Below are 144179 nucleotides of genomic sequence, written 5' to 3' on the forward strand. Positions count from 1 at the left end.
TTGGAACCACATGGACCGGGGATACCCATCGACTATTAGAAATAGGATAGATAATCCCGGCCGCCAAAAGCTTCATTATTTCCTTCTTAACCACCTCTCCCATAGGTGGATTAAGTTTTCTTTGCCTCTCACGATGTGGTACGGCGTTGTCCTCAAGCTCTATATGATGCATGCAAAGGGTTCGGCTAACACCTTTAAAATCTCCAATAGTGTAGCCCAAAGCCCTTTGATGACGTTTCAAGACATGAGTGAGCTTGAGCACTTGCTCGTCATCTAAAGAGGAATTGATAATCACGTGGTAAGAAGAGTATGGTCCGAGAAATGCGTACCTCAAGCTCGAAGGTAGAGGTTTTAGCTCTACCTTGGGAGCTTCCTTACCAATTTCGGCTGCATCCAAAGCTTCTTTCCCATCCAACACAAGCATGCATTGCTCGGGTTGAGCGCAAGGTGGTGGGGCATCCAAGAGCTCCTTGTAGTTAGCCACTTCGATCCCTAAAGTACCTAAACCATGTCTATTCAAAAGAACAAGCTCAAGTGGATCATTAGTGGTGAGCAAGTGCTCGTGCATGTCATTCACAATGGGATCAAAAGAGTCAACAAAGAGACATTTCTCGTTAGTGGAACTAGGATAACGCATGGCTTTGTTCAAGTCAAAAAATAAGCTATCCTTCCCAACTTTTAAGGTAATGTTCCCTTGCTTGACATCAATAATTGCCCCCGCCGTAGCCAAGAATGGGCGGCCTAGAATAATAGGGACATGCATGTCCTCATCTATTCCTAGGACTACAAAGTCGACGGGGATCACTAATCCACCAACCCTCAAGGGTACATCCTCAACCTTGCCAATAGGGTACTTGACCGAACGGTCGGCAAGTTGCAAGGTGATGTTAGTTGGGACAAGTTCACCCACTTCAAGCTTGGTGAACACTGAGTAAGGCATTAGACTAACGCTAGCACCCAAATCACACAAGGCATTGCTTATTTCAAGCTCCTTAATAGCACAAGGGATAGAAAAACTACCCGGGTCCTTGAGTTTGGGTGGCATTTGGTTGAGAATGATAGCACTACAATTCTCGGTTAGGTTCACCGTCTCCATTACGTCGCAATCCCGGTAGGAATTTGTTTCAATGCTTCTGTAAAGGGGAGGGTGATGTGCAAATTTCGAAGAACATCAAGGAATTTTGAGAATTGCACGTCCAACTTGTGCCTTATGAATATTTGGGGATAGGGAAGTTTAGGAGTGGGGAGAGGTAGGAGAGTTGCCTCCTTTGGTATAAGAGTTTCACCTACATCATTGATGGGAGGCTCCTCTTCTACCACATCATTTTCACTAGACTCAATGACTCCCCCTTGATCCTTCCCATTAGGCTTAGAAACCTTACTAGCTCGAGGAACATCATCTAAGATTTTCCCACTCCTTGTCACTATGGCATTCATTTGCCTTGGAGTATGACTTTGGGGTGGGAGACTAGCATGCGCATGATGTTCCCTAAAGGTATTTGCAAGTTGAGCTAGTTGGGTCTCAATCATCTTCAAGTGAGTGTTGGATTGTTTGAATCCATCCTCAAACTCGACATTCTTCTTGGCTTGCGCCCCCACAAACGACTCCATGAGAGCCTCAAGATTAGACTTGAGAGGCGGGAGTGGTGGAGGTGCAACGCCATAACCACTAAGGTTTGCTTGATATTGGTTGCCAAAGGTCCTCGGTCCATTGAATCCGGGAGGTGGCAATTGAGATGCACCATAAGGAACTCCCGAGTTCAAAGGATAACCCCCACGTGAGGCACCCCTAAATTGCCCATAAGAGTAGTTATAACCCCCTCCACCTTGATGGTTGGGATTATAACCCTCTTGGTTGTATTGGCCTTGATTGCCAAAACCTTGAGCTTGACCATAGGGCGCTTGGCTTTGATAGCCTTGTGCTTTATAGCCACCTCGATTTTGGCTATCATACCCACTTCCTTGGCCATAGCCTTGGTGGGGACCATACATGGAGGGCCCTCTAGGTTGCCTAGCAAAATTAGGATTGTTAGGGTTATCATTTCTAGACCTCTCATTGATAGCATTAGCATACTCTACATCAAACTCTCCTTCATACGAAGGGCCATAATCCACAAATGACAAGTTATGAACTAAGGGGCATGCATCGGGGGAATGACTATAGTCTTGGCAATTTTCACAAAAGAATGTGCCTGGAGGCATTGAGCCATAAGAACTAACCTTGCCCTTCCCCTTAGAGAGAAGAGTGGCCGAGGGAGGAGGGATTGTAGACGGTGATGGCGGTTGGCTCGAAGCTCTCCCCGCGAATGGTGTGTTTTCAAGCTTCTCCAAGCTCGAGGTAAGCTTCTCTATCATCCGTGCTTGCTCTATGGCGTACACCGAACCCTTACCATATTCACTCCTACCTTTCCCATCATAATTCTTTGTGCCTACATGCCAAGATTGGTAGTTTTGAACTACATCCTCAATGATTTCCTCTATTTGATCCTCAGTTTTATTCATGATGGGGCCTCCCGCGCCCGCATCAAGACTTGTCTTCGAACTTGGACTCAACCCCAAGTAAAATGTTTGGAGCAACAACCATTTAAGAATCCCATGGTGTGGGAATTCCCTTTGGTACTCCTTGAAACGATCCCAAGCTTCGAAGAGTGACTCATCTCGCTTTTGCTCAAAGGATTGGATCTTGTGGCGACACTCCGCCGTCTTCCCATACGAGTAGAACTTGTTTAAGAATGCACTTGTCACTTCGGTCCAAGTGCGAAGTGAGTTGGGCTTGACCTCCTTGTCAAGCCAATCACTTGCTCGCCCAAGTAGAGAGAACCGAAACAATGTCAACCTCAAATAATCCGATGTGACACCATTGTGCTTGGTTGTGTCACAATAGTGCTCGAACTATTTGAGATGTTCGTGAGGTGATTCATTACTCTTCCCACAAAAGGGGTGGCTTTGCACCAAATTGATCAAGGCGGGCTTGATCTCAAAGTTGTTTCCACCCATTGTTGGGGCTTGAATACCACATGTAGCTTCGAATGCCCCCGGTATTCCCAAGTTCTTAACCGGGAGCGCCATGTTCTCAAACACTTGCTCACTCTCTTGTTGTTCCTCACCAACACTCAACGATGCGAATCTGTTATTGCTTGATGAGCTGACCGTACACGCCTTTGTCTCCTAAGTGTCCTCTCCAATTCAAGGTCAAGAGGATGGAGGATCCTTTGACGAGCACGCCCCCTAACAAGTATACAAACTCAAGAAAAACCGTGAGCAATGCCAAGGAAAAAGAAAGCTAAGCGAAATTGCAATGTTTTTGTATTTTCTAATGATGAACTAGTCTCAACTAAAACTCAACAACAACAACCGTTCCCCGAAAACGTCGCCATTTTGATAGGTGTATTTTCCGTCGTTGATAGAAAACAACCTATGCAAACAATATTTATAAAACCACTCAACTACCGGCTAGCGGTAAGCAAATGGATCGTCCCAAAGAAACGGTGGTTAATGAGTTTTAAAGTCAATCTAGTTCGAACAAGGATTTAGTTTTAAATTGTCACTTTTAAGAATCTAAAAATGAAGAATTATGCTAAATTGAATCAAGAAAGGGAACCGTTAGGGAATCGGGGGTAGGCTAGGGAAACCGGGGGAAATGAATTCAACTATTTAGCAATGGTGATCATGCACCGAAATGGTGATTAGGCAAATGGCATCTAAAGACGAACCCGCAACCTCTCGGATCATGTTATGGACTTTTATAATCGTTGAATTATGTCAAGCATGTTGTTCAAGTTGGTTTGCATGTATGAGTAGCGCATGCAAGTTATTGTTATTATGCTATAGTATGGAATGTCTAGCATATATATTGAGCCTGTCGAATATTTCCAGTGAGCAATATATATTCTACCAAGGGGTAGAATATGTTGGAGAGTCTATGTGAATTGAATTAAGAACAATTCGTGCTAAGGGCACACCCCGCTTGTTAATAGGCAATGTCGGGTTATCTCAAACAGTGTTTTTGAGAAGGAACAATGGGAGTAATTTCACTTGAGTCGATGTTTGATCACAAGTCCTAAAGAAGTAAAATATTGAAGAGTCATCGTTGGATTGTTGAATGGTTTAATTTTTTAATTGTTTGTATGTTGTGTCTTGAGTCGCCTTGAACATAATATATTAATTAACGTAAAGCGTAACCCAAAAGAGCTTCAAAACTCTTGGAACGTATATACCTTGAGTATGAACAATGGGGGGAGTCTTGCCGGAAAACTTGTACTCCATGAATGATACAAGACGTTGTTTCATTCTTTCTTTTTAGGTCGTTGTGCATTGGAATTCCATCGGTAGGGTCCGACTGTCGGTAGGAGTCCGACTTATTATTATTTGGTGTATTGTGGGCTCCCATCACCCTTTTCTTTCATTTTGAGGATACTTTACTTTACCCGTTCGAAGCTATCTTTTCATTAATCTGTGAGTCAAGAGTCGTGTCATGAGTTGAGTCTTGTGTCCATGATTATCTGTTTATTACATGGCTTTTGCATGTTGATTATTTAATTTGTCGAGTGAAGCATGTTAGGATAGAATGTTATTCTAGCTTGTTCGTACTCAGTTTTTGCTGACTTCGTGCTTCATGTCTTCTGGTCATGGCCTTTGCCTTAATGACCCTATGATGATCCATCAATTGCATTTGCGTTGTTGGGGAGTAGATTCTTAATAAAGCAGGTTTGTAGAGATAACTTGCGGGAGAAGTTATCATGGGATTCGAGTTGAGAGTTTATTCTTCCGTGTTTTACAAACTCTATTTTTATTTATAGTCATGACTAATACTATTACTACTATTTTTCAGTTAATGGATTTCAAATGGTTTATTACTTTGGATTTGGGCCTCAACGGTTCCAACTTGTTTAATGACCATTAACTATTTATTTATTATGTTTTGAAAGTTAGTTAATTCTGTTGCGTAATTCAGGTAAATAGCCTTAGCCGTTATCACAGTGGCGGTAATATTTTGGTAATTCATGTGTTTTAAGTCGGAAAATGTTTTATAAAAAGCAAGGAATTATTAGGGTGTTACAAAGTGGTATTTGCAGAGCTCTAGTTTGAGAGCTGCTTTGCATTAATTAATAGTGCAAAGTGGTAAATCCTACTACGATTGCGGAACTTTAGGATTTTCGAAAACTATTTTCCTAAAGTCAAAATGTTATTTTTGAGTACTCAAAACTTTGAAAAGCCAAATACCAATTATTTCTTTTAATTTTCAATTTTAATTTTTAATAATTTCGTGAATATTTGAAGTTATTTATTTAAATTAAATTCGAAAATTTTTATTTATTTTTCTAATTGAGGAAATGGTAGAATAAGAAGGGTACAATTAGACTAAGTATGCGTTTGATTTAAGTATGCCTTTCTAATCAAGTGTTTACGTGATTATGCCTTGATTATGTGATCTTTTATTTAAAGTTGATCATGTTTTATGTTGCTTTATGTGATTAATTGCATCACGATTCATGATTAAGAATGTATGTGTGCATTGAAATTGTATGGCTCAACGAACTTACTTTGTTTTTGGAACACTTTAGTAAGACTTTGTAGTTGTTAACTTTCAGGGTTAAGATGTTGATTTCAAAGTACGCAAATCTAGGAAACCTAGAGAAGCTAGATTGTGAAACCCCACACATTTATGTGAAGAAGATCGAGTTTTCCTGCAATTACTTTGCTACAGTAAAGAATCTACCTGAACTAAGGAAGAAAGATGTTATGGCAGAGATGGTTATTCATTGCTTACCTTCCAAGAACCCATACATAGAGCTTAAGAACCGATTTCGTGATATGCATATGGAGAATGGAATTCCTAATTACTACAAGTATGGTACTCCAGATGGTAGATGGAGGTATGATTTGGAGATTATGACTACGATTATAGAGCTTGCGGAGGAATGTTTTGATGATGGTAAAACTGTAGAAAACATCAACCTTACAGGATTAGATCGATCATGATACAGAAACTCAGATGGATGAGGATAGTGATGATGATGTTGTTGAGATTGAGAACCCTAATCCTATAATTCCTGAACCTACTATTGAGATCTCCAGTGACACAGAAATTGAGCCGGAAACCAACAATGATAATGTGAACAGTGTGCTACAACAGAACAATGAGGATATGGAGTATGAGTCTGATCCAGAGGAAGACTTTGATGACTTTGAAGACCATGAGCACTCTTCACCAGTTTGTAGAGGTGGTTGGATAGTAGAGTAGCACTCTAAAAGACTTTTCTAATGTAATAGCTAGTGCTAAAATTTAGTGAAGCAATAAAGTAGTACACTACTATTTATGGTTTTAGTAGTTCAGTTTTGTGGTTTTCCGAATAAAGTACGATACAAAGGATGTATTATTTTCCATTGAAGTAATAAAGTTTAGAATTCCTTCTTTTACCTTTAATTCTAAGTTTATGCTTTCTTTGAGCGATTATCGCAAAGGAATTTCATATATTTCTTCAATGAAATTATACTTGCAAGGTGGTCCAATCTTCACCACTTGAACTTTGTGATGCGGACTAAGGGGAAAAGCGGCCCATAACATGCGCCTATCTTGCTTAGGGTCCGAAAATTTTCATGTATGTGTATCAATTGAATGACTAGTTAGTGCAATGTTTTAGTAAGGCAGTGTCCAACCTCAGTTGTTAAAGTTAGTCTTTTGTTTTATTCAGGAGAAGGGAAATGACTACCCAAGAAATTGCCGATGTGGTTAGGCAACTAGCTGAAGTAGTGCAGATTTTAGCACAGAATAGGAATAACCAGGGAGTTAATCCAGCTGGTGAGATGTTTAAGAAGGTGGCCCAGAGTAAGCCTCCTTTGTATCAAGGGGAGATAGACCCAACTGTACTTGAGAACTGGCTAAGGGAGTTCAATAAGCTTATCGTAGCTGTCAATTGCCCAGAGGACCTTAGGGTTAATAGTGTTGTTTATTACCTTAGGGGAGAAGCCGATTTATGGTGGCAGAGATGTGAGAATGCTTTGAGAGCTACACCTGGATTTGGATGGGAATCATTCAAGGCAGCCTTAAGGAACAAGTGTTACCCACCATACCTGAAGAAGCAGAAAGCTCAAGAGCTCATCGAGTTAAAAATGGATGGTATGTCTGTGACAGAGTACTATTCTAAGTTTATAGAGTTGTCTAGGTTTGCACCAGAAGTGGTGGCAACGGAGGAGCTTAGAGCCCAAAGATTTGAGAGTGTACTGACTATGGACTTGCAACTAATGCTTGCTGGAGAGATCTTTACATCTCTTGACACCCTATATGGAAAAGCTGCCCATTTGTATGGTCTGCAGCAAAGGAAAAATGGAATTGGTGAAAAGAGGAAGGATGTTGGTAACCATAACCAAGGTGGTGGCCAGCAGAATCAGGGGAACTTTAAGAAAAACCAAGGAAACAACCATTTCCAATTCAGAGGAAACAAGAACAATTTCCACAATAACAATGGAGATAAGAATCAATCTGCAGGGAATGGAACGAGAGTTAATGAGTGTAGACGTTGCCATACTAATCACCCAGGTCGAGACTGTAATGGAAACCAAGTTGTCTGTAGGTTTTGTGAGAAGCTAGGCCATAGAGAATTTGAGTGTTGGGCCAAGAATGGGAAACCCAACCAAGTCAACCAAGGTAACCGCCAGAACAACAACCGGAATAACCAAAACCGGAATGGAGGAAACAATGGTGGAAAGCAAAGAGGTAACCAGAATGGTAATAATGGCAATAATGGCCAGGGTAATGGAAAGCTCGGAGGGAACTATCAGCAGAATGGGAACCGAAATGCCAATGGAGGTGGTTATAACAAGGGAGTTGCCCAAGGAAAGCTGGATGTGATCACTAGGAAGGAAGCCGAAAACTCGTCTGACGTCGTAGCTGGTACTTTTTCTATTAACTCCATTTTAGTTAAAGTACTATTTGATTCTGGTGCGACTTATTCATTTATATCAAAGGGTATCTTAGAGAAGTTAGGATTGAAAGAACCTGAAGGGATAGAAGTACCCATAGTGATACCAACCAGTGAGATCGTGAAATGCACTAAGATCTATAGGGATGTACCTTTAACCATAGCCAAGACCATATTCTTGTCTAGCCTAATTGAGTTTGAGTTAGGAGATTTAGATGTGATTTTGGGAATGGACTGGTTGGCCATGTTCAAAGCTAAGATTGACTGTGAGAAGCAGAAGATTCACTTGAAGTCTAGTCTAGAAAAGGTTGTATCGTATCGACGTTTTGGGAAGCCTAGGAGTGTAGGGATCGTCACGACAATGGAACTCGTGAAGTTAATACACAAAGGGAACCCTGTTTTCTTATGCAATGTAAGAGACCTAGACCATGTAATGAAAGAGAAACCAGGGGATATTGCAGTGGTGAGTGAATTCCTGGACGTGTTTCCGGAAGAGATCCCGGGAATTCCGCCCAATCGACCAATCGATTTTACCATAGATTTAGCACCCGAAACTGCACCTATCTCGAAAGCCCCATACCTGATTGCTCCAGCAGAAATGAGTGAGTTAAAGGGTCAACTTGAAGAATTGCTAGGGAAAGGTTATATTAGACAAAGTGCATCGCCTTGGGGAGCGCCAGTCTTGTTTATGAAGAAGAAGGACGGTAGTATGAGACTCTGTATAGCCTACAGGGAGCTCAATAAGGTCACAATCAAGAATAAGTATCCTTTGCCTAGGATAGATGATCTATTTGACCAGTTGAAAGGGGCGGGAATGTTTTCAAAGATTGACCTGAGGTCAGGTTATCATCAGTTGAGAATCGCAGAGCACGATATACCAAAGACTGCATTTAGGACTAGATACGGTCATTATGAGTTCACATTTATGCCTTTTGGGTTAACCAATGCACCTGCAATCTTTATGGACTTAATGAACCGAGTATTCCATGCATTCTTGGACAAGTTTGTAGTGGTTTTCATAGATGATATTCTGGTCTACTCTAAGAATGAGGAGGATCATGCGGAACACTTAAGGTCAGTGTTCAGTACCCTAAGAGACAATCAGTTGTATGCCAAATTCTCGAAGTGTGAATTCTGGCTGGAAAGAGTTGCATTCTTAGGACATTTTGTATCCAAGGAAGGAGTTGCAGTGGATCCTGCAAAGATAAAAGTTGTTAGTGAGTGGCCTACACCTAAGAGTGTCACCGATATTCGGAGTTTTCTTGGTTTAGCGGGTTATTATAGACGCTTTGTGCAAGACTTTTCTAGAATTACCAAACCAATGACAACCTTGATGAAGAAAGAAGCGAAGTTTGAGTGGAATAACCAGTGTGAGGAGGCGTTCCAAGCCTTAAAGACGCGATTGACAACCGCGCCGGTGTTAACTTTACCAGATGAGAGTGGTACTTATGATGTATATAGTGATGCCTCTAAGAATGGTTTAGGGTGTGTGTTGATGCAGAACGGGAAAGTAATTGCGTATGCATCGAGGCAGTTGAAGCCATATGAATCCAATTACCCTACCCATGATTTAGAGTTAGCCGCCATAGTGTTTGCATTGAAGATATGGAGACACTATCTGTATGGTGTGAAATGTAGGATATTCACGGATCATAAGAACTTGAAATACATTTTCACACAGAAGGACTTAAATATGCGCCAACAAAGGTGGTTGGAGTTAATCAAGGACTATGATCTGGATATTCAATACCATGAGGGAAAAGCCAATGTAGTCGCAGATGCCTTGAGTAGGAAATTAAGTCATGGTGTGAATGCGTTAGTAGTTGCTAACGAGCTGTGTAAGGACATGCAGCGACTGAATCTAGAAATAGTGAGTGAAGAATGCCTTGAGGGTATGATGAATGCCTTAACCATCTAGTCGTCAGTATTTGATGAAATTAGGGAGAATCAGGCTGGTGATGTTAAGTTAGAGCGGATCAAGGAAAAGATTTTGCAAGGAAAGGAGATTGATTTTAAGATCCACGAAGATGGAAGTTTGAGGTATAAAGGACGATGGTGCGTACCTCAAAAGTGTGATGAACTAAAGGAGAAGTTGATGAGAGAAGGTCACAATACACCATATTTTGTTCACCCGGGAGGTGACAAGCTGTATAAGGATCTGGGGAAGGTCTATTGGTGGTCAAGGATGAAAAACGAAGTGGCTGAATTCGTGGCAAGGTGTTTGACTTGCCAGAAGGTTAAGATTGAGCATAGGAGACCTCAGGGAAAGGTCCAACCTTTAGAGATTCCGAGTTGGAAGTGAGACTGTATCTCAATGGACTTTGTCACTTGTTTACCCAAGTCGAAAAGTGGAAATGACACCATTTGGGTAGTGGTCGATAGGTTGACTAAGTCGGCAGTGTTCATACCAATGAAAGAAACCTGGAAAATGGAACAACTTGTCAAAGCCTACATCAAGCATGTAGTGAGATTACATGGAGTTCCTAAGGATATCATATCAGATAGAGATTCTAGGTTCCTTTTGAATTTCTGGAAGAGTGTGCAGAGGAACTTTGGTACAACATTGAAAATGAGTACATCGTTCCACCCAGCCACAGATGGACAAACCGAAAGAACTATTCAAACCTTAGAAGATATGCTAAGATCTTGTGTGATTGATTTTCAAGGTGGATGGGAAGATAGCCTAGATCTAATTGAATTTTCATACAACAATAGCTATCATGCCAGTATTGGAATGGCACCATTCGAAGCCCTGTATGGACGAAAATGCAGAAGTCCACTATGTTGGAGTGACATTAGTGAAACCGTTGTATTAGGTCCCCAATTGATAGAAGACACTATGAATCAGGTTAGGACTATTCAATCCAAAATCCAAGCCGCGCAAGATCGCCAAAAGAGCTACGAAGATTTAAAGCGTAGGGATGAAGAGTTCCAAATAGGTGACAAAGTGTTGCTGAAGGTTTCACCAATGAAAGGTATGATGAGATTTGGGAAGAAGAGAAAGCTTATCCCAAAGTATATAGGCCCATATGAGATCCTAGAACGGATAGGGAAGGTAGCATATAGACTAGCCTTGCCCATGGACTTGCATAGAGTGCATAATGTGTTTCATATATCTCAGTTGAGAAAGTATATCCCGGATAAGTCTCATGTACTGCAACCGGAGACCATAGAGTTAGACCAAAGTTTGACATTTGAGGAAAGACCTGTCAAGATACTTGATAGCAAAGTGCGTAGTACACGAACTAAGGATGTTAAGATCGTTAAAGTGTCGTGGTCTAACCAAGAGTCTGAGGAAGCTACCTGGGAAGCGGAGGAGGAAATGAGAAAGAAATATCCCGAGCTTTTTCCCGAGGTTAGTTGAGTTACGGGGCCGTAACTCGTTTTCTTTAAGGGGGGTAGAGTGCGGTAGAATTTCGCGCTTTTTACCTTATTTACCCTATTTATCCTTTAGGATATTCTTGAATCGTTGTTTCCAGTGAAGTTTCACTATTTATTGTCATGTTGAATTACTTAAAGATTACAGCAACTAAAACTTTTTGCAAAGAAAACGCACTAAAGTCTCACAATAGTCTCAAGTCTAGTTTTAAAGTTGTGATTTTCGTGCCCAAGTTTCGGGACAAAACTTCTTTTAAGGAGGGTAGACTGTAATACCTCGTATTTTCCTATAATTATAAATATATTTTATTATATTTATAAAGCATTTCGTCATATTTATAAAGTATTTTTACAAATTAATTTCATTTAATGAAATTAAATGCGCTTTTATTTTTAATTAATTTAAATATTAATTATTTCGAAAACCGGATTTTATTAAATAAATTCAACGGATTTATTTAATCGGGAATTGTTGGGTCGTATTTCGAAAACGAATTTAATAAACTTAAAGCCCGGTCGTTTTGTCTTAATCAAACCCAACAAAGACTGCAAGGAGTAAACTTAAATGAGTCCGGTAATGAGCCCAACTCAAAATTACCCTAACCTAGCCCACAAGGGAGAGAAAACCAATAAATTGACCTCATATCAAACCCCCAAAATCAAAAATTCAGAAATCTCTCTCTCTCCTATTTTTCTCTCCTTGCGGCACACTCCACCCACGCCCCTCTCTCTCTTCGTCGCCCTTCCTTGCGGTGTAAGGCAGCCAGCCCGTCTCTCCCTCTCGCCTTCCCGCAGCCGCAGCGTAGCACGTTGTGCATGCGTGTTGTGCGGTTGTGCCTTGCTGCGCTGCCCACTCGTCCCTCGCCTTGTCCCGCGTCACGTCGCAGCACAACAGCGGAGCTGTGTACGCGCATTGTGCCTCGCCTGTGCCCAGCTCGCCTGCCCCGCCCCTTTGCGCGCACCCGTTGCTATGGTGCGTTGCGTCGCTGTTGCTATTGTTGTGTTGTCGTGTGTGTTGATCGGTGTGAGGGGGTCGAAAAAGCACGAGGCTAATGCATGACCTCGTCCCTCGTGGGCGTGACGTCGTCAGATCAAGTGTAATTGGATTTCCTGTGAGTTTACACCCAATCGACTAGTAATATAGGAGTCGCCATTCAGTTTTTAACGACAATGAGAAAAACTGACAAAACCCGGTTATCGTGACATAAAGGGAGTGCAATTATGTTCGACCACGACGGCCATAGGTTCCCTTAAGATCCCTGGTGTGGGGATCGCTCAACGTACACCCGCAGGGCAGAGATTGAGAGTTCGGGGGACTATAGCTACCGAGAGGAGTACTCATCGATAATACTCCAGAGGCAGGTTATCCTTACTAGCTTAGCATAAATAATTGAAGGGACATGCGTTAAACTATTAAACTATTCTGAATTAAGTTTAGCAATATGCAACACATAACACTAAATCGATCGTGATTATCTTATTTAGATTGATTTAAGGTACCTAGCATGATAATTCAATTGTCCAAGGTATTATCTTATTAGGCGTGATAGATCAATCAAGTTAATAGTTTGACAATTTTATAAAAGGGTGATAAAAGCGATTAAATCATATGAGGGACACATTACAACGCACCCTTGAGAGGTGCGTTGTGGTTCTCAGACAACTAACCACTTGGCTTTGCTATTTCTCCTTTTATTTAACGAATCTCGGGTTTCTAAGCAATGTTCCCGTATTTAGGCATAATTCATCAAGCTACAAGGGGCAGGATGCGTTCTGTTCGACTTTTGGGTCGATTGCGACAGAACGCCGGATCAATTTCGCAGCGTGAGGCTTAGGCTTAAGGCTAGAGTCAATACTCAGGTTATGGAATTGCGTGTTGTTTTCACGTCGGTTTTATGCTGTATTTATAGGAAAAGGGTGTGTGGAAAGATAGATTTTAAGATACGAATCCAAAAAGAATCCGGAGATAAAACGGCCCCAGGCACTTTCAGCGCCCAGGGATGGGCGCCGAAGATTTCGGCGCCCAGATCCAGGCGTTGAAAATGGGATCTGGGCTGAGTTCTTTGTCAGATTTGGACTCTTAGAATACGGATCTTTTGAGATTTATCCGAGTCTTTTAGTGCGTATTAACTTTATGACGGAATGCATCTGGGCCCGTTACGAACTCTAGGTTCGTTAGGAATTTAATTAATACGTAACTCTTATTTTCGAATCATACCAGGAATGCAAATTCTATCTCTTTTAGGATTTATTTTGGAGTGCAACACCTAATTCTGACAGGTTTCTATCTTTTATGACTTTGCCAGTTTTAACAACTACCTTTTACGGTAGTTACTATTCTTAGCATGTTTCTATAAATAGTAGCTTCGGCTGAAATGAAAGGGTGATTGAGATCCATTATCTTATAGGAGATGCGTTGCCAAGTGGAGATTTATGTTCTCATCATCGAACCTTCCCTTTCGGGAATGGGGACAAAAGTAGGTGTCTACAGTTAGCCCCCACTTTGACTGAGTCTCGAGATGAGACGATGGTCAAAGTTCTAGACGGAGTGCGTCATACAAGCCATGGTGTGTGTGACCTGTTTTGCGAGGGTCTCACGAGCCCCCAAGTGATAACATTTGACTTAAGGGTCATCACTTGAAGTGTTAACACATTCCTCATGCGTCATTGGAATTTGTTAACTGACAGTATAGAAACTCCCTCACTTTGTCATTGGAAGTATCTAAAGATGTTTTCGAAATCAAAGCTATAAAGTGTAACTAGGCCTGGCCAAGCCCAATCACGAGGTAAAATGTTTTAAAGATTCTCATTTTCAGGGTTAGCCAAACGAGAAAACCCCCTTGTTTTTATAGGACGTAAAACGAAGGAAAATCCAGCACATCGCTCTTTTTTGGAAAAACGGAAAACCAATCCTTTGATTTTTGGAAAAGGGAAACCAGAAAAGTTATCGCTACAGCGATAAGGACCTGCGCGGTTAGTGGCGCAGACCCCGCCCGCTGAAGGTGGGCGAGCCTGTCCGCTGAGGGTGAACGCCTCGTCCGATAGAAGTGGACGAATCTGTTTTGATGTTTTGAAAATAAGGACCTACGCGGTTTGTGACGTAGACCCCGCCGGCTGAAGATGGCGAGCCTGTCCGCTGAGGGTGGACGCCCCGTCCGATAGAAGTGGACGAATCTGTTTTGATGTTTTGAAAATAAGGACCTACGTGATTTGTGACGTAGACCCCGCCGGCTGAAGATGGCGAGCCTGTTTTTTTGTTTTTGAAGATTTTATTTTCTTTTCATTTTCGAAAACTGAGGACCTGTGCGGTTAGTGACGCAGACCCCGCCCGCTGAAGGTGGGCGAGCCCTGTCCGCTAAGGGTGGATGCCCCGCCCGCTGGAGGTGAGCGAACCTGAATTCGTCTTTTCGATTTGGGACTCGCGTGGTACGTGTCGCGATCTTGCCCGATTGAGGTGGGCAAGTCCCTATTTCATTTGTTCTTGTGATTTCTTTTGAGAATTTCTTTTTATTCATTCTTGTAAGAGCGAATTCTTTCGAGGGATGCTCGGATTAGTCGCAACCTGAATGTGGGTTGACAACATGCTTAGATGGACCATTGTCTTGTGGTTATCATCTTTCATGGTTTTGAGCTAGTCTTTACGGCTCAATTTTGCCACTACCTGGGTCCTTGATTAGGGGACTATGTATAAGTATCAACGGCGACCTTTGTCTTGAGGTCGTAATCCGGTTTTATCTTTTGAGATTATTCAAACACGAGACTTCGTACATCGTAGTCTGGGAATATTGTTTTAACTTTGCATACTCTCTTTTGAAATATATATTTTCTTTCGAGCCCCCAAGCACTCGTGCTTGACGGTCATTTCTTGTCAAAGAGGTTCCTTGGTGATACGCATTTTGTAATGTCCTTGATCGTGTTTGAGGTCGTGCTCGTAAGTGCGAGCGATCTTTGTAGTGGTGTGCTACTCTTAACGAAGCCATGAGGTGCGACTTTCAGTAAAGAAATCGGCAATTTTCGAGTCGAATGGATACGGCAGGACCCTATAGAAGTCAGGGCATTTTTGGGCCTGGGCTCATTTTCGGCGCCCAGGCCTGGGCGTTAGAAATAATTCACGCCGAAGTGGGGCGTTGAAAATATTGTTTGGGCTGGTCTTTTGATGACACAGTTGGCCTCTTGTTCGTTCGTTTATTTCACTTGGAAATTCTACGTATTCTCTTCTCTTTTGTTTTTCTTTATTTTTTTGGAACGTACAATTTTATTAGAAATCACAATGAGTTGAGTGATCATGATGATTTCTCGAGAAGCCTTAGCCGATTGGTGGACTACAGTGTTTGTCGCTTTGGGGCGATTATTTAAAGGAATTGTCGCTCTTAAGGCGTACAATTATTGCAATAGTTGGGCGAGTCTATATGGCCCGAGGAACATGCCTTGAGGTGTAAGACTTTGATCGCGTATATATTTTTTATTTTGCTACGGTTGTTTCGTAGCTTGGAGCCCCCAAGTATGCATGTTGGGATGCTTCCTTTTGGCGTACGATTTTTGTAGGTTCTTTCGAGAAAGATGCCTTGCGGTCCCGCTCGTGTAGGTGCGAGCTATCCCTTCCGTGGTAGGTAATACTTTGCTACCTTTAATCCTTAATGTAGAAGTCGTGTGGCTTGCATTTTGAATTTGGGAGATAAGTAGTCTTTGCCTCATACTCTTGGTCGTGCCCGCATTAATGCAATATGCCTTACTCTTTTTTTTTTTAGACTTGTACCGTGGGATGGTTGAACTTATGGTGCGACGTAGGCTTGTGTGGCCTAACAGCGTGTCTTATAACATTCCTCCAGGTGTTGGGATATCATTATTATTTTTTGCATTGGAGTACTTCATCACGCCTCGTTCAGGTGTTCGAACAAGTGTAGCACCTTCTGCGTGGGTGTGCACGGCTTATTACTTCGTTCGATGCGAGGATTCATAGATGTTTCTTTATTTCTTTTTTTATCCTTGACTTTTCTTTCGCTTTTGCTTTGGAACGACGTAGACTGTGTAACGGACGCTTGTAGGGCGAGCGTTATGTGCAGTAATTTGATCGGAGTTTTGGTGACTCGCGATTTTCAGTTACCCTTGTTAGTGGGGTGACTTTATATATTCTAAGTAGCGCTTAGAATTTGGAAGGGGTTGTAGCCATTCTAAGGTTCGTTTTACACGATCAAACCTTAGGACGTGTGTATAGCATTAGCGTCAAGAATTTGCGATAAAATCGTCATTTCGAGCATTTTTAGAGTGTTTTTCTCAAGCCCCCAATTGTAGCTACGGGATTGGCTTGGTGCTATAATGCTTGGCGTACGTTTTTATGCATTCATGGTGACATGGATCATGAATAGTTTGAACCAGACTAGTTTAGTGCGAGGTACGTTCGAGTAGTGATTGCTACTTCTCTTGTAAATGTCGTATTGTGCGACATTGCCATGGTCAAGGTAGTCACATGTTGAAGTGTGCCTTGACCAAAAGCTAGGTGCCTTTCTTTACCCATAATCATATTTAGAAATCTTTTTGACTCACTTGCAGCATCGAGATAAACGCATACTTAGCTTAAACCAACGACACTTTATTATGTTCGAAGAAGTCTTTGAAAATTATTTGAAATTCGAGTCCTACTGTGTACAATCCGAGGTGTTCTAAGTAAGTTGACTTATAGAAGGGTTCATATAGGATTACATGAGTGAATCAAAATACTGTTACGATTTTCGGAATGCTGTCTAAGGATTTGCTGGAAGCCAGGGTGCAGGCATCAAGATATTACTTGTGCCTGTGTGGCACATGCTTTAGGCTTTTAGGGCCATCTTTTCCAGAATTGCCGGAATATAAACCGCTTTCAAATTGACTTAGATTTACTTGGTGTATGTCTGCACAAAAGGTCAAGGTATACTTAGTTCTTTCCCTAGCTCTTTCATTTCAATTTTTAGCCCCCAGTTGCTATTATGTCTTCTCAATAATGATGCTTTCAGATTTCGATTTTAGATGCCCGTGTCATATGTCTGAGTAGGGTGAGCCTTGGTTAAGTGCCAAGTCCTATTGACAATGTCTGATTTTTTCAAAGGGGATTCGCAAGCATTTGAATTACCATGAACGGGTACCCTGAGTTCGAAAGAACGATGGGGCGATGTCGTAGAACAATCCTCTTTATTGCAAGCTTACTGCCTTTACTACTTGTTGGCGATTATGACTGTGTCTAGCGGTGAAAGAAGGTCTTTAAGTGAGTTACTTTGCTTTAGGGAGGGTCAAGTCGAGTACTTTAGAGGTCATGGACGCTCGCGCTAGCCCCCATTCAATTGAGGCAAAGCGATCTTTTGAGTATTGGCTAAGTGCCTAGGAGTGTGAGTGCTCCTTCTGGCAAGGGTACGTGCCCTTATTATTTTTCGATGCGTGCTCATTTTGGCATCTTGATGACTTGGATTCTTCCTTTGACTTAAATATTTCTTTCGATTTGGATTGCAAGTAATTAAATTTCAATAAGGGACTCTATTTTTTATTCTTGTTATTCTATAGGCTTTAACATTTTTGCAAATTGGTTGGACCGAATCATGGATTGCCTACGTATCCGCCTAAAATAGATTTAATTTGGAATCAGGTCTTGCGTAGTTCTTAGCCAGAAAATGGTTTCTTAGAATGCCGTTTTTAAACAAGTACGTTCGAGTGGAATCGTAATGTTTGAAATATGGTGAAATAAGTGTACGAAAATTTTGGAGTGTGCGTATTTTGCGTATTTTATATGATCTTCTACCCCCCAAGTGTTCGTTATTCTTCCGCATGTATATAGGAAAATATACGAACACTTTTAGGAATTGGGAGTTGAAAAGTGATAAGCAAGAACGGCGCCCAGGGCTGCGTTATTATTTTTGGCGCCCAGGGCTGGGCGTTGAAAACGTGTTCTGGGCTGCCTTTTTGCGCTGCTCCTTTTCGTTTTGTGCCAAATATTTGCGAATCTTTTTTGTGCGCTAAATGCTTTTTTTTAGACGAACTTTAAAGGCGCTTTGCAAAGTTTCTTTTTTTTTTTTTTTTTTTTTACGTTAAGCGTAGAATGTACTTTTCATTTGTCTTTTTTTTATTCGTGACTCAAGACGGCTTGAAAGATGGGTTGAATGAGATAGGATAATGTGTATAGGTATTAGTTAAGCATGAGGATTGGAAAGGGTAGAAGATCGTAGAACTTTATGTAGTTTTTGTGGTATGATTTGGATTGGTTGACTCAATTCTTTTCCTTCGTTTACTTGGGTAAATTTCGCACTTTGGGAGGTACGGGCTAAGTATTTCATGGCTCGCTCTTTTCGCTCTCCCTTTTCTCTTTCTTTTTTTTGCTTGGGATTTCTCCCCCTTTTTATTTGGGCTAAAAGGTCGATGGTTGTGGTCTTTGAGTCACGAGGCGAGACTGAGTGAGCCTCGTTTGGTAGGCCTATAGTGGACCTTTAATTTTAGTAGGCCTAGGGTGGACCTTTAAATTGTCTTACATTGCAAGCGTATTTAGTCGTTTCTCAAAATGTGCAAATAGCGTAGATTCAAAATGTTGTTTTTACTTTATTGAAATTTAACGAAAGAATTACATCGAAAATAATCTTTTTGCTTCTTTTCAGATTCCAGTTTCCGGGATTTAATTGGAAGTTGTGATTTAGACTCGAACTTTCATTAATTTTTCTGATTACAACCCGTGTATGAATACAAGGAGGTGGCCTAGACTCAAAATAATGACGTGGCGTAAGCCTATAATACTTGACCAAGCGACTTTCAGACTTAGGCTAATTGGACCATAACTTTCATTGGTTGACACTTTAGATTTTAACCCTTGGGTGTTCATTTGTCATGCGCCATTTTGCTTAATGTTGGCAAGGTAGTTGGTTGGGGAGATCGAATTTTCATTTTTGCAAAACTAGAATCATTAGTGCGGCTTCCCTCTTAGTGTGTATCGCTTTACCCCAATGGTAGCCTTATGGCATGCCGATTTGGGTATTTTCATGGTTCGTCATGTAGCATTCATGGAAAATCTTTTAGTTCGTACTTAGGAGTACTTCAAGGAGCGAGTGGCTCGAGAGGACTATGATAGTCGTGAACCAATATGATCATAAGCCTTGAGGCCATTAATTTTTTCTTCCAATGGTATTGACACCTTAGGCTCACTTTGGGAGGTTGTGCGACTATGGAGGAATGATTCTCAGAATGTGACTGTTTCCATTTTGCAAATACTTGAATTACATAATATATTTTTTTATTGGTGAGAGAGAGTATTGAGGTTGTAGATTCTTAGCAAGGGATGACAATTACATATGGGTGCTTATTGATTTCTTTTAAATGTTAGGAAGGGAGACTCAATATGGTTTAACCTTTTAACTTGCAGAACGACACCAAGCATTAGGACCGATTCTATGTATAAGACAACTAAGACTTAGGATTTAGATTGTACTTTGGCATAGCCTAGTCTAGACTCGGATTTATTTATTTTTTATTCGAACATTATTTTTCCTTGAAAACTTTATTTGAACATTATTTTTTGAATACTTTGCCCATGTGACATTCAAGGTCATTTAATCAGCGTGCTCAGTTTAGTGCCGAACATTGTCGTCATAGGAGGCCTAATGACGACGCAAGGAGTTGTTTATTTTATAAGTCGTTCTTAGAATCGAGTGCCTTTTTCATACGTCCTTGTAGCAAATTTGTTACGATTTTTTTTTTTTATTGCTACGTATACTTTATGCGCGGGTACCGAGGCTGCTGTGCCTGACCAAAAGGCCAGGCAGCAACTTCAGCGCCCAGCAGGGGCGTTGAAAATGATTGGCGCCCAGCCAGGGGCGCTGAAAATGCGTCCCTGACTGGTACTCGTATTCTGTTCGTCTATCCTTTTTTCGTACATACGACTTAATTTTGCGTGCTTGCCTAATAACGTCCTTTACGCGTTGTGCAGCGTTGTGGAATCCGTTACAGGCTGTCCTGGGTGTCACTTATTTTCGTGGCGATCGCCCGGGGCTGCGGAACACGTATTTTGGTATAACTCTTTGGCCAATTGGTGTTTATGAATGTTTGGGAAATTTTTAGGGTCCTTGGTTTTCTAGTATTATTTGTCACACACAATCACATAATTCGCTACACACAACTAACATTACAACATGAAGCAAAATAATATGTCACGTAGTTTATGATAGGCTTCTATGGGTAATATTTGCGCCGGCTTGGTACCTCTTCTATCGTCGATCCAACACATGCCCCGGTCGGGGTAGTGCATTCACGAGCGAATTACGTCCCAAAAGGCCAATCACGATGTAAGCCAAGGGGGCATGCACCAATGAGATGGACCTAGTGGACGAGCGATTGGGTTTGGGATAGGTGTACTACTAGCGAAAGTGCCGAGTGGACAACATTCGAAGCGTATGCACCCCCCAGGTGGCTATGGGTATCCTTATTCCCAACTCCCGAGATGAAACATGCCAAGGGAGCCAAGATTCGTTGTGCGGTTCTGTCCGTTCACATTAATATGCTGATTTTCAGGTCGTCCCAACTTGATAGGGAAATAAACGCGGGGTAGGATCGTTTCACCCTTCGGCTATTTTGATTACTTACGAGCACGAGTATTTCATTAACATCCCCAGTGGAGTCGCCACTGTGAGGGGGTCGAAAAAGCACGAGGCTAATGCATGACCTCGTCCCTCGTGGGCGTGACGTCGTCAGATCAAGTGTAATTGGATTTCCTGTGAGTTTACACCCAATCGACTAGTAATATAGGAGTCGCCATTCAGTTTTTAACGACAATGAGAAAAACTGACAAAACCCGGTTATCGTGACATAAAGGGAGTGCAATTATGTTCGACCACGACGGCCATAGGTTCCCTTGTGATCCCTGGTGTAGGGATCGCTCAACGTACACCCGCAGGGCAGAGATTGAGAGTTCGGGGGACTGTAGCTACCGAGAGGAGTGCTCATCGATAATACTCCAGAGGCAGGTTATCCTTACTAGCTCAGCATAAATAATTGAAGGGACATGCGTTAAACTATTAAACTATTCTGAATTGATTTTAGCAATATGCAACACATAACACTAAATCGATCGTGATTATCTTATTTAGATTGATTTAAGGTACCTAGCATGATAATTCAATTGTCCAAGGTATTATCTTATTAGGCGTGATAGATCAATCAAGTTAATAGTTTGACAATTTTATAAAAGGGTGATAAAAGCGATTAAATCATATGAGGGACACATTACAACGCACCCTTGAGAGGTGCGTTGTGGTTCTCAGAAAACCAACCACTTGGCTTTGCAATTTCTCCTTTTATTTAACGAATCTCGGGTTTCTAAGCAATGTTCCCGTATTTAGGCTTAATTCATCAAGCTACAAGGGGCAGGATGCGTTCTGTTCGACTTTTGGGTCGATTGCGACAGAACGCCGGATCAATTTCGCAGCGTGAGGCTTAGGCTTAAGGCTAGAGTCAATACTCAGGTTATGGAATTGTGTGTTGTTTTCACGTCGGTTTTAGGCTGTATTTATAGGAAAAGGGTGTGTGGAAAGATAGATTTTAAGATACGAATCCAAAAATAATCCGGAGATAAAACGGCCCCAATCATTTTCAGCGCCCACGGCTGGGCGCCGAAGATTTCGGCGCCCAGATCCAGGCGTTGAAAATGGGATCCGGGTCGAGTTCTTTGTCAGATTTGGACTCTTAAAATACGGATCTTTTGAGATTTATCCGAGTCTTTTAGTGCGTATTAACTTTATGACGGAATGCGTCTGGGCCCGTTACGAACTCTAGGTTCGTTAGGAATGCAATTAATACGTAACTCTTATTTTCGAATCATACCAGGAATGCAAATTCTATCTCTTTTAGGATTTATGTTGGAGTGCAACACCTAATTCTGACAGGTTTCTATCTTTTATGACTTTGCCACTTTTAACAACTACCTTTTACGGTAGTTACTATTCTTAGCAGGTTTCTATAAATAGTAGCTTCGGCTGAAATGAAAGGGTGATTGAGATCCATTATTTTATAGGAGATGTGTTGCCAAGTGGAGATTTATGTTCTCATCATCGAACCTTCCCTTTCGGGAATGGGGACAAAAGTAGGTGTCTACAATCGGCACACACACACACAATTAATTAATCGTTGTGTGTGTGTGTGTTGATCAATGGTTTAAATCAAATTATGTTTTCAAAAATATTAATTTTCAGTTTTAAATTGATTTAATTATTGTGATTAGTTTAAATATTTTGGTTGTTTAGATTAATTAAAACGGTTATGAACACCGTATTGGGTTAGTAGTGTGTTTTACTTAAAGAGATTGGTTTTGATGATTGAATTTATAATTTTCAGATTTTATAAGTTTATAAAGTGTTGATTTTTGAAGTCAAAACATGTTTTCGGATTAAACTATTGTTAGGATTTTGGTTTCAAATTGATTGAGCGATTGATTCACATAATTTAATGGCAATTCAAATTATGGGAATCAACTTAAATTTTCAGAATGTTGATAAGCTTTAAAAAGTTGGGTTTTAAGGGTTTTAAAGCTAAAAAGTCAATGTTATTATGTTAGGACTTGAGTTGACTATTTGAGACTATTAAATTACCAATTAATGAATGATTTCTAATTAAACTAAGAGTTTTAGAATCTTAAATAGTTGCTGGAAATTTAGTAAACATGGATAATAATTTAGTTCTCTTGTTTTGTTTATAGGAGTTGATTTCTAGAGAGTCGTGATTCGCACAGTGGCCCCCGTACTTAGGTATTCCAGGTACGTACAAGACTAAGGTTACCACCCATCCTTGAGGACTTTGTGAAGTGTATTGAATGCGAATCATGTGAACTTATATGTTATTATGAATTCATGTTTGATGATTGGGAATGAATATGTTATTATGAATTCATGTTTGATATTGAGAACGAGCATGTTATTATTATTATCGAATCTATGTGAACGAGCATGTTATGAATTGAATTATGCTTTATAGATTCTATTGAACTATCATGTTATGGACTTTTATAATCGTTGAATTATGTCAAGCATGTTGTTCAAGTTGGTTTGCATGTATGAGTAGTGCGCATGCAAGTTATTGTTATTATGCTATAGTACGGAATGTCTAGCATATATATTGAGCCTGTCGAATATTGCCAGTGAGCAATATATATTCTACCAAGGGGTAGAATATGTTGGAGAGTCTATGTGAATTGAATTGAGGACAATTCGTGCTAAGGGCACACCCCGCTTGTTAATAGGCAATGTCGGGTTATCTCAAACAGTGTTTTTGAGAAGGAACAATGGGAGTAATTTCACTTGAGTCGATGTTTGATCACAAGTCATAAAGAAGTAAAATATTGAAGAGTCATCATTGAATTGTTGAATGGCTTAATTGTTTAATTGTTTGTATGTTGTGTCTTGAGTCGCCTTGAACATTATATATTAATTAACGTAAACCGTAACCCAAAAGAGCTTCAAAACTCTTGGAATGTATATACCTTGAGTATGAACAATGGGGTGAGTCTTGCCGGAAAACTTGTACTCCATGAATGATACAAGACGTTGTTTCATTCTTTCTTTTTAGGTCGTTGTGCATTGGAATTCCTTCGGTAGGGTCCGACTGTCGGTAGGAGTCCGACTTATTATTATTTGGTCTATGTGTTAGGTTATGATACATATGACAATTCATAAATCATGCGGAAAAAACCATAAAGCCAGGAAAGCATATTATTTACACATAATCATTTAGCATAGTTTAGATGCATACACTTTGTTGCGTGCCTTCCCTAGCTGCGCCCGAACCGAACAAGAACAAGTCTTTAGGACTCCAAGTGTCGTCCCTCCGTAGATAGTCCACAGCACGTCCGGATCCGCCTTAAGCTTGACCAACTAGGATCGCCCTTAAGGTACTTAGAATTTTCCGCTAATGTAGGCAATTATATGACTGAATTTTTGCTCTCAAAAATCACTTTGAATAATTGAATTGTATGTCTAAAATAATGACCCTAGGCCCTTATTTATAGAGGTATGGAAAAGGAATTGTAATCCTATTAGGATACGAATTAATTAAACTAGAACCCTAATAGAATTCTTATTTAATTAATTCATCCTTTTAGGTTTAGGAATTTAATCATATGTCGAAACCTGATAGCCTTAGGATTCGTATAGCACACAAACACACACACGCACGCACAGCAGCCCACGAGGGGCGCCATGCGCGCGCTCGCAGCCCATTGCCACGAGGCCCACACGCTGCAGCAGCCTTGGCGCGCGCTGGGCCTGCCTTGCGGTGGGCCTGGCGCAGCCTTGGCTGGTGCGTTGTGGCGCGCTTGCTTGCTGGGCGATGGGCCGGCTTCGTGCTGGGCCTTCGTCTGGCAGGCCTCGTTCGAGGCTATTCGTACGATACGCTTCCGATTAATTTCCCGATTCCGGAATTCATTTCCGATACGAACAATATTTAATATTTCCGATTCCGGAATTAATTTCCGTTTCGAATAAATATTTATATATTTTCGTTTCCGGAATTATTTTCCGATTCCGATAATATTTCCGATTCTGACAATATTTCCGTTTCCGGCAATATTTCCGATTCCGGCAATATTTCCATTTCCGATAATATTTTCCGATACGTACCATGTTTCCGTTTCCGGCAACATCTACGACTTGGATAATATTTATATTTCCGATACGATCCATATTTCCGTTTCCTGCAATATCATCGTTTCCGGAGTATTCATTTCTTGCCTGTGACGATCTCAGCTCCCACTGAAACCAAGATCCGTCGATTCCGAATATCCATAGATGGAGTATTTAATGCCATTAAATACTTGATCCGTTTACGTACTATTTGGGTGACCCTACGGGTTCAGTCAAGAGTAAGCTGTGGATTAATATCATTAATTCCACTTGAACTGAAGCGGCCTCTAGCTAGGCATTCAGCTCACTTGATCTCACTGAATTATTAACTTGTTAATTAATACTGAACCGCACTTATTAGATTTAACATAGAATGCATACTTGGACCAAGGGCATTATTTCCTTCAGTCTCCCACTTGTCCTTAGGGACAAGTGTGCATTTCCTAATTCCTTTGTCGCTCGATGCTTGCTCTTGAACATAAGGTAAGAGTTGTCATCCTTATTATGTCCAGAGGTGTTTCTCGGTTTCAGAGTTCAACTGATCAAATAAACAGATAATCATAGCCTATGATTCATCCGAGCACGGCCATGCATTTCACAGTTTCTAGCTCTCCGAGTGGCCTTGTACAACTTTTAAGCATCTCATCCCGATTTATGGGAGGACAATCCCAATCTTGCGATCTTGAGATTAGACTTCGTTTGATAGGTGATTACCTGAGCGTTGCCTTTATAGCCTCCTTTTACGGTGCGACGGTTGGTCAACGTCAAAGCAACCAGTTCTCAAACAAGTAATCTCAAATCACTCAGGTATTGAGGATTTAGTGTCTAATAATTTTAATGAAATATACTTATGACAGATTTTCATCTCTTACAGTAAAGTTTCATAGGTCTTGTCCGATACTAGTCTTCCCAAAGTATGTATCTATGCAAATGATTATGACATTGCCATGTCCACATAGTTCAAGAAACAGAACTACTAGTCATCTTGCATTCTAGTCGTCTAACGTTTTCTATGCGTCCAATTTTATAGAAAACTCCGACTAGGGACCATTTTCAACCTTTGACATTCAAGTTCACTTGATAGACATTTCTTAGTCACAGGACTGGTCCTGACAGTCTATCTTGAATATATCGTCAAATTGAAGGGACTCATCATTTAATGCTAAACCAAGATTAAATGGAACATGAAAATACATTTCATATATGATAAATGTTCAACCCCAATGTTTTACAACCATGGGCCTCTAACCCATCTTTAAAACATTTCATGGAATTCAAAGCTATGCTTGATTTCCAGTGCTACAATGTGAGTGTTGCTTCTCACTTGTTGCATAGGTTTAGTTATCATGCTTTGCTAATCTTAATATCCCTTTCATCGAATGTTTTTCGAGATAGGATGATAAGATCTTTTGAGTTTGTTTATTATGTGATCTAGTCTTTCTTACTTAAACAGTGGTTCTACGCATTTTGCAATGAAGAACCATCAAGTCAGCAGACATGTGATCCAGCCAAGTTCAATGAAGAATTCATTAATATAAACAACTCTGTTTTATTGCTTCTTAGGCAATAAGTACTTTTACTTCAACTGTTTAGGTTGCTAGTGATGCTTTGTTTGGATTTACTTATCCAAGCAGTTCACAGACATGTGGAAGACTTTCCAGCTATATCTTAGAACATTATTATTTTAATTTTCCCACGCAACAACTCATGGTCTTCAATCCATGTTGCCATTTCAAAACACGATGCTCTTTAGCTCGTCCTTGTCAATGGTTAACTCCAAAGGGATCTTGCTTGATCCTTTGCCAGTGTTTCTGCGTGTAGCATCAATATTTAGCATATCTTTATTTCCTTGAATCAAGAACTATTCCTATGTACCTTTTCAAGTACCATAAGTATTCTTGATCTCAATCTAGTTGATCTTCACTTAGATCAATAGAGACTGGTATATGTTCGTCATGCCTAAAGCCATACGATACGTTTTTGGCGATCCTCATATTATATCATACATGATAAATTCTTTTGCAGAATAATTCCCAATTGAATTCTATTCATGTAACTTTAGCTTATTCAATTTCAGTAGATACTGAATCCAGCTAAATTCTTTGACATAAAATATAGGTGAAGAATCTCATTAGATTCTTTGATGTTAACTTAGTAAATGCTTATACATAGTTCAAACATTCTTTACTTAGATTTATTCACATGGGTCGAATATCTCCAATGGAGTCTTTCGTGTTTGATTTAGTAAATGCCATTAATTAATCCAAAACATTAATATAAGATCTTTGTAAATAGATCTTAATACCCAGTATGTACTAAGTTTCGCCTTGGTCCATCATTGATGAATAATTTCAAATCTAATTCATTAGCATTTGAATGTTATTTTACAATAGAGAGATATGTGTGTGATACACATAGGACCAAATAAGTTTTACGTACTCCCACTAAACTTCTTATATATCTATAAGAATCATGTATATTTTATGAAACTAAAATGCTTATTAGCTTCACTAAAATACAGTTCCAATTCCCAATTGCTTGCTTAAATCTGTACTTAGACTTCATAAGTTAGCATTCCTTTTCAAGCATTTATTTGGATCCACAAATCCTATGACATGCCATGTACATAGTTTTCTTCCAACATTTGATTGAGGAATACGTTTTGTCATCCAATTGTCATATGTACCAATATGCAATCATTGCTTGAGTTATAGACTTGAGCATTACGATTATGCATGAGGTTTCAACACAATCCATGCCATGAATTTGCTTGTAACCTTTAGCAACTAATCTAGCTTTGTGTGTGAACACAATTCCATGTTTGATGGTTTTTATCCTTAAAACAAACTTGCAACCAATAGGTGTGAAACTATTCTTGCAAATCAACAAAATTTCAATTTTGTCATCAAAACATTGGTTATGTTTTATGGCCTTTAACCATCTAAAACATTTGAGTCTATATATGGCCTCTAACCATTTTAGGGAATCTGGGTTTCGTCATAGCTTTCTTACAGGTCACAAACTCATTAATAATTTGACTGCAAGTTGTAGGTTTCTTTACTATCTAATAGAAGAATTGCATAGCTTCAGTGACCTGAACTCCATGTTTCTTCACTATCTAATAGAAGAATCTCATAGTTTCAGTGACTTGAACTCTATGCCTACTTGGGTATAGAACATCAAACAATAGAATATCAATAGCCACTTGAAAGTCCTTTGAATATTCTGTTCTCCTTGAAGCACTTGTAAAGTCTTCTAAGAGATGTCTATTCTTTAAAAGCCACTTCTAAAGTCCTTAAAGAATACGTGTTCGGATTTTCTAAAGAACTTCAAAAAGCCTCCAGATTGTCCGTTTATGTTTGTTGTTCGCCTCGAAGATTTTCGAGGTCTATTTTCTCCCACTTGTCATTTTGGAAACGAATCTCCAAAAGGACATCATTTCGAGCAAACAAACATTATGTTCTCAAAAATTCGTGGTAGAAACAATACCCTTGTGTCTCATTTGAATAAATCACAATGAAACATATATCTATACTTGGGCCTTAGTTTGTTGAATGACAAACACTAAGCTCCCACTGAGTTTAGCAACTCTTTAGATATATTTTATGAAAAGTTATTCTGAAATTACTTTTCAATAGCTTTGACGAATTTGGTTTAGTTTGGTGGTAGTTGAGCATTTTGTTTTAGAAATAATAGGAAAAGTCTTTATGATTCATCATTGATTGAATCAAGTACTAATTGACTTCGATCATTCCAACGTAGATATGCCATATCTTATGGACCTAGATTGTGAAATTACAACACACAATCATTGATGATCATATTTGGTCTCAAGTAATCATCAACATGATCTAACCTAGATCTTTATGATTTCTTGCCAAGTGGATTTTATACTTCTGAATCTTTGAACTAGCCAAACAGATTCAACTTATATCACATTTGAGTAAATAAACCTATATTCACTCAAATCCATGTGAAATAATAAAGTCATAAAATCTTTCTTTAGCTTTGAACTCTATTGTCTAGGCGTTCTAACAATAGTTCATATCTTTTGTTACTTTCAACAAGTAAGACTAGTTGTCTTAAATTGATCTAGAAATCAATCAACTTTCAAAAGTCCATCGAAATAGAGCTTTTGGATGTTAACTTGTTGATATGGTCTAAGCAACAATGCCAAAGATTAGTGGAACTCAAATCAAGGGGTTGATTTGAACCTAGTAAAGTTTTATTGTTAAAGAGTTGTTTGTTTTAATCAAGCATATTGACTCAACCCGTAATTGACCATTTCATTCAAATAAACAAACAAACATTGTTTTTGTTTTCTTGAATGTGAGTCTTTCTGTGTTTGAAACAGAAATTTAGGTATGCTGATTATGGAACAAAATAGCCATTAAGTTTCAGCCTTGAAGGACTTAAAACAAACTAGATGACCCTACAACTAATGTAGCATTGTCATGCTTCATTTCCCATTTGTAGGTCATTAGTGTATCCTAGCTTCCATTGTTTGAGTTATTACCGAAGTAAGAACCTCAAGCGGTATATGATACCAAGGAAGTTTGATTGCTAGGTCACTACTCTTTAAACATAAACTTATAGGTAGAACCGGAATCGTAAATTCCTTTCATTTGTTCCTTTGTTTTCCTATTTCTTGTACCCTTTCTTATAGTCTTAAGAATTGAATTCTCTAGTGTTGACTTTTATACTTTGTTAGACATGTCCAATGTCACCCCCACAAGGTTCTTACCATTTAATTTATGTTGAATATTAAGTTTCAACTAGATGATCTTACCAGAAGCTTCTAAAGTTCTCTAAGCATCGATCTATTCGAATGTCTAGGGACTAGACTCATTCGAGAATTAAATGGACAAAGATATTAGGTTGTTAACCATTGGTAAAGATGAGCGTATTAAACTCAATGCTTTATGATCTCAAAACTACAGTGTATTTTGAATTCACGAGCACCAATTGGTTTGCCATTCGACTTTGATGTTCGAAAACAACCATAAAAGTCGCTATAAGAAACGTACATTTTAAATTGCTCACTTTCTCTCATTTCCGTGAATCGTTCTTGGATTCACTACCAATCGAGGAAATTTACTGTTACCTTTCTAAAAGGATTTATTGCAGTGCAAGATATTTAATTATAAACAATAATTAAAACATACATTGAAGCATGCAAAGTCTAAACATTTATCATGAATAATAACTTGAAAATTAAAGCAACCATGCAATTCAAACAAGTTATTGGCATTTTATTCGAATTTATTGTTCCGGCAGGTGTGAATAAAATGATTCCAAGATCCTAAAACCATTGAAGAATTAAGCACAGTTTGTCGACTCAATTCTAAAACATTTTAGGTAAGCAAAAGCCTTTTGCTAATAGTCTAGAAACTATTCTTGGTTGATAAGTACGTCTAAGAACTTATTAGGTAAACCTATCGATTTTGCCACGACATAAAAGGACTCCTTACTTATATCGTTGAGTTTCACCAAAACTAACATGTACTCACAATTATTTGTGTACCTTGCCCCTTTAGGACCAATAAGTAACACCTCGCTGAGCGAAAACTATTACTAGATTGATGTAAAGGATATCCAAGCAAGTGTATATTTTGGCATGGCACCTTTTAACTCAATTTTTAAGTTTGGAACTTAAGGCTCTTACTATGTTGGTTAGATTTTAAGTGAACTAAAATCCTTAATCATGCAACATAATCAAGCCACAATCTCATGCATAATTAAGACATATTTAAAGCAATAAATAACTTAAAGCATGCATAAGATAAATGTGATCTAGTATGGCCCGACTTCATCTTGAAGCTTTAACTTCAAAGTCCGTCTTGAAAATCTCCGTGGGAGGCACCATTTTCTTCAAATAGGATAAGCTATAATTAAAACTAATTACAACTATTTGATGGTACGCAGACCATATTTGAATTGAAAAACAACTTTGGTTCTTTAGACCAATTACATTCAAATTAATGGTACGCAGACCATATTTTCTATCCTATTTGGGCCATACTAGTCACTTCATAACCTGCAAAACAGTACATATACAATATATACCATTCACCCATTCATTATCATGAATGGCCCACATAGCTGGTTAGTAAAACACATTATGCATCACATAAACATTTGCAGCAATTAATCAAGGGCACCAATAATCTACAAATTATTCAGTCCTTATTAATTCTAATCAAGTTGTTTTAACCTTAAGGATTTGTAGACCTAATCAAGAGTTTATGACTAAAAAGGGCTCCCACTTAAACCAATAAATTCATATGCTTTAATAATTTTAAACATAAAAATGTATTTCTAGTCTAACCGGAAACATACAAATTTAATTAAAATTTAAAGCGCATATAAATTTATAATTGAATCCAAAAAGTTTAATTTAATTTCAGTCGTATTTAAATTAATTCATGATTTTAATTTTAGTAAAATAATTAGAATAAATAAAATTTATTATAATTACAATATTCAAAATTAAAATCCAAGAAAGTAATTTAAATTATTAATTTTAAAATTAATTAAAATTACGTAAACTGAAATTTTCAAATTAAAATTTCAAAACGATCTAATCGCAACGCAACAATCCCACGCAACGCACGCCCATGGGCCACACGCAAACAGCCATTGCTGGCCATGTGCGCGCAGCCCATGCGTTGCGTCGCATCGCTGCTGCTCACCATCGCAAGGCATCACGCGAGCTGGTGCTCGCTGCGCGCGCCAGCGCTCGATTTATGCGAGCCATCGCTCGCTGCGCTCGCTTGCCAGCGCTCGATCCATGCGAGCCATCGCTCGCTGCGCGCCTGCCTTTCCCGCACGCGAGCTTGCGCTCATCGCACGAGGCAGCAGTATGCGAGCTGGCGCTCGCTGCGCGCGAGCGATCGACGCTGGGCGTAGCGCTCGTGGCACGCGAGCTTGCGCTCGTTGCGCGCGAGGCTCCGCATGCTTGCGCGAGGCAGTGCGCGCTGTGGCGTAGCACGCTTGCTGCCCACATGCGACTGCTCGTGCCTTGCTCTCGCCCCTGCCCACACGCCCATTGCTCACAGCCCACGACACAAGGCAGGGCTACTGCCTTGTGCTCGTGCACCATGCCCTTGCTCGCTGCATTCGTACCGCATGGGCGACGAGCTCCCTTGCTCGTCGTCGCATGCCCGCACTATACAACACCCCTTAAGGGTTACACGTAGCGTCCATTGCTTTGTGCGTGCAAGTTATATGAGCGAGTCGCATAAAAATTAAAATTTTATATTCAAAATTAATGACAAATTAATAAATAATATTAATTTCATAATTTTAGGGCGAAAAATCGAAAATTTATTATTTAATTGATTTCCGATTAACATGGATTCAAGTCTAGGTCATAAAAATTTAAAATTTAACATAAATTTACAATTTTTATGGTGGTTTTTAATCATAGGTATCTAATTAAATTATAACTAATTATGAAAATCAAATTAATTCTAAATTATTCCAATTTTCAACAAATTAATCATAATTACAAATTAGATTGCATAATTAACAAGGCTAGGCATTCAAACTTGTTAAACATATACAGTAGGTCAATCAAAAATTCAAGATTTATCAACAAGAATCGCAAATATTTAATTTAACATCTTAAATTTACGAAATTTTGCATTCGAAAAACTAAAACCTCCGAAAAGTCATAGTTAGGCTTCGAATTTGAGAATTCTGGGTTCGACCGAAAATTATTATTTTTGTCAAAATTTTAGAATGCCTTTTACATGCGGAATTGACACAAAAATCACTCGATTTGGATGAGTAACGAAGAAACTGCCGAAAAACTGCGTACGTATAATTAAATAAACGCAATTTGCAATTAATTAACAATTACGAAAATTAATCACCCCTTTTAATTCTTGCAAATTTGTAATATTTAACCATGTTCATGCAATTTAGATTATGAAAATAATAAGAGGCTCGTGATACCACTGTTAGGTTATGATACATATGACAATTCATAAATCATGCGGAAAAAACCATAAAGCCAGGAAAGCATATTATTTACACATAATCATTTAGCATAGTTTAGATGCATACACTTTGTTGTGTGCCTTCCCTAGCTGCGCCCGAACCGAACAAGAACAAGTCTTTAGGACTCCAAGTGTCGTCCCTCCGTAGATAGTCCACAGCACGTCCGGATCCGCCTTAAGCTTGACCAACTAGGATCGCCCTTAAGGTACTTAGAATTTTCGGCTAATGTAGGCAATTATATGACTGAATTTTTGCTCTCAAAAATCACTTTGAATAATTGAATTGTATGTCTAAAATAATGACCCTAGGCCCTTATTTATAGAGGTATGGAAAAGGAATTGTAATCCTATTAGGATACGAATTAATTAAACTAGAATCCTAATAGAATTCTTATTTAATTAATTCATCCTTTTAGGTTTAGGAATTTAATCATATGTCGAAACCTGATAGCTTTAGGATTCGTATAGCACACAAACATACACACGCACGCACAGCAGCCCACGAGGGGCGCCATGCGCGCGCGCGCAGCCCGCGAGCTCGCAGCCCATTGCCACGAGGCCCACACGCTGCAGCAGCCTTGGCGCGCGGGGCCTGCCTTGCGGTGGGCCTGGCGCAGCCTTGGCTGGTGCGTTGTGGCGCGCTAGCTTGCTGGGCGATGGCCCGGCTTCGTGCTGGGCCTTCGTCTGGCAGGCCTAGTTCGATGCTAATTCGTACGATACGCTTCCGATTAATTTCCCGATTCCGGAATTCATTTCCGATACGAACAATATTTAATATTTCCGATTCCGGAATTAATTTCCGTTTCGAACAAATATTTAATATTTCCGTTTCCGGAATTATTTTCCGATTCCGATAATATTTCCGATTCTGACAATATTTCCGTTTCCGGCAATATTTCCGATTCCGGCAATATTTCCATTTCTGGTAATATTTTCCGATACGTACCATGTTTCCGTTTCCGGCAACATCTACGACTTAGATAATATTTATATTTCCGATACGATCCATATTTCCGTTTCCGGCAATATCATCGTTTCCGGAGTATTCATTTCTTGCCTGTGACGATCTCAGCTCCCACTGAAACCAAGATCCGTCGATTCCGAATATCCATAGATGGAGTATTTAATGCCATTAAATACTTGATCCGTTTACGTACTATTTGGGTGACCCTACGGGTTCAGTCAAGAGTAAGCTGTGGATTAATATCATTAATTCCACTTGAACTGAAGCGGCCTCTAGCTAGGCATTCAGCTCACTTGATCTCACTGAATTATTAACTTGTTAATTAATACTGAACCGCACTTATTAGACTTAACATAGAATGCATACTTGGACCAAGGGCATTATTTCCTTCAGTATGGTGGGCTCCCATCACCTTTTTCTTTCCTTTTGAGGATACTTTACTTTACCCGTTCGAAGCTATCTTTTCATTAATCTGTGAGTCAAGAGTCGTGTCATGAGTTGAGTCTTTTCTCCATGATTATCTGTTTATTACATGGCTTTTGCATGTTGATTATTTAATGTGTTGAGTGAAGCATGTTAGGATAGAATGTTATTCTAGCTTGTTCGTACTCAGCTTTTGCTGACTTCGTGCTTCATGTCTTCTGGTCATGGCCTTTGCCTTAATGACCCTATGATGATCCATCAATTGCATTTGCGTTGTTGGGGAGTAGATTCTTAATAAAGCAGGTTTGTAGAGATAACCTGCGGGAGAAGTTATCATGGGATTCGAGTTGACAGTTTATTCTTCCGTATTTTACAAACTCTATTTTTATTTATAGTCATGACTAATACTATTACTACTATTTTCAGTTAATGGATTTCAAATGGTTTATTAGTTTGGATTTGGGCCTCAACGGTTCCAACTTGTTTAATGACCATTAACTATTTATTTATTATGTTTTGAAAGTTAGTTAATTCCGCTGCGTAATTCTGGTAAATAGCCTTAGCCGTTATCACGGTGGCGGTAATATCTTGGTAATTCCTGTGTTTTAAGTCGGAAAATGTTTTATAAAAAGCAAGGAATTATTAGGGTGTTACAAGATGAGATAAGGAGACACAACTTGATAGCCCATGTATCTAGTATCGGTGTCAAACGTTTCTCGTCAACTTTTGAGCTATTTAAACTTATCAGAATCGTGATCTGACTATTACCGTGTTTAAAATTTTCTTAATTGTATGTAGGTCGCTTTTGTATCCTTCTCTTTAAACGCTTATTGGCATACAAAGACTGCATTAACGTTGATCTACGTGCCTTCCTCTTGAAAACTATCTCCTTAGGCGCCATAATTGCAAGGTATGCTTATCTTCGATGTATGGAGATCATACTGATTTCATTAGTATCTTAGTTTAGGGCAGTAGGTTTTGGACCCAAGGAGCTGTAAACTGAAGCAGATACCAGTTAGCTAAAAGTTGAATGTTATATGTCCAAATTTTGTAATAAGTAAATGGTTGGTGTTTAAATATAGATTCTTTACATAATCCTAATTCCAAGTCTGCCAATACTAGTTTTTAAATATTTGTTTGGACTTATCTCCTATTTCATTTCATAATCGATGTAAGATAAAATGGATGATAATGTTGCACATTGTAGAAACTATACCCACATAAGAGCTTTTTTTTATGGAAATAAGAGCTTTTTTTTATGGAAATAAGAGCTTTGGGGGTGCTAATGTAACACACATTCTAGATAGTGTACATTGTCAGTTGATTGTCATTATATTTCATTCAAATATGTAAGGACAACAAAGCCCGATATATTATGTAAGATTCTTATTGGATAGAACACCAATTGGTCATGTTGTCTTATCACGTATTACTTCGGTTAAAAATATTATCTTAGAAATTAATAGAAATTCTTCTATATAGTTCGTTTGTTGCAAAGATAATCGATGGAATCAATCAGACTGAGAGAAGACAAAGATCACTAGTTCATTTAGGCTTTGCCTCACTAAATAAGAATGCAAAGGTGAGATGTCAGTCTCTCACACACCCCTAAAAAATTAGTTTCATAAGATTTTGAAGTGAAATAGTGAAGAGTTGTCTAAAAGTTGTATACCCTAAATAAAAGTTGTCTTTCATTAATTTCAAGTTTCATAATATTTTCACTTAGGGTATAAAAAATTTATTTAGGGTATGAAAGTTGTCTTCTCATTCTGGTTTTCTTATCAACTTTTATTTAGGGTATACCCTAAATAATGAAAAATATTTGTCTTGTTTATCTTCGTGTATGGCACTTATTTTTTATGGTAATATTAATTCTTTCGTTTTTTTTCCCTTCTAATATGTGTGAATTCTTATACCCATTGTTTCTCAGTACTTTTCAGATTGTCAGTTTCCAAGTTATGACAAAGAGCAGATTGATCGACGAAGTAATTTAAGAACCGAATGGGTGCGTCATGTTGTTCAATAATTCTATAATCGCTAGGTTATGTTGAAGGAACCAACAAACATAAGACTATTAATTAATGTATTTAACGTAGTTTAATGTTAAGAATTTTAGTTTAGATCTATGTAATCGGTTTTATTAGGGTGACAATTGCAAAAAAAAAATTAATTGAGGTTTGGAAATTACTTTTCAACTATTTACTATTCTTTAATATATGGTGTTATTTTGTGGCAAAAAATGAAATATTTTTCAGGTATATTATAAATAATAAAAAAAAAACCTTTGATAACGCTTCATATACATCCGCTATTAGAAAATAATTTAAAAGTTGGCGCTAAATCTTTAACAGCGTTTCTTTAATAGAGCTTATAATTAACGTGTTATGAAAGAAACATTTGACTTATCCTAATATTACATATGACAGCGCTTTTGAAAAGAGCTATTAAAGATACCTTTTACTTTTAATAGCGGGGCCATCAACAGCGCTTCAAGAAGCGCTGTTAAAAGCATCATTAAGCGATATTAAAAGCATTTTCCGTCGTAGTGATGTTATATAGAGGTGAAATTTGAAAATTAGATGGTGAATTAATACTGAGTACATGTTAGAGAGAGAGATGGAGTGGAAGAGGTTGAATGAATATATGAATTTTAAATGGTAAATTGATGTTGAATCAGGAAGATGGATGTAAGAGGTGTTGAAACGGTAATATAACAAAAGGAATTTTTTGTTTAAATATATAAATTTATGGATGAAATATTGGGTGACACGTGTCATCTAACCGTCCATGGTTTTCCTTTTTAAATACTAGACTAGATATAGACTAGGTAAAGATTATAGAAATCATAAATTGGTAATTAATTTTCATGGAAAGTGATTTTCCTCTTTTCAATCATTTTACGTTATTTGGTTGGGTAAGGGATGGAAAACCGTTTTCCATAACTACCTCAAAGGTGGAATACTCTTTTCCATTTGAAAGTGAGGGAAACCACTATTCCTTCTTTCCTCCTTACCTCCCTCTCCTTTGTTCCCCTCAATCTTCACCATCTTCTCTCATTTTCCTTTAACCTACCAAACAAAGGAAAACTAGTTTGGAATTGTGTTTTCCCTTGAAAAATGTTTTCCATGAAAATTCATTTTACAATGAAAACGTTTTAAACTCTACCAAACGGAGCCTTAAAGTCATATTTAGGATATAGTTTAGCTTATGATACAAGGCTTTATTGCTTGTTGGGCTTCATTTGGCCCAATATTATTACTCCCAGTAGGGGTAGAATGGGTAATAATACTGACGAAATTTTGACGCCATTAGGCATTCAAGGTAAGTAAGTCATGATAATTTTTCAGATCTCGCACTACAAGAAATTGTATTATTAACGACGGGAAATCCCGTCGCAAAAGGCCAATAATCGTTGATTAACGACGGGACTTCCTGTCGCGAACCCGTCATAAAAGGGGGCCGTCGTTAATAGAAAATCCCGTCGTAAATTCGTCGTAAACCCGTCGTAAAAGACATTTGCGACGGTTATTCCCGTCATTGTTTGGTTGTTAGCCCCGTCGCAAAAGACTTTTGCGACGGAATTTTTGACCCGTCGTAATTAGGTTGTCGTTAAAGATACAAATTCTTGTAGTGTCGGGGGCATATGGTGAATTACTGAAAATACGAGCGTAGCTGGTGAATTAAGTTAAACATTGGGGGAAAACCGTTTAATATAATGTTCCTAGCCAGCTTACGTTATAAAAAGAGTTAATCAGACATTTATTACAATGATCGGTATGCGATTTTTGTATACTTTTACAAAATTAATTGTTATAATGCAACACTAAGGATTGTACGTAGTATACAACAATTAAAAGCATCTGGTGAAAATTACTAGAGGATCCCTTCAAAAAAAAGCTAGAGGACGAAAACACGTTCATAAGCTGCTATCAATCAAAATCTCAATTCATATAAAACAATTAAAATCATCTCGTAATTTAACATTTTTACAATATGATTTATCTTTGTTGGAAATTGAAATACTTTTTTTTTTTTTTTTTGATGGAAGGAAATTGAAATACTTGATGGCTAGGGCAAAAACAATGGAAAAAAGGAGGACCCAAGCAATATGTGCAATAACAACAAATGGTAGGAAATCATAATTGTAACCCAAGATTTCTTCCAAAAAAAGGTTTAAGGGCACATTACCAACTTCTGGTACTTCAAGTAGAATGCTTTTGTCACCAACTTGCGATGTCAATAAACCGTACATTGTCTACGAAACGGGAAACGCCCAGTAAAACCACCTCCACCATATTGGAATTAGCTGCAAATTAAATGTATTAAGAAATTATTTTTAAGATATCGTTACATAATACAATCTTCTACCAAATACTACCGCATATCATATGGCTAATGGTATTCACCTTAACACCTTTCTCACAGAAGAAATTAAGCTATACGGTTTATTTAACTTTACATGCTAAATTTAACGATTATTTTTTTTTTGGTAAAAGATTTTATGCTACTCTATTATCCCCTAATAGTGTGTATTAGGCTATGCAAAACTACATTAAAGTTGTAACCAAAAGTCTATGTATTTACACAAGTTTGTGTACGTTAATAAAATCAACCATGATTACTTAGGTTAAGGACTTAACCTTTGTTCTGTTCACCTTATTTCCACTTATTTTAGAAAAAAATAAGTTCAAATAAGTTCAGATAAGATAAGTTTAGGAAAAATAAGGGTTGACCAAGTACAATTTATAACTAAAATAAGTTTTGATAAATTCTAATAAGTTCAGATAAGATAAGTTCAGGAAAAATAAGTGAAAAAACATATGAATAAAACGCAGCCTTAAGGTAATGTAAACTTTCAAGTAAAGTAAAAGGCTTCGAAATAGGGTAAATTGTTAAGAAGCTAGCTAAGAGAGTACGTACATACCGTTCTAGGAAGGAAGAAACCAGCAAATACATTCCATAGGGCGGCAAATAACGTCATGAAAACCGCAGAAATTTCTTGGCGCGGTGTCAATGAAACAAGCATCATCCCGAACATTGTGTAATATGTGAAGCACATAAATATGAAGTAGTAGAAGTAGAAGAATTTTCCAATCTTCCACTCAAACCCGATCATAGAGTATAGGAGAAGGCAATAGAAAAAATTCACAATTGCAAGGTAGATTGCCTCTATAGCCAGCTGCATGGGAAAACATACAAGTATTTAGTAAATTAGGCTTGTAGAGTGGAAACATGAACGATGTACGAAAGTAAGGTTATTCCATAAAGCTCTTGTCCAGAGGTTCTCTATTCTTTTGCAGATGAAGTGGCATCCATATAGATGTTTTTTTCTTTTGTAATTTTGGAGAAATTTTGAACCTATTTGATACTTTAAAACAATTGTAACGAGACTTATGTTGGTGAACTTTTTAGCTCACAATTGTAAATTATAACTATTTTGGTTATGCAATTTGATTTTTAGTTGGTTTGTCAAATGCATGTGTGTATGTTTGATTGGAGTTGGTTTGGAACTCCTTTACATAGAATGTTTCTGAAATTGTACAGGTTGATATATGTCGAAAAATATAATTTGCATTAGCAGAGCATATGCAAAAATATAATTTGTAGTAGCATAGCGCAGGTGTTTCCGAGTTTGTAGACCAAAACCGCTATCTCGAATAACAGTTATAACTGTAAAATAATTGTCCAAAATAGCGTTTCCTAACCAAAGTCGCTATCCTAAATAGCAAGTATAGTAGTAATAGCAAAACCGCTATCTAAAATAGCGGTTATAGTAGCAAAACCGCTATTCCAAATAGCGATTATAGTAGTAAAACATCAATTTGAGATAGCTGTTTTGTTCTAGAAAAATTTTAAAAATAGAAAATTTTTACCCAAGCCTATGTGGACAATAGTTTGGTAAATAATTTCATTCTATTGAAGAATGGAAAATAAGTTTTGAAATAGCCTTACTTGGGTAAATCGCTCGTGGAAACATACTACTCCGTATCTATTGTTCAGGATAATAATAAGAGCAATAAAGGAATACATTCTGCCACCTTATTAATTAATTCGATCATTTAGGATTTACTTAATTCGCAAATTTTCAGTTGTCATGCCTCCGGTTCAAAAAGATTTTTAGACTTTTGTTTTAGTAGGTTTCATAATATTCTATACATTGTGTTTTATACTATTTTTGGACATGAACATATACAATTTTACTCCTCTTATCCCACAAACTTTACCCCTACCTGCTTTTTTACACTTTTCTCTTACTTTATCTATATTTTATTATACTCACTTACTTTGTTACACACTTTATTACATTTGTCTTAATATTTATGCAAATAATAATTGAAAAGATCATTATTAAACGGATGTAGCTAGTATTACCTGAGCCAATGCGAAAGGTAAAGTTGAGTACATCCTTGCAGCTTTCTCACGATAAAAAACGGTTCTCTCACTCGCAACCACAGATTGAATATTTAAACAACTAGCCCCTCCGAGGAAAAGTATAGCAGAGAACATTATCCCAAATAAGTTTGTCAAATCTTGTTGCTTGTCTCTGTTGACATAATCATATAAATGCAGAATTATTGTTAGAATGCCAAACAATTGCTACTACTCCGTATAAAGGTTTTAGCAAAATCCCGTCGTAAAATTCTTTTGCGACGGGGCTAACAACCAAATAAATACGGGAACGCAATCGCAAATGCCTTTTACGACGGGCTAACGGCGGGATTTTACATCAATAACGGCCCCCTTTCATGACGGGTTCGCGATAGGAAATCTCACCACTATTGATTTTTATCGACCGGATTTCCCATTGTTAATGGTACAGTTTCTTGTAATGACGGTTCATCCTAAATTAAAAAAAAGATACTTAATATTTACTTCCCTTATTCTAGAATATAATTCCAATTAGAGCTCCAATAATTGTTGTCATGAAGAATCGAACATTGTTATACGCTGGATTCTTCCAATAAGATTTGTATTGCTTCCAAAAACAAGCTTTGAATTGAGTGATGAATGATTGAGAGTATTTTGTTGGGAACTGGAGATGCTCATCATTTGGCGAAGGTGTACTAAGCTCTCCAATTATTTCCTGATTCCTCCTACAGAAATGCATCCCAACAACGTACATACCTTATGATCAATTAAACTATGAATTATAATTAAAAAAAACTTGATGTTTTGTATACTATATGAACTATGATTATCATTTCAGTATATGACATACCGATAAAGTATAGAGTTAAAATAAAGTTCGGCGAAATCCAAACCCATTTGGGACTCTGCTTCAGGACTTGTAATATCAAGCATCCATGTCGCAGGATTATAACCATCTTTTATTTTTGGAACACCAGGGATGGCCTTCAATTAAAGAAATCGACCTTCATCAGTTTATAAATGTTTTTATTTAAAAACAGATAATATATATACGTGGATCAAATAGCATATCACTTACTTCAAAGTATTCAATGAGCTTAGAGAAATGTTCACCAAGGGGTCCTGCGTATATGATTCGGCCTCCTCTCTTCATCAATAGAAGCTGTTATGCATGTGAAGCAACCATACAATTCAATGTACAAATATTTACAAAGTTACTTGTTCCGGTAAATTTCAGAGAAATATTAAGTGGGTTAAATGGGTCTGAGTAACCCAATAAAGAGAAGGAGAATTTGGTCCACTTATAAGTTCAATGGAGGTTCCACACTAAAACCAATTGACAATAGTAAGAATAATTTCACAAGCTTATAAGATGGTATATATATTTCCTCCAACGTGTGACAACTCACATAGTCACTTATACTCCCTCTGTCCCTTAATACTCGCACCATTTTCCTTTTCTTGTTGTCCCTTAATACTCGCACCATTTTCCTTTTCTTGTTGTCCCTTAATACTTGAACCCGATTCTATAAATAGAATTTTTTTATTAATATTATATTATTTCTCACACTTACCTACTACTTCTCCGTTTCTGAAAATTCTTTACGCTTTGGAATATGTGTCCAAAATATGAAAACTTTGACCGTAAATTCTCACTATTATATACATCAAAACGTTATAGGTAAGATCTTGTTAGATTGGTCTCGGTATGTATTTTCAGAATATCAATTTTTTATAATTTTTCCACATATGAAATTGGATATATTACTCTCTCCGTCCCGGAATACTTGAAACGCTTTCCTTATCGGGCCGTCCCGGATTACTTGAAACGCTTCTAAAAATGAAAACTTTACATAATATTTTATTATTTTCTCACCTTACCTAAGGGCCCACCAACAACCCTACTACCTCAAATAAACATTAAAAAATTCATGACCCCCCACCACATCCCACTATTTATATTAAAAAAATACCCCTCTACTAACTACCTTTCAATTAAATAAGAAGTCAATTATAATGAATTAAACTCCGGGCCGATCAAACGGTTTCAAGTATTCCGGGACAGAGGGAGTAGTTGTTAAATATTGCATTGAGTCCGTGCAAGTAGTAACTGTAAAGAACTTTCTGAAACGGAGGTAGTAACTCACTTCGTACAAAAAATCATTTAAAAATTCATACCTTCACTATCCCTTACACATTTCACACTAATTATATTAAAAAAATACTCCACTATCCACTAACACTCATTAAATTAATAAATCAATTCAAGTGCCTTAAACTCCGCACCAGCCAAACCGGTGCGGAGTATTAAGGGACGGAGGGAGTATGTGATAACATTGGGTTTCAACATGTTCTTTAACGAGTACTACTACTTAAGAAATTCATAAGTGGGATTTCCATTTACCTCATCGAAAGCCTCGAAGATATCTATGCTTGGCTGATGGATCGTGCAGACAACAGTTCTACCATTGTTTACGGTATTTCTCATAGTACGCATGACAATTGCAGCAGCTCTTGCATCAAGTCCAGATGTTGGCTCATCCATGAATATAATAGATGGGTTTGCAACTAACTCTACTGCAATCGTCAATCTCTTCCTTTGTTCTATCGAAAGCCAAGCAGAGAATACAAGAGATTCATAAACAGTTATGCACGGTGAATGGATGTCAATCTGTTCACAATAACCACATATCCTCGCAAATGTCGATTGATTCTTAGGATAACCTGATACACTGATGCTACCTTCAATATATCCTCTAGTTTTCTTTCCAGCCAACACATCCAATAGTGTCGTTTTTCCAGCGCCAGTTATACCCAAAAGCGCTGTCAATACTCCTGGGCGAAATGAACCACTTACGTCTCGTAAATCGTAATAGTTGCACCCGGTACCTTTCATGATTTGCCATTTCCTAGTGCGGAAAATATAAGATTTTAATTCCTCTGCTTCATAGTGTTCGTCATGTTTACTATTCACATAGTAAAACTTTAAAAACCTTGATCATAATTAGTAATATTAATAATAGAAATAATTCTAACTTATGGTATCTTATTGGCTTCTTTTTGGATGGAAAGTTTCTAATATCAAAATTTTATAATTTTAACTAATGTAAAATTAAAACTATTAAAGTCAAAGCAGTACATTGTAGAGTGTGCATAATGGAAAAATAATGAACATTATGAGACTAGAGGAGTATGAAAAGAACCATTATTAATGAGTTTCATTCGGTAAAAATAATACTCCCTCTGTTTTTCTTGTTCTTTACGTTTGACCTTTTGCACGTCTATTATCGACTAATAATTAATGTGCATTGAGATTCTTTTATTTTTTTTTATTTAAACAAGGAAAATTATGTTTATTTATAATGTTTTCACTCTTATCAGAATTCTGGAAAAATGAGAAAAAAATAATAATGTCCCAATAAAAAGTGTGAGAGATTAAATGACCCAATGAATTTATTGGTTAAAAAAACGGTTTTTTCATGAAATGCCCCTGAGGTTTCACGAAATTCACCAAATACCCCTGCGTGTTTCAAAATACATAATATACCCCTATTGAAACTTAACGTGCACCAAATACCCTTTGATTTAACGGCCGTTAGTACTCCGTTAGCGTTAATTTACGTTCATACCCTTATCTATCCAATATTCTATATTTTAACTTTTAAAAAAAAATCGCATTTCTTCTCTCTCTTCTCATCTCCTTTGCTGTTTCGATCTCACTCCCAATTCATCAATAGCCATTGATTCACCTCAAATTACCCAGAAATTCAAGCCTCTTTTCCAGTGATATGGTAGTGCAGATGGTGGGAAGTCCGGCGAATCCACAATTGCAGCCGACGAAGGTTGAAGGCTGGCGGCGAGAGGAGATCGAGGAAGTCCGACGACCCATTTTTACCGGAGAAATTCATTGAAATCGAGGAGAGGACTAAGCGCGGCTGCAACGAAGAAAGGAGAAGACGGCGGCGCCTTCTCAATTCTCTCTCCTCAAACCACCTCCTTCTCCCTACCAAACTCCAGACCGCTAAAACTTCTTCACTCATTACAAAAATGGCAGCTTCATCCAATTCTTCTCTAATGTGGTTCCGAAAGGGGATCCGAATCCACGATAACCCGGCTCTTGAACACGCTGCTACAGAGTCGAATTTTGTGTACCCAATTTTTGTGATCGACCCGCATTATATGGACCCTGACCCGAATGCTTTCAGCGAGGAAGTATGAAACTGTAAGAGTGGATGGCTTTGAAAAGGTAGATATAGTGAGTGCTTTAGTTTTCTTTAGTTCTCTTTGTTAAGGAGTATTTTAGAACTGGTTTCAAGAGATGCCTGAGTGCCTGCACTTTTGGAGTTGAGAGGAAACTTAACATGTAAAACCCTTGGTATGACACTATGAAGCCACTGGTAGAAAGTTCGGACGTATTTTTGTTGAAAGTGTTCTCAGCATTATTGATAACATCACCCTTTGCATTCCCCTTGGTAAAGCCTGTGTTGGATTTTCAATGGTTGTTGCTCTAAAGCAGACATAAGAGGTCCATATGAGCCATCTTAGAACTATGGATGATTTGGACTGGAAATTGCCCTATGAAGCCTTCCTCAAAGCTATAAATCAATCTAGTTTCAAGTCTTGAAGCTCCCCAATTTAGAAGCTATACTCATCAGCCACACAATTAAGCCTTACACCCCCTATCTACAAGTTACCTTTTTATGAATTTTCTTAGGTTTACGAGATTTGTATGTTTTGGTACGTACGTAGAATGGCCATTAAGTGTGGAAGATTCACATAGGCATGGGACATAAGGATCTCTGGTTTTGTTTGGCCATGTGTTTAGCTCTGCTGTTAGTTCTTGTAAAGAATAAGAATAAGTGGTAGTGCATAGATAGATTAGGATTCTCCCTTGCCTGCTCTGTCTAGAGGTCAAGGCAGCAGACAGTTAAGACAAGTTCATCAGGTTGTTCAGATGACACCATGAGACCAAATGTTGATAAGACAGACTATGAGATACCATCTATTAGTAATATTGGGAGGAAGAGGCAGTTTGGTGAGATTAGTAGCCACCAACATCCAGAGCTATAGGAGCAGGTTCTTGGCAAGTTACTATGCAAATTATTCAGCTTTTTATGGAATATAATCCCTGTTTATTGCTGGAAATTTGTTACAAACTGCTCTACTTCATTGCTACGAAAATTAGAACTGCAAACTAGCCGCTAGATTTAAATTATGCAGTTTAAAAGCAGTTTGGGTATTTGATGCAAACAAATTTACAAATAGTTTTATATTGTGCAAAAAGTTTATAAATAGGTGCATTTGGTGAATTATAAACATGACTTAACGGATGACTAACGGAAAGTCAAAATAGGGGTATTTGGTGAACAATACGAAAAAAATAGGGGTATATTATGTATTTTGAAACACGCAGGGGTATTTGGTGAATTTCGTAAAACCTCGGGGGCATTTCATGAAAAAACCGTTAAAAAAATCATTGGACACAAATTCCGATAGAAAAATTTATATGATAATATAAAATGAAACGCAAATAATATTTTGATACACTCACAAAGAAAACGTAAAGAGCAAAAGAAACACATGGAGTAGTTTTGTGAATCTCTAAAAAATTACGGGTGGAGGATGAGAGATTTACCGGTAGAGCATCCACGTAATAGTTGATATGGTTGAACGCTAGTGAAAGAGACTGGAAAGGCAAGCACACTCCTTTGGTAGCCGTCGCCACAGTTGAATCAGTGCATCCTGAATGGCTTGGCTCTAACCCGGAGAATATATTCTTCTCCTTTTGGATTTCATCATTATTTTTCACAAGGGATTTTGATTCACTAAAAGCTGAAAAACCAAACAAATATCATAAATAAGCAATACTTCCTCCGTTCCTTAATACTCGCATCGGTTTGACTGGTGCGGAGTTTAAGACATTTGAGTTGACTTATTAATTTAATGGGTGTTAGTTGATAGTGAGATATTTTTTTAATATAGGTAGTGGGAAATGTGTAAGGGGTGGGGAGTGGTGAGAAAGGGGTGTGGATTTTTAAATGATTTTTTGTAGGGAGTAGGGGTGTAGGTGGGGTAGTAGGTAAGTGTGAGAAATAATATAATATTGGTAAATATTTCTATTTATAGAAGCGATGCAAGTATTAAGGGACGGCCCGAAAAGGAAAGCGGTGCGTGTATTAAGGGAGGGAAGGAGTACTAGTTACTCCCTCCTTATTTTAAAAAAAAATACACTTTCCTTAGACGACAGTATTTTAAAAAGAGATACACTTTTCTTTTTGACATATTTTGATCCCACTTTAATATATTGATATTTCTATAATTCTTGTAGTCTCAATACTTACTCAAATCATCTTTTTAATCTAATAAATCATTTACCCACTACCCCACTCTCATCTTGTAAATCTTGTACAAGCTTTGTGATTTCTAAAAGCAAAGGAAAAGGCAAAAAGAATATGGAACACGTACGACTTGAGTATTTTAGCGCTAGGATGAATGAGAGGGTGTTGATAAGAGAAAACCCAAGTAAAGCTCCAATACTTATCCAATACCAATATTGATGCTTCGAGAGACCTCTTGACGCAATGACGACGTGACCAATAGTTGTTTCATTAATTCTAGGATCTGCATTAGGCTGTAGCAGTATAGAGTGTTATTAGCAACCCAAATATTGTTAGAATGATTAAGGCTTTGTTCTGTTCATTTTATTTTCACTTGTCTAGAAGAAAAAAAAATTAGAAAAGCAACTAAAAATCAATTAAATAAAGCGCATCCTAAATCAGTAGGAGATCAAGTAAAAAGGAATGCAAGATATCAAGGGAATAAATCAGAACTCACAATGCTCCAGCTATTGTCAAGAAATTCATTAATAACTATAGCTTGTTGTCCATATCATCATCGGAGAAAGGTAGTAAGCCCATTGTTGTTCCTAAGTTTTGGTTGATGACACACACATATTGCAAACTTTCTGATTATGGTTGCTAATGACTTTCGACAGGTAAATGCCCAGGTTTCTATTAGGATAGGAACTTGAATCAGATGGTGAAGTTCCTGATGTACACTTGGAACAGTCACTGGAGTTCCAGAGCTGGAAGTTGTATCTGTTCCAGTTTGAAGTCACAAGAGGAGCAACACAGTTACATATCAAGAGTTCCGAATACTCACAAGAACTATTACAGACTCATGGCCACGAGTTCCTTTGATAGACACAGAGGAACTCATCATTGTTCCTGAGCTGGAACGTCTGAAGCTTCTGAGTTGCAAGTTCCAGACAAAAGGAAGACATAAAAGTCTAGGTAGTCTACTGTACTTAGAATTTTATGTAAATATTAATTTTGCAAAAGATATATAGGGTACTCAAGGAACTTGTGATTTAATTAGGTCATTTATTTTACTGGAAGAAATTTTTATGAAAACATGTAATTAAATAAAAATAAGTTTTTATTATAAAATAGATTTACGTTTTATGTTATTTTATCAAAACTTATTTTCCTAAAAATTTGCCACAGTTTTTGTAAACAAATAAAATCTGTTGAAGAAAATCTTTTAGGGTTTGATTGAGTCAAACCACTAACTGCCTTGTTGCTGAAACGTGGGAAGTGGTCTTCCCCTTGTTCCTCAAGTCAAGGGACGTGAAGAACAAAGCACTGGCAGTTGGCAGTTGAGGTTTTGAAGGGAACTAACCCTAGGAATATATCTATAAAAGGACAAGTATGTTTTCTGAAAAATTACACAAACATTCTAAGAGTTCTTGCTTTCCTAAAAACGTATTGTCAAAGATTTTCTAAAAACAGTTTGTGTCCTAGTTAATTCAAAGTTCCTAAGTGCCCTATATCCACGCAAAAGCATCATTAATATCTAGAGTTATCCAAACACGAATTGTATTTTGTATTAGTGAGGATAGAGTTATCCTGTTTAGACTTAGAGTTTAAGTCTGAGAGAGAGAAGTAAAAGAGTTGTAATCAGAGTAGATTACTGTGAGGAATACAAGTTTGAGAGGAACTTGTGTTTGAGAGATTATCGTAATCGAGGTATTACTATAATAAAGGGAATTCTCTTCTTGATTAGTGTCAAGAAGTTTTCACAATTATTGTTATTGTCTTTTCTATTCTCAGTTCCTTGATTGTTTCTAAGTTTCGCAAGAAACTTTACCAAAGTTCCAATTACAATTCACCCCCCCCCCTCTTGTGCGTGTTCCTACTAGAATAACAGTTGGTATCAGAGCCAGTACTCACTAAAAACACAGGAAACCCTGTTTGAGTCAAGTTCCTGAAAGTATGAACTCACAAGAGAAACTGGAAGAAGGTTACTCGACACAAAGGCCACCTATGTTCAATGGCAAGTTCTACTCATACTGGAAGAACAGAATGGAGATATTCATCAAAGCTGAAAATTACCAAGTTTGGCGTGTAATTGAAGTTGGAGACTTCGAGGTAACAAAGACCAATGCTGAAAACGAGGTAGTTCCTAAACCAATGTCTGAATTTTCTAAAGAAGACTTTGATAAATATGAGATGAATGCCATGGCTGTCAAAATCTTGCATTGTGGGCTTGGACCTCATGAACACAACAGGGTCATGGGGTGCAAGAACGCAAAACAGATTTGGGAATTACTACAAGTAACCCACGAAGGAACTAATGAAGTTAAGCGTTCCAAAATTGACCTTTTGATGTCTAAATATGAAAGATTTGAAATGCTTCCAAAAGAAACTATTCAAGAAATGTTCACTAGATTTACTAACATAACCAATGAATTAGTTTCTCTTGGTAGAATCATTCCCACGGATGAACAGGTAAGAAAAATACTAAGAAGCATGCCACAAGATGATCGTTCTGCATTGTTTGAGACCAAGGACTTTACCAAGTTCAACATTGAACAACTTGCTGGTTCCTTGATGACACACGAATTGCATCTTGGAGCTGTTGTTCCTGAGAGCTCTAGAAATCGAGGACTTGCTCTAAAAGCTGAGGAACTCGACGAATCTGAACCAGATGAAGAAGAGGCTGCCATGCTGGTTAGAAGAATGAGAAAGCTCTAGAGGAACTTCAAACCAGGAAACCAGAAAGGAAGGAACTTTGCTAAGAAAATCACTAGTTCCAAAACTGAGCAAGGTTGCTTTAAATGTGGAGAAACTGATCATCAAATTCGTGAATGCCCTCTGTGGGAGAACGACAAAACCAGAGGAAAAGGAAAAGAACAGGTCAAGGATCGCTTTAACAAGTCTAACTTCAACAGGCCAAACTTCAAGAAGGCCATGATAGCTGCATGGGGCGAAGCAACAGACTCAGAAGACGATGAGGAACAACCAAATGAAGAAACTGCAAATCTCTGCCTTATGGCTAGAACAGAAGGAACTGATCAAGTTCCATCAGAAGAAGTAAGTTCCTCCACTCTTCAGTGCCTTTCAAAGTCAAAACTAATTGAACTGTTGCTAGAAACTCTAGATGATTACAAAAATCTAAGTATGTTAAAAGCACAAAGTGACAGAGCCTTGGAACTCAGTAAAGACCATATAAATTATCTGAACAATATTAGATCTGATGTTCAAGGCAGGTTCTTTGAATTACTAGATAGAAATACCTTTATTAATGATTCATTCGAGAAAATTAGAAATGAAAACATTCTTCTACAAGTACAACTCAGTCAATATAAGATGTTTAATCTAAGTTTAGATCCTACAAAATCCTTGGAGATCAACATGGGAGTTTTTAACATCGACTTAGAAAATTTAAACAAAGATCTGATCACCACAAAGGAACCGAAAGAGAAACTAGAAAGGGAACTAGCCATGGCCAGGACACAGAGACAACCACCTAAAGTTCCTCCCAAATGGATTGAGAATGCTCAATCTAAGAGAACAAAAGGATTGGGCTTTAATCATAAAACTAGTCATAAGAAAAAGTATGTGGATCTTCCTAGTGTGAAAGTCTGTTTCTCATGTGGAAGTGGAAGTCATGTAAGTACTGAGTGTTCCAAGATGAAGGAACAGGATCAAAGAAACATAAATTATGTAAAGCAAAAATGGGTCAAGAAGTCAGAAGTTGTAGTTGAAAAGGAACTCGAGGAAACCCGAGTTCTTGTAACTAACCTTTGATCTCTTTACAGATTCTAGTGAAGGGGAACAACTCGTGGTATCTCGACAGCGGGTGTTCCAAACACATGACAGGAGACAAATCTAAATTCCTCTCACTAGAAGCCTACAATGGAGGAACTGCGACATTTGGAGACAACATGAAAGGAGAAATTGTTGGAATTGGAAAAGTTGGAAGGTCAAGTTCCTATGCCATTGAAAATGTATTTTTAGTCGAGGGTTTAATGCACAGTCTACTAAGCATTTCTCAATTTTGTGACAAAGGAAACTCTGTAAGTTTTACTTCTGAAAATTGTCAAATCATCAATAATAACACTGGGAAGGTTATTTTGGAAGGAACTCGTAAAGGGAACACATATTCTGTGGATCTCAATACAATTCCCAGGAACAATTTAACCTGCCTCAGTGCCTTTGAAGAAGATTCCCTACTATGGCACAGGAGGTTTGGACATGCTAGTTTCTCCCTGCTTGACAAACTAAGATCAAAGGAACTGGTTCGAGGACTCCCCTCAATCAAGTTCCTAACTGATAAAGTGTGTGATGCATGTGCAAAAGGCAAGCATGTCCGAAGTTCCTTTAAGTCTAAGAAATTGGTAAGTACCACAAAACCATTGGAACTCATCCATATGGACTTATGTGGCCCAATGAGAATTCAAAGCAGAAGTGGGAAAAAAATATGTATTAGTTATTGTTGATGATTACTCTCGCTTTACTTGGGTCATTTTTCTAACAAGCAAGGATGAAACGTTTGATGAGTTTGTTGCATTTTCAAAGAAAATTCAGAAAACCACAGGTCAACAACTGATCCATATAAGATCTGATCATGGAACAGAATTTGAAAATTACAAATTCGATGAATACTGCAAGGAACAAGGTATGGACCACAATTTCTCAGCTCCCAGAACTCCACAACAAAATGGAGTTGTTGAGAGGAAAAATAGAACCTTAGAGGACATGGCAAGAACCATGTTAATAGCCAGTTCCTTGCCTAGGAACTTCTGGGCTGAAGCAGTCAATACGGCTTGTTATATTATAAATAGAGTTATGATTCGAGCAATCCTAAACAAAACCCCCTATGAGCTACTAAAAGGTATAAAACCCAACATCTCTTACTTTAGAGCCTTTGGTAGCAAATGTTTTGTCCACAACAATGGAAAAAGGAACTTGGGGAAGTTTGATGAAAGAAGCGATGAGGCAGTGTTCCTAGGATATGCCTTAAATAGCAAAGCTTACAGAGTTTATAACAAAAGGTCTATGTGTGTTGAGGAAAGTGTACATATAATATTTGATGAATCTAACAAAACTGGTATAGTACAGGAACAAGAACATTTCGAGATTGGTTTAACTCGTGCTGCAGAAAATGATGAGGAGTTCCAACCAAGCAAACACACAGCCAGAGGAACTGCTCAACAAAATCAAGAAGTTCCCGTACTAGTGGAACAAGAAGAAATCCAAGAAGATCCCGAAACAACACCAGAACCAGAGGAACCCCACAATGACCAACAGGGAACTCAGGTCATAGAAGGAACTGACGAAAATGCCACAACACCAATAGCTCAGTTTCAACCTAAACCTTGGAAGCATCAAAAGTCTCACCCAATGGAACTCATTATGAGTGACATCAGAAAAGGAACTCAGACAAGGTCACAGCTAAGGAACTTTTGTGCATTCCACGCGTTCCTCTCCATATTTGAGCCAAGAAATCACATTGAGGCTCTGGAGGACGCTGACTGGATCATAGCCATGCAAGAAGAATTAAATGAATTCAAAAGAAACAAGGTATGGCACTTGGAACCCAAACCAAAGCACCAGAAGGTGATAGGGCTGAAATGGGTGTTCCGGAACAAGAAAGATGAACATGCAACAATCATAAGGAACAAAGCAAGGTTAGTGGTCAAAGGTTATAACCAACAGGAAGGTATTGACTTTGAAGAAACATTTGCACCTGTTGCTAGATTAGAAGCCATTAGAATCTTAATTGCTTTTGCTGCTTTCATGGGTTTTAAACTTTATCAAATGGATGTTAAATGTGCTTTCTTAAACGGTTTCTTAGAGGAAGATGTTTATGTGGAACAACCCCCTGGATTTGAAAATCCCGAATTTCCAAATCATATTTACAAATTAGATAAGGCTCTCTATGGACTAAAACAAGCCCCTAGATCTTGGTACGAGATATTATCAAAGTTCCTCCTTCAAAATGATTTTAAAAGAGGTAGAATAGACAAAACTTTATTCTTAAAATCTAGAGGAATTGACTTGTTAGTAGTTCAAATTTATGTTGATGATATATTATTTGGAGCAACTAATGAGAATTTGTGCAAGGATTTTGCAAACTTGATGAGCAGTGAATTTGAAATGAGCATGATGGGGGGAACTCAACTTCTTCCTTGGTTTACAAATCAAGAAAACCGAGGAAGGAATCATGATACACCAACAAAAGTATGTGAAGGAACTCCTAAAGAAATATGAGCTAGAATCAGCCAAAGTAAACCACACTCCCATGGGAACAGCTACCAGATTAGACACTGATCCAAATGGGAAAAGTGTGAATCAAACGAAATACAGAGGTATGATTGGATCACTATTATATTTAACAGCCAGTAGACCTGACATTTCTTTTAGTGTAGGACTATGTGCAAGATTTCAATCCAATCCAAAGGAGTCCCATCTAACTACTGTGAAAAGAATACTAAGATATCTCAAAGGAACTGATGACCTATGCCTATACTATCCAAGAAGTGGATCATTCGAGCTAAAAGGATATGCTGATGCTGATTATGCAGGTGACTTAGTGAATAGAAAAAGCACATCAGGTATGGTACAGTTCCTAGGTCCATGCATGGTTTCTTGGGGTTCCAAGAAACAGAACACTGTTGCTCTATCCACAGCTGAAGCTGAGTATGTAGCTGCTGCAGCTTGTTGCTCACAAATTCTATGGATAAAACAACAGTTAAGAGATTTTGGTATTATCTATGATTGTGTTCCTATCTATTGTGATAACACTAGTGATATTTGTATTTCAAAAGATCCGGTTCATCATTCCCGGGTCAAACACATCCACATTAGACACCATTTCCTTAAAGATAATGTTGAGAAAGGTTTGATCAAATTAGATTTTTGCCAAACTGATCACCAAATTGCTGATATTTTAACTAAGCCTTTGAATAGGGAGAAACATGAGAAAATGAGAATGGAACTCGGAATGATCAAGCTAAGGTAATTGCTGAATTGAAGTTCCTCTAAGGCAAAAGCAAAAATTATAGTACATATAGACTATTACAAACACAAAATCTTGTGTGCAAACATAGTTGAAGCTTACCATCGTGGCAAATACACTCACACTCCAAATGTGCAAGGTAAGCAGTTCCTTTCAAACTAGTTAATTCAGAGATGCAAAATTAAGCAAGTTAATACCAAGTCAAACACGGTTTTAATTTAATCTATTTCTATATTTTTCTTTTAATTTTTTTTTTAAAATTCAAAAATCGAATACCCATATTCAAAGAATGTTTGAAACGGTTCCATTGGCAATAAATAGGAGAAACTCTTCACTTTCTACATTCAATCCATGCAACCCCCTTTCTCTCTCTCACACACGCCTTCTCCACTGACACCACCTCTCCTTCCACCTATAAAATCCTTCACCATGGTTCTCACAAGCAACAACACTGATCTCACTTCCCTCAAACGAAAAAGAAATCCATCATCCCCAGTTCCCATGGATACCTCACCCATTCAATCGCCAATTCCTCTTCGATCCCACAATCCAATACTCGCAATCACTCAGGGGGAACCAATCGACACTGACATCGAAATGAAATCCCCAATTTCAAACCCTAGATCCTCCACAAGAAAATCCAAAAAACGTCGAGTGGAAGCTTCTGGAGAACAAATTGAGGAAACAGAGGAGAATGCTCAAACTCAGGGGGAAGCAAAAGGGTCCAAGAAACTCACTGCAAAGGAAAACAACCTGGTCGAGGGGTTTGCAATCAACTCAACATGGTGTGAAGCCACGAAATTTAAAGAGTTGATGGAAATCCTTGAACAACAAAAATGGGTAAGTCTGTTGAGTACCTATGCCAAATCACCCTTAATTCCTGAAGCTATGAAAGAATTCTGCAAGAACTTTGCATGTGTTGATAATGTATGTTCAAGCAAAGTGAATGGAACTCGCATCGAATTTGATGCCTCTTATCTGGAACAGCTGTTTGGTACACCCAATAGGGGTTTTGATATGTGGCTCAAAGGTCAAATCACAGTGACCATTGATAATGTAGATGAGAAAGATATAGTTGGTTCCATTGGAGGAGATTCCAAAGTATCCACCTCCACCTCACACAACTGCTTTTCACCACTTCAAAAATTACTGTTTAATATTGTGTGGAGAGGTGTAGTTCCTCGAACTCAGAAAAGGAACATAGCCAGTCTGTTTGATGCATGTCTCATGTATTGTCTTGAAAGGAAAATTCCCATAAACTTTCCTGCAATCATGATCAAACACCTATCCACCTGTATCCCCAAATTCAAAATTCCATACTCCTCCCTTCTCACAGAAATCTTCAAAAGCTTCTCAGTTGACCTTAGCCCATACTTTGTGATTCCCTTAAAATCAACCCAAATCCTTCAACTTGAAATGCTCAATCTGTTAAATCTTAAAGTGGTTCAGGGCAAAGTCATTAGGGCTGGAAAGGAAGAGAAACAAGATGAGGAAGATCAGGAGGGAACTGTAGTTAAAGAAGAAATGGAGGAGGAACTCGAACACTTGGAGGACACTGTGTCTCGAGTTCCAAAAGGGAAACAGAAGAGTGTAGGATCCCAAGGAAAAAGAAAGAGCATGAGGGTGGCAATGAAGGAAAACAAGAAAAGAGGGCCTATTTTTATGGAAATAAATGAAGAAGGGGAAGTCAAGGAGATGCCCATAGAGGAGGATGTTGTTCCACTCAAACAAGAGGAACTACCTGAAACTGTTGTGCCAAGGACCAGAACACCCAGTGAAGGAAATAATGCCCTTGGTCCAAGTATGCATTCTATGTTAAGTCTAATAAATGCGGTTCAGTATTAATTAACAAGTTAATAATTCAGTGAGATCAAGTGAGCTGAATGCCTAGCTAGAGGCCGCTTCAGTTCAAGTGGAATTAATGATATTAATCCACAGCTTACTCTTGACTGAACCCGTAGGGTCACACAAATAGTACGTAAACGGATCAAGTATTTAATGGCATTAGATACTCCATCTATGGATATTCGGAATCGACGGATCTTGGTTTCAGTGGGAGCTGAGATCGTCACAGGCAAGAAATGAATACTCCGGAAACGATGATATTGCCGGAAACGGAAATATGGATCGTATCGGAAATATAAATATTATCCAAGTCGTAGATGTTGCCGGAAACGGAAACATGGTACGTATCGGAAAATATTATCGGAAATGGAAATATTACCAGAATCGGAAATATTGCCGGAAACGGAAATATTGTCAGAATCAGAAATATTACCGGAATCGGAAAATAATTCCGGAAACGGAAATATTAAATATTTGTTCGAAACGGAAATTAATTCCGGAATCGGAAATGTTAAATATTGTTCGTATCGGAAATGAATTCCGGAATCGTAAATTTAATTGGAAGCGTATCGTACGAATAAGCATCGGACGAGGCCTGCCGGACGAGGGCCCAGCACGAAGCCAGGCCATCACCCAGCAAGCCAAGCGCGCCACACAAACAGCCACGCCAGGCCCAGCAGGCCGTGGCAGCGCGCACAGCGCGCGCAGCGCGCGCGGGTGCTTGCGTGGGCTTGTGGCTCGCGCAGGCCTCGCTGCATGGGCTGCTGCTCGCACGCACGCATGGGCGGCCCATCGAGGCTGCCGTGTGTGTGTGCGTAAGTGTTTGTGTTCGTGCACGTTTCCTAAAACGTGCAGAGTTCGGTTAATGATTAAATTCCTAATTCTATTTGATAAATTAATTAAATTAGAGTTCTTGTAGGATTCTAGGTTTAATTAATTTGTATCTGAATAGGATTCCAATTCCCTTTCCATACCCCTATAAATATGTGGCTTGGGTTCACAATTTATAACGAGTTTTTCAAAGTATTCAAAGTGAGTTTTTGAGAGAAAAATTCAGCCACACATCTTGCTCAAAAGTGCCGAAAATTCTAGTACCTTAAGGGCGATTCTAGTTGGTCAATCTTAAGGCGGATCCGGACGTACTGTGGACTATCTACGGAGGGACGACACTTGGAGTCCTAAAGACTTGTTCTTGTTCGGTTCGGGCGCAGCTAGGGAGGGCACGCAACAAAGAGTATGCATCTAAATTATGCTATATGATTATGTGTAAATAATATGTAATCCTGGGTTAATGGTTGTTTCCGCATGATTTATGTAATATCATATGTATCATAACCTAACAGTGGTATCACGAGCCCCTTATTATTTTCATAATCTAAATTGCATAAACATGGTTAAATATTACAAATTTGCAAGAATTAAAAGGGGTGATTAATTTTCGTAATTGTTAATTAATTGCAAATTGCGTTTATTTAATTATACGTACGCAGTTTTTCGGCAGTTTCTTCGTTACTCATCCAAATCGAGTGATTTTTGTGTCAATTCCGCATGTAAAAGGCATTCTAAAATTTTGACAAAAATAGTGTTTTTCTGCCGAACCCAGAATTCTCAAATTCGAAGCCTAACTATGACTGTTCGAAGGTTTTAGTTTTTCGAATGCAAAATTTCGTAAATTTAAGATGTTAAATTAAATATTTGCGATTCTTGTTGAAAAATCTTGAATTTTTGATTGACCTACTGCATATGTTTAACAAGTTTGAATGCCTAGTCTTGTTAATTATGCAATCTAATTTGTAATTATGATTAATTTGTTGAAAATTAGAATAATTAGAATTAATTTGATTTTCATAATTAATTGTAATTTAATTAGAAACCTATGATTAAAAACCACCATAAAAATTGTAAATTTATGATAAATTTTAAATTTTTATGACCTAGACTTGAATCCATAACAATCGGAAATCAATTGGATAATAAATTTTCGATTTTTCGCCCTAAAATTATGAAATTAATAATATTTGTTAATTTGTCATTAATTTTAAATATAAATTTTAAATTTTTATGCGATTCGTTCATATAACTTGCACGCACAAAGCAATGGACGCTTCGTGTTACCCTTAAGGGGTGTTGTATAATGCGGGCATGCGACGACGAGCAAGGGAGCTCGTCGCCCGTGCGGCACGAATGCAATGGGCAAGGGCGTAGTGCACGAGCACAAGGCAGCAGCCCTGCCTTGTGTCGTGGGCCACGAGCAATGGACGAATGGGCATGGGCGAAGGGCGAGCCAAGGCAGTCGCGTGTGGGCAGCAAGCGAGCTGCGCCACAACGCGCACTGCCTCGCGCAAGAGCGCGCAGCCTCGTGCGCAGCTAGCGCAAGCTCGCGTGCCACGAGCGCTGCGCCCAGCGTTGCTCGCGCGCACAGCGAGCGATGGCTCGCGCGCACAGCGAGCGATGGCTCGCGCACACAGCGAGCGATGGCTCGCGCGCACAGCGAGCGATGTCGCGCGCCCAGCGAGCGATGTCGCGCGCACAGCGAGCGATGTCGCGCGCCCAGCGAGTGATGGCTCGCGCGCACTGCGAGCGATGGCTCGCGTGCGACGAGCGCTGGCGCGCGCGCAGCAAGCACCACAGCGTGCGATGGCTTGCGATGGAGATGCAGCAGCTATGCGACGAGCGCATGGGCTGCACGCACATGGCCAGCGATGGTTGTGTGCGTGCGGCCCATGGGCGTGCAATGCGTAGGGTGTTTGCGTTACGATTAGATCGTTTTGAATGTTTAATTTGAAAAATTTCAGTTCACGTAATTTTAATTAATTTTTAAATTAATAATTTAAATTATTTTCTTGGATTTTAATTTTGAATATTGTAATTATAATAAATGTTATTTATTCTAATTATTTTACTAAAATTAAAATCATGAATTAATTTAAATACGACTGAAATTAAATTAAACTTTTTGGATTCAATTATAAATTTATATGAGCTTTAAATTTTAATTAAATTTGTATGTTTCCGGTTAGACTAGAAATACATTTTTATGTTTAAAATTAGTAAAGCATATGAATTTATTGGTTTAAGTGGGAGCGCTTTTTAGTCATAAAACTCTTGATTAGGTCTACGAATCCTTAAGGTTAAAACAACTTGATTAGAATTAATAAGGACTGAATAATTGGTAGATTATTGGTGCCCTTGATTAATTGCTGCAAATGTTTACGTGATGCATAATGTGTTTTACTAACCAGCTATGTGGGCCATTCATGATAATGAATGGGTGAATGGTATATATTGAATATGTACTGTTTTGCAGGTTATGAAGTGACTAGTATGGCCCAAATAGGATAGAAAATATGGTCTGGGTACCATTAATTTGAATGTAATTGGTCTAAAGAACCAAAGTTGTTTTTCAATTCAAATATGGTCTGCGTACCATCAAATAGTTGTAATTAGTTTTAATTATAGCTTATCCTATTTGAAGAAAATGGTGCCTCCCACGGAGATTTTCAAGACGGACTTTGAAGTTAAAGCTTCAAGATGAAGTCGGGCCATACTAGATCACATTTATCTTATGCATGCTTTAAGTTATTTATTGCTTTAAATATGTCTTAATTATGCATGAGATTGTGGCTTGATTATGTTGCATGATTAAGGATTTTAGTTCACTTAAAATCTAACCAACATAGTAAGAGCCTTAAGTTCCAAACTTAAAAATTGAGTTATAAGGTGCCATGCCAAAATATACACTTGCTTGGATATCCTTTACATCAATCTAGTAATAGTTTTCGCTCAGCGAGGTGTTACTTATTGGTCCTAAAGGGGCAAGGTACACAAATAATTGTGAGTACATGTTAGTTTTGGTGAAACTCAACGATATAAGTAAGGAGTCCTTTTATGTCGTGGCAAAATCGATAGGTTTACCTAATAAGTTCTTAGACGTACCTATCAACCAAGAATAGTTTCTAGACTATTAGCAAAAGGCTTTTGCTTACCTAAAATGTTTTAGAATTAAGTCGACAAACTGTGCTTAATTCTTCAATGATTTTAGGATCTTGGAATCATTTTATTCACACCTGCCGGAACAATAAATTCGAATAAAATGCTAATAACTTGTTAAAATTGCATGATTGCTTTAATTTTCAAGTTATTACTCATGATAAATGTTTAGACTTTGCATGCTTCAATGTATGTCTTAATTATTGTTTATAATTAAATATCTTGCACTGCAGTAAATCCTTTTAGAAAGGTAACAGTAAATTTCCTCGATTGGTAGTGAATCCAAGAACGATTCACGGAAATGAGAGAAAGTGAGCAATTTAAAATGTACGTTTCTTATAGCGACTTTTATGGTTGTTTTCGAACATCAAAATCAAATGGCAAACCAATTGGTGCTTGTGAATTCAAAATACACTGTAGTTTTGAGATCATAAAGCATTGAGTCTAATACGCTCAGCTTTACCAATGGTTAACAACCTAATATCTTTGTCCATTTAATTCTCGAATGAGTCTAGTCCCTAGACATTCGAATAGATCGATGCTTAGAGAACTTTAGAAGCTTCTGGTAAGATCATCTAGTTGAAACAAAATATTCAACATAAATTAAAATGGTAAAGAACCTTGTTGGTGACATTGGACATGTCTAACAAAGTATAAAAGTCAACACTAAAGAATTCAATTCTTAAGACTATAAGAAAGGGTACAAGAAATAGGAAAACGAGGAACAAATGAAGGGAATTTACGATTCCGTTTCTACCTATAAGTTTATGTTTAAAGAGAAGTGACCTAGCAATCAAACTTCCTTGGTATCATATACCGCTTGAGGTTCTTACTTCGGTAATAACTCAAACAATGGAAGCTAGGATACACTAATGACCTACAAGTGGGAAATGAAGCATGACATTGCTATATTAATTGTAGGGTCATCTAAGTTTGTTTTAAGTCCTTTCAAAGGCTGGAACTAAATGGCTATTTTGTTCCATAATCAGCATACCTAAATTTCTGCTTCAAACACAGAAAGACTCACATTCAGAAGAACAAAAACAATGCTTGTTTGTTTGTTTATTTGAATGAAATGGTCATTTACAGAATGAGTCAATATGCTTGATTAAAACAAACAACTCTTTAAAGAACTTTACTAGGTTCAAATCAACCCCTTGATTTGAGTTCCACTAATCTTTGGCATTGTTGCTTAGACCATATCAACAAGTTAACATTCAAAAGCTCTATTTTAATGGACTTTTGAAAGTTGATTGATTTCTAGATCATTTTAAGACAACTAGTCTTACTTGTTGAAAGTAACAAAAGATATGAACTATTGTTAGAACGCCTAGACAATAGAGTTCAAAGCTAAAGAAAGATTTTATTACTTTATTATTTCACATGGATTTGAGTGAATATAGGTTTATTTACTCAAATGTGATATAAGTTGAATCTGTTTGGCTAGTTCAAAGATTCAGAAGTATAAAATCCACTTGACAAGAAATCATAAAGATCTAGGTTAGATCATGTTGATGATTACTTGAGACCAAATATGATCATCAATGATTGTGTGTTGTAATTTCACAATCTAGGTCCATAAGATATGGCATATCTTAGTTGGAATAATCGAAGTCAATTAGTACTTGATTCGATTAATGATGAATCATAAAGACTTTTCCTATAATTTCTAAAACAAAATGCTCAACTACCACCAAACTAAACCAAATTCGTCAAAGCTATTGAAAAGTAATTTCAAAATATCTTTTCATAATATATCTGAAGAGTTCCTAAACTCAGTGGGAGCTTAGTGTTTGTTATTCAACAAACTAAGGCCCCAAGTATAGATATATGTTTCATTGTGATTTATTCAAATGAGACACAAGGGTATTGTTTCTACCACAAATTTTTGAGAACATAATGTTTGTTTGCTCGAAATGATGTCCTTTTGGAGATTCGTTTCCAAAATGACAAGTGGGAGAAAATAGACCTCGAAAGTCTTCAAGGCGAACAACAAACATAAACGGACATTCCGGAGGCTTTTCGAAGTGCTTCAGAAAAACCGAACTTATTCTTTAAGGACTTTAGAAGTGGCTTTAAAGAATAGACATCTCTTAGAAGACTTTACAAGTGCTTCAAGGAGAACAGAATATTCAAATGACTTTTAAGTGGCTATTGATATTCTATTGTTTGATGTTCTATACCCAAGTAGGCATAGAATTCAAGTCACTGAAACTATGAGATTCTTCTATTAGATAGTGAAGAAACATAGAGTTCTGGTCAATAAAACTATGAGATTCTTCTATTAGATAGTGAAGAAACCTACAACTTGCAGTCAAACTATTATCATGTAGATTAATGAGTTTGTGACTTAGCTATGACGAAACCTAGATTCCCTAAAATGGTTAGAGGCCATATATAGACTCAAATGTTTTAAATGGTTAGAGGCCATAAAACATACTCAATGTTTTGATGACAAAATTGAAATTTTGTTGATTTGCAAGAATAGGTTCACACCTATTGGTTGCAAGTTTGTTTTTAAGGATAAAAACCATCAAACATGAAATTGTGTTCACACACAAAGCGAGATTAGTTGCTAAAGGTTACAAGCAAATTCATGGTGTGAATTGTGTTGAAACCTCATGCATAATCGTAATGCTCAAGTCTATAATTCAAGCAATGATTGCATATTGGTACATATAGCAATTGGATGACAAAACGTATTCCTCAATCAAATGTTGGAATAAACTATGTACATGGTATGTCATAGGATTTGTGGATCCAAATAAATGCTTGAAAGAGAAAGCTAGCTTATAAAATCTAAGTACAGATTTAAGCAAGCAATTGGGAATTGGAATTATATTTTAATGAAGCTAATAAGTATTTTAGTTTCATAAAATATACATGATTCTTATAGATATATAAGAAGTTTAGTGGGAGTACTTAAAACTTAATTGGTCCTATGTGTATTACACACATATCTCTCTATTGTGAAATAACATTCAAATGCTAATGACTTAGATTTGAAATTATTCATCAATGATGGACCATGGCGGAACTTAGTACATACTGGGTATTAAGATCTATTTACAAAGATCTTATGATATTGTTTTGGATTAAGTAATGGCATTTACTAAATCAAACACGAAAGTCTCCATTGGAGATATTTGACCCATGTGAATAAATCTAAGTAAAGGATGTTTGAACTATGTATAAGCATTTACTAAGTTAAACATCAAAGAGTCTAAATGAGATTCTTAACCTATATTATATGTCAAAGAATTTAGCTGAATTTAGTATCTACTGAAACTAGATAAGCTAAAGTTACATGAATAGAATTCAATTGGGAATTATTCTGCAAAAGAATTTATCATGTATGATATAATATGAGGATCGCCAAAAACGTATCGTATGACTTTAGGCATGACGAACATATACCAATCTCTATTGATCTAAGTGAAGATCAACTAGATTGAGATCAAGAATACTTATGGTACTTGAAATGGTACATAGGAATAGTTCTTGATTCAAGGAAATAAAGATATGCTAAATATTGATGCTACACGCATAAACACTGGCAAAGGATCAAGCAAGATTCCCTTGGAGTTAACCATTAATAAGGACGAGCTATAGAGCATCGTGTTTTGAAATGGCAACATGGGTTGGAGACCATGAGTTGTTGCGTGGGAAATTAAAATATTAATTTCTATGTTCTAAGATACAGCTGGAAAGTCTTCCACATGTCTGTGAACTGCTTGGATAAGTAAATCCAAACAAAGCATCACTAGCAACCTAAACAGTTGAAGTAAAAGTACTTATTGCCTAAGAAGCAATAAAACAGAGTTGTTTATATTAATGAGTTCTTCATTGAACTTGGGTGGATCACATGTCTGCTAACTTGATGGCTCTTCATTGTAAAATGCGTAGAACCACTATCGAAGTAAGAAAGACTAGATCACATAATAAACAAACTCAAAAGATCTTATCATCCTATCTCGAATATCATTCGATGAAAAAGATATTAAGATTGGCAAAGCATGATAACTAAACCTATGCAACAAGTGAGAAGCAACACTCACGTTGTAGCACTGGAAATCAAGCATAGCTTTGAATTCCATGAACTGTTTTAAAGATGGGTTTGAGGCCCATGGTTGTAAAACAATGGGGTTGAACATTTATCATATATGAAATGTATTTTCATATTCCATTTAATCTTGGTTTAGTATTAAATGATGAGTCCCTTCAATTTGACGATATATTCAAGATAGACTGTCAGGACCAGTCCTGTGACTAAGAAATGTCTATCAAGTGAACTTGAATGTCAAAGGTTGAAAATGGTCCCTAGTCGGAGTTTTCTATAAAATTGGACGCATAGAAAACGTTAGACGATTAGAATGCAAGATGACTAGTAGTTCTGTTTCTTGAACTATGTGGACATGGCAATGTCATAATCATTTGCATAGATACTTACTTTGGGAAGACTAGTATCGGACAAGACCTATGAAACTTTACTGTAAGAGATGAAAGTTTGTCATAAGTAAATTTCATTAAATTATTAGACACTAAATCCTCAATACCTGAGTGATTTGAGATTACTTGTTTGAGAACTGGTTGCTTTGACGTTGACCAACCGTCGCACCGTAAAAGGAGGCTATAAAGGCAACGCTCAGGTAATCACCTATCAAACGAAGTCTAATCTCAAGATCACAAGATTGGGATTGTCCTCCCATAAATCGGGATGAGATGCTTAAAAGTTGTACAAGGCCACTCGGAGAGCTAGAAACTGTGAAATGCATGGCCGTGCTCGGATGAATCATAGGCTATGATTATCTGTTTATTTGATCAGTTGAACTCTGAAACCGAGGAACACCTCTGGACATAATAAGGATGACAACTCTTACCTTATGTTCAAGAGCAAGCATCGAGCGACAAAGGAATTAGGAAATGCACACTTGTCCCTAAGGACAAGTGGGAGACTGAAGGAAAGTATGCATTCTATGTTAAGTCTAATAAATGCGGTTCAGTATTAATTAACAAGTTAATAATTCAGTGAGATCAAGTGAGCTGAATGCCTAGCTAGAGGCCGCTTCAGTTCAAGTGGAATTAATGATATTAATCCACAGCTTACTCTTGACTGAACCCGTAGGGTCACACAAATAGTACGTAAACGGATCAAGTATTTAATGGCATTAGATACTCCATCTATGGATATTCGGAATCGACGGATCTTGGTTTCAGTGGGAGCTGAGATCGTCACAGGCAAGAAATGAATACTCCGGAAACGATGATATTGCCGGAAACGGAAATATGGATCGTATCGGAAATATAAATATTATCCAAGTCGTAGATGTTGCCAGAAACGGAAACATGGTACGTATCGGAAAATATTATCGGAAATGGAAATATTACCAGAATCGGAAATATTGCCGGAAACGGAAATATTGTCAGAATCGGAAATATTACCGGAATCGGAAAATAATTCCGGAAACGGAAATATTAAATATTTGTTCGAAACGGAAATTAATTCCGGAATCGGAAATGTTAAATATTGTTCGTATCGGAAATGAATTCCGGAATCGGAAATTTAATCGGAAGCGTATCGTACGAATAAGCATCGGACGAGGCCTGCCGGACGAGGGCCCAGCACGAAGCCAGGCCATCACCCAGCAAGCCAAGCGCACCACACAAACAGCCACGCCAGGCCCAGCGCAAGGCCAGGCCCAGCAGGCCGTGGCAGCGCGCACAGCGCGCGCAGCGCGCGCGGGTGCTTGCGTGGGCTTGTGGCTCGCGCAGGCCTCGCTGCATGGGCTGCTGCTCGCACGCACGCATGGGCGGCCCATCGAGGCTGCCGTGTGTGTGTGCGTAAGTGTTTGTGTTCGTGCACGTTTCCTAAAACGTGCAGAGTTCGGTTAATGATTAAATTCCTAATTCTATTTGATAAATTAATTAAATTAGAGTTCTTGTAGGATTCTAGGTTTAATTAATTTGTATCTGAATAGGATTCCAATTCCCTTTCCATACCCCTATAAATATGTGGCTTGGGTTCACAATTTATAACGAGTTTTTCAAAGTATTCAAAGTGAGTTTTTGAGAGAAAAATTCAGCCACACATCTTGCTTAAAAGTGCCGAAAATTCTAGTACCTTAAGGGCGATTCTAGTTGGTCAATCTTAAGGCGGATCCGGACGTACTGTGGACTATCTACGGAGGGACGACACTTGGAGTCCTAAAGACTTGTTCTTGTTCGGTTCGGGCGCAGCTAGGGAGGGCACGCAACAAAGAGTATGCATCTAAATTATGCTATATGATTATGTGTAAATAATATGTAATCCTGGGTTAATGGTTGTTTCCGCATGATTTATGTAATATCATATGTATCATAACCTAACACCCAGATCCTCCAAAAAGTCCAAAGCTCGTCGTGTTCCATCTGAACAGGAACATGTTCAAGATCATGGGGGTGCCTGGAACACAAAGGATGATCAGATATTGGAGCTGAAGGCAACAGTTACTCGTCTGGTGGAACTGTAGGAGGGAACAGATCACAGGATCAGCTCAATGCAGGCTCACATAGGCGCATTGGTTACCAGTGTCAAGACTCTCCAAACCACTCTTCACCACTACTCAGAACAAGCCAATGCAACTCGTGCCACAATTCTCACCAAGATCAATAATCTGGAATCTTTTGAGGAGACTGTGATAGAAGAAACTGCTGGTTCTGGTTCCCCATCTCAAGCTTAATCACCCTATCCCATGTTTCAATTATCTTTTGCCATGGAACAATCTTTTTAATTTGCTTTTGGTCTGTATAATTTTAAAACTTGGGTATTTGTTCCATCTTATTTTGACTTGCTTGGTTACATATCTCTGTGTTTTCTAGTTTTGATCATTATTGCTTGCTTTTACTTTATTGTGTGAGTTGGTTTAATACTTTGAGGCTAGCTTAACTTGCCAAACGTTGATCGTGGGGCACTGTGTTTGGAATGGCTATATTTCGTGCTATGCTTTTTGTTGATGTCAACAGGGGGAAGTCAAGGTGCAAACTTCCAAGGTACACTCAATCCCAGTTCCTGCATCAATCTCTTGTGTGTACTCTCTCTGTAAGTTTTTTTTCTTTCTCTTTTGTTTTTCAATTTTTGTGTTCTGTTTCACAGTAGTCTGCATAAGTTCCTGTTTGTGCTTACTCTCATTTGTAAAAAGTTTGCAAGTGTTGTCATCACCAAAAAGGGGGAATATTGTTGTTCCTAAGTTTTGGTTGATGACACACACATATTGCAAACTTCCTGATTATGGTTGCTAATGACTTTGGACAGGTAAATGCCCAAGTTTCTATTAGGATAGGAACTTGAATCAGATGGTAAAGTTCCTGATGTACACTTGGAACAGTCATTGGAGTTCCAGAGCTGGAAGTTGTATCTGTTCCAGTTTGAAGTCACAAGAGGAGCAACACAGTTACATATCAAGAGTTCCGAATACTCACAAGAACTATTACAGACTCATGGCCACGAGTTCCTTTGATAGACACAGAGGAACTCATCATTGTTCCTGAGCTGGAACGTCTGAAGCTTCTGAGTTGCAAGTTCCAGACAAAAGGAAGACATAAAAGTCTAGGTAGTCTAATGTACTTAGAATTTTATGTAAATATTAATTTTGCAAAAGATATATAGGGTACTCAAGGAACTTGTGATTTAATTAGGTCATTTATTTTACTGGAAGAAATTTTTATGAAAACATGTAATTAAATAAAAATAAGTTTTTATTATAAAATAGATTTACGTTTTATGTTATTTTATCAAAACTTATTTTCCTAAAAATTTGCCACAGTTTTTGTAAACAAATAAAATCTGTTGAAGAAAATCTTTTAGGGTTTGATTGAGTCAAACCACTAACCGCCTTGTTGCTGAAACGTGGGAAGTGGTCTTCCCCTTGTTCCTCAAGTCAAGGGACGTGAAGAACAAAGCATTGGCAGTTGGCAGTTGAGGTTTTGAAGGGAACTAACCCTAGGGGTAAATCTATAAAATGGCAAGTATGTTTTCTGAAAAATTACACAAACATTCTAAGAGTTCTTGCTTTCCTAAAAACGTATTGTCAAAGATTTTCTAAAAACAGTTTGTGTCCTAGTTAATTCAAAGTTCCTAAGTGCCCTATATCCACACAAAAGCATCATTAATATCTAGAGTTATCCAAACACGGATTGTATTTTGTATTAGTGAGGATAGAGTTATCCTGTTTAGACTTAGAGTTTAAGTCTGAGAGAGAGAAGTAAAAGAGTTGTAATCAGAGTAGATTACTGTGAGGAACACAAGTTTGAGAGGAACTTGTGTTTGAGAGATTATCGTAATCGAGGTATTACTATAATAAAAGGAATTCTCTTCTTGATTAGTGTCAAGAAATTTTCACAATTATTGTTATTGTCTTTTCTATTCTCAGTTCCTTGATTGTTTCTAAGTTTCGCAAGAAACTTTACCAAAGTTCCAATTACAATTCACCCCCCCCCCCTCTTGTGCGTGTTCCTACTAGAATAACACCCATATCATCCATCGGCCAATATCCCCTATGTATGAAAATATTTAATGTTTAATAACAAGTATAGCTTTCGTGCATCATCAAAATTAAGAGCTTCAAAAAATTTAGGAAATTTTTCAAAAGTTATGTTATAAATATTTAATGTTTAATAACAGGTATATAGAATACCTTATAAAAAAAATTATTGTAATTAACTACTCCCTCCGTCTCTTTTTGTTTTTTACGTTTGATGTTTTTCACGCGATTTAACGACTATTTAATGTGCATTGAGATTCCTCTATTTTTTTGTTTAAACAAGAAAAATTACGTTTATTTATAATGTTTTCACTCTTATCAAAAATCTGACATTGGAAAAATGAAAAATATTTAATGTCCAATGGATTTAATTGGTTAAAATAATATTTGGGCACAAATTTTAATAGAATATTAATGCATTATGTGACAATATAAAAGGAAATGTAAAGAACAAAATGAAACACCCAAAATGAAATACGTAAAAAACAAAAAGAGACGGAGGGAGTACTTTATAATTAAAAAAATTTAAGTTGTAAGTTATTACATTTTACCAAATTATGAACGTTGACTCAAAATTTCAGGATTGGCTTTACCATGTGCATCTTACGTGCCATTTAATTACCCGTTTCTCGTGAGATGCCACGAGATACACCTATTAAAGTCAACTCCGAAATCTTGAATCACTGTCCATAGTCTGACCCAAAGGCATGCACGGTGTCATACAACATACGTTTTTTATAATTAAGAAAGATAATTACAACATTTTTTTTATAAGGTAATTTCTCACAAAACTCAATTTTATAAGATAGTTTTTCACAAATTTGCTTAGTTAAAATGAAAGAAAGTTTATTTTTTAATTAACTTTGAATTGATAAGGTAGAAATGAACATACCTTTTGCAATGATAAAACCACTAAGAACGAAAAGAATTAGCAACACAATCATGCCGAAAGTGTTAGCAATAACAAGTGTTCTTCCTAAAGCACTAAGAATCCTGAAGATTGATAAAGCCATCTGGTGGATACAAAAGAAGGCAAGCCACTGACAAAAAAACCTGATAGATTGAAAAGCATATCATATACTTCCTCCGTCTCGGAATACTCGACCCGGTTTGACCGGCACGGAGTTTAAGGGACTTGAATTGACTTATTTAATTTAATAGGTAGTAGTTGATAGTGGGGTATTATTTTAATGTAGTTAGTGGGAAATGTGTAAAGGGTGGGGTTGGGGGAGAGTAGGGGTTGAATTTTTAATTATTTTTTGTATGGAGTAGGGGGTAGGTGGGTTAATAGGGGTGGAGTGAGAAATAATATAATATTGTTAGAATATTTCCATTTTTAGAAACAGGTCAAGTATTAAGGGACGGCCCGATAAGGAAAATAGGTCAAGTATTCCGGGACGGAGGGAGTATAAATTAGAGAGATAACAAACTTTTAAAAAAAAACTAATCTATCGATGAAAAAGTATTTTCGGATATCTGATATGTGCTTGCAAATGCATCTCATAGCAAAAGACAAAATAAGAAAAAAAGACAAAAAAGAAATTAAATGTACTGTTTTTAAACCAAAATTACTGTTTTTTACATAATGGTTTTTTTGATATGAATTATACTTCCTGTTTTGTCTTTTAACTATTTGTCTTTTAGCTGATATGTGTGGTGCCACACATATCTGATATCCGAAAAAATGACCCCATCGATCGATGAGGATAACTGAGACTTACCTAGTGGGAGCAGGAGCATAACCAATGGTGTAAAAGGTTAGAATAGTCCACAATCCAGATTCGATGAAGGAAGAGGGGATACTAAGGATCCAAACAGGTAATCCATAAGCCCATGCAGGGTAAAACAAGAAATCCCTTTGTTTATAGAATACAGGAAGTCCCATAATTGTTAAAGTAACTTCTGCCATTCCATTCAACACAACATTTGTGAGACTGGCAAATATAGCTCCTAAATATTTCTCACCATCAGCATAAGTTTTATGATGCATCTTCGTCTTATAGAATGCACTCATCATAACCAACGACATTATCATAACATGGACATTTTTAAATATGTATAGTATAGCATTTCGTTTCATCAACAACCATTCCCTCCAAAAACATGCCTTAATCAGTTCCTTGTTTGAGATACCATACTTTTCTTTTACCAAAGAAAAACTGTGAGATTCAGCTTTTTGATATGGTATATTAAGTTCTGATGCCAACTCTTTTCCAACTTGGAAAGATTGGAAATCTTGAACAAGTTGAGGAGCAGGAATATATATGTATGGCCAGTATTGTTGTTGGTCATTTTTTGAGGTAACTTCTCGAAGAAAATCTGCCACTGATTTTCGTTTTGGACACTTGAAACCGACATATTCAAAGAAATCAAGGACATGGTGACGCGGGCCTTGGTACACAATTTCGCCATCAGAGAGAAGAATAATATCATCAAAAAGATGAAATACTTCAGGAGTAGGTTGCAACAATGAGATAACTACTGTCATGTCCATTATGTGAACCATTTCACTTATGTATTTGCATATCCGAAATGCGGTTGAGCTATCTAATCCAGTTGATATTTCATCCATTAACAATACTTTTGCAGGTCCTGCTAGCATTTCACCTACATATGTAAACATCTAAAAATCATAAGTATATATTCTACGTATTAAATTATAAAAACTTTTGTGTGTCCCTGATCTACGGTATTTTACTGTACATCCAAATATAAAAGTAAACTAGACTAAAGATATAAGTGATCTTATTCGAGGACTAAAGTTACCTTACTCAAGGATAAATGTGACCCTAACCATTGAACAATGCGACCCTAACAATAAACAATTAAGTGACCCTGATCAAAAGTGATATACTTGTTACAAGTTATAACTATGACCAATACAACACCAACAATGAAAATATACACCAATACACAAGTGTAATATATGTAGTAGGCTACGTGGAGCTTGACCCCACACCATGTACAATATTGTACATTGCTCTACCATTTTAGATAATAGCCTTGAAAATAAGGAAAATTTATAACATCAATAAGGGTAACTAAAATAACAGAACAAGTGCGGATAACCTTCCTCTTTTAAGCCGCCACACAATATATTATCGTAGATCGGTCTTTCTGAAAAGTTTGTGATTATATTATGAATTGAAATTTTCTTATTTTCTTAATGGGAATTTACCAATGGTAAGACGCTTCTTTTCACCACCAGAAATACCTCTCCTCATATCATCCCCCACAATGGTATCAGCACAAATATCCAACCCAAGTATCTGTCAAATGTAAATAATACAACGTTAATTGCACTTGTTTAAAAAAAGGTTAACTTTTTAAATACATTAAATTAACTAATACATCATTCTTTTTAGTTGGAACACTTTTTTTTCACGCTTGCCAATGCATCTTAAATAATTAATATCTTTAATTACTGATAAGTAAAATTATAATAAATTAATTTTCACAAAATATACATTAAGAAAAATCTAACAACACTAGAAATTGTACCATTAATGACGGAAAATCCCGACGCTAAAGGCCAATAATCGTTGATTAACGACGGAATTTTCTGTTGCGAATCCGTCATAAAATGGGATGTCATTAATGGAAAATCCCGTCGTTAACCGGTCGTAAAAGCCATTTACGACGGTTGTTCCCGTCTTTATTTGGTTGTTAGCTTCGTCACAAAAAGTTTTTGCGACGGAATTTTTTACCCATCGTTATTAGGTTGTCATTAAAGATACAAATTCTTGTAGTGAAGATCCCACGCAAATATGTTTTTTCCTAAAGTATAAATCATAAAAAAAAAACATGGTAGATTACGTGAATAGTGCAAAAAACAAACTGTTGTAACTATTTTGAAACAGATGAAGTAAATTTATACGCACACGATGCAAGTTTGTTAATTTCAAAACATGTATGACAAACCATTTTTCATAAAGTATAAGGTCATTTTAGATATTTTAGGTGAACATCAAGCTGCTCAAGAGTTGGTTTATACGTATTATGATAAAGATCGAGAAGATGATCACTGACCTTGAGCAAATATTCCGTCATAAGGCTTGTTTCATGGCCTTTGATAGCTACTCCTTTCATGAATGCATCAACCTCTGGATCCGACTTCAATCCTCGTAGTTTTTCTCGTTTTAAGAGTTCTTGAGCAGTTCACATCTTGTTCCTACTCCTAAGCATTGCCCAGAAAAATCTAGGATCTCTCTGACGGTCATCAATCCATGGTGAAGATCATTTTGACTAACATATGCACAAGTCCTCCTAGGAACAAATTCATTTAGCTCATGGCCACAATACGTTATCTTTCCAGTTACCTATTTCCCAATCCAGAAGATATAATGACGAAATTAAGAGCAGAAATCAATCATTAGAAATCATCATTAACTCATGTGACATAATACAAGAAGAAACATGTGTTGAAGTAGTCACGTGTGTGGCACGTGCTTAGTCAACACCTGAATGGTGGTCGTTAGAAGAAAAGATTAGGAAAAATTGATAGTGACAGTCTCAACTATGGTCACTTTACTTTAAAAGCTCTCAACTTTTGATTATTTTAGAGTGGTCTCAACTTTGCGGTGTGTTTTCCCAGAATGGTCTTTTAGCTTAATTAAACTGGTAATTACGTTCATTTAAGCATATTATACAATTCCGTTAACTTTATTTAATTAAAAAAATATGATTATTGCATGAAAGATATGAGTCTTAATTAAGTATAACACTTAATTTAACTAAATGACCATTTTTGGAAAGAACTATCTATAGTTAGGAAAACTTTGAGATAATCAAAAGTGGGACCTTTTAAAGTAAATCTGCCCATAGTTGGGACCGATAATTTCAATTTTTCCAAAAAATTATGAATCTAGTTCTTCTTGCATTGTTTTTAAAGTGGTTTTTGACAAATTATTGTTATTATTATTACACAAATTCTTATTTACAATGGGTGCACAATAAATATTGTACACCGGAGTAAAAGTTGACTCAAAATACTTAAAAGTTACATTTATATATGTAAAAGTTATCTATTTTTTAATGATAAATTTTTTCATTTGAATAAAAATTATTTCTTCAAAATCACTAATAATGTATAAATTAATCGTTTGACCCTTTAAAATGTTTATCTAACTTTATAATATAAAAGTTACAGAAAAATAGGTTAAAGTTATGAAAATTTGCATAAAAGTTATCTTGGTGTACAATAAATTTATTGTACACCTTGTGCGCGCAAGACCTTTTGTTATTATTATTACCGCAAACAACAATAGAATAAGAGAACACACCTTTAGCTCACTGTTAACAAGCATCCCTGCAAGAGCTAAAAGTTATGTTGTTTTTCCTGACCTTGGAGGTCCAAGAAGTAATGTCATCCTGATAATGAACACACCAAATAACAAGCGCATTAATTACCACATTTAAAATTAAAATTTGTTAACTTTAGTGGCATAATTAAATTCTTGAAATTAGAAGCATAAGAAAAGTTCTCTCATTTATCTTAAAATACCATAAGTTTCCCTAATATAATCAATAAAATCGTTCAGTTTTGAATATCTACGAGCGATAATGGAAAATTTGTGAGAACCCATCTTAAAAAGTCTAACTTTGTGAACAACCATATATGATATACCTCAATCAATTGTCTTTTGGTTCGGTGATTGAGGATAAACTTGGTAGGAAGAACCCATGTTCGGTGCCCCTCAACAAAAATTGGGAGGGAATTGGAACTTATCTACCCAAAACTCACCTGAATCCAATTTAGCCCTAATAGTAAACCACGTGGTAACCAAAAAAAAAAAATATGATATACCCCATGTAAATTTTACAGCAAAAAGAACATGAGTAACTTTATTTTGTCAAAATAATCATCTTGTAAACATATCATTGACTTTCTTATCAGGCGTTGACCACCCACGTATCACGACAATTAAAATCACCTACAATTCATTTTCCTTTATATTTCCCTCCATTTTTCTCTCTCTTATGCACGATGTAACATTTCTCCTCCTTGCAGAGGAGGACCTTCCACCGGGGCCATTCGGGGCCCGGTCCCTGATAAGTTTTTTGAAACTATAAATTTTACAAGTTAAAATATACATATAAAATGCCGGTGATATATTGATTGAATGCACTTATAATCTTATATTCATTAATATGTTAAAGTTTCAAACCTTGACCCCTTGTAATTTTTTGGCCAAGATCCGCCACTGCCTCCTTGCTCCCATAAAATATTCTAAACGCCTGTCAAAATCTCCACATCTGATAATCCCAGAAGCAGCAAAATTCTAAGTTAGGGTGCGTTCTGTTCAACTTATTTGACCTCAACTTATCTGAACTGATCTAAACTTATCTGATCTGAACTTATCTGAACTTATTGGAACTTATTGAAACTTATCTGAACTTATTGGAACTTATTGAAACTTTTAATAATAATAATAATAATAATAATATTTTCACGACCTTCACCTTTAACCTTGACCAAAACATCAATTCTCAAACTCCATGAAGGGTTTGCCATCTTCTTCCACATTTGAAGCAAAATTAGCTTGTTTTCCAACTTATCAAGTCCATGGAGAATTTTTCTGCCATAACCATAACTACCTACTTCATTCTATCAATTATTTGACTTACTTCTCGTCAACTTTCACATCTTGCTGACACTGTCGTTTGTGTTGCACGTCTCATCATTTTACACAATTGATTGATGCGCATTATCACAAACGTCATATTTTCGGAGCCCCTCTCTCCGTACAAACTTGTGAAGGACTAGCTTTCTTCACCCATAATTCACATAATCATAATCATCATCATGAACTCTTTTTTTTCAACCACTCAAGCCATGGTGGTTTGCCTATTCATTTTTTCCCTCATAAAACAAAAGAAGACCCGCAATGGCTTACTTTTCATTCTCCCTCACTCCTTTTTTTAAAAGATCTATCTGGCACTGATGCCATGTTAATTATAATAGAGATGAGAGGGGAAAAAATAGTGTAGCAAAATTATACTACTATTTCATTCAATTCAATTAATTAGGTTACATTAAGAACTTTTTATGGGCTCATAAACATGGGCTCATAAACATATTAAATTGCTAGAATGTGGAATAACCCACTAACTCATTACTGCCCACTAATAATATTCATGTTCCTAAAATTAGGCTCCGTTCTATTGGACTTATTTTGACTGGAATTGTATTATCTAAACTTAACTGAACTTATATGAACTTATCTGGACTTATTTTATCTGAAAAAAAACTTATTTTGTCTGAAATTTATTTGTGTTTGAAAATATATGAAAAAACTTATTTTTGCTGAACTTATATTATCTGAACTTATCTGAATTTAACTGAAATTATCTAAACTTATTTTGTCTGAAATAAGTTAAAATAAGTTGAACAGAACAGGATCTTAAGGATCACTAAAACTAATTTAAAGCACTAAATCTAACAGGAAGATCACAAATTTGAAGCACTAAATCCAACGGGAAGATCACAAATCTATATATTATACTAAAAGAGATGAAATCAATGTGGTGATGACAAATGTCACTCATTGATTCGCCTCTCTTTTAATATAAAAAATAATTAAATATATAATATAAATAATTAATCCTTATAAATTATTTATTTACATTAAATAATTATTCTTTCTATTTACACATTAGTTAATCAAATCAATGTGATCTCATGAATCTATATGCTATAATTATACTCTTACAAGATACGTAGTATATAACTATTCAAAAACAAAATGATATAATTATGTTAAGTTCAATGATTATTTATATTTCTTATCCTAATATAAGACCTATTATGTTAGTAAAGAACTATTATACTATACTAAAATTAAGATAAGCATATAGAGTACGTGTAAGACCATTTATACATTATAGATATACAACGTGAAAGAATCTATTTGATATACGTGTAGTAACTTATCACATGAAGGTTGTAAAACAAATAAGTATGAGATGTATAACAAATAAATATACAATATGGATATCTTATAAAAAGAAGAATATACTTTTAATTTTATAAATAAAATCTCGATACGGAGTATTTATTTTGTTTGAGTTGATTTGTTAAAAATTATTATGCACCTAATTTATGTCGTTATTTTTTATTTCTCTATTGGTACGAAATATTTATTTTATTTGAGACAATTGGTCAAATAATAATGCATCAGTTTTGTCATTATTGTTTATGTACAACTGATATAAGAGATTAATATTACTATAATAGGTCTTTACTAAACTCGATTCAATATCACAATATTCACAACCGTACGACAATGATTTGTCCAAAATATTAATAAAAATTCGTAAACATCTTTTAGCATGTATTAAAATAGTTTACTTTTTTTCCCTAATGACTAACTGTATGTACGATCATTTTTTATTTAGAATTTGTTTCATTGCGGATATGTATAATAAATGTTTGCCCTTTGCTTCAATATACAAAGTAGTCTCTAACAAGGTTGTCTAAAACATGATTATTAAAAGAAATTGTTTAATTACTTAGCATCTTTTCTTTCTCACAATTATAACTTTCTCCTTATCGTTCCATTTAATAGTTTCTTAATCTTTTAAATGATCGAGAATCTACTTCAATATAAAAATATTCACAACCATATGACAATGATTGTCTAAAATATTCAAAAGTTAGCTGAAAGGCAAAGTGAATTATTTATTGAATATAGATTGTCAGTGGGGCTGTATTTTTGGGAGAAACCCCGCTCATCTGCTTGAAGTGGGCGGGGATGGAGGAAAATTTGGTGGGTGATAGTAGGTGTGAAAGTTTTGTAGCAAAAAACCGAAAATCGAACCGAACCGATTAAGAAGTTCGGTTCGGTTTTTTTTCTATTCGGTTCGGTTTGGACTGAGATTTTTTTAAAAAAAAAGGTTTTATGGTTTGGATTGGACTGAAAAGTTTGAAACCGAATAAACGGAACTAAAACCGAATAAATCGAACTCGGCTAAAAAGTATAATAAGGGCTTGAAAATTGGCTAAATCCATGTATAATATAGGCCCTAAATAGGCCTAAATGAAAGGCCCATGAAAATTCGGTTTTATGGTTTGGATTGGACTGAAAATTAAAAATTCGGTTTGATTTAGTTTGGATTAAAAGGTTATTTGGTTTGGATTCGGTTTCAAAAAATGATAACCGAATTAGTTCGGTTTGGATTCGGTTTGGGCCTTAATCCAAACCGAAAACCGAACTTTCACCCCTAGGTGATAGGGTTACAAAACGTATTCGTCACGGGTGACGGGGCGAAGATGAATTTTAGATTGGACATGCCTGCCTCGCTTATCGTTCATCTAATTGATTATGAACTTATCAACATTTCTTTTACTACTAACCTACACATTACTATGTTTTGTTAATTCATACAATTACTCTAATCAAACAACCGAATTATCGATGACTCTATACTAAAATTCAAAATTCTCTTACCAAAAGAAAATGTTGAGCCTAAAGGTGAGTTAATTTGAGGTGGATTTGGAACACGAATGGGTGGTGAAGCGGGGATGAATTTATTTTTTACCCCATGAGAAGGGGATTAGGAAGAGTGGGGGTGTTGTTCTAATTGTGGGTGGCGGGGATAAAAATGAGCATTTTAGAAGGTAGGAGTTTGGAGGCCACGCCCCGCCTCAAAGTCATATATAACTGAATAATGTAAATGATTAGAGTAAGTGTTAGGTGGTCGGGTAATGAGGTATAAGGGCAAGTATTAAATGAGTATGACTATCGAAGTTAAGGTTGGATGATAATAACTTTATGCTTGCCACAAGTCATGAAATGTGGATGAAATAGTTTTGTTTTGGTACCCTCTTTTGTTTTTTAAAAAATAAATAAATAATACATCGTATGAAGCAATAACAAATTTATCGATCATTAATTTTAATTAGGAGAATACACATATATAAGCTCTATTTTGATAATAATTGTCTATCATAATAGTTTAGATTTCATATAAATTTATATTTAGATTATAAATCGTGCATCACACGGGTATTATACTAGTTTGAAGCACTAAATCAAACAAGCACTTACAAGATAAGAATGGGTGTATTCATCGGACAAGATTCCTTCATACATCATTCTAGGGTACAATTATACTGAATTTTGTGGTGTGCCACTGTGAGAATAACCTCTAATCATTTGATTCAAAACAATAGTTGATGGGCTAGGCCTTTCGTTAAAACCTTGCAATTAAAACCTTGCTAGCACTCCATGATTTATTATGGGGTGTTTGATTAGAAGAGGTTTGAGAGAAAAAGTTTATTGAGGTAAATTAAAGGTTTGACTTTTTAAAAAATCTAAGTGGAAGTGTTTGGTTAGGATAGTTTTGGGGTGAGAAGCTAATAGTCAAAAAGCTCAACGTAGGAGTCTTTTGTAATTAGAGATTAGAGAACGTGAATGTCAAATGACTACTTTGTCCTAATATTGCCTAAAATTACAATACTTACCAAGCTTAACACCCTACATTATTTCCCTCCTGAAAACATTGCTCACACCTCTTTTTTTTCATTTTACCCCTTTTGCTACTCGTTTCTTGTTGTAATAAATTTTATATTAGCATTTTGAAGCACCTGAAAGTTGTTGCAATCATACTTGTAATATAACTAAATTAAGAATAATTTTTTAAAAATAAATTGAAGGGAAAATAAATTTATTATATTTATTCAATGTTTATTCAAAAAATAAAGAGAAAATAATTAACTTATTAATTATTTTTCTAACATTAATAAGAAATAAAATACCCAGCAGCAAAGCATGTCACTGTCTTTAATGGTCATTTTATTTATTAAGCAACTAATTTACCAAACACTTTTACACAAACAGTTAATTCAACCAATTAATGCAAAAAGAACAGTTGGTCAAATCAATTAACCTCTAATAGCTCCTAGCTAAACAGGGCTATGTGTTATATGGAGAGAGATTAATTTGACGTTGAGAAACTTTTTTTGCGATAATCCATTAATGAGAATAAATTAATCCGCATGTGTAGTTAACGCCGATAAATGGCAAAAAAATTGTATTAAGGTTTCTACATGCTTAAAAAGTTACTCACAAAATCAGACTTTTATACAGTGGTATCTAACCAATTATTAGAGTAGCATAAGTTGATCCAACCCACCAACCCAACCTAATAAAAATGGATTGGATTAAGATTTTTGACACGTTTAATTTAAATAGGCCAACTACCCCAATTCAACCGTTTAATTAAATGTGTTTCAATCGCTAATTGTTGTATCCGGGTACAGCCAGCTCTAGCTGTATCCCCCAAAAACGACGCGCTCATATTATTTGTTCATTCTTGTCGACTGTTTGTTCTTTTTTATTGTACTGTTTGTTCTTTCTTGTTGTACTGTTTGTTCTTTCATGTTGTTTTTTAAGTTCATCATCAAATTTTCATAATTGTTGTATTTTTGTTATTTCTTCTGGAATTTTATGTTCTTTTTTATATTGTTTGTTTTTTCTTGTTTATTTGTTTGTTTATAATAATCATATGGTTAATGTTCATAATTAAACTCTTCATTAATCTTTTATTCTTTCTTTTTGTATTGTTTGTTCTTTCTTGTTGTACTGTTTGTTCTTTCTTGTTGATTTTTAAATTCATTCATCAAAATTGTTCATAATTGTTGTATTGTTTATTCTTTTTTCTGGAATTTTATGTTCTTTTTTATATTGTTTGTTCTCTTTTGTTGAATTATTTGTTCTTTCTTGTTTATTTGTTTGTTCATAATAATTATCTGCTTTATTGTTTGTTCTTTCTTGTTGTATTGTTTGTTCTTTCATGTTGGCTTTAAAATTCATCATAAAATTGTTCATAATTGTTGTATTGTTTGTTCTGTTTTCTGGAATTTTATGTTCTTTTTTATATTGTTTGTTCTTTTTTGTTGAATTATTTGTTCTTTCTTGTTTATTTGTTTGTTCACAATAAGTATATGGTTAATGTTTATAATGAAATTGTTCACTTCATTGGTCTTTTATGTTTTTACAAGCGCCTATATTGTTTATTTCCAAATAAATAAATAAATGTTCATTTCCAAAATAGTAAATGTTCATTCCAAATAAATAAATAAATGTTCATTTCCGAAATAGTAAATGTTCATTTTTGTAGTTTATTTCCAAATAAATAAATAAATGTTCATTTCCAAAATAGTAAATGTTCATTTCTTTTTTTTGGAATTTTATGTTCTTTTTTATATTGTTTGTTCTTTTTTGTTGAATTATTTGTTCTTTCTTGTTTATTTGTTTGTTCACAATAAATATATGGTTAATGTTCATAATGAAATTGTTCACTTCATTGGTCTTTTATGTTTTTGCAAGCGTCTATATTGTTTATTTCCAAATAAATAAATAATTAAACGTTCATTTCCAAAATAGTAAATGTTCATTCCAAATAAATAAATAAATGTTCATTTCCGAAATAGTAAATGTTCATTTTTGTAGTTTGTTTCCAAATAAATAAATAAATAAATGTTCATTTCCAAAATAGTAAATGTTCATTCCAAATAAATAAATAAATAAATGTTCATTTCCGAATAGTAAATGTTCATTTTTGTACCAGTATATTAATGTTCATTTTAAACAACACAAAACGACATCGTTTTGGATGGGGGTACAGCCAGCTTTGGTTGTACCCGGGTATAGCCAAAAATTTGAGAATGTGTTCGGTCAGGTTTAAATTTTCAACGCGAAAATACGACCTATCCATATTTCCTAGTGGCCCAACTCTCCATCGCTCTCCCATTCCCAAAAACCATAAATTAGTCTTAACTAACCGAAATTGAAATGTGGCGGTGCACGATGAATATGGTGCTTTAATTAATGTTGGGACATGAGATTTGGTGACTAAGCCTACGAGGGTGAATAGTGTTAATTGCATGTGGATTTTTTTCTCATAAATAAAATGATAATTGTTACTTTCTACGGCACAAAGCTAGACTTGTTTGTGATGGCAGGTCGCATAAAAAGGGAGTTGATTGCGATGAGACATTTAGCCCAGTGGTCAAACCGGCTACCATTCACACAGTTTTGGGCCTAGTTATGGCTAGGCGTTGGTCTATTCACCAACTTGATGTAACAAATGCTTTCTTACATGGTGATCTCCAGGAGACAGTTTATATGCATCAACCTCCAGGTTTTGTTGACAGACGCACTCCCAATTATGTCTGTTTACTCCGTAAGGCACTATATGGCCCTAAACAGGTTCCTCGTGCATTTTATCAACGGGTTGCTCAGTTTTTATTACATATGGGTTTTGTTATTGCAAAACGTGACACATCCTTGTTTACTTTTAAGTATGGGGATGACATGAATTACCTTCTATTTTATGTTGATTATATTATTTTATGCACATTATCTGATGCTTTGCGTGACAGATTGATCTCCCATTTGAAAACAGAATTCCCGATGTCTGATTTGGGGCCCCTTAATTAGTTTTTGGAATTTTTGTCTCCCGTACTCCTTATATGCTTCTCTCTCAACAAAGTATGCACAAGAATTTTTGGAACGTGCCGTCATGGAGACTTGTAAGCCTGCTGCCATTCATGTTGACTCTAATTCAAAGCTTAGTGCAGATTCAGGTCCTCCAGTGGCGGACCCAACTCAGAACCGCATTCTGGCAGGTGCTCTACAGTACCTTACATTTACCCGCCCTAACATTCACTACAAGAAACCGGGCTGTTACCGACTGAAATTACCGACCACTATAAAAGTAGTCATTAAAAAATTATTTACCGACCATTTTAAGAGTAGTCGGTAATTACCGACCACTTTTAGGGTAGTCGGTAAATTACCGACCATTTTTTAGATAGTCGGTAAATTACCGACTATATTTTTACGTTTACCGACTGTATGGCTAATTTTTGTTTTTTGAAAATCTTAGGGTAGTCGGTATAATTTATTACGCTTTACTACTTTGGGCTTTCTCCCCCTAACCCTAGCCCATATATAAGAGAAAAAAGCCTTAACAACCCCCCTCTCTCTCCTCCTCACAGCCGTCCTCTTTAATTTCTTCTCTCACCTTCCTCTTCCTTCTATCTCCTCCCAACCGTTCTTCATAATATTCAATCTCTTCATCATTTCTCCCTTCTTATCATCATTTCATCCTCTCTATTATGCAAATGAAGATCGGGTGAATTCATAAACTCAAGGTAAATTTTCGGGTTTTTCGGGTTAATCATTTTGTTCGGGTTTGATTGGTTTTTTTTTGTTAAAAGTAGTCTGGTATTTTTCAGTTGATTGGTTTTTCAGTTGCTGGTTTTGATCACTCTTAATGACTTTCTTCTTTCAAAAATATATTTCTTTTATTAGGGGATCCAGCTTTAGGTTTGATTGGTAAATGAAATGATGTTTCATCCGTATTTTGTTATTTTATTGATTATTCTGTGCGAATTTCATTTTTTTTACTTTTATAATTTGTTTGTTTTGTTTATTTTGGATGCAGCTCAAAGAAGAAGATAGAAGAGCAAGAAATTGAAGGAGAGTTTTTTATTGGAATTGTTTTGATTCAAGAAATTGAACAATTGAAGGAGATTTTTTTTTTTTATTATTAGAAGAGCAAGAAATTAAAGAGCAAGACAGATCTAAATTTGTTGAACTTTTTTTTATTCTTTAATTTTCATCATCTGTAATTGTATTAACTTCTTATGATATAAAATTTTGAGTTTTTTTTCAATTTGTTATATGTTTGATTTGAAATTTGGAGATATAAAAACTATTGCTGGTATTTTTCAGTGGATGGTTTTGGTTTTCTTGTAGAAGCTTCAAATGGAAACCAGTAAGGTTTCAATTTTTTTTTTATTTTCAAAAATCATTTTACCAAGTAGTCGTTAATTTAGTGACTAACTAAGTAGTCGGAAAATTACCGACTAAAAAAGTAGTCGGTAATTTACCTACTGCTTAGTTAGTCGGTGATTTTTCCGGGTAAAGTAGTCAGAAATTTTTACCGATTACTTTATAGTCGGAATTTTTCCAAACTCCGACCAGGCTATCACCGACAACCTTTTACGACTATTTTTAGTCGGTAAATTTTTTTGCGACCAAAAACGCTGTTTTATCGACTACTTTTAGCGGTCGCTAATTTTTAGTTTTCTTGTAGTGATTGCCTATGCGGTGCAACATGTATGTCTTTTTTTCATTGATCCACGGGAGCCTCATTTGAATGCATTAAAGTGCATCCTGCATTATATTCAGGGTACCATGATCACGGATTACACTTATATCCTACATCTACTTTGTGCTTGATTACATATACTGATGCAGATTAGGGTGGGTGTCCTAACAATCGCCGTTCGACTTCAGGATATTGTTGTTTCTTAGGTGACAATATTATTTCTTGGTCCTCTAAGCGTCAACCTACTCTTTCTAGATCAAGTGCAGAGGCAGAATATAGAGGCGTCGCAAACGTCGTTGCAGAGGCGTGTTTGCTACTTAACCTTCTTCTAGAGTTACATTGCCCTCTACGTCAGGCCACCATTGTTTATTGTGATAATGGCAGTTCTATTTATTTATCTAGCAACCATGTCCAACATCAGCGCACCAAACATGTGGAGATAGACATCCATTTTGTTCGCGAAAAAGTAGCTTTGGGTCAGGTACACGTGTTACATGTTCCTTCGCGGTATCAGTTTACAGACATTTTCACTAAGGGCCTTCCTCGACAATTGTTTTTGGATTTTAGATCCAGTCTTAGCGTACGACTTCCTCCGGCTACGACTACGGGGTGTGATACAGATACAAATCTTGTAGGATTTTATCTCTTAGTATTCCTAATTTTATTAGGAATCATATTATAATCCCTATATATATGATCAATGGAATACACTCCAATTCATGGAGTTTTACATAATCTTATAACTAAAACAAATATTACAATTAAATAATTACATTATAAAAACCAATTAAATAACTTAGAATAATAAACGAAAATAAGGGTTTTCAGAAATAATAAACGAAGTTTTTTGTTGAAATAAAACAGAGCCCAGCCGCATGCTTTTTGCGGCAGCTACACAGCCGCGTCGCAGATCTTGTGCAGCTGGCCGTGGTCTCTGGTGCAAAAAAGCGTGCCACACCAATTTTTTAAAAAAAACTAAACTAACCGGTCGCCCTAGAGGCAGGAGTACGAGCTGTAAACGTCATCCCTAATTTGTTCACTGATGCAGTGTGGACCGTGGAGCCATATGGTGTAATGGTGGTGCTTCAGATGATTTTGAAGGTGTTAGTCTGTTTTTATTTATTTTTGATAGTTTGATTTGATCGGAATCCATGTCTCTCATTTTTGTTGTACTCAAAGCTATTTAAATCGCGGTCCTTGCAAACGTATATTGTATAGTTCATTAGTTCATTAGTTCTTGTAAAGAAAATCTCGAGAACACAAATGTACCATTGTAAGTTTTGCCATCGTTGATAAGTTGGCATTTCTGTAATTTTCAATATCTGTAATTTGCTTCTGTTATGGTGGCCGGAAAATCAGAGAGGAGAGAGACGTAGATTGGGAGTGGGGAGGGGGCATAAACGTCATTTCACTGTAAATACACGGACGTTATGTTGGCGTCAATTAAAAACCACTATTTATCTCTCCTGTCAGTAAAAAGTTATGCTTGTTTATACCTGGAGGGTCTAACAATGCCGCAGACATTATGGAGTATCTTCAGCTTTTTCCTTTTGGGAGGAGCTAATCGTACCATCTTAAGAATCAAAAGGTCTTGCGTGTACAAGGTGTACAATAAATTTATTGTACACCAAGATAACTTTTATGCAGTTTTTCATAACTTTAACCTATTTTCTGTAACTTTTATATTATAAAATAAAAAAGTTAATAGATAAACATTTTAAAGGGTTAAATGATTAATTTATACATTATTAGTGATTTTGAAAAGTAATATTTATTCAAATGAAAAAATTTATCATTAAAAAATAGATAACTTTTACATATATAAATGTAATTTTTAAGCATTTTGAGTCAACTTTTACTCCGGTGTACAATATTTATTGTACACCCATTATAAACAAAAATTTGTGCTTAAGAATTGCCTGTCATCATCAAAATTCTGATGATTCTTACCAGAAAAAAAAAATAAAAAAAATTCAATTCTATAAAAATTAAAAACAAAGATATAGGGAAAATTGTTTTTATGTATAAACTATAAAGCAATCTCATAGGAAAGCTATCGGTAATTATATAACGGAGTACTCCCTCCATAACTTTTTACAATTGCTACTTTTGAGCATAATTTTTTATGAGTCGCTCTTCCAATTTTTTGTAACTTTTACACCTATTTTCCAATTGTTTACTGAGTATTATTTTCCACTCTTCTATGAGTCCACTTAGATCATATATAATTCAATTTCTAAATAACTTCTACGCCTCACTTGTTTTTTCAAGATATAGAAAAATAATTTCCAAAATGCATGGTAAAACCCGAACCTAATAAGTATATGGAAATATTTGGGCGCGTAACAATTAAGAAGTTGAATCTCTAAGTTATTAGCTTCTCGCTTTTTTAAACCACAATATATAAGAATACTCCAAACTGTAGTCTTTTCACTTGATGATTAACCTCTTTTCACTTTAGAGGATACACACAAATGACTTTGCTGCAGCATCTCCATACGCCTTTCATAAAGGCTACAATTCCCATTAATTACTTTCCTCCTCATTCTTAATCCTAGCAGAAGAAAACACAAAGTTTTCAAGGCTATGGGAGATCAGTCGTTGGCCCAGTCCTGAAGAATCTAAAGGGAAGTAGAGCTTGTGGACCTGTTACCGCCCATGCTTGCATATTCTCTGGTCATTTTTGTGCTCCCGTAAATCCGGCCAGTGCTTTCCATCTAACAACTCCTGAACATGTTGATCGAACTATTATCTAACTAATCTTCAATGCTAATTCTCTTCCGTTTCTCGGAAAACAAACTGAAAGGAAATGTTCTGTGTTCCTGAAGAGTCTGATAAATGTCCTCGAACCATCTTGTCTTATTGTATAGCAGTTGTACAGGAGCTGCTGAAATCAAGATGTAGGTGGATAGTAAGATGTGACCATAGAAAGCACAATAAGTCCCTATTATTTACAACACTATATATAGACGACCAGTTTAAGGTCATAACGCCCTGACTTATTCCGAACTTGGTTCTTGATTTAGGGAAAATAATGAAATGATACAAGCTTGAATATAAACTATATATATCCAACTGCCAAGTTTTACCTCCTGTCTTTATAACTACATTGTTCAAACATATACTCCCTCCTCCTAGAAGTCACACATTTCTTTAGATGGTCAAGGTTTGTAATTGATTTCTCTAAGTTTTCTAATGTCATCCATGTTTCAAGATTGAGAACAAGTTTCGGGCAGTCAATTAATTCAAGATAGAGTACAACCTTTTCTGATCTCAGTAAAGCTCAGTGATTAATGTGCATCTCATGGCGCACTACAACTCCTGTAGGATACTATAATCAAAACCTGTAGGGAGCCAGAGCCAATGCGCTCTTTGAATGCGTACCCAAGAAATAATTTCACAAGATTCGATTTAGGAAAAATGAAAACCAAAACCTTTTATAATGCATTGCAATGAAATTTAATGGATGAAAAAAATTTAATTAAATTAGGAAGAGAAATCGAAATGCGCATTGCACTTGGCAATTTAGAGATAAGCCTTACCAAGATGTTAAAGTCTTTGCTAAAAACATGTAGCACCGTGAGTTTTTGTATTCCTTTAAAAGCATAACACATAATGCAGAATACAACACAGTTACACAGTGATTTGGGGTGCAGTACAAAGTTGAAGTTCCTTTACTATCAATTGTACCATATCATACAGGTATCCACACACTTTATTCGACTCCAATATTACATATATGGTGCAATTTGTTTAAGAGTACCAGTACCATGTATTCCCATTTCCCAGTAAAAAAAATTGCTCGTTAGAAGTAAAACGATCATATGCCCAAAAATTCAGTTAGCTTCTAAACTCTACATCGGTGGTTACAGGCATGTACAACTACCAATATCCCCGACCTCCATTTCTTTTTATAAGGCACGTCTAGTTTTCAATATTTTATTTCGACTGCCAATACCTCTTGATGTGTATTATAAAAATTACATTACATCAATTTTTAAAAGTACTTTCAAAATATTGTTTTTGTATAGATGGTCAAAGTTCAACCTCAAAATATGTAGTTGCCTTTTATAAGAAATGGAGGGAGAAGCAGTTGGCACCTAAAGACCGACACTAATATTTAAAGAAGACATACAATAGAGGCATAGTTTCTTCACTTTAATGATTTAAGCTCTTTTAAAAGTTTCACTCTTCTTACACAAATCATGTACTGCTACAAGACTTAGTTGGAGGCCTTGGAACATCGATGCGGAACCGAGGAGTGATCTTACTTTTTCAACTCTAAAACCAAATTAAACACAATTATAAAACTGATAGTGCATATAAGCTTGTGAGATTAACGTTCGAACTAATAAAAAAAATAACTTACACCCAAATTATAATTAACTAAAGAACAGAAATGTACATAAATAACGCGGGATTATGAAGAATACCCGAAAAAAACGAGATGTGAAATGAGGCCATGAAGGCCCGGTTCATTGAGTTAACATTATGGAGGAATTGACTGGTAGTTGTATATCCCCATTACTGCAAACAGAATGTTACGAAACAAAAGGAGTTAGCACAGCTAAAAACAGTACAATCAAAAAATTAAACACACAAAAAATCTAGTGTCAAATTTCAAGCGCGATGCAAAGAAGACAGGCTGATACGTTAACGGGATGACCTTCTCAGCATAGTGAACAGTGTTTCCGTCAAGTGCAACCATCCATAAACTAATCAGTGGAGTGGAGTGAAGTGGAGAATTTCCCACCTCAACGACTCCGTACAGTAGAGATGGTTCTGTCCTCATGTGTTGCACTCCATATGCTGCAGTAGAACCAACCGTTGTGGAAGCCACCAGCCAGCTGCACCAAATTGCCAAAATTCAGCTCTGCTTAGAAGCTTATGTCAACCAAATGGTGCAAATGACAGAACTCGGTTACCAATATACCTTAGATATGTGATGTATGCCTGAGTCTCAGGAGTTCCGAGTTCAGGCTGCAAGGCACCAGCGACTAAGATGAGTTGGAAAACTGTGTTTACCTGTCAATAGTAATTGTCATCAATTCAACAGCAACTTAGCAAGAAACAGTCCACAATTATGTAAATCCAACCAGTGGAAATCAGCATCATATTATTACTAAGCCAAACCTTAATAAGTAATTAAATCAACATCATATCAACAATAGCTTTTCATAAGTTCAAACCAGTTCACAATTAAAAGAGCCAGTAAATAAAGACAATATCCAAGACTATATAATAAGTAATTTTAGCAAAAAAGCACAAGGAAAAACAAAACAGAAATCCACTATAAACCCTATACGTATAACTGTATCAAGTGTAACAAGCAACTAAGGCATCATCATGAATGTCGTAAGAGAGAAAAAAAAATTGAAAGGAAATTGGCTAGAATACTTAGAACTTAGAAGTATTACGTACCTTGCTCTGGTAAGAGCAACATTTGTTCTCTGACAACTTGAAAGGAATCCAACTGATCCATTTAAATTCCTCCGACCAGTTGAGATTATTATGATGTCTTCCTCACCACTGGCCTTGAAATCCAGCAACACATCAATAGAGCAAAAGTTATCCTTATGTTTTCTTCTCTAATTTTTCTTGCAGCAAACCTACTTGAACCTTGTAAGGTGAAATTACTCTTACACCCACCTTTGGTTTCGTGAAAAAATAATAATCTGCATATATTGGCAGATCAAATATCAGATGATTCAGAAACAACAGAAACAACAGATCAAACTAAAATCAAAATTTAAATACTTACACCTAAAAAATTCAGAATTTGGGAGAAGATAAGACTTTGAACACCAAAACCCCTCAACCCCCTAAAACTCAAAATATAAATACCTACACCTAGAAAATGCAGAAATCGAGAAATAGGAAATCACGACAAAGCCGTAAACTCGAATTTTAAGACCTACGAAAATTCAGAAATGAATAGAATATAAGAATCTGAAACAAAAACCCCACAAGAATCGAATTTCACATACCTAGACCTAGAAAATTCAGAAAGAATTAAGAAAAGATAAACAAAGAAAAGTGCTTGAGTTTCCTTTGAAGTAGAACACACTATTGAGATGGTAAAACCCCTAAAATCAAAATTTTAATTCTTAGATCTAGAAAATTCAGAAATTGAAAACCCCTAGATATCAAAATTTAAATATCTACCCCAAGAAAATTCAGAACATATAGGACCTCAAAACACCAAAACCCCTAAAAATCGAACTTTAAATATCAAGACCCTACTAAATTTCAGAATTTGATAGAATATAAGATTTCGAAACACAAAAAAAAAAACCCAAAAAAGTCGAATTGTAAGTACCTAAAATCGAATTGTAAAATAACTAAACCTAGAAAATTCTGAAATCGAGATAAGAGAAACGAAGAAAAATACCTGAATGTCCTTTGAAGTTCAACAAATAATTCATATCTTGAATAAGATTTAACAGAGAGATTGAGAGAGAAGGGTTTGAAGAGCAGATTGGTTGAAGATCGTCATTTCGTTACAGAGAGAAGCAGGGGACAAAGGACAGAGAAACAAAAAGAACTGAGGATGAGAAGGGAAGGACAAACGCGACTATTGGATTTGTATCATTACATCTTTAGGCCCTATTTGGTTCATTATTAGTCGAAAGGAAGAGAAAAGAAAGGAAAGGAAGGGAAAAGAAAGGAAAAGAAAGCAACGCGCGGATGGTACAGGCGCGTGCACCTAGATCTAGGTGCACCTGCACCAAAACGCAGAAAAATAAGAACAAAACGCAAAAACATAAAAAAGCAACATAAAACATAAAAGAACACAAAAACATACCAAAAGAACAATAAGTAAAACAGGAAAGAACAATAGCATTGAAAACCAAAAAAGGTTAAAACAACAAATAAGTAAAAACACGTAAAAGAACAATAAGTAAAAACACGTAAAAGAACATAAAACACTAAAAAGAAAGAACATCAGCAATTAAACGAAAGAACAAATAGAAAAGAACAATCATATTAAAAACCAAAAAGATTAAAACACGTAAAAGAACATAATACACTAAAATGAGAGAAGATCAGAAAGTAAAGGAAAAGAACAAAAAGAAAAAAAGAAAAACACAAACATATTAAAAACCAGAAAGGTTAAAACAAGGAAAGAACGATTTCTCTGCACTTTTAAAAAGAACATGGCAAATGCAACACCAGACGCACAAAAGAACAAAAGAACCAACGAAAAGAACAACAAAAACGTTAAAAAGTGAAAAAACCGCCAAACAGAAGTTTTTTATTGAAATAATGAACGTGGCAAGAAAAAAACCGCAAAACAGAAGTTTTCCTATGAAAACATAAAACGTGGCAGTTAATTTCTCTCTCCTCAAAATCTTTTAATAAAAAAAAAAATTAAATAAGTTACTTGTCTTTCATTTTGTATTTTAAAAAATTAAAAAATAGATTACTGTTTAAAATAAAAAAAATTAAAAAATATAATTTAAGTAAAAACAGTAATAAAAAACAAATTTAAAAATACTAACAACAGATAATAAAAAGAACACAAAGGAGACTCAAACGAACATCATTTTCTTTACTTATAGGCCAAAAGAACAAAAGAGCGGACGAAAAGAACAACAAAAAAAAAAGGAAGTTTAAATTTGAAAATACTGTAGCAGTTATTTTCTCTCTCTTCAATTTATCATATATAAATACATCATTGAATGCGACATTTATTTTCATTTTCACACTCAACCTACATGCAAAACCTTCACTCACCAACAATCAAAAAAACAGTGCAAAACCTTTCAAATTCTTGCAAATCCGAACTTCCCCAATTTGGAATTCTACTATTTTCACTCTAAAAACTTCCCCAATTTGTTTTTTGGAAGTGATAATCTGGTTACAAAAACTTGAACCCTAACAATTGAAAATAGGGAAATCGAAAAAAGGAGAAGAAGTTGATGCGAAATGTTCTATTGAGTAAGAATTCAACTTCATTTTTCTTTTCTATTTCTTGAATTTCAGTTTAATTTTAATTTTTAGAGAATTTCCCATGAATTTTAATTTTCTATAAAATTTCATTTGAAGGGATGATGTTCCTTTGACAACGACTTTATTGAACTTAAGAAACAAAAAGAAGAAAGAGAAAGAAATTACACCAACAATTGATGCGGATTTGTTGGAAGATATCAACAAAGAAGTTTCAGAAACGGAAGAAGAAGAAGAGAGCGAGTAAGTGGATTTTTTAAACAAAAACCTTGGTTCATTTACACCTTCTGTTTGTTCTTTTTGTTTTCCTTAATGTTCTAATTACAATAACGAAACCAAATACATTTTTTAACGAATTTAAAAGAAGATCTACATTTATGTTTTTTTTAAATGTATTTTAAGTCACTAAATCATACACTTAGAAGAACAATGGTATAGATTTAAAAGAACAACGAATGTTAACTCAAAAGTGAAGGAAATAATGCCCTTGGTCCAAGTATGCATTCTATGTTAAGTCTAATAAATGCGGTTCAGTATTAATTAACAAGTTAATAATTCAGTGAGATCAAGTGAGCTGAATGCCTAGCTAGAGGCCGCTTCAGTTCAAGTGGAATTAATGATATTAATCCACAGCTTACTCTTGACTGAACCCGTAGGGTCACACAAATAGTACGTAAACGGATCAAGTATTTAATAGCATTAAATACTCCATCTATGAATATTCGGAACCGACGGATCTTGGTTTCAGTGGGAGCTAAGATCGTCACAGGCAAGGAATGAATACTCCGGAAACGATGATATTGCCGGAAACGGAAATATGGATCGTATCGGAAATATAAATATTATCCAAATCGTAGATGTTGCCGGAAACGGAAACATGGTACGTGTCGGAAAATATTATCGGAAATGGAAATATTTCCAGAATCGGAAATATTGCCGGAAACGGAAATATTGTCAGAATCGGAAATATTACCGGAATCGGAAAATAATTCCAGAAACGGAAATATTAAATATTTGTTCGAAACGGAAATTAATTCCGGAATCGGAAATATTAAATATTGTTCGTATCGGAAATGAATTCCGGAATCGGAAAATTTAATCGGAAGCGCATCGTACGAATAAGCATCGGACGAGGCCTGCCGGACGAGGCCCAGCACGAAGCCAGGCCATCGCCCAGCAAGCCAAGCGCGCCGCACAAACAGCCACGCCAGGCCCAGCGCAAGGCCAGGCCCAGCAGGCTGCGCGCAGCGCGCAGCGCGCACAGCGCGCACAGCACGCGCAGCGCGCAGCGCGCGGGGGCGCTGAGTGGGCTGCTGCTCGCGCGCACGCATGGGGCCCATCGTGGCTGCCGTGCGTGTGTGTGCAAGTGTTTGTGTTCGTGCACGTTTCCTAAAACATGCAGAGTTCGGTTAATGATTAAATTCCTAATTCTATTTGATAAATTAATTAAATTAGAGTTCTTATAGGATTCTAGGTTTAATTAATTTGTATCTGAATAGGATTTCGATTCCCTTTCCATACCGCTATAAATATGAGGCTAGGGCTCACAATTTATAACACAAGTTTAAAAGTATTCAAAGTGAGTTTTTGATAGAAAAATTCAGTCACACATTTGCATATAAAGTGCCGAAAATAATAGTACCTTAAGGGCGATTCTAGTTGGTCAATCTTAAGGCGGATCCGGACGTGCTGTGGACTATCTACGGAGGGACGACACTTGGAGTCCTAAAGACTTGTTCTTGTTCGGTTCGGGCGCAGCTAGGGAAGGCACGCAACAAAGAGTATGCATCTAATCTATGCTAAATGATTATGTGTAAATAATATGTTTTCCTGGGTTTATGGTTTTTCCGCATGATTTATGAATTGTCATATGTATCATAACCTGACAGTGGTATCACGAGCCCCTTATTATTTTCATAATCTAAATTGCATGAACATGGTTAAATATTACAAATTTGCAAGAATTAAAAGGGGTGATTAATTTTCGTAATTGTTAATTAATTGCAAATTGCGTTTATTTAATTATACGTACGCAGTTTTTCGGCAGTTTCTTCGTTACTCATCCGAATTGAGTGATTTTTTTGTCAATTCCGCATGTAAAAGGCATTCTAAAATTTTGACAAAAATAGTTATTTTTCTGCCGAACCCAGAATTCTCAAATTCGAAGCCTAACTATGACTTTTCGAAGGTTTTAGTTTTTCGAATGCAAAATTTCGTAAATTTAAGATGTTAAATTAAATATTTGCGATTCTTGTTGATAAATCTTGAATTTTTGATTGACCTACTGCATATGTTTAACAAGTTTGAATGCCTAGTCTTGTTAATTATGCAATCTAATTTGTAATTATGATTAATTTGTTGAAAATTAGAATAATTTAGAATTAATTTGATTTTCATAATTAATTGTAATTTAATTAGAAACCTATGATTAAAAACCACCATAAAAATTGTAAATTTACGATAAATTTTAATTTTTATGACCTAGACTTGAATCCATAACAATCGGAAATCAATTGGATAATAAATTTTCGATTTTTCGCCCTAAAATTATGAAATTAATATTATTTATTAATTTGTCATTAATTTTAAATATAAATTTTAAATTTTAATGCGATTCGTTCATATAACTTGCACGCACGAAGCAATGGACGCTTCGTGTTACCCTTAAGGGGTGTTGTATAATGCGGGCATGCGACGACGAGCAAGGGAGCTCGTCGCCCGTGCGGCACGAATGCAATGAGCAAGGGCGTAGTGCACGAGCACAAGGCAGCAGCCCTGCCTTGTGTCGTGTGCCACGACCAATGGACGAATGGGCATGGGCGTAGGGCGAGCCAAGGCAGTCGCGTGTGGGCAGCAAGCGAGCTGCGCCACAACGCGCGCTGCCTCGCACAAGAGCGCGCAGCCTCGCGCGCAGCGAGTGCAAGCTCGCGTGCCACGAGCGCTGCGCCTAGCATTGCTCGCGCGCACAGCGAGCGATGTCGCGCGCCCAGCGAGCGATGGCTCGCGCGCCCAGCGAGCGATGTCGCGCGCCCAGCGAGCGATGTCGCGCGCGCACTGCGAGCGCTGGCGCGCGCAGCGAGCACCAATGCGTGCGGAGGCTTGCGATAGGGATGCAGCAGCTATGCGACGAGCGCATGGGCTGCGCGCACATGGCCAGCAATGGCTGTGTGCGTGCGGCCCATGGGCGTGCAACGCGTAGGGTGTTTGCGTTACGATTAGATCGTTCTGAATGTTTAATTTGAAAATTTCAGTTCACGTAATTTTAATTAATTTTAAAATTAATAATTTAAATTATTTTCTTGGATTTTAATTTTGAATATTATAATTATAATAAATGTTATTTATTCTAATTATTTTACTAAAATTAAAATCATGAATTAATTTAAATGCGACTGAAATTAAATTAAACTTTTTGGATTCAATTATAAATTTATATGAGCTTTAAATTTTAATTAAATTTGTATGTTTCCGGTTAGACTAGAAATACATTTTTATGTTTAAAATTGGTAAAGCATATGAATTTATTGGTTTAAGTGGGAGCGTTTTTTAGTCATAAACTCTTGATTAGGTCTACAAATCGTTAAGGTTAAAACAACTTGATTAGAATTAATAAGGACTGAATAATTGGTAGATTATTGGTGCCCTTGATTAATTGCTGCAAATGTTTACGTGATGCATAATGTGTTTTACTAACCAGCTATGTGGGCCATTCATGATAATGAATGGGTGAATGGTATATATTGTATATGTACTGTTTTGCAGGTTATGAAGTGACTAGTATGGCCCAAATAGGATAGAAAATATGGTCTGCGTACCATTAATTTGAATGTAATTGGTCTAAAGTACCAAAGTTATTTTTCAATTCAAATATGGTCTGCGAACCATCAAATAGTTGTAATTAGTTATAGCTTATCCTATTTGAAGAAAATGGTGCCTCCCACGGAGATTTTCAAGACGGACTTTGAAGTCAAAGCTTCAAGATGAAGTCGGGCCATACTAGATCACAAATATCTTATGCATGTTTTAAGTTATTTATTGTTTTAAATATGTCTTAAAATGCATGAGATCAAAAGCTTGATTATGTTGCATGATTAAGGATTTTAGTTCACTTAAAATCTAACCAACATAGTAAGAGCCTTAAGTTCCAAAGTTAAAAATTGAGTTAAAAGGTGCCATGCCAAAATATACACTTGCTTGGATATCCTTTACATCAATCTAGTAATAGTTTTCGCTCAGCGAGGTGTTACTTATTGGTCCTAAAGGGGCAAGGTACACAAATAATTGTGAGTACATGTTAGTTTTGGTGAAACTCAACGATATAAGTAAGGAGTCCTTTTATGTCGTGGCAAATTCGATAGGTTTACCTAATAAGTTCTTAGACGTACCTATCAACCAAGAATAGTTTCTAGACTATTAGCAAAAGGCTTTTGCTTACCTAAGATGTTCTAGGATTAAGTCGACAAACTGTGCTTAGTTCTTCAATGATTTTAGGATCTTGGAATCATTTTATTCACACCTGCCGGAACACATAATTTGAATAAAATGCTTAATAAACATTGAATTATGCATGTATGCTAGAATTTAAGTTTATTAAGAGAAACTGTGAATGGTTATTTATTTGTTTATTCTTTTCAATTGTAGTTTTTAATATGGCAAACAACAATTCATTCAACATTCGATCAATTCTCGAAAAGGAGAAGTTGAACGGGAAAAACTTCCTTGACTGGCAAAGGAACTTGCAAATAGTTCTTATGCAGGAAGAAAAGGAGTATGTCCTAGATGAGGCGATGCCCGAAGCTGCAGGCGACGGGGTCACTCAGGCAGCCCTCAATCGTTGGATTGATGCCAACAAGGATGTGAAATGTCTAATGCTCGCCACCATGAGTGCGGATCTGCAGAAAACGTTCATCAACTCAGATGCTTTCACAATCATCAGTGAGTTGAAGAACATGTTCCAAGATCTGGCTCGAGTCGAAAGATTCGAGACTCATAGGCAAATTCTTGAGACCAAGCTTAAGAAAGGCGAGCCCGTAAGTCCACATGTTCTCAAAATGATTGGACTCATTGAGAATATGAGTCGGCTGGATCAGCAATTTTCTCAGGAAATGGCTATAGACACCATCCTCCATTCTCTTCATAGCGGGTATGATCAGTTCAAACTGAACTACAGTATGAATAGTCTGGACAAAACGCTCACTGAGCTTCACGGTATGCTGAAGACCGCTGAAAAGACGCTCAAAAGTGATAAGCAGGATGTGCTTATGGTGCGTGGGGGCAAGTTCAAGAAATCTGGAAAGAAGAGGAATGCTAAGAAAGGTGGCAACAAAGCCAGCCCAACTAAGCAAACTGGCGCCAAATCTGCAAAGAGAAAGGTCAGTCAACCCACTTCTGAATCCGAATGCTTCTACTGCAAGAAGAAGGGGCATTGGAAGAGAGATTGCTTGAAGCTAAAGGAAGATCAGAAGAACGGAACAGTCGTTCCATCTTCAGGTATTTTCGTTATAGACTGTATACTTGCTAATTCAACTTCTTGGGTATTAGATACAGGTTGTGGCTCACACTTATGTTCCAATCCACAGGGACTAAGAAGAAGTAGAAAGTTAAGCAAGGGTGAAGTCGACCTACGAGTGGGAAATGGAGCACGGATTGCTGCATTAGCTGTAGGAACTTACTATTTGTCGTTGCCCTCCGGGCTAGTTTTGGAACTGGAAGAATGTTTCCATGTTCCAAGTCTTACTAAAAACATCATTTCAGTTTCTTGCTTAGATGCTAAGGGATTTTCCTTTATAATAAAAGACAATAGTTGTTCGTTTTATTTTAAAGAGATGTTTTATGGATCTGCTAGATTAGTCAATGGACTTTATTTATTAGATCACGACAAACAAGTATATAACATAAATACCAAAAAGGCCAAAAAGGATGATTCAGATCTCACCTATCTGTGGCATTGTCGATTAGGCCATATAAACTTGAAACGCTTAGAAAGACTTCAAAGAGAAGGAATTCTAGAACCATTTGACTTAGAGGATTATGGTAAATGCGAATCATGTTTACTTGGCAAAATGACGAAGCAACCTTTCTCTAAAGTTGGAGAAAGAGCAAATGAACTATTGGGTTTAATCCATACAGATGTATGTGGACCAATGAGTACAAATGCTAGAGGTGGTTTCAGCTACTTTATCACTTTCACTGATGACTTCAGTAGGTATGGTTATGTCTACCTAATGAAGGATAAGTCTGAATCCTTTGACAAATTCAAGGAATTTCAGAGTGAAGTAGAGAATCAATTAGGCAAGAAGATTAAGGCACTGCGGTCTGATAGAGGCGGTGAATATCTGAGCTATGAATTTGATGACCATCTGAAAGAATGTGGAATTCTATCAGAATTGACTCCTCCTGGAACACCACAATGGAACGGTGTGTCAGAACGGAGGAACAGAACCTTGCTAGACATGGTCAGGTCAATGATGGGTCAGGCCGAACTTCCATTAGAATTTTGGGGACATGCACTAAATACAGCTGCACTCACTATAAATAGAGCTCCGTCTAAAGCTGTCGAAAAGACTCCATACGAATTATGGTTTGGAAAGCCTCCAAATGTGTCTTTTCTTAAGATTTGGGGATGTGAAGTATACGTCAAACGATTAATTTCAGACAAACTTCATCCAAAATCTGACAAATGTATCCTTGTGGGCTATCCAAAGGAAACAAAGGGGTATTACTTCTACAATACATCTGAGAACAAAGTGTTTGTTGCTCGAGATGGTGTCTTTTTGGAGAAAGATCACATTTCCAAAATGACAAGTGGGAGAAAAGTAGACCTCGAAGAAATTCGAGTCGAACAACAAACTCTAGAGAATGCTCAAGATGACATTCAGGATGAAACTCAGAGATCTTTAGAAGAATCTGGTGAGAATCATGGTCAATCTAGAAATGTTACCCCGCGTAGATCGCAAAGATATAGATCTCAACCGGAAAGGTACTTAGGTATTTTGACGAACGAGAGCTATGACGTTCTATTACTTGAAAGTGATGAACCTGCGACTTACAAGCAAGCTATGACGAGCCCTAGCTCCAAGCAATGGCAAGAAGCCATGCAATCTGAATTAGACTCCATGTCTGAAAACCAAGTATGGGATTTGGTCGATTTGCCAGATGGCTACCAAGCCATTGGAAGCAAATGGGTTTTCAAACTGAAAAAGGACAAGGATGGGAAACTTGAAGTTTTCAAAGCTAGATTGGTTGCAAAAGGTTACAGGCAAGTCCACGGTGTGGATTACGATGAAACCTTTTCACCAGTTGCAATGCTAAAGTCTATTCGAATAATGTTAGCAATCGCTGCATATTACGATTACGAAATATGGCAGATGGATGTCAAAACTGCTTTCTTAAACGGCGTTTTAACAGAAACTGTGTTTATGACACAGCCTGAAGGTTTTGAGGATCCAAAGAATGCTAAAAAGGTATGCAAGCTAAAGAAGTCAATCTACGGATTGAAGCAGGCATCCAGGAGCTGGAATATACGTTTTGATGAAGCAGTCAGTGACTTTGGTTTCATCAAGAACGCGGACGAATCTTGTGTATACAAGAAGGTCAGTGGGAGCAAAATTGCTTTCCTAGTATTATATGTCGACGACATATTGCTTATCGGAAATGACATTCCTATGTTGAACTCTGTCAAGATTTGGCTTGGGAAATGTTTTTCGATGAAGGATCTAGGAGAAGCACAGTACATATTGGGCATCAAGATTTACAGAGATAGATCTAAAAAGATGATTGGACTTAGTCAAAGCACTTATATCAATAAGGTGCTTGATAGGTTCAAGATGGCGGACTCCAAGCAAGGCTACCTACCCATGTCTCATGGAATGACTCTAAGCAAGACTCAGTGCCCAAAAACACTTGATGAGCGTAGACGAATGAATGGGATTCCATATGCATCATTGATTGGTTCAATAATGTATGCTATGATATGTACACGCCCGGATGTTGCGTACGCACTCAGTGCTACGAGCAGATACCAGTCAGACCCAGGAGAGGCGCATTGGACTGCTGCCAAGAACATTCTGAAGTACCTGAAAAGGCACAAAGATGACTTCCTGGTCTATGGTGGAGATGATGAATTAATTGTTAAAGGCTATACGGACGCAAGTTTCCAAACCGACAAAGATGATTTCAGATCACAGTCTGGGTTTGTCTTCTGCCTCAACGGAGGAGCAGTAAGCTGGAAAAGTGCTAAGCAAAGCACCATTGCGGATTCTACAACTGAAGCGGAGTACATTGCTGCACATGAAGCAGCAAAGGAAGCTATATGGCTAAGGAAGTTCATAGGAGAACTTGGTGTAGTCCCCTCCATTAAAGGACCAATAGCCCTGTATTGTGATAATAACGGAGCTATTGCACAGGCAAAAGAGCCTAGACACCACCAGAGAGTCAAGCATGTACTTCGTAGATTTCACCTTCTACGAGAGTTCGTTGAAAGAAAAGAAGTCGAGATAAGCAAAATTGGAACTGATGACAACATATCAGATCCATTAACTAAACCTCTGCCGCAGGCGAAGCACAACTCGCACACTGCAGCTATGGGAATCAAGCATATTGGAGAATGGCTTTGATGTCTCTGTTTAATGTTTTAAAGTTTTAGAGTTTAAATCTTTGTAAAACATTATTGGTTAATCATTCACAATAAATGAAAAGAATTCATTTTTCCATTTAATTTGTGGTTTATTAAATGATGAGTCCCTTCAATTTGACGATATATTCAAGATAGACTGTCAGGACCAGTCCTGTGACTAAGAAATGTCTATCAAGTGAACTTGAATGTCAAAGGTTGAAAATGGTCCCTAATCGGAGTTTTCTATAAAATTGGACGCATAGAAAACGTTAGACGATTAGAATGCAAGATGACTAGTAGTTCTGTTTCTTGAACTATGTGGACATGGCAATGTCATAATCATTTGCATAGATACTTACTTTGGGAAGACTAGTATCGGACGAGACCTATGAAACTTTACTGTAAGAGATGAAAGTCTGTCATAAGTAAATTTCATTAAATTATTAGACACTAAATCCTCAATACCTGAGTGATTTGAGATTACTTGTTTGAGAACTGGTTGCTTTGACGTTGACCAACCGTCGCACCGTAAAAGGAGGCTATAAAGGCAACGCTCAGGTAATCACCTATCAAACGAAGTCTAATCTCAAGATCGCAAGATTGGGATTGTCCTCCCATAAATCGGGATGAGATGCTTAAAAGTTGTACAAGGCCACTCGGAGAGCTAGAAACTGTGAAATGCATGGCCGTGCTCGGATGAATCATAGGCTATGATTATCTGTTTATTTGATCAGTTGAACTCTGAAACCGAGGAACACCTCTGGACATAATAAGGATGACAACTCTTACCTTATGTTCAAGAGCAAGCATCGAGTGACAAAGGAATTAGGAAATGCACACTTGTCCCTAAGGACAAGTGGGAGACTGAAGGAAATAATGCCCTTGGTCCAAGTATGCATTCTATGTTAAGTCTAATAAATGCGGTTCAGTATTAATTAACAAGTTAATAATTCAGTGAGATCAAGTGAGCTGAATGCCTAGCTAGAGGCCGCTTCAGTTCAAGTGGAATTAATGATATTAATCCACAGCTTACTCTTGACTGAACCCGTAGGGTCACACAAATAGTACGTAAACGGATCAAGTATTTAATAGCATTAAATACTCCATCTATGAATATTCGGAACCGACGGATCTTGGTTTCAGTGGGAGCTAAGATCGTCACAGGCAAGGAATGAATACTCCGGAAACGATGATATTGCCGGAAACGGAAATATGGATCGTATCGGAAATATAAATATTATCCAAATCGTAGATGTTGCCGGAAACGGAAACATGGTACGTGTCGGAAAATATTATCGGAAATGGAAATATTTCCAGAATCGGAAATATTGCCGGAAACGGAAATATTGTCAGAATCGGAAATATTACCGGAATCGGAAAATAATTCCAGAAACGGAAATATTAAATATTTGTTCGAAACGGAAATTAATTCCGGAATCGGAAATATTAAATATTGTTCGTATCGGAAATGAATTCCGGAATCGGAAAATTTAATCGGAAGCGCATCGTACGAATAAGCATCGGACGAGGCCTGCCGGACGAGGCCCAGCACGAAGCCAGGCCATCGCCCAGCAAGCCAAGCGCGCCGCACAAACAGCCACGCCAGGCCCAGCGCAAGGCCAGGCCCAGCAGGCTGCGCGCAGCGCGCAGCGCGCACAGCGCGCACAGCACGCGCAGCGCACAGCGCGCACAGCGCGCACAGCACGCGCAGCGCACAGCGCGCACAGCGCGCACAGCACGCGCAGCGCGCAGCGCGCGCGGGCGCTGAGTGGGCTGCTGCTCGCGCGCACGCATGGGGCCCATCGTGGCTGCCGTGCGTGTGTGTGCAAGTGTTTGTGTTCGTGCACGTTTCCTAAAACATGCAGAGTTCGGTAATGATTAAATTCCTAATTCTATTTGATAAATTAATTAAATTAGAGTTCTTATAGGATTCTAGGTTTAATTAATTTGTATCTGAATAGGATTTCGATTCCCTTTCCATACCGCTATAAATATGAGGCTAGGGCTCACAATTTATAACACAAGTTTAAAAGTATTCAAAGTGAGTTTTTGAGAGAAAAATTCAGTCACACATTTGCCTATAAAGTGCCGAAAATAATAGTACCTTAAGGGCGATTCTAGTTGGTCAATCTTAAGGCGGATCCGGACGTGCTGTGGACTATCTACGGAGGGACGACACTTGGAGTCCTAAAGACTTGTTCTTGTTCGGTTCGGGCGCAGCTAGGGAAGGCACGCAACAAAGAGTATGCATCTAATCTATGCTAAATGATTATGTGTAAATAATATGTTTTCCTGGGTTTATGGTTTTTCCGCATGATTTATGAATTGTCATATGTATCATAACCTGACAAAAAGAACAGTGGAAATTTAAATTAAATAAGTAGATCTATGTTCCTTTATTTATTTACTGTCTGTTCTTTTTATTAGCCCTACTGTTTGACGAACAATTCGCCCAGGTTAAAAGAACAACAAATAGGCTAAAAAGAACAGTACAATTTTGACGAACTTAAACCTAGATCTATAATTTTGTTCTTATCTATTGAATTTGATCTATGTTCTTTTTTATCTATGTTCTTATCTATAAAAACTTAAAAGAACCAACTGTGCAGGTTTAAAGAACAATCAATGTAGACTCAAAAGAACAACCAATGTACACTCAAAAGAACAGTACAGTATTAATGTAGGCTTAAAAAGAACTATGCATCTAGAAGAAAAGAACAGTCCATGTCTACTTAAAAGATCACTAGGCATTAAAAGAACAATCAATGAAAATTAAAAAGAACAATGTGCTTAGATTTGATGAGATGGTGTTCTTTTTACTTGTTCTTAAATGTATTTAAAAAAAAAAAGAACAATCAATCACGGATAAAAGAACAAACCATCTACATTTAAAAGACAAACCTAAAACTGTTAGCACACAGTAAAAGAACACTTAATAAAAAGAACATAAGAAAAGGAACATATAAGCATACCTTGATCAACAGTTGAACAACATTTATCAACAACATCAACATAAATCCTCAGCAAATGATCACAATCCTCTTGAATTTCATTATCTCCTTCAATTTTCTTTCTACGAAAATTAGCAAATTGTATTTTTTCATCTCCTGAGAATTAGTATTCTGATTAATTCACTAATTCTCAAAAAAACAGGAACAATAATGCGAAAAGTTGGAGAGAAAATAATCGCATTTCACTCTTTCTCTCTCTTAAATTCTCTCTTCTGTTGAGAGAAAATAAAACCTCTCATTTTTCTCTCTCTAAAATGTGTTGCTAAAATTATGAAATGATGAATGAATGAGAATATGGAGGACAAACATTATTTATATATTGTATATGAAAAAATAAAAAAATCAGATGAATAAGATATTGTACAAGGGTGCAGGATGAGAACTGTGCACTTGTTTTTTGTGTTGTTCCTTTTTTCATAATATGTGTTCTTTCCAAAAGCATAGATGTGTTCTTTTGTACACGACATGTTGTTCTTTTTCCATTACATGTGTTATTTCAAACATTTTTCTGTTGTTCTTTTTTCATAACATGTGTTTTTGGTGTTGTTCTTTTTTTCATGACATATGTTTTTTCATTATAGACTTTCCAAACAAAGGAAAGCATTGCAAGAACAACAGAAGATGGTGCAAGCACTTCAGGAAAAGCTGCTACAACAGGAAAAGCAGCTGGATCTGATTGAACAAAAAAAGAAGGGTGGAGAAGGACAAAAAAATTCCAGCAAAGATCCTGAAAAGCAGGAAGAAACTGAAAAGAAAGAGCATGAAGTAAAAGTGCATGAAGAAGTGAAAGAACCTGAAAAAGAGGAGGCTGAGGTAAAAGTTCCAGAAGAGCTGGATGAACCAGAAAGAAAAGAAAAGAAAACGAACTTAAAAATTACTTTGAGGTATCATCTGTGTTTGTTAATACTATTTCATATTTACATTGTAGTTGTTATTTTCGTTTCTTAAACATACTTTTGCATTTATGTTTTTACTAGAAAGAAAAAAGACGGAGAAGAAGCTGGTGAGGAACCTGAAAAAGCAAAGGGGAAGTCTAGGAAATCAATACCAAACAGGAAAAGGACAAGGTAACTTACATAAATGGTGTTCTTTTTATTTTCTGTGTTTTACTTTTTTTTTACTACTTATGTTCTATTGTTTTGGTCAACAGAAGTCAATTGCTGAAAGAAGAATTTCCCGATCTTATCAAAGAGGTAAAGCAGGAATTGGAAGAGGCACATAAGAAGAAGAGCTTGTTGCCTGCTGAGAAAATTTCAACAAAAAAAGTTGCACCAAATGCTAAGAAGGGGAATGGAGTTACTTTGAAAAAGACTGCAGCACTTAAGGTAAACTTCACATTACCCTTTTTGTATATCTTTTTATTTACCTTAATGTTATATTATAATAGAGATAAATGCTGTGTTTTAAATAAAGAATGTTCTTTTTTTCCTGTCTTGTGTTCTTTACATCATCATTTATGTTCTTTTTTCATTCAGAGGGGTAGCAAAGTTAATCAGATAGTTGTGAGGGAGGTTTATGAAGACGAGGAAGATGAAGAAGGAGGTGAAGAAGAAGGTGAAGAAGTAGAAGAGGAAAGTGAACCCTTAATGAAGAAGGGGAAAAAAGTAGTTGAGAAGGTCAAAAATTTTCTTAAGTTATTTGTTCTTTTTCTTCCATATAATGTTCTTTTACTCCCTGACTAATGTTCTTTATATTTTTTCTTTTTTCCAGAGAGCAACAAGAAGTAAACAAATTGTTGTTTCTGATGAGGTCATGGAGGTGGTGGATGATGAGAAACCAAAATCTTTGGTTGTTGCCAAACCAAAACCTGAAGAAAGGAAACTAAATCTAAGGCAAACTCCGCAATTGATGATGCGATTCTTGAGGGGAATTGCATCTAATGAACCACATGATATAAGAAAACAACAAGCCATCGTGGAGTTAGGCTTTGGATCTCTTCTGCAACTTGACATCCCACAAAACGAAAATCCATTCCCGTACGAGTTGGTTAGGAATTTCAACTCGTCCGACCGGTCCTTGCATCTACCAAAGTCTTCCCTTGATATTACTGTAGAGGATGTATACCTGGTGTACGGTATACCTATTGGAGGAGCTCCGGTCGTGGAATGGACTGATGAACAAGATCCTGAAGTGTTGAGGGTTTTTGCTGAATTTTGGGCATACTGGAAAGTGAAGTCTGGATGCCCAAAATTGAAAGAAATGGTTGAAAAACTGATCAAAGATGAGACTCCAGTTGATGATAACTGGAAGAGATCTTTCCTAGTGGTTGCAGTTAACACCTGCATTAAATCCACTACTAATTTATCGGTATACATCAAAATTCCTTTGTTTCTCATTAATGTTCTTTTATTTCTCATTAATGTTCTTTTGTTTGCGTATTATGTTCTTTTAAATGTTTATTAATATTTTTATTGTTCTTTTATTTGTTTGTCGAATTCCATGTTCTTTCTTTCTCTTTCACTGTTCTTTTATTCTGTATGATATTCCATGTTCTTTCTTACATCAAAATTCCTTTGTTTCTCATTAATGTTCTTTTATTTCTCATTAATGTTCTTTTGTTTGCGTATTATGTTCTTTTAAATATTTCTCACTGTTCTTTTATTCTGTATGATATTCCATGTTCTTTCTTACATCAAAATTCCTTTGTTTCTCATTAATGTTCTTTTATTTCTCATTAATGTTCTTTTGTTTGCGTATTATGTTCTTTTAAATGTTTATTAATATTTATTGTTCTTTTATTTGTTTGTCGAATTCCATGTTCTTTCTTTCTCTTTCACTGTCCTATTGTTGTACTTTCCTTTATATGAATGTTAGTTGTGTTCTTTTCAGTTGTATTCAATATTCTTTTGCTCTTCTTTCATTGTTCTTTTCATTCTCTCTAATGTTCCTTTATTTTCTATTGAATGTTCTATTTTCTTATTCTATTTAAAATCATAATTAATGTTCTTTTCTTTTATATTTTTCTGTTTCAAAAGCCAAACTTCAGATTCCTAGCAAGCACTGTTGACTTGGAGCAAGTGAGGAATCTAAATTGGTGCCAGTATGCATACACCAGCCTTCTTGGGGCAGCTATGTACTGGAATGTGGACCGTAGCAGATGGTTTGCTGGTCCACTACCATTTCTAATGGTAAATTTCAATCATTAAGCTAGCATTTCCCTTTGTTATATATATTACTTTCATCTTCTTCTTTCACCTAACTAACAATAAATTATGTTGTTATTGTTAAATTAGGTATGTTATTTCGATCGGGTGCAGATCATGGAAGAGTACCCTCCAAGGAACTTCCCCCTAATTTCTTGCTGGACAAGAGATATGATAAGCAGCAGGGTACGCAATGACAATGCTACAGGCTTCGGACATGGCTTGATTCTGGACAGAATTCAAGGTCCACCTGAGCTACAACTGTACAGGGAGGAGATGGAGCTGCTCAAACAGCAAAAAGCACTCAGTGAACAACCACCACCACTTCTTCTTCAACACCCACAACAACAACAGCAGCAACATGATGAACAACCATCGCAGCAACCACTGCAGCAACCACAACAGCAACATCAACACCAAGAGCCTAACTGGTCCACAAATGATGTGCCCAGAGAACATCAAGGTGCACCAGTGACTCAACTCGGGGATGACAAAGATTTGCCAGAGCAACAGGCAGACCCCAGTGAGAAAGCAAAAGTCCCTTCTACAATTGAGGTAAAAATTAAATTCACTCAACAAAACCATTGCATTTATTTTTTCAACGTTTTTGTTGTAATGTTCTTTTTCCTCCAACAAATGTTCTTTTACGTACTCAATATAATCTTTTTTCCTACCATGTTTTTTGCTTTCTGTGTTTATGTTCTTTTTATCAAAAACTAGTTCTTTACGTTCTTTTACATGTTCTTTTAAATGTTTATTCATGTTATTTAAGCATGTTCTTTTTTCTTAAAAAGATGTTCTTTACATTTGAATGTTCTTTTATATGTTTAAGCATGTTATTTACATGTTCATTTATCTCTTTAACATGTTCTTTCGATCTTTAACAATGTTTCTAAGCTCTACTTGAATGTTCTTTTAGGAATCTCTCTTGTTCTTTTTTCCATTCGAATGTTCTTTTTATTTATCCAGTCCTTATTGTTGTTATTGTTAAACAGGAATTCCATGCTGAATTCACTAAAACCACTACTGAACTCAGTAGTGTCATGAACAAGTTCAACGACTTATTGTCGTTGTCCAGAAAGTTCTTTGACACTACTATTGATGTCAAAAAAAGTCTGCCATTCAATATGGCAAAAATGTGGTCAACATGCTCTGGAACTGAAATTCCAGTTACTTTTGAGAAGGGCAACTCTACAGAAGAGCGGCAAGAAGGAAGGAATACTGAGGAGATTGGTTCAATCCTCAGTCAAGATAAAGAATTTTTCAGTTCAGACTACTTCACAATACTATTTGAGGAAGCAGTACGAAAGGCAACAGAAGGAAATGAAAGAAAGGAAATCGAGGAATCTGAGGATGTTCCATTTGATTTGCCACCATTTTTAACACCTCCGATCATGCCTTCCCAGCCTAATGTATTTGCTGATTTGACATTGAAGCTTGGAATGGTTTCCGATTCAAATCCTTCTCCTCAGGCACACGACTTTGAAGAGGAAATGAGATTAGAAGCAATCTTGGCAAACAAAACTTTGACTGAACGTGATTTGGAGACAATTTCAGGGGACAACAAAGATGAAGCTGAAAAACAACAGCCACCTACAGAAAAAACTGAGTATGCGTTCTTTTAAAACAGTTCACATACACATGTATAATAAATATGTGACTGTTTCTTTCATTATTCACAATGTTCTTTTATAAACAATTATTTGTTTTTTTATTCGTTTGATTTGTTCTTTTTATTAATTCTCTGTCTTTATACAATTATTTAATGGATCTTTTGTTTCTTTTATTCGGAATGTTCCTTTCATATATTTCTTTATGTTCTTTCTATATTTACTTTAATATCTTCCTACTTTTAATATTAACTTATATGTTCTTTTTCATTGCACTTTTGTTCTTTAATTCTTCTCATTGTGTTCTTTGTTCCTCCTCACATGTTTTTTTTTTGTAATACACAGAGAACCTGAAAATGTGAGATCAGATATGGAAGGTTTAATCCAAGGAGCTGAAGATGGAAAACCAATGTCTCCAACCGTTAGAACTGAAGACTCCGAGTTTCAGACTATGGAAGGTTTAATCAAAGGAGCTGAAGATGGAAACCCCATGTCTCCAACTGTTAGAACTGAAGAATCCGAGTTTAAGACTCCAACTGCCGTTGAGTCGCAGACTGAAATGGAAACTCCATCAATATTCCTGAAGTAAGACTACTGTATTTTATTAAAATATAATTTTCATAATCTTCAATTTAATGTTCTTTTCTTTCTCGCTTTTGTTCTTTTTATTTATAGTAATATATTCTTTTCTTTCCACTCTTTTAGCACTCCAAGTGCGGTGTACTCGCAACCAGAAAATGCACCTACATCTATGAACATAGAGTATGACTACTGCATTTTATTTTATAAGTTATTTTTCGTTTATTATTACAAGTTATTTTTCATTATCATTTATAAAATGTTCTTTTCTTTTCACTTTGTTGTTCTTTTTATTGTTAGTCTGAATTCGTTTTTCCCTCTAATATGTTCTTTTTACTTTATAATGTCTTTGTTTTCATAAGTGAGGAAGAGGATCCAGATAACGTACAAGTACCTAAACTTGTTAAGAGAAAGAAAAATGTTCCCCTCAAGTTACTGTCACCCTTCTTAACTCAGTATTCACACCTACTGGTTGGGGAAGAACAGTTGAATCAAAAGGAAAAGGACATGCGATGCGTACTGGATTATGCCTTTGGAAAGGGAAGCCCAACGTAAGAATTTTATACTATTACAAGTATTTGAATGTAGATGTTCTTTTTGTACATGTTCTTATGGAAATTTTATTTTCATTCTTATAACAGTCAGGTGTTGTACACTGATGATTGGAATATAGTTACCAGAGAAGAGTTTCAAACCCTAGGTATATATTTAATTATTGGAATTTAAAATGTTCTTTTAAATGCTGTTGATGTTCCTTTTACTCATATTTTTGTTCTTTTCCTTTAAAACAGCTCCCAATGTGTGGGTGATGAATAATGTTATTGACACTTTTGCAAGAATACTGAATGATGATCCAGATCAAAGTGTCAAGAGTAACTTGAAGTTCTATTTCTCTACAATCCCTTTCGTAAGTTTTAATATCACTAAAAAATCATATTTTCGTACTTCTTCAGTTATTTTTATTATATAACATATATATATATTTTTTTTTTTTTGGTGCAGAATATGCTCTGCCAGAATGAACCGTATGGTGGATCACAGGATAGTCAAGCAACCGAGGGCAAACGCTTAGAAAATTTTATTTTAAGTGTACGCCATGAGTATGTAACTGCTGGTGTGAAGTCTTTGAAGGGATTCCATCTGGTAAAATTATAAAATTGTTCTTTTCTTTTTTACATATGTTCGTTTTCCTTTGTTTAATGTTCTTTTCTCTGCTTGTAGTTGTTCTTTCCAGTCTGGTCTGGTGATCATTTTTATCTCATTGTAATCAACCAAAAGGCGAAGAAGGTGGAGATCATTGACAATCTCTCCTTACCTGAAGGAATTACATATGATGATAAATATAAAATATTTGCAGAAAGAACTGTAAGTCTATTTGAAGAATTTCCTCTTATATATTTTATTTGTTCTTTCCTTTGTTGTTCTTTATTCTTTTACTAAATTAAATGTTCTTTTTTCCTTCCTTTGTTTTTCTTTGTTTCTTTGTTGTTCTTTGTTCTTTGTTCTTTTACTAAGTTAAATGTTCTTTTTATTTCAGTTTGAAGCATGGACAATATTTTCTGAACAAGAAGGACATCCTTTGCGGAAGGCACAGATTTCAGCATATGAAATTGTGTTGCTTGAAATGCTATGGAAGAACAGAACAAACAAGACTGATTGTGGGGTATATGCAATGAGGCATATGGAGACCTACAAAGGCAACCAGACTTGGAATTGTGGCTTCAAAAACACAGATGAAGATGTAAGTAAATTTTGAATATATGTACGTATATTATTTTAATATATAATCTTTTATTAATGTACTATTTTATGTTTTCAGAAAGACTTTATTTGCAAGCTGAGAATGCGGTACGGTACTGAAATCTTATTATCCGTTCTGAACAAAAGGCATGAGCTAATGTATCTGGCATTGAAGAGAGCTAATCAAGTTGAATAGTTGGTTGTTTTCATGAAGGCAGAATAATAGTTACCTTTTATTAGAAGTATGCTTTAAAAAACAATGGTATATTTTGTAGATATGGTTATTGCTGGAGTTATGGGTTGTTCTTTTAAACATGCGTGGTGTTATTTTGGAAACAATTAGATGTTCTAGTAGTTGCAGATAAGTAGTTTGGATATTTTAAACAAGTATTTCAATTAAAGGTTCAAGTTCTTTTCAATCCCAGACCATGTTCTTCTATATCATGGGATATGTTCTTTCCTTTCCAAAATTCTTTTTATTCTCTTTTAGTAAGTTCTTTTCACATTTAAGCATATACTCCTTTATGCAATAATTTTGCAATCCTAATTGCACAAAAATCAAAACAAAAATAAGAATATATACAACTAAAAATTCTCATTTCAAAATATTGATTGAGCGAAACATCAGTAGCCCGTAAAAATATACATCAAAAGAGTAAAAGAACATTATTGAGAATACAAAAACAAATGATTAAAAACACAACAAACTAAAAATAAAAATATTACCAATCGTAAATGAATCTACAAAGGTTGTATGTGTACTCCAAAATAATCATCTGGAACATATGCTTCCAATTGTGAATTTGAAGATGTTGGATGAACCAAAACCCCACCAACAGGTAAATTTATGATACACTGAAAAAGAACAAAGAAACAATAAGGAAAAAAAGAACATGATAAAGAAGAAAAAAGAACAAAATAGATAATAAAAAAGAACAGTTCAAAAAAGAACATAATAAACATTAAAAGAACAAATAGATGTTTTTTTTAAAAATGAACTGTTTAGCAAAAGAACATAAACAAAAAGACAAAAGAACATATAGAAAGAAAAACGAACAATGATAAACAAAAGGAACAAACTAAAGGAATAAAAGAACAAATAGATTATTAAAAAGAACAGAACATAATAAAGTAAACTAAAAGATCATAAACAAAAAGGATAAATAGAACATAAAAATGGAAAAAAGAACAATGATAAACAAAAAGAACATTCCAAAGTAATAAAAGAACAAATAAATGTTTAAAAAGAACAGTTTACCTGATCAGTAGACTGAGTTTCCTCCCTCAAATTATCAACATGTCTTTCTCTTCTCTTGTTCCAACCTTTCAGTTTATTGCGTTTCTTCTCAACAATTCCTTTAGGTCTCACATTCCTCTCATTAGCCTTTTCAGTCCCGTTCTTAATCTTCCTCTTTCGCTTTGGTGGATTTTGAATCATTGTTGGAATGACTTTTTCAGCAATCGGTTCAACAACATCCGGCAAAACTGTGTCTGTTGAAGGCTCAATGACATCAAGTAGAGTTTCTTCTCACACATACTTGTTTGATACATTACCATCCCCTTCAACACCACCAATATACTCCTTCACTTTGCATGACATATCCAACACACCCAAATCAATAAGCTTCCTTGCAGCCGGACAATGTTGAGCTTCATTTATAACTTTAATGCAATTTCTTATGCTTTGCATCCTCCAAACTGAAGCAGAAACAACACTTACTTCATTATCTCTATCTTCTCCTTCTTCAACAATCATGTTCATAGCCTTTTTGGTCCATCTCTTCATAATGTATTGTTTGGGAATCTCTTCAACATTATGGACAATGAAAACTCGAAGAATATGAGAACAAAGAACTCCTATCTCTCCATATGACTTGCAAGTACAATCAACAACCATCTCTTGCTCATTAAACATCACAACATGTCTAATAAAATCCTTTGTAGGATGCCCAACAATGTACTTAGAAACTGGAAACTCATAGGAAATGCGTTGACACCTCAAACCAATTGCTTTGATGAATCGTTGCTCAAATATCAAATATATTGCAATGGTATACACATCCCGCGCATGCAAACATAACATGTTATCCGCACATGCGTAATATCTATTTCAAGTAGAAGAATTATAATCTCCCTTGTTCTCCTTACTTCTCCATTCATCAATTACATCTAAAAAACACTTATAAAAATCACATAAACCATTCGTTTTATGCAACCTCCTAGAAATAGAATGATTTGTCGTCTCACTCCTTTGAGAAGATAAAATACCCCCAGAAAACCACTCTTTGTTATATGCAGGACACCATTTCTCTTTCAAATCATATAACCTCTCTATCCATTTGTGTGTCTTGCAATTGTAATCAGTCATAAGACTACAAAAGAACAAACAAGGAGAACAAAAGAACAATCAGAGACACAAAACGAACACCCTGAGTAAAACAAAGAACAAATGAAGACAAAAAAAGAACAATATACAGTACAATAAAACTTGAAAAGAAAGTACACACAATCACAGTTCAAGAAGTATGGACTCTATTAAACAAAGAAAAGAACATTAAAATACCAGATTAAAAGAACAAGTTTCATCAACCATGAAAAGAACACTATTTAACATTACAAAAAACATGTTGTCGAATGAAAAGAACAAAACAAAATTTTAAATACTAATCAGTCTATTAGCAAAATAATTTTTACCTATTCCAATAATGCTCGAACTCAGCAACTGTGTCAGTATATTTCAAAACATAATCAAACCGACGTTTGAAACCTTCTTTGGCCATAACACCTTTGATGTTTACAACAGCATTTTCCCCAATGTGCCATGTACACAAACGATGCCTCGATTTTGGAAACACTTCCCTAAAAAACCATAAACCAAAAAAATAGATAAAAATATAAACTAAACAGAAAGACAAAAGAAAAAGAACATAAAAAATAGTACAAAAATACAAAAGAACAAAAGTGTTTGATGAACGAACATACAAACAACCTAAAAGAACTTTACCTTATAGCCTTGTCCATGGCAGAAGATTGATCAGTCATGATAGTCACAGGTTGCTTCCCTCCCATTGAAGTCAAAAAAGAATTAAAAAGCCAGTCAAAAGTACCTGCCTTCTCATTCAATATAAAACCCACTCCAAACATGATATTTTGAGTGTGAAGATTCATTCCAACAAAAGGCCCACAAATCATATCGTATTTATTAGTACGATAAGTTGTATCATGAATCAATAAATCACCAAAAGCTTCATAATCAGACCGCATTCTTCCATCTCTCCAAAAAAAAATGATCAACTGATTCTCTTCATTCAATTGAAAATCATAATAAAAATCATGTTCTTTAGCTTGCCTCATAGCGAACCATCTGATCAACTGATTTGAATCACAACCATCCAACTTTTTCTTCTTCTCTGCCAAAACAGCATCATACGCGTCAGGAACAGTGAACCCTAAATTCGCCTCACCACCAACTTCTTTCCTCATAGCTCTAAGAACATCAGCAAGCTTCGTGCCACTACAAGTAAAAGTAGTAAGAAAAGCCAATTGTTCTTTTGAAATGTGCCTATGTGACCTAATAAGGTGTCTCTTATTAGCAGGAACCATTGAATGGTTATGCAGACGGGAATGCTTAGAAAGAACATACACTCCAGTTTTCTTATCAACATCAAACTGAACTGAAGCCTTGCATCCAGTTCTCCTATCAATTTTTTTAAAGGATTTAGGCACAACACCATCTGGATTTTTAAACCCCTCGTATGCACAAACAAAAAACCGTTGTCGAACTATTCTAGTACCACTTCTATACTCCTTTTTACCCTTCCTAGTACCAAAACCATTCCTAAATGCATGACTGTTGTATAACTCATACGCCTCATCATCATCCTTAACTACACTTCCCTCTAATGAAACTGGTTCTTCAAAATCTGCATGACGATAAAAAAGAACACAAAGAACATCATAAGTATGATAAAGGAACAAACACAAGACGTAAACGAACATTGTGATAAACAAGTAAAAGTACAATTCATGTACCTTGGCCAACAACCACATAGGATTCTGGATCCTCATTAGCATCATTTTGTTCTGAATTATTAACTGCATTATTTAATATATCTGGAAATTTATAAAATAAAAAAAATCAGAAAAAGAAAAGAACAAAAGAACTTAAAAGAACAGTAGCCATTAAAAAGAACAATGCACCAAGAGTAAACGAACAATCCATGTAGACTGAAAAGAACACTAGGCATGAAAAGAACAATCAATGAAGAGTTAAAAGAACAATCAATTAGTCAATCAAAAGAACACATTAAAACTTAAAAGAACAATTTGGGCAGATATAAAAGAACAACCAATAAAGAATAAAAAACAACAGTACCTATTAGAAAAGAACAATGCATCAAGAGTAAATTACACACTCCAACTAGACTGGAAAGAACACTACGCATTAAAAGAACAATCAATAAACAGTTAAAAGAACAATCAGTTTTGTCAATCAAAAGAACACATTAAAACCTAAAAGAACAATATCGGCATAATTATCAACAATCAGTTTTGTCAATCAAAAGAACAATGTAAACTCATAAAAACATAAAAGAACAATCCGTGCAGATATAATAAAAAAACCAATAAAGAATCAAAGGAACAGTAACTATTAAAATGAACAATAAAAATAGAGTAAACGAACACAAAAGGTGACCGAAAAGAACACTATGACTTAAAGAACAATCAATGAAGAGTTAAAAGAACAATCAATAAAGAACAATCAGTGTTTATTTGAAAAGCTAAATATAATAAAAAGGAACGTCTCAATACGTATTCTAAACATGTTCATTTGATACTGAAAAATGTTCTTCTGAAATGATACAATGTTCTTTTCTGCAAACAGACAAAATCAACGTATATTCCTTAAATATAATAGTTATTACAGAATCTGTTTCACCACATAAATGAAATAAATGCGAAATCAACGAAAAAAACCAATTCGTAACCTTCATTATCAACAATCACCAAAATCAACGAAGAATGAGATTCAAAATTAAATTAATCAAACTAATTACAATCACAAAAAACATAAAAAGTACGATTATTATGAAATCGAAATCATAAAATCAAAGAAAAATGCAACTCGTTATTACAAATTGAAAGAATACCTTCGTAACTCTGATTTTCAGCTGAAGAATTCAGATGACAAGAAGAAGAATCATTCGAAATTGATGTTGAAACAGAGAAATCATGGAATATTTGAGAATTTTCCATCAGTTTCTCTCTCTAAAAAAAAATTATGCACAAATGTAAGCTTTCTCTCTCCTATTCACACTTTTTGAATTCAAAATTATGAAGCCCAGACATATAAAAAGGAGCGAACAACAAAAAAAATCGCGAAAACTAAACAGGGAAGAACAGAGCACATGATGTTCTTTTGTATTGTGAGACTTGTTCTTTTTAACTGCAGAATTAATGAAAATACGCGTTTTGTTTTAAAATGTTTGCGTTTTAATCCCGGTGCACCTAGATCTAGGTGCACACGCCTGCACCATCGAAATTGCGAAAAGAAAGGAAGAGAAAAAGATTTTATTTTCATGTGTTTGGTTTAAGGGAAAGAAACGAAGGGAATAGAAAGGAAATCTAAATGACAGCTTTTAATTTTCTCTTTCCTTCCAAATTCCTTCAATTTTGAGAGGAAAGGAAAGTGAAAATTTTATAAAGGAGCTTTCCTTCCAATTCCCTTCCTTTCCTTCCACTTCCCGTATAATTATTTGTACCAAATACAGGAAACTTTATTTGACCTTTCCTTTCTTTTCTTTTCCTTCCAATTCCTCCCAACCAAATAAGGCCTTAATTTGCTAACAACAAATAAGGGAGTAAAACATTTTGAGAACACAAGGAAGTTTCAACAGGGATCATAAGCACCAAACCGAGCAAAAAAATTTATAACCTACATAATTGAAATTGAGCCACACATACAACAGTAGGTCAAAAATCACATATTTATTTTTCATGTAGGAGATAGCTGAAGGGGAGAATTCGAATGAAGACTAATACTGGTAATTACTATATTAAAGGGAAATTAGTTGACTCTCCAATAGCAACTACTTTTTCAATTTACAGGGAAGCATATGCGCAATCTCAACATAGTTTTCCTTGTATGTTGCTAGGGTATTGGATAACCTCACTCCATCCTCTATCTACTTCCCTATCGCTCTTGCCTCATGTTGGTGGCAAATGTTTTATATGTAAAGCCAATAAAAATCAACGACAATGAAAAGAAGGGAGCATACTCATAGATTATATTTTACACAAACCTTGAGATTTTTCATCTCTCTCATATTTATAAGCTTGAAAATCTTCCCCCACCCTATTGGCTGCCACAAAGGCATCACAAATTATCTAAATGAGAGCAATTTAATTAGAAAAAGAGAATTATACTAAAAATTCATTGTGAACATGAAATTAAAGGTCAGTACTATCAGCAAATACAAGCCCCTGATATTTTGGGGTATCCCCTAAAAAACTATTGGAAGCATCAACTAACTAACCCTGTGGTAAATTACCCTTTCCTTACTTCTTTACCGAAATGAGAAACACGCCAATCAACTAAATTAAGGCTTCTCAGTTCTCATGGCAGCTTTATACGTGATCCGGGAACAAAAGTTATAGTATTTCCTGTGTTCAAACTTCAAAGGGTCCGATTGTTATTTTCCAAATTTTAATCGAGTGTCCAAACCAAGGGCTAAGAACCAAGCAGCTAGATTATTATAGAGGATGGTCATATTTAAAAACTTAGGACTCATATTTGGAAAAAGAAAAACGGACTCCATATCAAATAAAAACGAATAATCATCTACACATGAAACATTGAAACATATTTGAAGCCAATCCAACATAATGAGATACAAAGCCTCACCAAGACTAACATCCCCTATCAATTGAGCTAATAAAGGCTCAACATTCTTCCTATGTTGATGATTCATTGGTTGATTATACAGTTGGTGCTTCTTTCTTCCTAGGATGGGATTTTTTTTAATGATAAAATGCTTTATGTAAGGGCATTTTATAAAAGATTATAGTACTAAATATGTATAGAACAAACAATAAGCCATATGAAAAAGAAAAAAAAAGAAACCGCAAATTGACATAGTTATGGGATGATTTTTTATATTACATACACCGTGTGAGTTGTGACGTACCAATAAAAAAGTTAAACAACACCCTGCTCCTCTTTCTAGCGAATTCACAAAAAAAAGTCTCAAGCAAAAGGACGAGATAGGGGGAGGGGGAATGAGACTCTTGAAGTCTTGAAAGAACAAGAATTTACCTTTATCTTCTTTTCAGCTACCTTCTAGGTCCGCATAGCTGATTTAGCAGCAGCTTTCTCTTGCATCTTCTTCTTTCTCTCCAAGGCTTGTCTTTGTTTTTCCTTCTCCTCTTCCTTTTTCATCCTTCAGTTTCTTTGCACTAATTTCAGTAGCTTTTGAGACATCCTTCTTTGGTTTATCAACCACAAAGATATCTTCTTCCAGTTCTCGTTCTGAAGTAGTTTTGAGTCCTTATTTAATTCTTTCTGAGCCTTTTCCGCAGGCAAATTCTTTGCTTTTAAAGTGGTTTTTGCAATTTCTTTCTGCTGCTTTGAAGCAGCTTTAGACGCCACATCTGTCTCAGAAGGTCTTAGTGGCTCTGCTATCACCAATGGCTTCTCAGCAAAATTCCTCATTCCATCTTCCGCTTGTCCAGTGAGGTCAAAATTTCTTCTCGTAATCATCCCTAAAAGTCTTGTTGCTGTTCCATTGGGACATAAATTTCTCAAACTGGGAAATGGGAAGATAAATAGCATCACATTAGAACGACATGTAAGACACTCAATATTAAGTGCAAATATGACTGAGTCTAGGAAAAACCTCGGCATTATTGACTTCCTTAAGGGCCTTCACATCCTTTATCACAACAAGATTTTCTGCTTATCTTAGAATGTTCCGGCTTTGATTGTGATCTTTACTCTAGAGAAGAAAAAAGAAAAACAAAGAATATGATATATTTACTGAAATTAAGGCAAACACTGATTGCTTAAACATGAATAAGTGTCTATATTTTATTTCATGCAAATTCGTTTTTCACAATTACAGGCATGAAATAAAATTTGACAAAAAAAAAAGGGGTACAAAGTGACAACACGTGATACATGATAGCGAGCTCCTCGCGACAATTAATATTCTGTTTGCCCATGTTTCACTAAATGGCAAATGTTTGCAATTGGAAAAAGGAGTCTACAATGCAAATCACACTGCCATGAGCCCATGAGGCCCATGAACTTGCTAGGAAAATATCAAGCAAAGACATCTAGTGACAAAAATATTGACAAGAAGACAACATAACTTAAACAAAATGCCAAGGCTCGTCTGAAAATTTGACAACATGCAGGAAACGATAAGCTAAAAAAGACCCTGGAAAAAGGGGGGGGACATAGTTGATCAAAAGAAAAGCAGCTGCAACCATACATATAAACAGGCTAGGACAGTGCAGAAAATCAAACAATGATGTCGCCCACCTCACAGCACAAAATCGCACCTCGCTTTTGTCCTTCAGAACATTTTTGAAAAGAATTTATTTCATAAAAAGGGATTCAAAAACGACAAGGTGATGAACAAACAATAGATAGAAGCATAAACAAAATAAAATATATTACCGCTTGGGAATTATCAAGCGAGTTGCTCCAATTTTTTTAATATGATTGATGATGCTCCCTGATGTTCACAACCAGAATTCAGAGGTAAGAGAAAGAGAAAGGAATACTTAGCCCAGAAATAAGTATTATAGGAAATCCTATTTCCATGGAGTTAGGGTGAACAAAGCAAAAGAAATGAAGTTTACCAGCACACTTGAAAAAATCCAACCGACATATACAAGTCGTTATCAATCACAAGTGAGGCAAACTGACAAGAAAGAAAACCCCCCACACCTCCCTCTCAAAAATGAAAGTATCTACGACCAGGATACCTAAGAATTACGAGAAATGTACGGCATGAACATGTGGAAGAGTAATAAAACAGCAAATTGACATCAATGTAATGTTGATATCCTTAGAGGTTAGAGCTAGGAATACAAACAGAACAATGATTACCTTATAAGCAGTAGTCAGGGAACTTGTAACCTCTTGATTAACTAAACAGAGAAATTGAGACTCAGACTTCAAAGCATCAAAAGGCACTACAAGAAAATCGCAATTTAGCGACTGAATCTTGCGACTAACAAAAATTTCAGTCGCAAAAATAATTTTTGCGACTGAAGGATACTAGGAGACGTGAATTTGCGATTGCTTTTATGGTAGTCGCTACGTAGTCGCAAAATTGCGACTACCTTTAATTATTGCGACTAAATTGCCGTCGAAAAAACTTGCGACTGATTTTTGCGACTGAACAAGCAGTCGCAATTTTTCATTTATTTTTATTAAAAAAATTTGATGTTGATTATAGTTGTTGTTTATACGCTTCCACACACAAAATCAGACCTTACCCCACAACATAACTAAAAAACCCTAAAGCTCTCATTCATCCACCGCCACCCAACTCATTATTCTACTGTTTGGAAACAATCCCACACCAAATTGTTTCTCTCTCTTCCTTCATCACTCCTCCTCATCTCCCTGCCATTAACTTCTTTCTTCCTTTATTTGCCTTCATTCCATGCCGATTTTTTCTTTGTCGTAGCCATGGATCTACAGCTTTGTGAACTTTTCGTCTCCATCTGCCGCCTCGTTTCTCCGCCTCCTCCCTCGGGAAAACCGTCAAGCTTAATTTAGGAGATAAGTACAACTTACCATGTCTCTCATATTTATTAGAACGTGGTTGTTTGTGTGAGATGTATCTCAAATTGTCTAATTACATTTGAAATTTCGATGAAATGGTGATTGTTTTTGGGTTTCAATATTGACTTGTGTGATGATTTTGATGATTGTCGGAGGTCTATGCCGCCGCCTCGAGCTAAGGGTACCACAACTAATCTCAGGTTTGATTCCAGACCTTGAATTTTGATTTTTTTGGTTTTTTATTAGATTGATTTTGTTCAGTTAAATTTTACTAGATCTAGATTTTTTTCATTTAATCTGGATGAATTTTTTCATTTATAATTTTTGAGATATGGTTATTAGATTTTGGGTTTTTAATCTCTTGGATCTTTAGGTTGTTTATTTAATTATGTGTTATCTTTGATTATGATCTGGAATTTGTGATGCAGGGGTTCCATGGACTCAAGTTTTTCGTGCTATGAGGGGATATGTTTTAGAACGTACGATGAAGATCTTCAAGGGATTGTGATCTACCTTAGAAGTGTTGTAATTATTTTCAACGGTTTTTTCATGAAATGCCCCTGAGGTTTCACGAAACGCACCAAATACACCCGCGCGTTTCGAATCACATAATATACCCCTATTTAAACTTAAAGTGCACCAAATGCCCCTAGACTTAACGCCGTTAATACTCCGTTAGCATTATTGTACCTTTGTACCCTTACTCACCCAATATTTTACATTTAACTATTTTTTTAAAAAACAAAATTCCTCCTATACTCCTCTTCTTCTTCTTCTTCTTCTTCTTCTCTCTCCTCTCCTCCTCTTCTTCTGCCATTTTTCTTCTCGATTCTTTCTTTTGATATTTGCAAGTATGCAACAACACAAAGGGTATGATAGATAGAAGTTGTAGATTACCAAAAAAAAAAAAAGTTACAGAAAAGTAGTAAGCTAGTGTCAAGCTCTCTCGATGACTCGATCTCTTTAATCTGCAGCCCACTTTATTATTATTTCCATTTTTGGAAATTAAGTTATTGGTATCATTGAATTTTTGCAATTGACAACCTGCAAAGAGAAATTTCATTGTTGTTGACAAGATTGATAATCTGACATTTTGTATGTTTTTGAGGATGATTGAGTCTGGTATAAACCAAAGGTATGACCTTTCATTTGTTAATGGAGATGCATGTTGTGGGAGGAGAAGAGGATTAGAATTGCGTATGCAAATTAGAATCGCGGATAGAGGGTCGACTTTAATCTGATTTATTCAGATGAAGGAACCGTTACTTCTATTATAACCCAGGATGATTTTTGCATTCTTGTTTGATTTTTCAATTCAATTTTGCATTCCATTATGGCTGAAATCGAAGAATTGGGACTTAAAACCCAGAAATTGATTCAATTAAGGCTGCAAAGAAAGCAATGAAAGATAAGGAGAGAGAAAGGAACAGAAGAGAGAAAAGGAGCCGCCCCCACCGCCGCAACCCTTTCCCTCATCTGTTACTTCCGCCGCAACCACCGCCGTTACAGTATCATCATCACCATTCGTCATCGTCTTAACCTTTCCCTTCTTCATCAAACTTCAATTCATGTTCACGATTTCAATTCACTCGAAAATCTGGGTTCGAATATTTGGGGGTTCGAGTTAGCAATTGATATTTGATGAAGATGGTTTGAAGAAAGGAAAAATTGTGGTTGGTTTCACCATTTTGATACCCAGAAAAAAAGGGACTTGAGATTGAGAGGAGAGTGAGAGAAGAGAGGGGATTTAGAGTTAATTAGGGTTCATTAGGTGTTATTTAGGATTAATTAGGCTAATTAGTATTTAATTAGGATTAGTCGGATAAATTAAGAGTTAATGTTAACGGAGTTAGACTTCCGTTAAGTCTAGGGGCATTTGGTGCATTTAAGTTTAAATAGGGGTATATTATGTGATTTGAAACGCGCAGGTGTATTTGGTGCGTTTTGTGAAACCTCATGGGTATTTCATGAAAAAACCGTATTTTCAATATTTATAAAATGTTAGGTTTGATATTCTTTATTATTTCCTTAAGTTTTGTAATTTATATGGTAAATCTATTTATTAGAAGGAAACCCTGCATAAAGGAAATTAGCAACATATTTAGTTGCTGATTTCTTTTTTTTTAAATTTATTTTAGTCAAATTTGCGACTGCCAATCAGTCGCTAAAACACCAAAATCAGTCGCAAAATTTATGAGTTAGTCGCCACTCAGTCGCAGAAAATAATTGCGACGAACACAATAATAGTTGCAAAACATTATATTTCAGTCGCAATTTTTCTTCGACTGTCACGTAAACAGTCGCAAAGAATGGTTCTTAGTCGCAACATATTAGTCGCAAAGTCGTCGCAAGGTAGTCGCAATTTTGCGACTACTAAAAAGTTAGTCGCAAAAATGAAATTGCGACAAGGGTTTTTGCGACCGCATACATTTTCGTCGCTTCAGTCGCAATTTCATTTTTGCGACGGATTTCCCTGATTTTGCGACTACTTTTTCAGTCGCTAAATCGCGATTTTCTTGTAGTGAGGTCGAACAGCCATGTCTATCTTATCCCTGAAAGAAGCAGTTATGATCAGAACGCTTTCCACAAGAGAATTTAGAAGGGGCTAAGGGAATGTCCTTAGAAGGGGCAATGGAGGAATGTCCTCCATATTACCTGAAAAGCGTAGGCATATGCCGCGCAAGCATTCCAATTGCTTAATAAGAAGATGTCCTGGTCTCCCGGGATATAGTATCTGAACAAATGCATCTTACATTCAGTATGGGAAGGTTAAGCATTACAAAGTTAACAAACTATACAAATATTTAAAACCTAGCGAAGAACAACACAAAAAGAACTTTTTTTTTTTTGCAATATACCTGCTTCCCGATTGTTAGTCCCATCAAGAGACTTCAGAATTCGGGTCATAAGATTAAGTTGATCCATTCTTGCCTGAAAAAGGACAGGAGCATGAAAGAATAAATAAGTGCAACAAATAAACCACTCATAAAATGGACTGTGTTAAAGTCATTCGGCTATTAGAGGGTATGCAGAACATAAAAAAGCTACAACTCAAAATCCCTTTACTATTAGTATTCAGACATTCAGAGATATCAACTAATTTGGGAGTAAATGAGTAAAGAGCACACGTTATCTAATAAACAAACTGAAAACCAGGACAGAAATTACTCCCATAAACAAATTGATAGAAGAGCCACCAAGAGAAAAGTACGTGAGTGGAAGGAAAATACGTGAGTGGATTTATTTTTACAGGTATATCCACATCCACATCTACATCACATTCTTCTTTTTAGACTAATATTTAATAATTTCATTGAATATAGTTATCGAATCAGCACAACTGAAGTTTAAAGTTTTGGTGGTTTCAGAGTAAAAAGTGAACTAAAAAAGGCTTGTTCATGCATAATTTCCAGTATAGAGATCTTCAACCACTTCAACTTCAACCCTAGAGATATCTGGGTTGAGTTTTCTAATAAAAATCCATGTGAAATAGAAATCGAAAATTCAGAACCAGGTATAACTATAGTGTTTCGAAGAGGTGGTTGGCAGATTGATAGAGTAGTGTGATACCGAGGTGGAGGTATTAGGAATCATTCAAGGTACTAACTCGTCTGAGATATGCTTCACTCCAAAAGCCTATACACGATCACTAACTCACTAACCATACCAAAGTAACTTCTTACATCCAGTTGGGTAAGCGGTCATAAGTTGTAGTAATGATAATGAATTTGTATGTCATTTTGCAAGGAAAGTTCATGTCATTTCCATGTTAATGGAACTCCATCCTCAAAAAGGTGCTTTTGTTCATAAATTTCATTTACCTCTCTAAAGTGGTAAAGTATGGCAATGAAAATTTATGAAGAAAATGAGGTATTTGGGGATGAAAAAGCAGTACCATGGGTATTGACATGAGATTTTCTCCACGTAGTTACATTATAAAATCATTACCATTATTCCATTACCACCACTTATTACCACCTACAAACAGGCCATTAGAGTCACTATTTCCAAATTCTACAAACATGCTACTCAAAATAAACCAGCAAAACAACAATAAATCAACATTAATTCTTAATCAGGAAGGGTTCAAAGGGACATTAAAAAACCTATTCCACAATAAATATGCAATTTAAAGATCGAGAAACCTGCATTATATATTACAAATAACCTGCAATTTTCGAGAAATCGAGACTATTCTTTTGGAATAAATGAATATTCATATACAAATAATACATAAGCATTGACCACCCAAGACAATTAAAGTTGATCTTGCTAGGATCTATGAACTACAAATAAGCATTGACCACCCAACACAATTTAATATAAAGAAAACTCAAAACAAAACCACAAAACCCTAGATTTTATTTGTAGTATCTAAAAAACTTCATAAACACAAAATTTACGGGAAAAATATTAAAATGGTTAGGAATTCGAAATGTACCTATGGATGAATTTGAACATATCCATAGCTTAGACAGAATTGATCGACAAATGCAATAATATAAAAATCAGAAAAAATGTGGAGAAATGGTTGTGGTTGGAATCCTAACCAGTCAGAATTTGACAAAATGCGTTGTTGTTGTGATGGTGGTTGTTATTTTTGTCCAGGTACCCGCCACAAGAAGGGGAGAAGAAGAGGCCCTCCATCGTGATGACGGCGGCCCACCACCAAATTCGTGGTTGTGCTTCCTATTCCTAAACAACTCCTTCCGATCCCACGACAATGGCTCCGGCGCATCAACTTTCTCCACCTCTTCCAATCGCATAACAACACCTTAAAAAAATTGAATGAAACCTAGAAAAACCCAACTGAAATTCTTTTCCAACAACAACAATGGTGGATATTATGTAGAAATAAAGGTGGGCTGCAATGGAGGAATTTCTCTCTTTTGAATCAATGTTGTTGTCGTGGTTGTATGGGAGAAGGGAGATGGAAAAGAATGGGGGGTTTGTGGGAAAATCTTGTGTAGGGAGGTTGGGTTGGGGTGGGTTTGCTGAAGGAAGAGAGGGAAAGAGAAAACGCAGCATATCTAGGAGAGACAAAATGTGAAAGGGTTTTACGGTAATTTCGCACTAACATAAGTGAAGGGCAGAACGTAAAACAAAGCAAAATAAGGGGTGTTATAGTACTTTAACTGTTATAGGAATAGTAATGCAAGTTCATGCATTTATAAGTGTTAGGATTTATTTATTGTCAACTACCCACTTGAATTATTATTATATCAAATTCAATTATGATTTGGATTGGTTAGAGACTTAGAGGTAGAATTAGAAGTATTCTTAGTCTGATTGAATTTTGTTGGTGCATTAATATGGAGGGAGTATAAAAGTTGTTGAAACAAAAGCCTTGTTCTTTTGGACTTAATTTCAGTTCGATTCAGTTGAGTTCAGGTCATTCAATTTAGTTCAGTTCAGGTCATTCAGTTCAAAAGAATATCATTGTGTTCATCTTCGTTTCTAATGATCTTATTTTATTATTTGTTTATTATTATAATGTTAAATATTACTATTGATTAATCCCTCCGTCTCTTTTTGTTTTTTACGTTTTTCTTTTTGGGTGTTTCAAAATGTTCTTTACATTTCTTTTTATATTATCACATAAATGATTTAATATTTTATCAAAATTTGTGTCAGTTATTATATTAACCAATTAAATCCATTGGGTCATTAACTTTTTCTCATTTTCCCAATATCATAATTTTGATAATAGTGAAAACATTATACATAAACGTTATTTTCCTCGTTTACGTGAAAAACTTAGAAAAATCTCAATGCACATTAATTAGTTGTTAAAACGCGTGCAAAATACCAAACGTAAAAAACAAAAAGATACGGACGGTGTATATTGTAATACGTTTATTGTTGTTGTTGTTACTATTACTCCGTACCATTTTTATTACTAACTAGTGTGTGGGCCTGTTCGATGAACGGGATGGTTGTATGTTGGTAGTGTAATGGAGTTTAGAAGTTATGTTGTTTTTAAGCAGGTGTTTAAACCAAATGACAATAATGAAACTTTACGACCTATGAAGTCTTGTCTTTTTAATCATTACATTTTTCTACTTATGTTCATATCTCCTGAAAAAATAGGTCCACTTTAAATCACATATTAGCACCAATAACATATCATTTGTACAAAAATCAAACAAAAATGTTACATTGTACGACTATAATCATGATATTCAATTAAGGAAAAGGGTTAACAAATTCTAACTATTGAACTATACTGACAAAACTTTTCTTATAAGAGAATTAAAACTAATTGTAAGTCCCATAACAAAAAAAAATATACAAATAAAACTCACTTAAAAGTCTCAAAATGTTGATGCCGATTTACCTACCTTTAATCATTTGCATGGAAACCATACATTATAAGATTCTCCTTCTTTGCAAAATGAATTGCAATTAATTAAGCAAGAAAAATAAACAACATACTTTGCTTAAGAAAAATCAAGAACAACACGCTTAGAGAGAGAAGGGGGGGGGGGGGGGAGATGGTACTACAACTTGAATTGCATGCATAAAAATAAAAAATCGAAATGTTGAATTAAAACACCCTATGACCTCCTAACATTACAAAAAGGATCAGTAAAAAATTATATTAGTAGAAGATTAAATTTGAATGAACGCCACAGAAGAATGAGAGAAGATTTGAGGATTTGATTAAATTGACATTGAAAATAATTAAGGTTGGAGAGTTAATGGGAAGATGAAGAACAGGGAAGGTTGTTTTGGCATAATCAAGTTAATTATTGATTCTAATTTTTGGTACTCTCTCGTCTCATGCTATAGTCCTGTTTTTATTTTGAGCGTCCCTAAAAGTCAATAACAATATGCTTAGAGAAGGGGGGGGGGGGGGGGAGGGGAGGTGGTACTACAGCTTGAATTGCATGCATGAAAATAAACTATCAAAATGTTGAATTAAAACACCATATAATCTCTTACCATTTTAAAACGGACCAGTCAAAAAATCTATTAGTGAGAGGTTAAATTTGAATGAATGCTACATGAGCAGGGTAGAAGATTTGGGGATTGAATTAAATTGACATTGAAAATAATTAAGGCTAAAGAGTTAATGGGAAGTTGAAGAATGGGGAAGATGAAGTAAGAGACGGTTGTTTAGGAATAATAAAGTTTAGTATTGATCCTAACTTTTGGTACTCCCTACGTCACATTTTTATAGTTCGGTTTCTATTTGAGCGTCCCAAAATTATAGTCATGTTTTTTGCCATTAAGTTTTCCACTTTTCCATGTGCTATATTAATCTAAAATGCATTGAAAGCCCAAAAAACTTTACCGTGTACTATATTTCAATTCTTTATGTAATATATTACCTTTTTTATGTACTATATTCAACTTTCGCATATAAATCAATTATCAATGTACTACTCCCTCCGTTCCTTAATACTCGCACCACTGTCCTTTTCGGGTCATCCATTAATACTTGCACCGCTTCTATAAATGGAAATCTTTACCAATATTATATTATTTTTTACACTTACCTACTAACCCACCTACAACCCTATTCCCTACAAAAAATCATTTAAAAATTCACACCCCCCACTCACCACTCCCCACCCCTTACACATTTCTCACTAGCTATATTAAAAAAAATACTACACTATCAACTAACACTCATTGAATTATAAGTCAATTCAAATGTCTTAAACTCCGCATCGGTCAATCCACTGCGAGTATTAAGGGACGGAGGGAGTATATTACAATTTCCCATATAATATATTCCATTTTATTAAAACCCGTATTTTTTGTCAACGGGGCTATAAACATGGGACAGAGGGAGTACAATTCTAATAAATTAGGGATTAGTAGTATATTACGTAAAAACTAATGGAAATAAAGTGGAATAATGAATGTCCATTATTTTTTTATAACAAAAAGTAAATAGAAAAATTAATAAGATTTGGACACGTGTCTTCAAGATGGAGTGGCTTATGTGTCATTAAAATAATCATGGTTATGTTTTTTAAATACTAGGTATTGATATTGTTACTACTACTATTTCTATTGTTACATAATAATAATAATAATAATGATATTAATTATTATTATTATTAATTTTTTTTATTACTATTATTATTATTATAACAAAGTCAAATAACTTACAGGTTAGTGGGAAGCCGAGATACAATCTGGGCCCCCACTCCTCTGGCTACAGCAAAGCCTATCCTGGTGAAAATATGAGCAGCTTGCAGTAGCCGAGTGTATATATAGGAAGATGCAGGATATGGAGAGAGCATATGGATATCGGGTGCATGTTGAAAGTGTTTTTTCCTTCATTTTTCTCCCGATGGGCGCTCATCGCCCATAATTCAAAGAAGAAGCCCAACACCGAATGAGGACCGAGCGAACGACGCTCGATCTGGCGCCCGTAGAAACGTCCAATTGTTGTTTTAATTCTCCCAGTGAGTCTCCATTCGCCCATGGATCACCGGGCGACCTTCCATATAGGCCTTGGGATATTATTATTATTATTATTATTATTATTATTATTATTATTATTATTATTTATTACTTATTATTTATAACCTACTCCTTTAATCCCAGAATACATAAACCGCTTTCTTATAAAGCCGTTCCGGATTACTTGCACCGTTTCTATAAATGGTAAACTTTTAGGATAAATTATTTTTAACCACCTAAAAAAATCGAAAAATTATTTTTTACCACCTAAAAAACTAAAACGTGTATTTTACCACCTATAAAAATTTAAAACTTGTTTTTTTACTACCGGAAAAATAAAAAAAATATATGAAAATGTTATGTAGGGAGCCACAATAACGGTAATACTTCTGATATATTCTATTCTTCCACGATTTCATGTATTTAACTCACTTTTTTTCCCCTGCTTCCTTATCTTTCATGAATTTACATAATTTTTCACCACCATTAATTTACAAAATTGACAAAATTTAATGGAAGTAAAGAGAGAAAGGTGAAAGAGTTAAAGAAAATCACACGAAGAGTATAAACAATTTGAGAAAAATTGAATTAGGTAGCCATACATAAATGTTTCATATATTTTTCATTTTCAGGTGGTAAAAAACAAGTTTTAATAATTTTTAGGTGGTAAAATGCAAGTTTTAAATTTTCAGGTGGTAAAAAATAACTTTTTGATTTTTATAGGTGGTAAAAAACAATTTGTCCAAACTTTTATTAATATTATATCAACTACTTCTTTCACATGTTATTTTGTGGTCCCATGCACCCTACCCCCTCCCCCTTACCCCTTTAAAAAGTTGACACATACTCCCTATCTATATTAAAAAAATATCCTTCTATCAACTACCATCTATTTAATATTAAGTCAATTACTTAGTTTAAAATCTGTACGGATCAAACCGATTCAAGTATTCCGGGTCAGAAGAAGTATTATTTATTCAGTTCAGTTCAATAAAGCCAAAAAAACGCTAAGAAGAACAGGCCTAACAAAAAATCGAAAGTTTGGAACTAAGATTTTACCTCTGTAAAGTTGGTCGTAGCATTAAGCAAAGTGGGCAGAGCTCTACCTCCAATAAGTACATCACCTTCAACTGATAAATGTTCATATCTTACTTCAATTTTTGGTAAATCGATTCCCACCCTGAATGCCATGTATATATACCAACATTATTATAGAAGATTAGAAGTTATCATAGGCTAAGCCAACCTATGATTGGGAACAATTTCCGAATCAAATGATATTTTTCGTAAATAAATGAAGGTTTAATTTTATTACGAAAATGCCACTAGAACTGAGTTTCAATTACAATCACATGCTATTTGATGCGGGCCCCTTGTACTGTCAACATTATATTTTCGGAACACATCAACAACCATGTAATATACAGTCAACGGTTAACATTACAAATGAACAATGACATTTTAGTAATACATCATCACTCTATTCAATATACTGGCAACAACAAATACTATACCATCACCACACTATACAATCAAGAACTACAAATATACAGTCAACAAATATAATTATACCACATACTTCCTCTGTTCATAAATACTTGCAACGTTTGATATTTTTACACTATTTACATATTCCATTTTAACTATTGTTGGTGATTTATATTTCAAATAAAACATAGTCATATGGGATCTTGTTAGATTCGTCTCGATACGTATTTACAAAATATCAACTTTATAATTTTTTATTAGAGAGAATTTAAGATATTGACGATCTAAATTGTGCATGGCATGGATGAAAGTGACAAACGCTGCGAGTATTTATGAACGGAGGAAGTATATATTTTTCCAGCAAAATATTTACGAATTCGCTATTTCGTTGGAAAGTTTTATGCATTCAATGAGATTAACTTGGAGTTTCTCCGTGAAGGGGAACACTTGATAATCCTTACCTTTTAGTTATTACAGGAATAATACACCATATCAATTATACAAAAACTTATATGTGGTGGACTTATGTATAACACCAACTTCTTACAAATAATTTATTGTACTTTCTAATCAAATAGTTACACATTATGATTATTTATGTTCCATTAATTATAATCAATCAAATAATTATGTTTTTTTAGTTAAACAATCACATTGTATTATCTTATATTTAAAATTTAAATGGTAACATCAGCGATTTTATGTATGAGGCAGTCTCATAGAAAAATTACCCTCAAAATTAAGATTTAAGACAAATTATTAATAGAATTAACAAGGGTGAAACCAGACTTGAATACGGAGGGGGGCAATCGTATACAATAAACAAATTAAACAAAAAGCTTATCAAATTACTGCTCCACCCTCATTCATACTTAAAGTCTGAGTTGGAAGAGAATGGGATCGAGATGGAATTTGCATTTCCTACCTAAAGTCCGAGTCAAAAGAATTGAGGAAATAAAATAGATTTTCGTTTAAGGAATAATAAAAGAAAGGGAAAACCCTAAGGATTGACCTAAAGAAACTAAAAATAGAAACTACTCCGTTTAACATTAAGCATTAATTCAATTTTTCAACTTCGTGGTTAACTTTTTTTTTTGAGGGGAAACGTTCGATTAGTGCATTAATTAAGGGACAAAATGTCCATTGTTACATAAGGGCTAACCTCACTTGGACAGTGGTTTTTCCCAAACTAGCTTGTTGTACGCCAAAGGGCACTAATCTAGCAAGGTGATGGGCTACAGTATTGCCATCCCTTTTTACATGTTTCCAGGAAATAAAATCAAAATAAGAGCATAAGGACATGATATCTTCTAAAATTGCATCAAGGTCAGAGAAAAAGATAGCCGCCTTCGACAGACGTACAATGATAACATCACAATCACCTTCAATCACCACATTTCTCAGCCCATGGCTGCGGGCAAGGCTCACTGCTAGCCACATTGCCTTAGCTTCTGCAACTTGTGGAGGCCAGAACCCCCTCACTCTCCTGGTAGCAGCAAACAAAACTCCCCCCTTATCATTCCTAGCCACCACCCCCATTCCAATCCAGCCATCTTCAGCAAGGGAGGCGTCACAGTTTATTTTAACAAGGGAGGGGTGTGGAGCATGCCAAATTTTGGGGCTGGGGGTAGCTCTTGAGCATGGCATGCCATAAATGCGGGCCGAGAATTTGTTGTGGTCTTCAATCAGTCTGCGAGCTCTCGCCACCACAAGATCATGCGGAGTCTCCTTGTTGTTGAAGATTTTATCATTACGTCGGTTCCAAATGCACCATAGCAGAACGGTACCCAGCTGTAGCTTTTTCTTATCAACTTTCAACCAAGCTAGGACAAATTCCAACAGACCTTGTTCCTCGAACTCCCTCGCCAAGCTATCACAGTCAACAGCTCTCCATAGGTCACTTACACAGGGGCATGAGAAGAGGGCGTGCAGCATGGATTCGGGTTCATTATGTTAGGTTATGATACATATGACAATTCATAAATCATGCGGAAAAACCATAAAGCCAGGAAAACATATTATTTACACATAATCATTTAGCATAGTTTAGATGCATACTCTTTGTTGCGTGCCTTCCCTAGCTGCGCCCGAACCGAACAAGAACAAGTCTTTAGGACTCCAAGTGTCGTCCCTCCGTAGATAGTCCACAGCACGTCCGGATCCGCCGTAAGATTGACCAACTAGAATCGCCCTTAAGGTACTACTTATTTTCGGCTAACTGGGCAAGAGTTATGGCTTATTTTTCTGCTTAAAAATCCTAGCTTTGAATAATTGAAAACTTGTGTATAAATTTATGACCCTAGGCATATATTTATAGAACCTTGGAAAGGATTTCGAATCCTGTTAGAATACTAATTAATTAATTAGAATCCTATTAGAACTCTAAATAATTAATTTAATCTTTTAGGATTAGGATTTAATCTATGCACGAATTCTGATAGCTTTAGGATTCGTATAGCACGTACGCACGCACCGCACGAGCATCGCACGCCCATGCGCAAGCCTTGCGGCCCACGCTGTGCACACGGCGCACAGGCCCACTGCCCGCAGCCCATTTGTGCGCGCGCGCCAGCCTTGGCTGGGACTGGCCTTGCGCTGAGCCTGGTCGAGGCATTGGCGTGTTGTTGGATGCGTGTGGCTTGCTGGGCGATGGCCTGGCTTCGTGCTGGGCCCTCGTCCGGCAGGCCTCGTCCGATGCTTATTCGTACGATACGCTTCCGATTAAATTCCCGGTTCCGGAATTCATTTCCGATACGAACAATATTTAATATTTCCGATTCCGGAATCAATTTCCGTTTCGAACAAATATTTAATATTTCCGTTTCCGGAATTATTTTCCGATTCCGATAATATTTCCGATTCTGACAATATTTCCGTTTCCGGCAATATTTCCGATTCCGGCAATATTTCCATTTCAGATAATATTTTCCGATACGTACCATGTTTCCGTTTCCGGCAACATCTACGACTTGGATAATATTTATATTTCCGATACGATCCATATTTCCGATTCCGGCAATATCATCGTTTCCGGAGTATTCATTTCTTGCCTGTGACGATCTCAGCTCCCACTGAAACCAAAATCCGTCGATTCCGAATATCCATAGATGGAGTATTTAATGCCATTAAATACTTGATCCGTTTACGTACTATTTGTGTGACCCTACGGGTTCAGTCAAGAGTAAGCTGTGGATTAATATCATTAATTCCACTTGAACTGAAGCGGCCTCTAGCTAGGCATTCAGCTCACTTGATCTCACTGAATTATTAACTTGTTAATTGATACTGAACCGCATTTATTAGACTTATCATTAAATGCATACTTGGACCAAGGGCATTATTTCCTTCAGTCTCCCACTTGTCCTTAGGGACAAGTGTGCATTTCCTAATTCCTTTGTCGCTCGATGCTTGCTCTTGAACATAAGGTAAGAGTTGTCATCCTTATTATGTCCAGAGGTGTTCCTCGGTTTCAGAGTTCAACTGATCAAATAAACAGATAATCATAGCCTATGATTCATCCGAGCACGACCATGCATTTCACAGTTTCTAGCTCTCCGAGTGGCCTTGTACAACTTTTAAGCATCTCATCCCGATTTATGGGAGGACAATCCCAATCTTGCGATCTTGAGATTAGACTTCGTTTGATAGGTGATTACCTGAGCGTTGCCTTTATAGCCTCCTTTTACGGTGCGACGGTTGGTCAACGTCAAAGCAACCAGTTCTCAAACAAGTAATCTCAAATCACTCAGGTATTGTGGATTTAGTGTCTAATAATTTTAATGAAATTTACTTATGACAGATTTTCATCTCTTACAGTAAAGTTTCATAGGTCTTGTCCGATACTAGTCTTCCCAAAGTAAGTATCTATGCAAATGATTATGACATTGCCATGTCCACATAGTTCAAGAAACAGAACTACTAGTCATCTTGCATTCGAATCGTCTAACGTTTTCTATGCGTCCAAATTTATAGAAAACTCCGACTAGGGACCATTTTCAACCTCTGACATTCAAGTTCACTTGATAGACATTTCTTAGTCACAGGACTGGTCCTGACAGTCTATCTTGAATATATCGTCAAATTGAAGGGACTCATCATTTAATAAACCACAAATTAAATGGAAAATGAAAATACATTTCATATATGATAAATGTTCAACCCCAATGTTTTACAACCATGGGCCTCAAACCCATCTTTAAAACAATTCATGGAATTCAAAGCTATGCTTGATTTCCGGTGCCACAATGTGAGTGTTGCTTCTCACTTGTTGCATAGGTTTAGTTATCATGCTTTGCTAATCTTAATATCCTTTTCATCGAATGTTCTTCGAGATATGATGATAAGATCTTTTGAGTATGTTTATTTTGTGATCTAGTCTTTCTTACTTAAATAGTGGTTCTACGCATTTTGCAATGAAGAACCATCAAGTCAGCAGACATGTGATCCAGCCAAGTTAGGTGAAGAACTTTTAATGTAAACAACTCAGTTTTATTGCTTCTTAGGCAATAAGTACTTCTACTTCAACTGTATAGGTTGCTAGTGATGCTTTGGTTTGGATTTTCTTATCCAAGCAGTTCACGGATATGTGGAAGACTTTCCAGCTGTATCTTAGAACATAGAAATTAATATTTAATTTCCCACGCAACAACTCATGGTCTCCAATCCATGTTGCCAATTCAAAACACGATGCTCTTTATCTCGTCCTTGTCAATGGTTAACTCCAAAGGGTCTTGCTTGATCCTTTGCCAGTGTTTATGCGTGTAGCATCAATATTTTGCATATCTTTATTTCCTTGAATCAAGAACTATTCCTATGTACCTTTTCAAGTACCATAAGTATTCTTGATCTCAATCTAGTTGATCTTCACTTAGATCAATAGAGATTGGTATATGTTCGTCATGCCTAAAGTCATACGATACGTTTTTGGCGATCCTCATATTATATTATATCCATGATAAATTCTTTTGCAGAATAATTCCCAATTGAATTCTATTCATGTAACTTTAGCTCATTCAGTTTCAGTAGATACTGAATCCAACTAAATTCTTTGACATATAATATAGGTGAAGAATCTCATTAGATTCTTTGATGTTTAACTTAGTAAATGCTTATACATAGTTCAAACATTCATTACTTAGATTTATTCATATGGATCGAATATCTCAATGGAGTCTTTCGTGTTTGATTTAGTAAATGCCATTACTTAATCCAAAACAATATCATAAGATCTTTGTAAATAGATCTTAATACCCAGTATGTACTAAGTATCGCCTTGGTCCATCATTGATGAATAATTTCAAACCTAAGTTATTAGCATTTGAATGTTATTTCACAATAGAGAGATATGTGTGTGATACACATAGGACCAATTAAGTTTTATGTACTCCCACTAACCTTCTTATATATCTATAAGAATCATGTACATTTTATGAAACTAAAATATTTATTAGCTTCACTAAAATATAATTCCAATTCCCAACTGTTTGCTTAAAATCTGTACTTAGATTCTATAAGCTAGCTTTCTTTTTCAAGCATTCATTTGGATCCAAAAATCCTATGACATACCATGTACATAGTTTATTCCAACATTTGATTGAGGAATACGTTTTGTCATCCAATTTCTATATGTACCAATATGCAATCATTGCTTGAATTATAGACTTGAGCATTACGATTATGCATGAGGTTTCAACACAATCCATGCCATGAATTTTCTTGTAACCTTTAGCAACTAATCTAGCTTTGTGTGTGAACACAATTCCATGTTTGATGGTTTTTATCTTAAAACAAACTTGCAACCAATAGGTGTGAAACTATTCTTGCAAATCAACAAAATTTCAATTTTGTCATCAAAACATTGAGTATGTTTTATGGCATCTAACCATTTAAAACATTGAGTCTATATATAGCCTCTAACCATTTTAGGGAATCTGGGTTTCGTCATAGCTTTCTTACAGGTCACAAACTCATTAATCTTCATGATAATAGTTTGACTGCAAGTTGTAGGTTTCTTCACTATCTAATAGAAGAATTGCATAGTTTCAGTGACCTGAACTCCATGTTTCTTCACTATCTAATAAAAGAATCTCATAGTTTCAGTGACTTGAACTCTATGCCTACAAGGGTATAGAACATCAAACAACAGAATGTCAATAGCCACTTAAAAGTCCTTTGAATATTCTGTTCTCCTTGAAGCACTTGTAAAGTCTTCTAAGAGATGTCTATTCTTTAAAACCACTTCTAAAGTCCTTAAAGAATACGTGTTCGGATTTTCTAAAGAACTTCGAAAAGCCTCCGGAATGCCCGTCTATGTTTGTTGTTTGCCTAGAAGACTTTCGAGGTCTATTTTCTCCCACTTGTCATTTTGGAAACGAATCTCCAAAAGGACATTATTTCGAGCAAACAAACATTATGTTCTCAAAAATTCGTGGTCGAAACAATACCCTTGTGTCTCATTTGAATAAATCACAATGAAACATATATCTATACTTGGGCCTTAGTTTGTTGAATAACAAACACTAAGCTCCCACTGAGTTTAGCAACTCGCTAGATATATATGATCGAAAAGATATTCTGAAATTTCTTTTCTATAGCTTTGACGAATTTAGTTTAGTTTGGTGGTAGTTGAGCATTTTGTTTTAGAAATTAAAGGAAAAGTCTTTATGATCCATCATTGATCGAATCAAGTACTAATCGACTTCGATCATTCCAACTTAGATATGCCATATCTTATGGAGCTAGATTGTGAATTTTACTACACAATCATTGATGATCATTCTTGATTTAAGTAATCATCAACATGATCTAACCTAGATCTTTATGATTTCTTACCAAGTGGGATTTATACTTCTGAATCTTTGAACTAGCCAAACAGATTCAAACTTATATCACATTGAGTAAATAAACCTATATTCACTCAAATCTGTGTGAAATAATAAAGTCATAAAACCTTTCTTTAGCTTTGAACTCTATTGTCTAGGCGTTCTAACAATAGTTCATATCTTTTGTTACTTTCAACAAATAAGACTAGTCGTCTTAAATTGATCTAGAAATCAATGAACTTTCAAAAGTCCATCAAAATAGAGCTTTTGAATGTTAATTTGTTGATATGGTCTAAGCAACAATGCCAAAGATTAGTGGAACTCAAATCAAGGGGTTGATTTGAACCTAGTAAAGTTCTTTAAAGAGTTGTTTGTTTTAATCAAGCATATTGACTCAACCTGTAATTGACCATTTCATTCAAATAAACAAACAAACATTGTTTTTGTTTTTCTTGAATGTGTGTCTTTCTGTGTTTGAAAACTGAAATTTAGGTATGTTGATTATGGAACAAAATAGCCATTAAGTTCCAGCCTTTGAAAGGACTTAAAACAAACTAGATGACCCTACAACTAATGTAGCATTGCCATGCTTCATTTCCCACTTGTAGGTCATTAGTGTATCCTAGCTTCCATTGTTTGAGTTATTACCGAAGTAAGAACCTCAAGCGGTATATGATACCAATGAAATTTGATTGCTAGCTCACTTCTCTTTAAACATAAACGGAATCGTAAATTCCTTTCATTTGTTCCTCGTTTTCCTATTTCTTGTACCGTTTCTTATAGTCTTAAGAATTGATTTCTTTAGTGTTGACTTTTATACTTTGTTAGACATGTCCAATGTCACCAACAAGGTTTTTACCATTTTAATTTATGTTGAATATTTTGTTTCAACTAGATGATCTTACCAGAAGCTTCTAAAGTTCTCTAAGCATCGATCTATTCGAATGTCTAGGGACTAGACTCATTCGAGAATTAAATGGACAAAGATGTTTAGGTTGTTAACCATTGGTAAAGCTGAGCGTTTAAGCTCAATGCTTTATGATCTCAAAACTACAGTGTATTTTGAATTCACAAGCACCAATTGGTTTGCCATTCGATTTTGATACTCGAAAACAACCATAAAAGTCGCTATGAGAAACGTACATTTTAAATTGCTCATTTTCTCTCATTTCCGTGAATCGTTCTTGGATTCACTACCAATCGAGGAAATTTACTGTTACCTTTCTAAAAGGATTTATTGCAGTGCAAGATATTGAATTATAAACAATAATTAAAACATACATTGAAGCATGCAAAGTCTAAACATTTATCATAAGTAATAACTTGAAAATTAAAGCAATCATGCAATTTCAACAAGTCATTAGCATTTTATTCGAATTATGTGTTCCGGCAGGTGTGAATAAAATGATTCCAAGACCCTAAAACCATTGAAGAATTAAGCACAGTTTGTCGACTCAATTCTAAAACATTTTAGGTAAGCAAAAGCCTTTTGCTAATAGTCTAGAAACTACTCTTGGTTGATAGGTACGTCTAAGAACTTATTAGGTAAACCTATCGATTTTGCCACGACATAAAAGGACTCCTTAGTTATATCGTTGAGTTTCACCAAAACTAACATGTACTCACAATTATTTGTGTACCTTGCCCCTTTAGGACCAATAAGTAACACCTCGCTGAGCGAAAACTATTACTAGATTGATGTAAAGGATATCCAAGCAAGTGTATATTTTGGCATGGCACCTTTTAACTCAATTTTTAAGTTTGGAACTTAAGGCTCTTACTATGTTGGTTAGATTTTAAGTGAACTAAAATCCTTAATCATGCAACATAATCAAGCTTTTGATCTCATTCATTTTAAGACATATTTAAAAGCAATAAATAACTTAAAACATGCATAAGATAAATGTGATCTAGTATGGCCCGACTTCATCTTGAAGATTTAACTTCAAAGTCCGTCTTGAAAATCTCCGTGGGAGGCACCATTTTCTTCAAATAGGATAAGCTATAATTAAAACTAATTACAACTATTTGATGGTACGCAGACCATATTTGAATTGAAAAACAACTTTGGTACTTTAGACCAATTACATTCAAATTAATGGTACGCAGACCATATTTTCTATCCTATTTGGACCATACTAGTCACTTCATAACCTGCAAAACAGTACATATTCAATATATACCATTCACCCATTCGTTATCATGAATGGCCCACATAGCTGGTTAGTAAAACACATTATGCATCACGTAAACATTTGCAGCAATTAATCAAGGGCACCAATAATCTACCAATTATTCAGTCCTTATTAATTCTAATCAAGTTGTTTTAACCTTAAGGATTTGTAGACCTAATCAAGAGTTTATGACTAAAAAGGGCACCCACTTAAACCAATAAATTCATATGCTTTACTAATTTTAAACATAAAAATGTATTTCTAGTCTAACCGGAAACATACAAATTTAATTAAAATTTAAAGCTCATATAAATTTATAATTGAATCCATAAAGTTTAATTTAATTTCAGTCGTATTTAAATTAATTCATGATTTTAATTTTAGTAAAATAATTAGAATAAATAAAATTTATTATAATTACAATATTCAAAATTAAAATCCAAGAAAATAATTTAAATTATTAATTTTAAAATTAATTAAAATTACGTAAACTGAAAATTTCAAATTAAAATTTCAAAACGATCTAATCGCAACGCAACAACCTCACGCATCGCACGCCCATGGGCCACACGCACACAGCCATCGCTGGCCATGTGCGCGCAGCCCATGCGCTGTGTCGCATTGCTGCTGCTCAACATCGCAAGGCATCACGCATGGTGCTCGCTGCGCGCGCCAGCGTTCGACGCACGAGCATGCTGCCGCAGCCCATCGCTGGGCGCAGCGCTCGTCGCACGTCGCAACACGCACTCGCACGCCATCGCTGGGCGCAGCGCTCGTCGCACGCGCAAAAAGCACTCGCACGCCATCGCTGGGCGCAGCGCTCGTCGCACGCACAACAGCGCTTGCTGCGCGCGAGCGATCGATGCTTGGCGCAGCACTCGTGGCACGCGAGCTTGCGCTCGCTGCGCGCGAGGCTCCGCCCGCTTGCGCGAGGCAGTGCGCGCTGTGGCGCAGCTCGCTTGCTGCCCACACGCGACTGCTCGTGCCTTGCTCTCGCCCTTGCCCATTCGCCCATCGCACACAGCCCAGGACACAAGGCAGGGCTTGCTGCCTTGTGCTCGTGCACCATGGCTTTGCTCATTGCTTTCGTGCCGCATGGGCGACGAGCTCCCTTGCTCGTCGTCACATGCCCGCACTATACAACACCCCTTAAGGGTAACACGTAGCGTCCATTGCTTTGTGCGTGCAATTTATATGAGCGAATCGCATAAAATTTTAAAATTTATATTCAAAATTAATGACAAATTAATAAATAATATTAATTTCATAATTTTAGGGCGAAAAATCGAAAATTTATTATTCAATTGATTTCCGATTAACATGGATTCAAGTCTAGGTCATAAAAATTTAAAATTTAACATAAATTTACAATTTTTATGGTGGTTTTTAATCATAAGTATCTAATTAAATTATAACTAATTATGAAAATCAAATTAATTCCAAATTATTCCAATTTTCAACAAATTAATCATAATTACAAATTAGATTGCATAATTAACAAGGCTAGGCATTCAAACTTGTTAAACATATACAGTAGGTCAATCAAAAATTCAAGATTTATCAACAAGAATCGCAAATATTTAATTTAACATCTTAAATTTACGAAATTTTGCATTCGAAAAACTAAAACCTTCGAAAAGTCATAGTTAGGCTTCGAAATTCTGGGTTCGGCCGAAAAATACTATTTTTGTCAAAATTTTAGAATGCCTTTTACATGCGGAATTGACACAAAAATCACTCGATTTGGATGAGTAACGAAGAAACTGCCGAAAAACTGCGTACGTATAATTAAATAAACGCAATTTGCAATTAATTAACAATTACGAAAATTAATCACCCCTTTTAATTCTTGCAAATTTGTAATATTTAACCATGTTCATGCAATTTAGATTATGAAAATAATAAGAGGCTCGTGATACCACTGTTAGGTTATGATACATATGACAATTCATAAATCATGCGGAAAAACCATAAAGCCAGGAAAACATATTATTTACACATAATCATTTAGCATAGTTTAGATGCATACTCTTTGTTACGTGCCTTCCCTAGCTGCGCCCGAACCGAACAAGAACAAGTCTTTAGGACTCCAAGTGTCGTCCCTCCGTAGATAGTCCACAACACGTCCGGATCCGCCTTAAGATTGACCAACTAGAATCGCCCTTAAGGTACTACTCATTTTCGGCTAAATGGGCAAGAGTTATGGCTGATTTTTCTGCTTAAAAATCCTAGCTTTGAATACTTGAAAACTTGTGTATAAATTTATGACCCTAGGCATATATTTATAGAACCTTGGAAAAGATTTCGAATCCTGTTAGAATACTAATTAATTAATTAGAATCCTATTAGAACTCTAAATAATTAATTTAATCTTTTAGGATTAGGATTTAATCTATGCACGAATTCTGATAGCTTTAGGATTCGTATAGCACGTACACACGCACCGCACGAGCATCGCACGCCCATGCGCAAGCCTTGCGGCCCACGCTGTGCGCACGGCGCACAGGCCCACTGCCCGCAGCCCATTTGTGCGCGCGCGCCAGCCTTGGCTGGGACTGGCCTTGCGCTGGGCCTGGTCGAGGCATTGGCGTGTTGTTGGATGCGTGTGGCTTGCTGGGCGATGGCCTGGCTTCATGCTGGGCCCTCGTCCGGCAGGCCTCGTCCGATGCTTATTCGTACGATACGCTTCCGATTAAATTCCCGGTTCCAGAATTCATTTCCGATACGAACAATATTTAACATTTCCGATTCCGGAATCAATTTCCGTTTCGAACAAATATTTAATATTTCCGTTTCCGGAATTATTTTCCGATTCCGATAATATTTCCGATTCTGACAATATTTCCGTTTCCGGCAATATTTCCGATTCCGGCAATATTTCCATTTCCGATAATATTTTCCGATACGTACCATGTTTCCGTTTCCGGCAACATCTACGACTTGGATAATATTTATATTTCCGATACGATCCATATTTCCGATTCCGGCAATATCATCGTTTCCAGAGTATTCATTTCTTGCCTGTGACGATCTCAGCTCTCACTGAAACCAAGATCCGTCGATTCCGAATATCCATAGATGGAGTATTTAATGCCATTAAATACTTGATCCGTTTACGTACTATTTGTGTGACCCTACGGGTTCAGTCAAGAGTAAGCTGTGGATTAATATCATTAATTCCACTTGAACTGAAGCGGCCTCTAGCTAGGCATTCAGCTCCCTTGATCTCACTGAATTATTAACTTGTTAATTAATACTGAACCGCATTTATTAGACTTAACATAGAATGCATACTTGGACCAAGGGCATTATTTCCTTCACATTACACCAGGTGCATTGGTCACACTCCGACATGTGCCTGTACTTAAGATAGGTCCGCACCGGCAAGGTGCCCGTACAAAGCCTCCACATGAAGTGTTTGACTTTCGGGGTAACGTCGATCTTCCATATTTCCACCCAGGCTTGGTGAAAGTCATCCAAATTACACGATTTCCCCAACATGTATGAAGACTTGACCGAGTAGAGACCATCCATCGAAAATGCCCAAGTGAGGATGTCCTCAGGTGCTCTGGTGCTAATTGGAATCGTCAGAATGCATTTAATGTCTCTTTCATTGAAATGTGAAGAGATAGTATCATAATCCCATTCTGAGCTTTCAGGAATAATTAGGTCACTAACCTTTGACAAGTGGGCCACTCTTGGAGAGGTGATACGGCTTCCTTGATCGTCTGCCACCCATGGATCATTCCATATGTCGACCTTTTTCCCATTACCAATCCTCCATATCAGACCTGCCTTCAGAAGAGATTTTGCCGACCATATGCTTTGCCACGAGTAACTACCCGCCAGCCCTAAAGACGCCTCCAGGAAAGAGGATTTGGGGTAGTACTTGGCTTGCATCACCCTGCTCAACAACGACTTCGGGGCATGCATTAACCTCCAGGCTTGTTTCCCTAGCAGCGCATCATTAAAAACACTCAAATCGCGGAAGCCGATACCACCTAGGCATTTTGGAGTACACATATGATTCCATGCTAGCCAGTGTACTTTCCTTTCTAACCCTGCTGATCCCCACCAGAACCGAGCCGCCATCGAGTGCAAGTCGTGAATAATGCTTTGTGGGATTTTATAAACACCCATCAGGTACGATGGGATTGCCTGGATAACCGACTTGATTAGAACCTCTTTCCCTGCCCTTGACAGTAATTTCTCCTTCCAACCTTGCAACTTTTTCCAAACACGGTCTTTTAAGGCTGAAAAGATGGACTTTTTTGATTGTCCGATAATAGTTGGAATGCCTAAATATTTCCCGTGTTTGTCGACCAATTTCATCTGCAGCAAGTCCACCAACTCCTCCTGCTGTGACGAACTCACACCCTTGCTAAAGGAAATTTCAGATTTATCGTAATTTATTTTTTGACCCGAGGCAGCTTCGTATAGATTTAAAGTGTTAACTATTTGGGAGCACTCGGTCTTGTTTGCCCTAGCAAAGAGCAGACTGTCGTCCGCGAAAAGGAGATGGGAGATTTCCGGTCCACCTCTGCTGGCTCGTGCACCGTAAATTCTCCCCTCATCTGTAGCCTTCTTTAACAGGCTTGAGAATGCATCGGCTACTATGATGAATAAATAGGGTGATAGGGGATCCCCTTGCCTCAAACCACGGCTCGGATTAACAGACCCACACGGAGATCCGTTCACAATAAAAGAATAAGTCACGGTGGTAACACAACTCATGATCACATCCACCCAAGCTCCCGTAAAACCCAACTTAATCAGAAGCTTTCGGAGAAAACACCATTCCACCCTATCATAAGCTTTACTCATATCTAGCTTTAGCGCAATCGTGCCATTCTTCCCCTTACTTCGTTTTTTCATTGTGTGAAAGAGCTCAAGAGCTATGAGGGCATTGTCTGTGATTAAACGGTCAGGGACAAAAGCACTTTGATTCTCCGAAATAATACAAGAAAGGATTGATTTTAGTCTCATGACAAGAACTTTGGACGCCAGTTTGTAAATAACGTTACAAAGAGAGATGGGTCTGAACTCTGATAAGGAGGAAGGTGACTTGGTCTTCGGGATAAGAGCGATGTTGGTGCTATTCAAACTCTCTGGTGAGCGATAACCCTGCAAAATACTGCAAACAAGTTCTGCTACATCGTTTCCAATAATGTGCCAGTATTTTTGGTAAAAAATAGCGTGTAAACCGTCGGGTCCAGGAGCTTTACACGGATGCATCTGGCAAAGGGCTAAGTACACTTCCTCTTTGGTGTAAGGCTTCAGCAGAGCCTCATTCATTTCTGGTGTCACTACCTGCTCAACAGCACTCAAAACCTCTGAGACAGCCCCCTCAGAAGGGTTGTTTGACGAAAATAAAG

General features: G+C 36.3%; 3 protein-coding genes, 2 long non-coding RNA genes and 2 pseudogenes across 11 annotated transcripts; 3 read left to right on the forward strand and 4 right to left on the reverse strand.

Moving 5' to 3' along the window:
• Positions 1–2590: 2590 nt before the first annotated feature.
• LOC130471083 (uncharacterized) lies at positions 2591–2691 on the forward strand (annotated as a pseudogene).
• A 35558-nt stretch (positions 2692–38249) lies between these two features.
• On the reverse strand, positions 38250–46483 carry LOC110804895 (pleiotropic drug resistance protein 2-like; annotated as a pseudogene).
• Positions 46484–81869: 35386 nt separating this feature from the next.
• Positions 81870–83016, forward strand: LOC110780665 (uncharacterized). Its single transcript, XR_002531526.2, has 2 exons — positions 81870–82492; positions 82786–83016. It is a non-coding gene; the product is annotated as an uncharacterized lncRNA (long non-coding RNA).
• A 2761-nt stretch (positions 83017–85777) lies between these two features.
• Positions 85778–90043, reverse strand: LOC110804891 (uncharacterized). 6 transcript variants are annotated; one of them, XR_008931108.1, is made up of 6 exons: positions 89846–90041; positions 88876–89129; positions 88388–88479; positions 88107–88301; positions 87888–87981; positions 85804–86338 (listed from the first exon to the last, which is right to left on the reverse strand). It is a non-coding gene; the product is annotated as an uncharacterized lncRNA (long non-coding RNA). The 6 variants fall into 6 exon arrangements; XR_002537860.2 differs by having other exon boundaries at positions 85804–86341; XR_002537861.2 differs by having other exon boundaries at positions 85804–86341; positions 88121–88301; positions 89846–90040.
• Positions 90044–91509: 1466 nt separating this feature from the next.
• LOC130470093 (uncharacterized) lies at positions 91510–110297 on the forward strand. The gene is made up of 18 exons (XM_056839674.1): positions 91510–91647; positions 103611–103913; positions 104007–104096; positions 104180–104354; positions 104505–104645; positions 104740–105336; positions 106005–106157; positions 106263–106727; positions 107168–107781; positions 108128–108367; positions 108488–108544; positions 108724–108912; positions 109003–109061; positions 109153–109268; positions 109364–109504; positions 109583–109726; positions 109899–110102; positions 110181–110297. Exons 2-18 carry the CDS (start codon positions 103651–103653, stop codon positions 110295–110297), a joined length of 3765 nt encoding a protein of 1254 aa, XP_056695652.1. The 5' UTR covers positions 91510–91647; positions 103611–103650.
• Positions 110298–110740: 443 nt separating this feature from the next.
• Positions 110741–112204, reverse strand: LOC130470529 (uncharacterized). Of its 2 annotated transcripts, none has more exons than XR_008931106.1 (2): positions 111360–112204; positions 110741–110956 (listed from the first exon to the last, which is right to left on the reverse strand). XR_008931106.1 is itself a non-coding variant. In XM_056840815.1 (2 exons), exons 1-2 carry the CDS (start codon positions 111537–111539, stop codon positions 110843–110845), a joined length of 294 nt encoding a protein of 97 aa, XP_056696793.1. In that variant the 5' UTR covers positions 111540–112204; the 3' UTR covers positions 110744–110842. The 2 variants fall into 2 exon arrangements, 1 of the variants encoding a protein (XP_056696793.1); XM_056840815.1 differs by having other exon boundaries at positions 110744–110956.
• Positions 112205–112211: 7 nt separating this feature from the next.
• LOC130470094 (protein FAR1-RELATED SEQUENCE 5-like) lies at positions 112212–115443 on the reverse strand. The gene is made up of 5 exons (XM_056839675.1): positions 115252–115443; positions 114134–114214; positions 113106–114024; positions 112796–112960; positions 112212–112473 (listed from the first exon to the last, which is right to left on the reverse strand). Exons 1-5 carry the CDS (start codon positions 115355–115357, stop codon positions 112212–112214), a joined length of 1533 nt encoding a protein of 510 aa, XP_056695653.1. The 5' UTR covers positions 115358–115443.
• Positions 115444–144179: the final 28736 nt, after the last annotated feature.

This window comes from Spinacia oleracea, chromosome 3 (genome assembly GCF_020520425.1).
Source record: "Spinacia oleracea cultivar Varoflay chromosome 3, BTI_SOV_V1, whole genome shotgun sequence".
Taxonomy (NCBI): Eukaryota; Viridiplantae; Streptophyta; class Magnoliopsida; order Caryophyllales; family Amaranthaceae; genus Spinacia; species Spinacia oleracea.

Excerpts from the sequence above, each read along its gene's own strand:
- LOC130470093 (XM_056839674.1), top strand. The coding sequence starts at position 103,651 with ATGGTGCAAGCACTTCAGGAAAAGCTGCTACAACAGGAAAAGCAGCTG. Across the intron at positions 104,646-104,739 it reads GGAAAAAAGTAGTTGAGAAG|AGAGCAACAAGAAGTAAACA; the intron begins GTCAAAAATTTT and ends TCTTTTTTCCAG. Across the intron at positions 109,505-109,582 it reads CTTTGAAGGGATTCCATCTG|TTGTTCTTTCCAGTCTGGTC; the intron begins GTAAAATTATAA and ends CTCTGCTTGTAG.
- LOC130470529 (XM_056840815.1), bottom strand. The coding sequence starts at position 111,539 with ATGATTCAAAATCCACCAAAGCGAAAGAGGAAGATTAAGAACGGGACT. Across the intron at positions 110,957-111,359 it reads AAACTCAGTCTACTGATCAG|TGTATCATAAATTTACCTGT; the intron begins GTAAACTGTTCT and ends GTTCTTTTTCAG.
- LOC130470094 (XM_056839675.1), bottom strand. The coding sequence starts at position 115,357 with ATGGAAAATTCTCAAATATTCCATGATTTCTCTGTTTCAACATCAATT. Across the intron at positions 114,215-115,251 it reads TGAAAATCAGAGTTACGAAG|ATATATTAAATAATGCAGTT; the intron begins GTATTCTTTCAA and ends ATAAATTTCCAG. Across the intron at positions 112,961-113,105 it reads GCCATGGACAAGGCTATAAG|GGAAGTGTTTCCAAAATCGA; the intron begins GTAAAGTTCTTT and ends ATGGTTTTTTAG.